Source organism: Bos indicus, chromosome 9 (genome assembly GCF_029378745.1).
Source record: "Bos indicus isolate NIAB-ARS_2022 breed Sahiwal x Tharparkar chromosome 9, NIAB-ARS_B.indTharparkar_mat_pri_1.0, whole genome shotgun sequence".
Lineage (NCBI taxonomy): Eukaryota > Metazoa > Chordata > Mammalia > Artiodactyla > Bovidae > Bos > Bos indicus.
Genome location: NC_091768.1, coordinates 50656508 through 50800686, shown reverse-complemented (window position 1 = coordinate 50800686; position 144179 = coordinate 50656508). Strand labels below are relative to the sequence as shown.

The following is a 144179-nucleotide window of genomic DNA, read 5'->3' as shown; positions in this document are numbered from 1 at the left end:
ATGGGAATCACATCACCTCCACTTGTGATGGCCAATGTGACAGCCATTCTGGCACAGATACCCTATGTAATCAAAGACCTGAAGGAGAAACTTCCCCCACACCATGAGCTGAAAAGAGGAAGTATGACTAACACTCTTCTCTTAGGTTACTGGGAGGCAAAAGGCTTTTACGGCATGTGAGGGATTCATCCGGAGACAGGAGTTGACCCTTGGTAGAGTCAAATCAATTTCATAGCAACCCATTACAACAAGCGTCTACTATATTCATTACTGCAGAATACTTCAAAGCTTTTTTGCAACATAAAGCAAGCATAAAGAGATCAAAGCTCCTGGACTACACATAATGCAGTTGAAAGTTGTCCCAACATGTTCTCTGCCTGCAAGACAAATAAGTTAAATATATTTGCAAATGTCAACTTTGTCCCTTTTAATGCCTCTTAAATCAGGTCAGTGAGTCTGTTTTGGAAACAGAAGTAGGATGACTCACAGATACTTGCTTGGCTCATTACTCGAGCTTAGACAACAAAGCAACTCAATTGTGAGCGCTCTGGAGTTGCCCTCCTATGGTCTGCATCCTTAGGACACTGTTACACTCTGACCATCTAGATTTAAAGTCCTGATCTTTTGTTCAAGAACAGTACCCTGCTATAATACACATGCATCATTATCGTGAAACCTGAAAAAAAGTAAACCCATTTTAAAAATGCGTTTAACTCTTCTGGCGCTCAGGATAAATGCTGGTTTGCTCCTGTGGCTACACTGAGACTTTTGTCTTTCAAACCGAACTGGCCTTGAATACTAAATTCCTTTCAGAGTCAGATGAACCTTTGCAATAAATGATCTGTCCCACTTTAAAGACTGGTTCCAGTGTCCCCACATACCTATTTTGTCTTTGACCATCTGAACATATATCGCCCCTTGCTGATACTTTTCTTGGGGAGTCGTCACAATCTCCTATATATTGGGAGTCAAGGTGTGTGGTTTTTTTTTTTCAATCTGTCTCAGTTCCTTGACTAGGGGATAAGTATATCAAGGGTAGATCCCATGTCCTTGAGGTGGACATTCCCACACATTTTCCTTTCCTGAGCAGGAGATATGTATCCTCATGCCAGCTTCTATACCAAAATCTTTAAGTTAATGTACATTGAATAATGAATACACGTTTCTAGTCAGCCCACTGCTTTGAGGACAAAAACCTTCTTTTCGTGATTCTTCGTGTTCTGAATAGCATGGACCTTCTGGAGTAACTGCCTACGCTGAAGGGAACACAAGGAGGATTTCAAGTGTACAGTAGATTCAAATAACTTAAAACAGGAACCACAGAAGTACTACTGACGAGTTGAAAAATGCTTCAGGTCTCAAAGCATCACCTTGTATCTTTCCCATCTCCTCACTAACCCAGTTTGCACAGTTTAGAAATACTCTGCAGTATCTTCCCAGGTATCCCATTCTTTGACATTATAAGCTTCTACCAAACAATCAACATGTACCAGCCAAGAGATTCAGGACAACCTTAGAAGGGCTATGGCATTGGGGACTCAGTCAATATCCCTACTAGGGTCCCAGGCTATGAATGGACATCTTGGACACTGTATTCATTTCCTGTTGCTCCTGTAACAGTTACCACAAATTTATTATCTTAAGGTTCTGGATCTCAGAGGTTTAAAATGGGTCTAACAAGGCTAACACCAAGGTATCTTTGGGGGTACATTCTTTATTGAGAATCTAAGGGATAATCCATTTTTTTGCTTTTCCCAGCTCCCAGAAGCCACCTGCATCCTTGGCTCATGGTCCTACTTCTGCATCTTCAAAGCCAACAACATTGGTCTAACCCCCTCTCACTCTTCCTTCACCCTGGTCCTCACTCTTCTGTCTTCCTCTTCCACTAGTAAGATCTCTTCTGATTATATTGAGTCTAGCTCATTCAGTGTACTCTTCCCAATTCAAGGTCGGCTAATTAGCAAACTTAATTCCACCTGCAACCTTAATTCTCTTTGCCATGTAACCTAGGGCTCGGGACATGGACAGCTTTATAGCCATCATTCTGTCCACCACAGGCAGGCAGAACAGGGGAGCAAAGTTCCCAATTCTTGGGAACCAGTGGTTTGGGATGGAAAATGGAAGGCCCACACTAGAGAACACTGTCTACAGAGAGCCCTCAACCAAAGGGCCAGTGCTGCCATCCATCCCAGGGAGGTCACGAGAGCACCCTCCCTCTAAGGCAGCTTCTCCTTTGAGGAAAGAGTGAGAAGGGTGAATGTATCCACACCAATGGACTCCTCAAGTCTTCCCATGACACAGGTACTCCTGGGGGAAGGGGCACCACTTGACACAGGGAGATGATGCAGACTTCACTTAGGAAATTATTTGGATGACTCTCAAAATACACCATGTACTCACTCCTCTCTCCACCTTTGCTGTTAGTGAAAGTGAAGTCATTCAGTCATGTCCTCCTCTTTGGAGGAGCCTACCAGGCTCCTCTCTCCATGGGATTTTCCAGGCAAGAGTACTGGAGTGGGTGCCATTGCCTTCTCCCGCCATGCTGTTAGGCAGCCCTTATACCAAATCAATAATACAAAGACCCAACACACACACACACACACACACACACACACACACACACCTTTCTTATGTGCTTTTAGACTCAAATATAAAGTTAAATAGGAAGATAGTAACTCTTCCATTACAGTTTGCTGTTGCCTCTGCCTAGGGGTGCCAGTTTGGGTTGGTTAATGTCCTGTGACAAGCAGGGATGAGATTCTTTATGGGCAGTGTTTATCTTCACCATATGTTTTCTAGTATTGACTGAGAGTGTTAATTGGTGTTTCAGGGGTCAGGAGGGGAAAGATCAAGGGCATTTAGGGAGAACACACCCTCTAGTGTCCCTCTACCCTCAATTAGTGGGTTAACACGTGTCTAAATGTTCATAATTTGTGCTGATCTACTGCTTAGCCAGCAAATGAGTCCCACTTGGAATGTGCTGTATGTCAGCCTCAGAGTTTTCTTGTCTTCTCATTTACTTAGGAAAAAAAAGAAAGAGGTTTTTTTGTTTTTTGTTTTCATATTGTGGCTGCAAAATAAAAGTGAGTGTGACCACAATGACATTCACAGGTAATTGAAGGTCCAGGTGGCACCTGGATGTCCTGACTCCACCCCCTCCTCCCTGTTTCTCACCCCACATTCTCACCTGCCTTCCTGGGCACCCATGGAAATCCCTTTCCAAGTCTATCAAGTGCTTCCCCTCTTCTCTTACAAACCCAAACCCACACCTCTCCAGAGAGCTTCCCAATACTTTTTGAATATCAACCTCACTGCAGATAAAGACATTCCACTTAAAACTACACAGAAAGACCAAATCTCCAAATGGAGATGATTCTAAGAACTGATAACACTCAATATAATAAGGCTGCTGACAGTGTGAATGAATAGGTGCTGTGGTTTGGAGGGTTTGAAGCCACGTAACTGGAGGGCAATTTGGACACAGTCATCAGGAGTCCTTCAAATGTTTATGTGCTTTGACTCTGTAATTCCTCTTTAGGAATCCATGTTAAGGAAATAAAGAGAAACGTAGCCAAAGTCTTATATGCAATGTTTCCCATCACTAAGTTACTTGAAATTGAAAAAAAAAAAAATTGGAAAAAAAGTACTATCATCTGAATGTTGTTTCTCCCTAAATTTCATAAGCTGAAATCCTAACCCTATAATATTAGTAGGTGGGCCTTTGGGAAGTGAATAGGTCATAAAGGTGGAACCCTCATGAATAAGATTAGTGCTCTTATACAAGAGGGTTCAGAAAGATCCCTGGCCTCCTTCCACCAGGTCAGGATACAAAGTGAAGTTTGAAACCCAGAAGAAGGTTCTTCCCCAACCATACTGGCACCCTTACTTCAGACTTCCAGCCTCCAGAACTGTGAGCAATACACTTCTGCTATTTATAGGGCACCTTTCTATGGTATTTTGTTAAAGGAGCCTTAACAGACTACAACACAATGAATCCTAACAACGGAAAGGTAGTTAAATAAATAAAGCAGCCATTAAAAAATCATGTTTTAGAAAAATATTTAATGAGACAGGAAAATGACAAAAACATAATTTTAAGTAAAATAGCAGGATATACTCCCATCACCAAATTTGCTTCATATACTGAATTACTAGTCAGGCTTTTTCCTAATATTTCTTATTATTCCTACTCTTCTTCTTGTGGTATTAATTACCTCAGGGAAGAGATGAGGTAGCAAAAAGTGGAAAACACAGGAGTCAGGTCTTGATTCAAATGCCTCTGCCCTATCTTAGGCGAAACAATTGGAAAGAGGTGACGTGAAGAAGCGCCAAGCCCCCCACTTACCCCACCCTGTGCTCTGTCGCTTCAGCTGTGTCTGACTCTTTGTGATCCTATGGACTGTAGCCTGCCAGGCCCCTCTGTCCATGAGACTTCCCAGGCAACAATACTGGAGTGGGTTGCCATGCCCTCTTCCAGGGGACCTTCTGGACCTAGGGATCGAACTCGCATCACCTGCATTGGCAGGTGGATTCTTTACCACTGAGCCACTGGGGAAGCACTATCCTACCCCAGGGTTAGATATAAAGAACCTCTTCCCCAGATGAAGGAAGAGCTGAAGGAGATGAAGAGAAGTAAAGAGGTCCTACTGTATTCATATGGTGTGTGTGTGTGTGTGTGTGTGTGTTATGGGAGAGCATGAAGTATGATGACAGGCAGGGAAAAGTGGAGAGCAAAGGGAACCTGGGTCCTTCCTGAACAGAGCTCCAGAAACAGCAGAGTGAGAGTGCAGCAGAGTGCGGGAGAGTTCCCTGCACCCACAGAGGAAAGAGCCACACACCACGTCTAGGCTGAGTACTTTATCACACACACCCCAGTTCCCAGGAAAGCATGGAAGCAGCAGGACGAATCAGCGTCAGGAGTGGCAGGCAAGTCACAAGCCCTCTGATGGCCTCGTGAAGTCTCCTACCGCCCAGGGCAGCACCAAGAGCCATACGAAGCCGGGTGACCATGACAGCAGGAGAGCGGCTGAGAGACAGAGGCACCCACATTCAGAGAACCAGAGCACATCCTTCAAGCGTTACAACTGAACCAGCCCTTTGGTTCTTTCACCAAAGACTAGACCCAGAGTTCCCTCCCACCCTACATACCACTGTCAGGGATCCTGCAAAAGAGTCAAGTCTTAAACTTATAACTGATGCACAGTCACCTCTCAGATCCCATATCTTGCCAAGACTGTCTGCTCTAACTCTCCCCGGATGAAGCCCTCCTCCAGGCAGACTACTGGGACAGGAGAAGGTTTTCCCACTGTCCAGCTTCTTTCCTCCTCTCTCATTAACACCCTGTTGCCCGCAGTTATCCTCCTACCAGCTCAGAAGTCCCCAGCAGGTCTTCAGCCCAGAGCCCAGACTTTACCTGGTTCCCAGACCACATGATAACCAGACCTGCCCAATGAATCCATCCACTTCCCTATCTCTACGACAGAAACCCCATTTCAGACTGTCTCTCCTCACCTGGAGGATCTCTGCAATTCAAACTAGCCACTCTTCAAATTCCAAGTCAAGTCCCATTTTCCCTAGCAATATTTCCCTATCCTTTTAGTTCCCAAGGATCTCACCTTTCTTTGATTTCTATGGCACTTATTACCTAAAGCATTCCCTCAAATTCTTAACCACTTATGGACTCATGTTTTTTGTCATAACTGAAGCCTATGTTGTCTCTATGGCTCAACCACCCAAGTTGGCCAAGTTCAGCAGTGGAGGAAGGGGTATGAGAAGGGATATGTCTTTCACACAAGTTGCCCAGTGACAAGAGCACAGGAAGTGCTCCTTAATGCCTTCACTGCACATCCGTTCCTTTCCTACTCCTTCATTCCCAGCTGTAGGCAGAGCTAAAGAGAAATGGAGCAGGCTGCAGAAGGGGGCAATGGGCAGTGCAAGGATCCTGGAAAGGATTCCCAACATATGGAAGAGTGCTTATTTCAGAACACACCTTGGGCCTCCCCCACGAAGAAATTTACTTAAACACTGCCCTTAAGACTACATTGGCAATAGAAAATAGACTTGTGGTTGACAGAGAGGGATGGGGAATGGTTGGATGGGGAGTTTGGGATTAGCAGATGCAAACTATTGTATATAGGATGGATAAACAACAAGGTCCTACTGTATAGCATAGGAAATCTATATTCAATATCCTGTGATAAGCCATAATGGAAAAGAATATGAAAGCACATGTGTGTATATATATGTGTGTGTGTATATATATATGTGTGTGTGTGCATAACTGAATCACTCTGCGGTACAGCAGAAATTAACACATATAAATCAACTATATTTCAATAAAATAAATTTTAAAAATAAAATAAAAAATGAAAAGACTTCATTGGTGAGACTTAAATACCTAGACAATGTTAGTACCACCTATGCGCACTTCAGGTCTGGGATGGGGAGAAAAGCAAGGTTCTAAAGAAAAGAATATGAATTTAGGACTTCTTTGGTGAAGCAGCTTAAGCACAATTTACCAAATGATGGCCCACAGCAGAGGTCACAGAAGAGTGGTGTGTGTGTGTGTGTGTGTGTGTGTGTGTGTGTGTGTGTACACATGCATATTCACAGTCAAGAAAGCAAAGAACTGGCCCATCACATTTTACAAGAAAGCAAAGAACTGGCCCATCACATTTTACCAGAAACATTAAACAATTATGTGTTGAAACCAAAAAAGAAAAGCATACCCACCATATCAGAAAAGTAGATGAGGGATACAGAAAATTTACACACAGAGAAGTTCAACAAGCATAGGGAAAGCATCCCAACTTTAATAGTAATCAGTCAAAAATCTCTTTCTCTCCTCCTTCCCTAAGGCCTAACAGTATCATAAATGGGAATCTCAACAAGCAAATTCAACTTATGTTTTCTTTCTATCTGTTGTGTGTCAGACACTGGGTAGCAAGCAATTCAAAACCATCAACAAGTTCAAGCAAGAGAGGACATGCTCACCTCTACAAGCCCATCACTGTGGAGGATGCGCTGGGGATAGGGAGACAGCATAAGCTAATCCAAGTGCCAGCATTAGGATCATGCAGTGCAGGTGATAACATTTGCTTCCAGCTCAAGTCATTCTTTCCTTCAGGTAAGCTATTTTCTCTTTTTTCTAATTTAACTTCATTTTGACTACCAATATTACAAAAGTCCTCCCAAAGGGATTAAAAAAAAAAAAAAAGGCTAAAAAGTTTTCACAAAAACTGTATATGGCTTTTACTTTTCACCAAAGTATTAAATTCTAAAACACAGAGGTTGTGTACAAAAGTGCTCAAGTTCAGGAGTGAAAATGAGCCATGTGCTTTGGCTGCTTGAGTTAAGTGAACCAGAGCTCAGTAGGCACTTCCCAGATGAAAAGTCAATTCACTTCAAAGAATTATCTCCCCTTTAATAAATCATAAACATGAGAGTAAGCCCCTTTGCACGAATCTGATGCATAATAATAATAATAATAATGATGATGGTGGTGGTCATCTGGTCAACAGTGAGTTGCTATTCCTCACACAAAGGAGGAGAAAGACATCCAGGGCAGGATTCTGATCTCAGGTTTTCAACTACAGAGCTATTCTATTTTAAATATATTCTGTTTTACCTGGTTTTGCTTTCTCTGTCTCTCCTCATCAAGTAAAAAAAAAAAAATGCTAGGTGTTATTTTATCAGAAGCCCTAGGTCCTCTCATAAAGAAATAAGGGGCAGAAGTTCAGCTCCTCGGAGCTCCTCCTCACCTTGAGCACTCCCTTCGGCTGGTGAAGAATGTGACTGGAATCCAAAAGCCAGACGGCTGTCGGTGGAGATGGGCTCCAGCTCCCCGTGACTTCGGAGCATCATCAACCTCCAAGGTGAGACTCGGCCCTGAGAGAGCGCAGTGCTCTGTGAAAGACGTATGTGCTTGTGCTTGGCTATGACTCTGGGTCTGCTGCTTCTGTGTGGAAAGGGTACTTGGTTACATGGACTAATGCCACAGCCAATCAGCTCAGCTGGGAAATCTTCTGGAAAGGGGCTCAGGCCTCTGTTTCTCTTGTTCCCAAAGGCCAAGTCCTTGTGCCTGATGGCACAGTGAGGCCAAACAGTACTGAAATGTTGGTGTTTGGAACAGAGAAAGGCTTACTGCAGGCCATGCAAGGAAAATGGGTCGCTCCCTGGTGGCTCAGTGGTTAAAGTGTCTGCCTCCAATGCAGGAGACCTGGGTTCAATCCTTGGGTCAGGAAGATCCTCTGGAGAAGGAAACAGTAACCCACTCCAGTATTCTTGCCTGGAGAATCCCATGGATGGAGAAGCCTGGTAGGCTACAGTCCACGGGGTCGCAAAGAGTCGGACACCACTGAGCGACTTCACTTTCTTTCTTGCCCCCCAAACCCCCAACTCCCCAGAAGGTTTCAGCAAAGTATTTTGAAAGGCCTGGTGAGGGAGGGGGGCTACATGATAAGCAATCCACTCATGCACAGTTCTCTGATTGGCTGAAGTAACGTGAGCAATCCTTAGGCATCAGAAGGCCTGGGGGCTAAATGCTCCTGATCATCAAGTAGTTAATTTCTTCCATTTGGTGGTGGCTGTTAGCATCTGAAAAAACTCTGGAAATATACATAAGATACTCTCATCTAGTTACTTCAGAGAGGAGCTAAGGCAGAGGATATCGGGGTGGGGTCTACCCTTGGACCGCCCTAAAGGGCAGTGGCCCCCAATTATTTTGGCACCAGGGACTGGTATCTTGGAAGACAATTTTTCCATAGACTTACTCGCCTGCCACTAATCTCCTGCTGTGCAGCCCTGTTCCTAACAGACCCCAGACTAGTACCAGCCTAGAACCTTGGGGTTAGGGACCCCTACCACAGGGTCCTGCTCAGTTTCAGGTTTCTGTGACTCTCTCCAAGTGAACAACACGCAACCCACCAATTCAGGGAAAGCCCAAATTAATTGATCCAATCGCTCAGCATCAAGGAGGCATAACCATGGTGTTCAAAAGCAGATACAGTCCAGAATCCTGAGTGGACCAAGACCTTGCCACAGTTGGCTCACTTTCAGCAGCCTAAGCTGTGAAACCTCCGATATACTTTTCAAAATTGCTTTTGGAAACTCGCGTTCCAGAGAGCATTCACTCTGACTCCATTTTTACACCAGCTCTTGATTGAGCCCTGACCAGGTGTCTGGCATTGTTCTGGGTACACTGGAGACAGTGATGGGGCAGGAGCCCTGCCTCTACAGAGCACAGTACCAAGAGAGAGCAGTTTTTCTATTGGGGGCTACCTTTCAGTCTAGACATTTATTAATCATTCTTCTATCAGAGAGGAAGGAAAAAACCCTCAATCTCCCCTAGATCCTTTTTTTGGATGATCAATGAAAATATTTTATAATTGAGAGCATCAGATGAAGACTCCTTTTTAAAAATCCTTCTACCTCTAATAAAGTGAGGAGGTAAAAGATATGGATAAGATAAGATTACCCAGGGAAAAGTTATTAGAAAATAAGTTGAAGGACCATATGTTGGCTGTTAATGGCTTTGTCTGGCTGCAGGTACACAGTCTGGGGGTGGGGTGGGGGGGCAGCTTCTAGAACCTGCTGTGAAGTCTCAGGGGTAGATGGCCTCTGCTCAAATAAGTTCAAGTTTTGTGCCTTTCTGAGTCTTCAGAACCGCACTACCAAATCTTCCTTTCTCTGGACCCTCATTCATGAAAATAAAATCATGAAAAAGAAAAGGACTCTGCCAAGAGAACCAGGAGAAGGAAACCACACACAAAGGTCATAAATGTTCCATGCACACCACGATCCCTGCACATCCTTCTCTGGCCTCCCAGAGCAACTACTGCCCTGCTTCTAGCACTGGCCACGTCAGTCGCTTGTGAATATATAGTCTTCACCCTCTAAAATGTGAGCTTCCCCTGAAGAGTTGTTGTTATTTCCTAAGTCATGTCTAACTCTTGGCAACCTCTTGGACTGTAGCCCACCAGGCTCCTTCTGTCCATGGATTTCCCAGGCAAGAATACTGGAGTGGGCTGCCATTTCCTTCTCCAGGAGATCTTCCCAACTCAGGGATCAAACCCATGTCTCCTGCATTGGCGAGTGTGTTCTTCACCACTGAGCCACCAGGGAAGCCCTCCCTTGCAGAGAGGCAATGCCAAATTCACCTTTGTGAATACCCCAGAACAAGGCCAAACAAGCTGGTGGATGAGCGGGTTTTGCCTGGCACTGTACCAGGAATGTCCGGGACCCATAGGAAGAGCTGCCTCAGTCCCTCCCCCAGCAAGGATCTCCAGAAGGTGTGTGATCCCACAGTCCTTGAGCAAGAGGGGAGTTTGGCACAGAAGGAACAGGCTGCCCTTGAGACAACCCTGTCAGGAAGACCAGCTACATGATTTGCAGCATCTAAAGCAAAATGAAAAATGCAGTTTCCTCTATTAAAAAATTGTTAAGAATTTCAAGACTGGACAGCAGAAACCAAGTATGGGCCCCTATGAGGCTACATAGGTCCCACATTCATGAAGCCATCTCAGCTTGGCACCTTCTCTGCTTCCTCTACCCTTTATATTTACTCCTGCTGTAACACTGGGCTTCCATGGTGACTCAGAGGTAAAGAATCCACCTGTCAATGCCGGAGACACGAGTTCCATCCCTGGATCAGGAAGATCCCCTGGAGAAGATCCCAGGAACGGGGGAGCTTGGTAGGCTGCCGTCTATGGGGTCGCACAGAGTCGGACACGACTGAAGCGACTTAGCAGCAGCAGCAGCCGGTATTTTTGCCTGGGGAATCCCATGGACAGAGGAGCCTGGTGGGCTATAGTCCATGGGATTGCAAAGAGTCAGACATGACTGAGAAACTAAACAACAATAGTTAAAACACTAACCTCTCAACTGAACATTTTTCTGCTGTTTTCCCACTTAACAGTGAGTCCTTTGAGAATAAACATTGTATTTTATTGATTTGTTTTCTCAACTTTTAATACAACACCTGACTGATAATTGGTGCTCAATAAACATGAATTTAATTCAGTGAAATGGAATAAATCAGTGGAACGGTATGCCTTTGATATATCTTCTGGTCTAGAGGTTTCAGAAGGTTTTGTGGTAAAAAGAGGTCTGGGGAACCGTGATTTGAAAAAAAATTGTGATTCAGTGACTGTGACTCTCTTACTGTTGAAAAGTAGGAATTTAATTTGTTTTTCTCTTTGGAAAGTAGATGCTTCTGCATCTCTGCACCTTCTCTTCCTTTCTGAGCTACAAGACAGGGCAGAAAGAACACTCTGGGAAGGAAGAAGATAGATCCATTACCTTTTCAAAATCTTTTAGTCTTTTGACTGTAAATGTTCATTTTAATCCTGAAAACCAATAATTTTATAAACAACAAGAATCTATGTATAGCACAGGAAACTATAGTCAATATCTTATAATTACCTACAATAGAAAAGAATATATATACATATATATCAGTTCAGTTCAGTTCAGTTGCTCAGTCGTGTCTGACTCTTTGCGACCCCATGAATCACAGCATGCCAGGCCTCTCTGTCCATCACCAACTCCCGGAGTTCACCCAGACTCACGTCCATCGAGTCAGTGATGCCATCCAGCCATCTCATCCTCTGTCGTCCCCTTCTCCTCCTGCCCCCAATCCCTCCCATCATCAGAGTCTTTTCCAATGAGTCAACTCTTCGAATGAGGTGGCCAAAGGACTGGAGTTTCAGCTTTAGCATCATTCCTTCCAAAGAAATCCCAGGGCTGATCTCCTTCAGAATGGACTGGTTGGATCTCCTTGCAGTCCAAGGGACTCTCAAGAGTCTTCTCCAACACCACAGTTCAAAAGCATCAATTCTTCAGCACTCAGCCTTCTTCACAGTCCAACTCTCACATCCATACATGACCACTGGAAAAACCATAGCCTTGACTAGATGGACCTTTGTTGGTAAAGTAATATAGGCAGGCATATGCCTATATATAGGCAAATAGACTTCACTGGTAGCTCAGTTGGTAAAGAATCCACCTGCAATGCAGGAGACCCTGGTTCAATCCCTGGGCTGGGAAGATCCCCTGGAGAAAGGATAGGCTACCCACTCCAGTATTCTTGGACTTCCATAGTTGCTCAGATGGTAAAGAATCTGCCTGTAATGCAGAAAACCTGGGTTCAATCCCTGGGTTGGGAAGATCCCCTGAAGGAGGGTACAGCAACTCACTGCAGTATTCTTGCCTGCTAAATTCCATGGAGAGAGGAGCCTGGTGGGCTATAGTCCATGGGGTCACAAAGAGTCGGACACAACTGGGCAACTAAGCACAGCATATACATACATATATATATATATATATATATATATATATATATTTCTGAACCACTTTGCCATACATCTGAAACTAATACATCATTGTAAATCAGCCACACTTCAATTAAAAAATATTTTAGGATGTTTTGCCTAATGGCCGCTTTTTAAGGGAGATTCCTTTCTAGAGCAATCCTGTGGTGTCTGCAGCATAGTGAGACTGGGATCAATATGATGCCCTGCTCTGGAATCCCTGATCTTTTCGTCTCCCTAATTGACTCTCAGAATCAGAGCTGTCCTAAGCACTCTTCAGCCAGGACTGGTTTGCTCTCAGTAGCACACTGGTATATTTTCATTTAAGCTTTAGTTAAATCGTGTCTGTTAAGGTGTCAGTGACCCATCTTGGCATCTAAAAGGTTAAGTTAATGTAAAAGTTAATTTCCTAAGGTCCTAAAGGACAAAACCCAGGCAATATGCAGGGGTATGCATATGAACTCATTTCAGAAGAAGTGTGTTTGGATGGGACTATTCTGAGTGTGCTTGGATGGGACTAGGGTTTCTTTGATGGCTCAGCAGGTAAAGAATCCACCTCCAATGCAGGAGACGCAAGAGACACAGGTTTGACCCCTGGGTCAGGAATAGCCCCTGAAATAGAAAATGGCAACCCACTCCAGTATTCTTGCTTGGAAAATCCCATGGACAGAGGAGCCTGGTGGGCTATACTCCACAAGGTTGCAAGGAGTCAGACAAGACTGAATACTTGGCACATTCTGAGTGAACAGAATTGGGAAAAAAAGACTACCTTTGATCAATGAGAAAATGTTTATAAAATCAAGATAAGCCAACTCATTAAGTCTATTTATTTTGACTTTATTTTATGCTATCACATTGTCTAGAAATATAGGAGGTTAATGAGGAAATTATTCATATAGAAGAGCTGTCTAATAATGGAGGAGTTTTGATAAGGAATTCCAGAACTGGTCCCGCTCTGAGAAGTCTGTACTTATTAGTTCTCTACTACTGTATTAGTTTCCTATTGCTGCTGTAACAAACCACTGCAAACTGGGCGGCTTAAAACAGCACAAATGTATTCTCTTGAGGTGCTGTAGGTCAGAGGTCTGACGCAAGTCTCACTGGGTTCAAACCTAGATGTCTGCAAGGCTGTATTCCTTTTAGAGACTCTAGAAGATGAATCCATTTCCTCGCCTTTTCCAGCTTCTAAAGGCCACCTGCATTCCTTAGCTTGTGGCCCCTTCCTTCATCTTTCAAAATGAACAATGTTGCCTCTCTCTGAACATTCTTCTGTAGTCACATTATTCTCTGCCCATAGCCTATAAAGATTCTCCACTCTTAAGAACCCATATGATTAGACTGGACTAACCTGTCGCCCCTACACCTCCTCCTACATGAGGTTGCACTGATCTTTGGTTCTCTACAACAATGGAGATGTAAGCTTCCCTCATCTTGGCCTGACCTTCTAATGACCTTCATGGAAACATTCCCCCTGCCCCTGGCCATCTGCACACCCACCCCAACCCCTCATGCCCTCCCCCCAAGGACAACTGGAGCCCCTGCAGCAACCACAGGTACAGACATCCATCTTCAGGCAAGGTGGTGGATAGCTATAAGCAGCCACTAAGTTCACATGTGTTAGACTGGAGGAAACGGGACAATTTTTTCCTGGACATCTCACTTTCCTTTACATAAGCATCTTGAGGGCATTGTTGTTTAGTCGCTAAGTCATGCCCAACTCTTTGCAACCCTATGGACTACAACATGCAAGGCTTCTCTGTCCTTCACTTGAGCTCAGTCCACTGTCCAAAAGCCAGAGAGTATTTGGAATGTCAACATAACTATTCTCATTGGAACTTGATGACTATGAAATACACAAACCTGGACTTCCCTAATGGCCTAGTGGTAAAGGATCCACCTGCCAGTGCAAGGGACACAGGTTCGATCCCTGGTCCGGGAAGATCCCACATGCCAGCGGGCAAATAAGCCCACATGCCACAACTACTAAAGCCTTTGCCCTAGAGCCAGCGGTCTGCAACAAGAGAAGTCACCACAATGAGAAGCTGATGCACTGCAACTAGAGAGTAGCCCCAGCTCATAGCAGCCAGAGAAAAGTTTACTTGCAGCAACAAAGATCCAGCACAGCCAAAAGTGATACATAAGTAAATTTTTTTAAAATACACAAATCTAGCCCATATTGGATTAATAGAAGTGTTCCAAGATAGAGAGCTATAACACTATCTTTTGGAGAAGGCAATGGCACCCCACTCCAATACTCTTGCCTGGAAAATCCCATGGACGAAGGAGCCTGGTGGGCTGCAATCCATGGGGTCGCTAAGAGTCAGACACAACTGAGCGACTTCACTTTCACTTTTCACTTTCATGCATTGGAGAAGGAAATGGCAACCCACTCCAGTGTTCCTGCCTGGAGAATCCCAGGGACGGTGGAGCCTGGTGGGCTGCCATCTATGGGGTCTCGAGAGTTGGACATGACTGGAGTGACTTAGCAGCAGCAGCAGCAGCAACGCTATCTTTATTCCAAAATGTATTTTACCTCAGCATAACTGACAGAGGTCTGTAGAAACGTGAAAAGTCTTCTGTTGCTCTGTTGAAATATGAATCCTTTAAACAGGATCTAAAGAAATTAACTAATTAATTAATAGAAAGTATAGCTGCCAATGTTAAAAACAAAACTGTAAGAGAAGAGAGTTCTCACTGATTTCTAAGAAGAGATATTTAAAAACTTGTTTTCTGTCTGTAACAAAGCAGATTTGGCTGACAAGTGTTCTCTTTCCCCACATTGTTCATCATCTCCCAACAAAAACAGAAGTGTTAAAATTCATTATCTATGCAACATTTCTGTTTCTCAGTCATCAAATAGATATTTAAATTATAAGCTTTTTTAATACTGAAAATTATGAAGTCTTTAAGGTCTTTTCCAAGTTGTGTGGGATGCTCCCAGGGGATTTTGTCTCTCTCTCTCTCTCTCTCTCTCTCTCTCTCTCTCTCTCTCTCTCTCTTTTTAACTAAGTATGTCTCTCTGCTTCCTTTCAGGAGGCGGGAATGTACAAGACCATTTCCATCAACCAGATTGCTTCCAAATTCTTCCTCTCTCAGAAGCTTCCTCCTCAGGTGACCCAGATGTACCTGAGAGCATCAGCTTCCCAGGAGATCTCTCAGGCAGAAGCTTGGGGTCTCAGGTCAGAATCAGCCCAGCCAAGGCATAGGGGTGGGAGGAGAGGGCAGCACCCAAAGTGCTGGGCCTTGACTGGCCAAGAGAAGATTTAAAATAAGGGGCTCCCTGCCTGGGGCTTCTCTTGACAAGTGACCGGAACATATGTGTTCCTGCATTGTGTCTGAATGATTCAAAAACTACAGCGGTCAATTGACAATTTGTTAGTGATGAGGATAAAATACTAGATGTTTCAAGAACACTTTCCAGTTTATTACTCTTTCAAGGTGTAATGAAAATGAGGAAGAAATAGGGAAAGGGGAAGAGAAAAGAGGAGCGCTCAAAAAGAAAGGACATGCGCTTTGAGTATCTACTGTGGACCAGATACTTTACATCCCTGTCCTTCACCATCCTCTCAAAGGTCCTAGGTCATCGTTATTGTTCCCAGTAACAGGGAAGGCAACTTGGTCTGAGTGTGTTTATGTGACTTGCACACAGCCCCCTCCTTAAGAGCATGAGAGCTGGGTCTATCTTTTTTCTACCATCCCTCAATGATTTCAGCTCCCAACGTCCACTCCTGGCAAACGGTTACGTTAGGTGGTCAGTTAGTTCCTTGGTGAGACCTTGTCCTGACACACTAAGAAATTCCCTTGAACAGGAAGCAGGTGTCACTTCTACCACCCCGAGCCCTGGATATCAATGCAGTCCACTGGCATGAAAAACTTCAACAGCTGAGAGTCTGAATCAGAGCCTCTCTGTCTCCTCAACACTCCCACAACCCAAAGAATTATCTGGGCTCCCCCTCCCATGTACCCCAGTGGAGTCCTGCCAAGCTCCAGCCCCTCCAGGGGTTTCTTGAGACCGAGACCAGGCCCTGGGGCACTCTCTGAGGGTTTTAATGTTTCCCCCAGTGGTTCAGAGTCGTCTGAATTTTATAGGCTGCCACTTGAGTTGGTTTGCTACCGTCCATGGGCAGCTGACAGCTGTCAGGGAGGCAAGCCTCCCTCTCGCCGACGGCCAGTCCTGAGGCTCGTTCACAGAGATGGGGACAGAGCCCAGACTGACAGAACATTCTAGCTGTTTCTGTGAGGCCCCATAAAACTGGGTTTGGCTGCCTCTAAAGTCAGCACAACATGCAAGCTTCTTGAATACCATTGGATCCTGCTACCATGAACTGAACACAGGGCTGGTAAAAGACTCTGGCCCCTCCTGAGGATCACTTTGTTTCAGTCAAATACGCTTTCTTTCACATCACTAACATCTTTGAGTTCTTCCCATGTGCAAAGAATGAGGAGGCAGAGGCCCTGGGATGTGTTTTGCCTCTACCTACACTGAGAAAGCACATAGTGAGAAAGAGCTTTGTCATTCATTCATTCATCCATCCATTCATCACTCACTTACTCACTGATTCAATAGACAGCTATTGAATATCTATTCTGTGATACTGTGTACTGTGTTAGGCAATGTGAAAAATAAAAGAAGAGCTCTCCAGAGTATCCTGCCCTCAAAAAGGTTAGTAGAGGAGATAAGTCATGGATATAATTTCTTTAAGATAAGATAATATATGGTTTTTGCAATGAGACAAGAAGAGTGGCATGTGTCCAGGGAATGGAAAGACACTGCTGCCATTTGGAGTGTTTGTTTTTGTTTCTTGGCGGTACGGATAGCACTGTGTCATGTGGGATCTAAGTTGCCCAACCAGGGATTCAAACCCATGTCCCTGCATTGGAAGCGCAAAGTCTTAACCATTGGAGCACCAGGGAAGTCCCGTTATTGGCACTTGGAATATCAGGGAAGCTGTCTGGGAGTTTGTTTCCCCAAAAGCAGATCCTGAAACAAAGATGTGAGTCCAAGTAGTGTATTTGTGGGGGAAGGGATCTCAGGAAGCACAGGGAGTAGAAGGCAGAAAAGGGAGAAAAACAAAAAAGGTACTCTAGTGAGTACATTACCACCATCAGCATCTGGGGCTCACCTCCCTGAGGAGCCCCTGGAAGAGCCATAAACACATCTCAGAATCACCACAGGAAGGGAGGAGGAAGCTGCAGTGTTTATCTCACAATTCCCATCTCTCAAGCTTGAGGGTAGCTCCTGTTACGTTCACTCTCTTTTCCTGGCAGCTCAAACCCCAGCCTGTGACAAGAGGATACTCTCCAGAATAAATTCCATTGTATACAGGACCAGCCTGCAGGTCTTTCAGATGGGGCAAGAGAATGGGGGTGGGTCACCTAGCCTACACTCCTGAAGTCTTCACAGAGAATCAGTACTCGAGCAGAGTCTGTCTTGGTCCCTTTGGGCTGCTATAACAAAAATACCATAAACTGGGTGGCTTATAAACAACAAACATTTCTTCTCATAGATCTAGAGGCTGAGAAGTCCAAGACTAAGGCTGGTTCTTCACAGATTTGCTGTCTGGTGAGAGCTCACTTCCTGGTTCATAAATAGCCATCTTCTCACTGCAACCTCCATGCGAATGACTAGATCTCTTTTATAAAGGCACTAATTCCATCCACCCTTGTGATCTAATCCCTTCCCAAAGGCCCCACCTCCTAATACCATCATGCTAGGCATTAGGTTTCAACATACAAATTTTGGGGAGACACAAATATTCAGTCCATTTCAAGGTCTTAAAGGAAAGATAGCATTTGACTTGTGGGGGGGCAAGAGAATTTCAGGTGAAGAAACAGCCTCAACAAAGGCACAGTTGCAAATAACTACAGACCGTACATGGGAATAGTGAATAATTCAGCAAGTCTGGACCTCAGGATCCACAGAGTGGGACAGGGAGAAATGCAGTAGAGCAGGTATGAGACAGCTGGATTATACATCAACACGCTATAGGATCAATATGTAAAATGGATAATTTTAAATGACTTTAGAAGTACAGGTGACATTTAAATAATTCAATCCCTGCATAAAGAACCTGACTCTATCTCAACGGCAAGCTATTTGACTTGACCAAGAGGCAGGCTTGAATTGAATCTACTTTGCCTTTGTGGCTAAAGTTGTGTCTATAAGTGGCCTCCTATATTGACTGTGAAATGCTCCTGCTGGTGAACTACAGTCCATCTTTATAATCCACAGAAGAGGCTGCAAATATGTCAGTGGAGTGACTCAGTATTGGTAAACAAATACTTCAGGGCAATGCAAATGAGATGAATCTCATCTCTAAGATATGTTAGGAATCGTCACCTTTACCCTGAGATCATGCCTCTGCCCCTGGGCTGCTCTGGAATCAGAATTTCTCCCAACAGTCCAGCACTCACAGGAACAATCAGCTGTCTCAGAGAAATCCCATGCCAAGAGTGACCAGTGCTGGGAAGCCAAGGGACTCTGACACACCAGCACCTACTGTCCAGGGACTTTCTGTCCCCAGAACTGTTGCTTTACCACACGTTCGAGAACAAGGACACGGATTTGGGGTAGAGGCTTCAACAGGTGAGTTAGAGAAGGGCTTAGAATCTTAGCCTCAGGAATTCAGGTTTTAGGTCCATAGGAGAATTGGGGAGGTTCCTTTTCTTATCGGGGTCAGAGAGCATATATGCTCTGACACCTCAAGGAAAATCTAACTTTTTTAAAAAGATAATTTTAATGAGAAAAAATAAGTATCTATGTTCCTTAGTTCACAAAACCAAACATGTCCCCAAAAGGGATGTAAAGATGAATTTCTCCAGCTTGAATCTTATTTTTAACTCAACACAGGAACTTTCTTTTTAAAGTTGTTTTTGCTATGTATAATAAGAAACCATTTGTTGTATGAATTTTAACTTCCCTCACATTCAAACCAGCATCATCTTCTGCATTTGTTTGGTAAATCTTGATGTGTTTTGGGTTTTCTGTGAGAGGAGCTGCTATGCTGTGCTTACTCACTTAGTCATGTCTGACTCTTTGCAACTCCCTGGACCGTAGCCCACCAGGCTCCTCACATTCAATTAAAAATGTTGTTTATTAGGAAGCTTTTGAAGGTGAGGAGTGTGAGTATTATCTTGATTGTGGTGATGGTATCACAGGTGTATACATATGTTCAAACAATCAAATTGAATACTTGACATATATGCAGCTTCTTGTATATCAACTATACTTCATCAGTTCAGTTCAGTTCAGTTCAGTCACTCAGTTGTGTCTGACTCTTTGCAACCCCATGAACTGCAGCATGCCAGGCCTCCCTGTCCATCACCAGCTCCCAGAGTCTACCCAAACTCATATCCATTGAGTCGGTGATGCCATCCAACAATCTCATCCTCTGTCATCCCCTTCTCCTCCTGCCCTCAATCCTTCCCAGAATTGAGGTCTTTTCAAATGAGTTGGCTCTTCTCATCAGGTGGCCAAAGTATTGGAGTTTCAGCTTCAGCATCAGTCCTTCCAATGAATATTCAGGACTGATCTCCTTTAGGATGGACTGGTTGGATCTCCTTGCAGTCCAAGGGACTCTCAAGAGTCTTCTCCAACACCACAGTTCAAAAGCATCAATTCTTTGGGGCTCAGCTTTCTTTATAGTCCAACTCTCACATCCATACTTGACTACTGGAAAAACCATAGCTTTGACTAGATGGACCTTTGTTGACAAAGTAATTATACTTCATAAAGCTGTAAAATAAAATAAAGTGCTGTTTTCTCATTCAGCTCAGCTCAACAGCTCTTTACTGAGAGCCCTCAAAGAAGAAGGCAGGAACCATTGTGTTAAAAGTCAGTGAGGCAGAGGTGAATGTGGCACATTTCTGCAGGTTTCAAGGAGTTCGCATCTTTATTTTATTTTCTCTGAATGTCATAGTGGGCATTATGTCATGACTATAGAAAAGCTGGAATTTTTTAATGCAGTGCTTAAAGGGTGACAGTGATATTAATTTTACAAACTAATAAAAAAAAACTGACCTCAATAACTCCTCTTAGATTATTTGCAAAGAGTTTAAAACCATAAGAACAGGTCCATACTCATTTCCTATCACTAAAACTGGAAATAAATGTGTCAGATGAACAATGATCTTTACATTGTTATTGTCTCTCTCCACAGACATTCATAATTTTATTTCTTTGCAAGAATTTCTCACTGCATCTTGGAATTCTCTCCATGGGTCCAATTTCAGTGGCTTTTCAGACCATCCCCATTTTTCTAATCATCTCAGATGCTGATCATATCAGATCAAAGTCCTTAAATTTCCCAAGAGAAGCCATTAGGAAAGAAAGTAGAAAAGTCCAATGGGAATAACTGCCCAAAATTCACATCAACAGAGATGCAGGCTGGCTTCCAGCCTAGCACAACAGGTCTGCTGGCTGGGACCACTGGTTCTCCATTTGCAAGCCCGGGTGCACTCCCAAGTCTAATCCTGAGCTGGGTCAAGAAGGTTAAGAAGGTCCCTTTGTGCGTTCCCTCTGTTTTGAATGCATTATACAATTTATCCCCACCTATTTAATTCTCCCAACAGTCTCTGCCTGCACTAGGTGGCATGAGCCCTGCTCAAAGGTAAGACACCTGAGTTTTTACCAACAGTGAGTCAGTAGTGAATCCAGAATTAAATCCAGGTCTGTCTGGCCCTAAAGTCTATGCCCTTTCAGCCATACCACATGGCCAGTGCTGGACTATACCCCTCTCTTATGCTGAGCATCCAGCATCTCTGAACCCTCAGCTGGTGCCTGGAGCCCTACTTAGCCACTGACTGGCTGCTCACTGGTTTTCAAATCACTAATGAACTCCTTCTGCTGGGATCTGTCTCTCTTCTGGGGCACCCAATTTCCTTGTCTTGATCCCTATTGTTGACTGCATGGCTGGCTCTTCGAGGCTATGTCCCTACTCCTTGGAATCTCTCCTGCTCTGGCCAGACCAATCTTCCCTCGGCCCCTGCAGGCTGACCAAGTGTCATTCCTGGCCTCTTCTCCCGGTGCCCCTCAGTCTGCCCCACCTGCCTATGAAGCACTGATCCAGGGCAGTGTGAAGCACCCCCCAAAAAAGGACAGAAAATATCAGGACACCAGAGATGGCAGGTAATAGATTCTGTGATGGCACTATGCCCAAGAGACAGAGCAAAAGCTGACTTCCAAAAAAAGAACAGGCTTTGCCCAGAACTTTCTAGATCTCTGGCCTCAGACCCAAAGTGAAAGTCACTCAGTCATGTCCGACTCTTTGCAACCCCATGAACTATGAAGTCCATGGAATTCTCCAGGCCAGAATACTGGAGTGGGTAGCCTTTCCCTTCTCCAGGGGATCTTCCCAACTCAGGGATCAAACCCAGGTCTCCCGCATTGCAGGGGGATTCTTTACAAGCTGAGCCACAAGGGAAGCCCAGCCTCAGATCCAAGAAAGGTATTAAACTTTCTCCAAACTTTTTCTTAGAATTTCATTTACCACACACAACCAGGGCCAGACTAGCAGAAAGGAGACCTTTAGAACAAAAGCAATTTTCTTTAGGAGCAGATGGCAACCTTTCCAAAGAGAGGCCCCATCAGGCGGCATCCCCTGAGCTCAGGCGTGCTCTGCCCAGGCTGAGTGAGCAAGTGCCCACTCATCTCAGGGGGTGGAGAAGTGTACTGACTCTCAGTGAAAACTGCAGGCAGCAAAGTCCTGCCCTAATTTAGAAGAGTGTTTGTGTTCCAAGCTGGATCATTGCATCTCCAAAAGCACTCTGGCTTCTGATTATCTTAGCCATCCCACTCTTGGATTCAACCAGTGTCTCCTGCATTGGTAGGTGAATTCTTTACCACTGAGCCACCTGGGAAGTCCTGTCTCAGCCATAGCTGTTGTAATAAAGTGATCTGTTGAGCTGAAGCAATTCTCTAAATACATCAGAACCCTGACCTGCCTCTTGAGAAATCTGTATCCAGGTCAGGAAGCAACAGTTAGAACTGGATATGGAACAACAGAGTGGTTCCAAATAGGGAAAGAAATACATCAAAGCTGTATATTGTCACCCTGTTTATTTAGCTTATATGCAGAGTACATCATGAGAAACGCTGGGCTGGATAAAGCACAAGCTGGAATCAAGATTGCCGGGAGAAATATCAATAACCTCAGATATGCAGATGACACCACCCTTATGGCAGAAAGTGAAGAAGAACTAAAGAGCCTCTTGATGAAAGTGAAAGAGGAGAGTGAAAAAGTTGGCTTAAAGTTCAACATTCAGAAAACAAAGATCATGGCATCTGGTCCCATCACTTCATGGTAAATAGATGGGGAAACAGTGGAAACAGTGTCAGACTTTATTTTTATGGGCTCCAAAATAACTGTAGATGGTGACTGGAGCCATGAAATTAAAAGCCGCTTGCTTCTTGGAAGGAAAGTTATGACCAACCTAGATAGCATATTAAAAAGCAGAGACACTACTTTGCCAACAAAGGTCCGTCTAGTCATGGCTATGTTTTTTCCAGTAGTCATGTATGGATGGGAGAGTTGGACTATAAAGAAAGCTGAGCCCTGAAGAATTGATGCTTTTGAACTGTGGTGTTGGAGAAGACTCTTGAGAGTCCCTTGGACTGCAAGGAGACCCAACCAGTCCATCCTAAAGGAAACCAGTCCTGAATATTCATTGGGAGGACTGATGCTGAAGCTGAAACTCCAGTACTGTGGCCACCTGATGCAAAGAACTGACTTTGCATTGGGAAAGACCCTGATGCTGGGAAAGATTGAAGGCAGGAGGAGAAGCGGATGACAGAGGATGAGATGGTTGGATGGCATCACTGACTCAAGGGACATGAGTCTGAGTAAACTCTGGGACTTGGTGATGGACAGGGAGGCCTGGCATGCTGCAGTCCATGGGGTTGCAAAGAGTCGGACATGACTGAGTGACTGAACCAAACTGAAATGATACAAGCGAAACATTTCCTCATTAATACCCAGGTAAAAGAAACTGAGTCAGGCTGTTCCTTTTCCAGCATGATCAACACTCATATGTCTAGTTTATCAAGGAAGACAAAGCTCATGATTCACCCAAAAAGTGGTTCCAAAATTATTTATTCCAAGTTGATGAAATAAATTAGGAGGATTATATGGTCCTTGATATAGTCATGAGAATCCTGGAAGTACTACGCTTCCTCAGTCTAAATAGGTTTAATAGGAAGTGTTAGTCGCTCAGTCGTGTCCAACTCTTTGTGACCCCATGGACGTAGCCCACCAGGCTTCTCTGTCCATGGGATCCTCCAGGCAAGAACACTGGAGTGGTTTGCCATGCCCTCCTTCAGGGGATCTTCCCAACCCAGGTATCAAACCCTAGTCTTCCTGCATTCCAGGCAGATTCTTTACAGTCTGAGCCAGCAGGGAAGCCATTTTTCTCATTACCAAGTTTATATCTATGGTAAAAAATTAGAAAAGTACATAAAAGCACAAAGGTAAAACTTTAAATCAGTCATTATCTACTAACTCAGAGATAACCACTATTAACACTTTAATGATTATATGCCAGTGTTTTTTCTGTGCATATACATTTGTCTCACCTATTTTTTTTTGTTTTTTACAAAAACGGAAACATTTTGTATAGACTATGTGTATCCTGCTTATTTCATTTAATGATATACTTAAATAATTTCCTATGACACTAAAGAAGAACTAAAGTACCTCTTGATGAAAGTGTAAGAGAGTGAAAAAGCTGGATTAAAACTCAACATTCAAAAAACAAAGATCATGGCACCTGGTCCCATCACTTCATGGCAAATAGATGGGGAAACAATGGAAACAGTGACAGACTCTATTTCGGGGGGGCTCCAAAATCACTGCAGATGGTAACCACAGGCATGAAATTAAAAGACACTTGCGCCTTGGAAGAAAAGCTATGACAAATCTAGATAGCATATTAAAAAGAAGAGACATCACTTTGCCAACAAAAGTTCATCTAGTCAAAGATATGGTTCTTCCAGTACTCATGTATGGATGTGAGAGTTGGACTATAAAGAAAGCTGAGCACTGAAGAATTGATGCTTTTGAACTGTGGTGTTGGAGAAGACTCTTGAGAGTCCCTTGGACTGCAAGGAGATCCAACCAGTCTATCCTAAAGGAAATCAGTCCTGAATATTCATTGGAAGGACTGATGCTGAAGCTGAAACTCCAATACTGTGGCCTCCTGATGCAAAGAACTGACTCATTGGAAAAGACCCTGACTCTGGGAAAGATTGAAGGCAGGAGGAGAAGTGGATGATAGAGGATAAAATGATTGGATGACGTCATCAGCTCGATGGACATGAGTTTGAGTAAACTCTGGGAATTGGTAATGGATAGGGAAGCCTGGAATGCTACAGTCCATGAGGTTGCAAAGAGTCGGACACGACTGAGCAACTGAACTGAGATGATGACACTAATTTTTCTTTTATAACACAATATTACTGCTTGAATAGTATTTGCTGTGAGCTATTTAAATTGTTTCTAATTTTCTATATTATAAATAACATCAATAGTAAAAGTTTTGTGCATAAAACTCTTTGTGCATCTCTATTACTTGTTCCTTATAAATTCCTTGAAGGAGACAAAGTTAGAAAGTGTGAGTGTTTTTAAGATTTACTTTTATATTAACAAGTTGCCCATCAAAAATTGTAGATATTTGTAGAATATGCTCTATTTCTTGTACCTTAACCAATAGAGTGCATTTCCAGTTTTGGGGAATTTAATAGGTGAAATTGAGAGCATGCTATTTTAATTGGCATTTCTTTGTTTACTCACGAGCTTAAACATTTTATCATATGCTTTTTGGACATTTGCTTAAATATTTATAATTTTTATCCATTGTTTGTATTATGGTATTTATCTTTTTCTTATTTATTTTTAAGAGCTCTTTATGCATCAAAAATATCCATCTTTTGTCTACTGTATTTGTTTCCAGGATTTTCCATGGCCTAACATTTGCTTTATAATATCACTTATTTACACTTGTTACAATTTATATGCCATTTTGAAAGTGTTCCAAGTAAGAGATAAGAAACTTTCTGCATATAGACCCTAACTAACATCGACTAGAGTGAGCAAGGCGGCACATCACACAAGTTCAGGGGCTCCAGTCATACTGGTAGTGATTTGAACAGCACACACCCACCACCCCTTACAGTGGTCCTAGATTCCAAACACTTTGTCCACAAAGACTGCCCAAAAAAAAAAGCAGCTGAGACCGTCTGAACTCCTACCTGACCAAGTTGATTTCTGACCAATGATACAAGACAGGGTACAACAACGTTGTCCTGTAAAGAGCCAGACAGCAAATACTTCAGGCTTTGTAGGCCATACAGTCTGCCACCACTGCTCATCTCTGTCACTGCATCATGACAGCAGCCACAGACAATACACAAATGAGTGGCTTCATCTAAGTAAAACTTTATTTACAAAAATGCTACAATCTTAATTTCATGTAAGTTTCACATCTCACAAAATATTATTTTTATTTTGACTTTTTTTCAATCTTTTAAAAACCTAAACATCATTCTTAGTTCACAAGCCACACAAAAACAAGCAGTGGGCCAGATCCAGCTCATGGACATGAATCAGTTTGCCAACCCCAACTGCAGCCATGAAATCAAAAGATGCTTATTCCTTGGAAGGAAAGTTATGACCAACCTAGATAGCATATTCAAAAGCAGAGACATTACTTTGCCAACAAAGGTCCATCTAGTCAAGGCTATGGTTTTTCCTGTGGTCATGTATGGATGTGAGAGTTGGACTGTGAAGAAGGCTGAGCGCCAAAGAATTGATGCTTTTGAACTGTGGTGTTGGAGAAGACTCTTGAGAGTCCCTTGGACTACAAGGAGATCCAACCAGTCCATTCTGAAGGAGATCAGCCCTGGGATTTCTTTGGAAGGAATGATGCTAAAGCTGAAACTCCAGCACTTTGGCCACCTCATGTGAAGAGTTGACTCATTGGAAAAGACTGATGCTGGGAGGGAATGGGGGCAGGAGAAGAAGGGGATGACAGAGGATGAGATAGCTGGATGGCATCACTGACTCGATGGACGTCAGTCTGAGTGAACTCCGGGAGTTGGTGATGGACAGGGAGGCCTGGCATGCTGCGATTCATGGGGTTGCAGAGAGTCGGACACAACTGAGTGACTCATCTGATCTGATCTTATCTGAATGCAGGATGGATGTCTTGTTCATGTGCGTGTGTTTGTGCATGCTAAGTCACTTTAGTCATGTCTGACTCATTGTGACTCTATGGACTGTAGCCCACCAGGCTCCTCTGTCCATTCCATTCTCCAGGCAAGAATACAAAGTGGGCTACCATGCCCTCCTCCAGGGGATCTTCCCAACCTAGGGATTCAACCTGCATCTCTTATGTCTCCTGCACTGGCAGGCAGGTTCTTTACCACTAGCACCACCTGGGAAGTCCTGTCCTTTTCAAACAGATCTATTAATACTAGAGAAACTTGAGGAAAAGGACACGTTTTAATTAGTGAGCGAATGAGATGCGCACCACTTCCAGGTAAGATCTTTAGAAGCCATCACATGGCTGTACCATATTTTCTCTTGCCTCATTCCCAGCAATGTCCCTGCTTGTCAGCCTGAATTCCAGAGTGAGGACAGATGGAACAGAATCACAGTGCATCTGCAATGAACATGAAACCTGATTGAGAAATATTAATAACCCTTTGTTGATACAAGCTACCAAGATTTGGGGATCATTTTGTTACTGTCCATACTTTATGCTGACCAATACACACCTGAACAGACTGCTCTGTATTTATATTTGCTTAGCTCCTATGGGCATTTGAATTTAAAAGTCTTGATTTGAGTCATGTCAGCTTTTGTTTCGTAAGCTATAAATCTGCAATACTGTGTGCATTTACAAGGTTATTATGAGGATAAAAATGAGATATGTGAAAATGCTTCATAAATTAAAAAGCACTATCAGTTCACTTCAGTCACTCAGTCGTGTCCAACTCTTTGTGACCCCATGAATCGCAGCATGCCAGGCCTCCCTGTCCATCACCAACTCCCAGAGTTCACTCAAACTCACGTCTATCACGTTGGTGATGCCATCCAGCCATCTCATTCTCTGTCATCCCCTTTTTCTCCTGCCCCCAATCCCTCCCAGCATCAGAGTCTTTTCCAATGAGTAAACTCTTTGAATGAGGTGGCCAAATTACTGGAGTTTCAGCTTCAGCATCATTCCTTCAAAGAACACCCAGGACTGATCTCCTCTAGAATGGACTGGTTGGATCTCTTTGGAGTCCAAGGGACTCTCAAGAGTCTTCTCCAACACCACAGTTCAAAAGCATCAATTCTTCGGCCCCAGCTTTCTTGACAGTCCAACTCTCACATCCATACATGACCACAGGAAAAACCATAGCCTTGACTAGACGGACCTTTGTTGGCAAAGTAATGTCTCTGCTTTTCAATATGCGATCTAGGTTGGTCATAACTTTCCTTCCAAGGAGTAAGCCTCTTTTAATTTCACAGCTGCAAGCACCATCTGCAGTGATTTTGGAGCCCCCCAAAATAAAGTCTGACACTGTTTCCACTGTTTCCCCATCTATTTCCCATGACGTGATGGGACCAGATGCCATGATCTTCGTTTTCTGAATGTTGAGCTTTAAGCCAACTTTTTCACTCTCCTCTTTCACTTTCATCGAGAGGCTTTTGAGTTCCTCTTCACTTTCTGCCATAAGGGTGGTGTCATCTGCATATCTGAGGTTATTGATATTTCTCCCGGCAATCTTGACTCCAGCTTGTGCTTCATCCAGCCCAGCGTTTCTCATGATGTACTCTGTGTAGAAGTTAAATAAACAGGGTGACAATATACAGCCTTGATGTACTCCTTTTCCTATTTGGAACCAGTCTGTTGTTCCATGTCCAGGTCTAACTGTTGCTTCCTGACCTGCATACAGGTTTCTCAAGAGGCAGGTCAGGTGGTCTGGTATTCCCATCTCTTTCAGAATTTTCCACAGTTTATTGTGATCCACACAGTCAAAGGCTTTGGCGTAGTCAATAAAACAGAAATAGATGTTTCTCTGGAACTCTCTTGCTTTTTTGATGATCCAGCAGATGTTGGCAATTTGATCTCTGGTTCCTCTGCCTTTTCTAAAACCAGCTTGAACATCTGGAAGTTCATGGTTCACATATTGCTGAAGCCTGGCTTGGAGAATTTTGAGCGTTACTTTACCAGTGTGTGAGATGAGTGCAATTGTGTGGTAGTCTGAGCATTCTTTGGCATTGCCTTTCTTTGGGATTAGAATGAAAACTGACCTTTTCCAGTCCCGTGGCCACTGCTGAATTTTCCAAATTTGCTGGCATAATGAGTGCAGCACTTTCACAGCATCATCTTTCAGGATTTGAAATAGCTCCACTGGAATTCCATCACCTCCACTAGCTTTGTTTGTAGTGGTGCTTTCTAAGGCCCACTTGACTTCACATTCCAGGATGTCTGGCTCTAGGTGAGTGATCACACCATCGTGATTATCTTGGTCGTGAAGATCTTTTTTGTACAGTTCTTCTGTGTATTCTTGCTACCTCTTCTTAATATCTTCTGCTTCTATTAGGTCCATACCATTTCTGTCCTTTATCGAGCCCATCTTTGCATGAAATGTTCCCTTGGTATCTCTAATTTTCTTGAAGAGATCTCTAGTCTTTCCCATTCTGTTGTTTTCCTCTATTTCTTTGCATTGATCGCTGAGGAAGGCTTTCTTATCTCTCCTTGCTATTCTTTGGAACTCTGCATTCAGATACTTATATCTTTCTTTTTCACTTCTCTTCTTTTCACAGCTATTTGTAAGGCCTCCCCAGACAGCCATTTTGCTTTTTTGCATTTCTTTTCCATGGGGATGGTCTTAATCCCTGTCTCCTGTACAATGTCACAAACCTCCATCCATAGTTCATCAGGCACTCTGTGTATCAGATCTAGGCCCTTAAATCTATTTCTCACTTCCACTGTATAATCATAAGGGATTTGATTTAGGTCATACCTGAATGGTCTAGTGGTTTTCCCTACTTTCTTTAATTTAAGTCTGAATTTGGCAATAAGGAGTTCATGATCTGAGCCACAGTCAGCTCCCAGTCTTGTTTTTGCTGACTGTATAGAGCTTCTCCATCTTGGCTGCAAAGAAAATAATCAATCTTATTTCAGTGTTGACCATCTGGTGATGTCCATGTGTAGAGTCTTCTTTTGTGTTGTTGGAAGAGGGTGTTTGCTATGACCAGTGCATTCTCTTGGCAAAACTCTATTAGCCTTTGCCCTGCTTCATTCCATATTCCAAGGCCAAATTTGCCTGTTACTCCAGGTGTTTCTTGACTTCCTACTTTTGCATTCCAGTCCCCTATAATGAAAAGGACATCTTTTTTGGGTATTAGTTCTAAAAGGTCTTATAGGTCTTCATAGAACCATTCAACTTCAGCTTCTTCAGTGTTACTGGTTGGGGCATAGACTTGGATTACTGTGATATTGAATGGTTTGCCTTGGAAATGAACGGAGATCATCCTGTCATTTTTGAGATTGCCTCCAAGTACTGCATTTCGGACTCTTTTGTTGACCATGATGGCTACTCTGTTTCTTCTAAGGGATTCCTGCCGCAGTAGTAGATATAATGGTCATCTGAGTTAAATTCACCCATTCCAGTCCATTTCAGTTTGCTGATTCCTAGAATGTCGAACTTAGAACTCTGTAAAATCTGTCTTAGTTTATGGCTTTTTGATGATAAACATAATAAAAGGCTTTCTAGAATGTGAAGTCAAGTGGGCCTTAGAAAGCACCACTACAAACAAAGCTAGTGGAGGTGATGGAATTCCAGTGGAGCTATTTCAAATCCTGAAAGATGATGCTGTGAAAGTGCTGCACTCATTATGCCAGCAAATTTGGAAAATTCAGCAGTGGCCACGGGACTGGAAAAAGTCAGTTTTCATTCTAATCCCAAAGAAAGGCAATGCCAAAGAATGCTCAGACTACCACACAATTGCACTCATCTCACACACTGGTAAAGTAACGCTCAAAATTCTCCAAGCCAGGCTTCAGCAATATGTGAACCATGAACTTCCAGATGTTCAAGCTGGTTTTAGAAAAGGCAGAGGAACCAGAGATCAAATTGCCAACATCTGCTGGATCATCAAAAAAGCAAGAGAGTTCCAGAGAAACATCTATTTCTGTTTTATTGACTACGCCAAAGCCTTTGACTGTGTGGATCACAATAAACTGTGGAAAATTCTGAAAGAGATGGGAATACCAGACCACCTGACCTGCCTCTTGAGAAACCTGTATGCAGGTCAGGAAGCAACAGTTAGACCTGGACATGGAACAACAGACTGGTTCCAAATAGGAAAAGGAGTACATCAAGGCTGTATATTGTCACCCTGTTTATTTAACTTCTACACAGAGTACATCATGAGAAACGCTGGGCTGGATGAAGCACAAGCTGGAGTCAAGATTGCCGGGAGAAATATCAATAACCTCAGATATGCAGATGACACCACCCTTATGGCAGAAAGTGAAGAGGAACTCAAAAGCCTCTCGATGAAAGTGAAAGAGGAGAGTGAAAAAGTTGGCTTAAAGCTCAACATTCAGAAAACGAAGATCATGGCATCTGGTCCCATCACGTCATGGGAAATAGATGGGGAAACAGTGGAAACAGTGTCAGACTTTATTTTGGGGGGCTCCAAAATCACTGCAGATGGTGCTTGCAGCTGTGAAATTAAAAGAGGCTTACTCCTTGGAAGGAAAGTTATGACCAACCTAGATAGCATATTGAAAAGCAGAGACATTACTTTGCCAACAAAGGTCCGTCTAGTCAAGGCTATGGTTTTTCCTGTGGTCATGTATGGATGTGAGAGTTGGACTGTCAAGAAAGGTGTTCAGTTCAGTTCAGTTCAGTCGCTCAGTCATGTCTGACTCTTTGCAACCCCATGAATTGCAGCATTCCAGGCCTCCCTGTCCATCACCAACTTCCAGAGTTCACCCCGATTCACGTTCATTGAGTCAGTGATGCCATCCAGCCATCTCATCCTCTGTTGTCCCTTTCTCCTCCTGCCCCCAATCCCTCCCAGCGAGGGCCAAAGAATTGATGCTTTTGAAATGTGGTGTTGGAGAAGACTCTTGAGAGTCCCTTAGACTCCAAGGAGTTCCAACCAGTCCATTCTAAACGAGATCAGTCCTGGGTGTTCTTTGGAAGGAATGATACTAAAGCTGAAGCTCCAGTACTTTGGCCACCTCATGCAAAGAGTTAACTCATTGGAAAAGACTCTGATGCTGGGAGGGATTGGGGGCAGGAAGAGAAGAGGACGACAGAGGATGAGATGGCTGGATGGCATCAGCGACTCGATGGACGTGAGTTTGAGTGAACTCTGGGAGTTGGTGATAGACAGGGAGGCCTGGCATGCTGCAGTTCATGGGGTTGCAAAGAGTCGGACATGACTGAGCGACTGAACTGAACTGAAGTTCTACTATAGAAGTAGGGGGTACTATGATCAGGGAGGAACTCAAGATAATTCAGATAACAGAATTTCTTCAAGAGAAGGTGGTATTTGAACTAGATGCTGAAAGACTGGCAGGCTTCTAACAGAAGCAGGAACAAATGCAATGGGGACGGTCCAACCATGGCACAGCCTTGACTTCTCTTTGCCTCCGCACTGGTTGGAAGTCCTAAGACGAAATCTGTTCATTAAGCTTTGAGAAAGAAAAAAGAAATTCTATCACAGGTAAACTGTGTAACAAAAGAGGGCTCTGATATGTTCATTCTGAAAGCTGACGTTCTATTTCAAATTATTTCATTTTAACTCAAAGTGAAGGCAACACAGAGGAATTAGCTACATAATTGTTCTTTTAACAGACCTGACCACTCTTAGCACATTTAATTATTTTATAATTACTCCTACTTACAGCCCAATATGGAAATTATATGCAGATTATCAATCTTTATGATGAACACAAAAGAAAAGCAGTCATCACTCTCTGTCCCCAGAAGTTCTCCTCCCCTTACCATGAGAACAAACAGCCCTCTCTGGGCAGTGAAGAAAGCTGAGGAAACGTGGAGACCAGAGGACCATGGGTGTAAGCTTGGATACTTCACCAAGGGCATAGGCACAAAATGCTTACACATTTCCAGAAAGAGTTCACCTTTGGTTTATCTCATCCACAAAAAAAAATGCTCCCTAAGACACCCAAGTGTTCAATTAGAAAAAGTCCTGCAAAACTCACCAAATTTTGTGAAAGCCAAAAACACTTCAGCATAATTTTTCTTCCTTTCAATCCCCCATCTTAGCTCACTTTTACATCAAAAAATAAGCACGAGCTCAATTTAGTGAACCATCCATGACTGGACACCAAGTTGGTGCTGGCTTCGCTAGACTCAAGCCCTACATCTTCAGTCGGATATCCAGCCTTTCCTAAGTCATTGCTTTGCACTTAAGGGGAGGCAATTAGTGGGAACTCATGACAGTTGATGGGACAATGACTCAAGTAACATTGACGTACCCCACGCTAATGCCACCTGAGTCTGTGGTCACCCAAGTCATGCCAGAAAGAAAGGGAAAGCCCAGCTCAGAGTGGCCTGCTGCTTGTAACCACTGACTCTGTGTTCCTGTAAGAACACAAACTCTCTGCAGTGCTACAATCTTATCATGGCTTTTATGGAATAATCTCAGGAAAATAGAATTTGGGTAAGGCCAGTATTGCATGAGTGTCTGCTTATGTTCAGTCTTAAATCTCAGACCTCACCTATTCCAAGAGATACCAGGAGCATCCCAATTGCCAAAGAAGAGAACCACTTACCTCTTTTGTGGTTCTTTTAAGAGCCAGTAAGTATAAAACAAAGCACTTACCCCTTATCCTCCAGTATCTCTGACTGAGGGGCCATTATGTTCATTCAAAGCCTCTTCCCTCCTGAAGTTTATAATCTAGTTTGGGAACAAGACAAAGAAGTGAGTCATCAAGAAACAGCATCAGACTTGAGCAGCCACACAAAGCAACTTCAAGGCTGTCCAGGTTTACCCGACTGAGGAGCAGTTCTCCAATAAGTCAGAGGAAGAGAGAAATCTCGACGGTTTGGATTGGCCACGAGGGTGTCTGGGTAGAAGGTAGGACCTGATGGAATTGTGTGGATGGAATTTTTTTTTTCTTTATGAAGAGATGGGCAGACAACATTCACAACATGCCCAGCAGATGGAGTCTCAGAGGAGGAATGTGCCTGGTGACTTCAGGGACAGTAGGGCCACATCTGAGTTGTATCCAAGGGTAAGTTGTGCAAAATAAGTCTGAAAAGGCAAATTGGGACAAACTGTGAACGGCCTAGAAGGCCAGACTTTGGGGGTTCAGAAGCTAACCTAACTGTGAGCAGCTAGAACGACCCTTTACTTGGATCTGCAAGAGAGATTAGCGGTTAAGAGCCAGCCTCAGTTTCTCAGCCTTTAAATGGGGATAGAACAATACCCACCTCCTCATAGTTATATGATCTGATCTGATATATATATATATGGAACTGTTATATATATGTGTGTGTATGAAAATAAATATATACATTTATATAGCTTATATATCTAAGCTGATAAATTACATATGTAGTATATACGTACGTATACTGCTTATTGGGCTCCCCAAGTGGCTCAGTGGGTAAAGAATCCACCTGCAATGCAAGAGACCCAGGTTCAGTCCCTGGGTGGGGAAGATCACATGGAGGAGGGCATGGCAATCCACTCCAGTATTCTTGCCTGGAGAATTCCATGGCCAGAAAAGCCTGGCAGGCCATAGTCCATGAGGTAGCAAAGAGTCAGACAAGACTGAAGTGACTAAGCACACACAGCACAGACTGCTTATACCTAATACATAGCATGATAAACATAAATAATATAATAACATACAGCCTCGGAGAAGGCAATGGCACTCCACTCCAGTACTCTTGCCCAGAAAATCCCATGGGTGGAGGAGCCTGGTAGGCTACAGTCCATGGGGTCTCAAAGAGTTGGACATGACTGAGTGACTTCACTTTCACTTTTCGCTTTCATGCATTGGAGAAGGAAATGGCAACCCACTCCAGTGTTCTTGCCTGGAGAATCCCAGGGACAGGGGGAGCCTGGTGGGCTGCCGTCTATGTGGTCGCACAGAGTCAGACACGACTGAAGTGACTTAGCAGTAGCAGTAGAACAGGGGGCCTGGCAAGTAATAAGTTTTCAGTATAACTTATTATTTCCTTATTACTGGTGACATTCATCTACCCCACCACCGCCCCCCTCCCCAAGAGTTTCACACCCTTTGGACATGACTAAACAGGAATATATAATTCATTCTTTGGATTTTATAGACTAAAAATAAGTATGAGTCTCTTGGCCCAGGACAGATGGAGACCTGTTTCCTAACTGCACCCCAAAGAGAAAGAAGGCATGGGGTGGAATAAAAGTCCGGAATCTGAGCCTGGGCGAGCATGCCCCGCAGTACGGAGTCTCGCATCTTTCCCGGCCCTTCCCCTGGCAGCGGGGAACTGAGAAGCCTGCCCATTAGAGCGCCCGAAACAGTGATTAAGATGGACATCCTCTGAAACAAATCGGAAACTTTTTCCAAAGGAGGGGAAAGGCTGAACTTCCACAGTATAAATATTACTAGATGGCCTCGGGCTCAGATGCCATTCACAAACTCCTCAAGCTGCGCTTTTGCAATTTATGACATTTAACAGAGCCCCTGGAGAGAGCGTCAGTTCTGCCTTCGCTCCCGAGTCAAATATTAGCCTCCTCGTGTTAATGAGGCCGAGTCAGGGAAAAGGAAGACAGGAGATCATTTGAGTGATTTTGCTAGTTAACTTTCAGCCTCTTCTCTGCCCCCCACCCCGACTCTTTCTCCTCTTCCCCTGCTCCAGAGAGAAGCTGGGCGCTCTCTGCACGAAGACTCCAGCGCGCCCCCTTCAGCCGGCTCCAGGGCTGGACCCTAGGTGGCTCACCACCACCCCAGGTGTCACAGGCTGCTCTGTCCCCAAACGCCAGAGCACACAGTGGAGGGAGGACGGGAAGACACACAGGGAGGAGCCTGGCACGATGGATCCCAGCAGGGCCATCGGCCTCACCCAGGGCTCTGCCTTCACGAGCCTGCCTCTCTCCAGCCTCGAGAGCTGTGTGGCTCTGAAAACAAACTTTTAGGCTTCCAGCAAAGGAAGACCTGAATTTTTACACTATATAGCCTGACCACGGTCCACATCTGGACAAGAGGCTTTTTGTCTGCATCAGGCACATAGCCTGATCCTACACTTCAGCCCTGACCCTCTCTAGGGCATGCAAATTATGCTCTATACGCTTAGGATTGTCAGAGTCAGCAAAAATGAATACTTTTAATGTTAAGTCTTCCCATGCAATATTTTTTATATACTTATACTAAAAATTTTGTCTTTGTTCATTTGAAATTCAAATTTGATTGGGCCTCCTGCTATTCATCTGGCAACATGATGAGGAAACCTCAGTTTCCTTATCTCTAGATGGAATATTAAAACTAGATCAGTGATTTTCAGATTTTTTGAAGGATGAAGTTCTCTTGTCAAAAAAAAATTCTTGGGGACTTCCCTGGCGGTCCGGTGGTTAAGACTCCATACTTCCCCTGCAGGGGGCACGAGTTTGAGTCATCGTCAGGGAACTAAGTTCCCATTTGCTGACCAACCTAGATAGCATATTGAAAAGCAGAGACATTACTTTGCCAACAAAGGTCCGTCTAGTCAAGGCTATGGTTTTTCCTGTGGTCATGTATGGATGTGAGAGTTGGACTGTGAAGAAGGCTGAGCGCCAAAGAATTGATGCTTTTGAACTGTGGTGTTGGAGAAGACTCTTGAGAGTCCCTTGGACTGCAAGGAGATCCAACCAGTCCATTTCTGAAGGAGATCAGCCCTGGAATTTCTTTGGAAGGAATGATGCTAAAGCTGAAATTCCAGTACTTTGGCCACCTCATGCGAAGAGTTGACTCATTGGAAAAGACTCTGATGCTGGGAGGGATTGGGGGCAGGAGGAGAAGGGGACGACAGAGGATGAGATGGCTGGATGGCATCACTGACTCGATGGACGTGAGTCTGAGTGAACTCCAGGAGTTGGTGATGGACAGGAAGGCCTGGCATGCTGCGATTCATGAGGTCGCAGAGTCAGACACGACTGAGCAACTGAACTGAACTGATAGGCAAAAAAAAAAGTCTTGACCAGAAGCACAATGTATGGAATAGGTAGAACAAAGCAGCTATGGCAGAGGCAAAGGAGGGCCACCAGAGCCTTCCCCCCATCTTCTGCTGAACCCAATCTGCACTGAGTTCTGTTTAAAAACCAAGGGAGCACACCATCTATCCCGCCCTTTTCATCTCTGCGATCTCCACTAGCCTTCCTGTGGCCTTCACAAATGAAGATCCTACAAAAATTCAGGTCATTTGTGTCTGTTTCTCTGACACAGGAATTTTTCACATGTGCACCGTCCTGGAGGTAAGGGGCTCATCTTCAGATTCTGCAGGTCCTGATTCCAACCTCCAAACCCATGAGATGTGGGCTAAGCAACCCCTTAGACTCACACCATGAAGACGAAGCATCTCAGAGACTATGCATACTGCAGGAGTTGCCCTAGCCAGGCTGTGGTTGGCCATGGAGAATGCATGGCCTCCAAGACCAAGGACTACCACTGTTCAACTGGGTAAACTTGGGACTTAGCCTCTCTGAATATCATTTCCTTAGATAAAGGGTTATTTTTTTAATTATTAGATAAGGTATATAAAAGAGTTTCATAAGTAAAAGATGCCCCAGCTTTCCCCTCAAAAGAGCACATTATATGATTTCATTTATATGAAACTCTAAAAAATACAAACTAATCTACAGTAAGCAAAGATCAGTGTTTGCCTAGGGATGGATGGCACTGGGAGATATTTTGTGGTGATGGTTATGTTTACTATCTTGATTGCAATGATGGTGTCTTATGTCAAAACTTATCAAATTGTAGTCTTTAAATATGTGCAGTTTACCAAATGTCATTTATCTCTTAATAAAGCTATTTAGAAGAAAATAAATAAGCCTAAAATATTAAAAAATATTATCATTCTTATGCTTATTTTTATCCTGGCTTTGAGAATTCCTCCTGGGATTTAAAGATTGTCCTTTTCTCCCAAGAGCCAAGTGTGTTTCTTTTAAAAAAAAAAAAATTCAAATTGTTGTGACCTTGGCCCCAGCTCATCACCTCAGAGGTGCAAAAGATTCTAAATGACCCTTTAGCAGAGGCATTCTTTTCTCCTCCCTCTCCCCTGCATCCAAATCCTATTAATTCTGTCTCCTGCTGTCTCCAATACCTCTTCTCCTTCCTCTACCTTCACTATACTGGTCTAGACACTACTCTGCCTTGCCTGGACCTCTGTAGTAGCTCCTGGTGGCCCCATGCTCCCCAGTCTTGCTCATCTCCATTAGCCACACTTAAGCTAGAGTGATATTTTTAAATGCAAATATAATCATGTCCTTCTGCTGCTTAAACCTTAAGGTTAGCATTTAGAAAAAGACCCAAATGCTCCACCACGGCCTCTAAGACTTCCATGATCTGGCCTTTACTCACCTGTCCAGTCACGGCCTGCACCACTCTTGTTTTCTGTGTCCCAGCCAATTTGGGCTTCTTAAAATGGACCACACTCTTTCTCAACCCCAGCCCTTCCTATGTTCCCCATAAGCTAGTCCCTCTGCCTTAAAGATTCTCTGCCATCATTCATATAGCCAACGCATCCTTTGGGTTTCAGTAGAAATATCACTTTCCTGGAGAAGCTTAATTAATTCTCTAGACAAAGTCTGCCCCCACCTAATTTAAGTCTCCAATATATCTCCAGTGGGTTAGCTCCCCATTGTACCAGTTCCCATCCTAATAGCTGTTCCACCATGCTGATCACCGTCACAAGTCCTGCAAGGGCAGTTGGTATTCAAATGCCAACTCTTTGGTGCAGACACACACTCGTATAGAAAGCAACTTTATAATACAGATCATGAGCTTACTCTTGTACTTTCCTATGACGAAGAAAGAATATGTTGATGAGTGTTCTTTTTGATAATTACCTTTTTCATTGTAAATGAATACCTTCCCTCTCTAATTTTACTGTTCATGCTCTCTAACTCACTATCTTCACTGAGGAAACACATCCTAAGGAAATGAACTAAGTTGTGAAACAAAAATTTATGGAGAAAAGTGTTTATTTAAAACAACAACAAAAAATTAAGATGGCCAAAGTATGATGATGGTGAAATAAATTATGGTGTATCCATAGACTAGAATGTGCTTTCCAGGTAGCTCAGGGGTAAAGAATCTGCCTGCAATGCAGGAGACTTCAATCCCTGGGTCAGGAAGATCCACTGGAGAAGGAAATGGCAACCCACTCCATTATTCTTGCCTGGGAAATCCCATGGACAGGGGAAGCTGGCAGGCTACAGTCCATGGGGTCACAAAAGAGTCAGACATGCTTTAGCGACTAAACAACAACAACAAATAAATTAGAATATTAAACAATAATTTTGAAAAGCAGGTGCATATTTATGGTTTTTAACAATAGGAAAAAATACTTATGATGAAGTGAAAAGGTAGGTTTATTTTACCTATTCTATTTTATTACATCTAATATATCTTAGAAATGTCCCATTAAAACCATCTCTAATTTGGGAGAGAAACTGACACAAGATAGCCAAAAATTAGATCTGTGGAAGAGAACTACAGTGGCACATCATTATTATTATTTAGTTGAAATAATATTCGTACATACAATATACATCCCTGAGCACATTTTCAGTCATATCAAATATCCCTCACATGCTAGCTTCTAGAATTCCTGTGAATTGCTTACACAAAATCTTCGAACAAGTAGCCCCAGAATGATGCCCTTGAGGCAAACAAAGGAGCGAGATGACAAGAATGTATGTCGAATTCCGTGAAGCTGCCCCACGGGCAATTTTGGTTCTTCCAGACCTGTTACCCGAAGTCTGGCACACTAGAGCCCCAACATAACTAAATGAGGATATTTCATCCGTAAAATGAATATTCAGTGTGTCCCCTGGGACTCCCTCATAACCAGAGGGGAATATTTCTGTCCCTGCCTTCCGCCTTCTGCATTGGTTACTAACAAACAACTCACCTTACTGTTTCCCTGCTAGGAACTACATGTTTCACCAGGTGATCTTACCTTTATTTCAGTTCTTGATAAACAGATTAAAGATGCTATTAATAAAGATTTAGGAAGTTTCTATTATTTGATTTACTGTAAAAAATATCCAAGAACTATACTTAGAAGCTGCTTGGTACTGAGGAGAACACTATGTTTTAGAGTAACAGAGGCCAGGATTCAAATTCTGGCTGAGTGTCTTCTGAGATACTTAATCTGGCCAAGCCTCAATTTCCTTTTAAAATAGTGCTCAAGAACCACTTTTCTAGTGATGAATTTAAGCCTTGTCATGTGCCTAGTATATTATGGCAACATAATAAATTATTTGCAAATGAATGGCCTTAAAATCCTTAGCAGAGTGCCCTTCTGTTTCCATCAGTGCTACCCAAATATTAAAGTGCATAAGGAAGCACCTTCAGATCCTGAAAAAATATAGATTGAGATTCACTAAGTCTGAGGAGAGATTTCTAACAAGCTCTCCAGTGACACCAGTGGTGTGGGTATACAGACCAAGCTTTGAGTAGCAAGGTTTTACATCACTCGTTCTCAAACATGGCTACACCTTGTCAAGAAAGTTTTAAAAATACTGATGACTGGGTCCCACTTTTAGTTGATCTGGAGGTGTGACCTGAGCTTTGAGATTTTTAAGGGCTCCCTAGGTGATACTAGGTACACCCTAGAATAGGAATACTCATGTTTGAAAACCACTACTCCCTATGCTGCTGCTGCTGCTGCTAAGTCACTTCAGTCGTGTCCGACTCTTAGCAACCCCATGGACTGCAGCCCACCAGGCTCCTCCGCCCATGGGATTTTCCATGCAAGAGTACTGGAGTGGGGTGCCATTGCCTTCTCCAACTACTCCCTATAGGAAGTGCTTAATAAGTAAGGCCTATCATAACTATAAATTTGATGAGGGTCCAGATGATTGTAATCACATTTAAGTAACATATAACATACCATAATACTATTCTATAATAAATAATATGAACCATGCTGTAATAAAGAGCAGAGAGAACCAAATAACTCAGCAGGTAGGTCTCAATTTGCTAAAGATGCAAGAGAAAATGAACCAACCAGAGTTTGTTTGGTCTGGTTGGAATTTAGAGTTTGCTAAACTTTTAACTACTTTAAGTGAATTCTATGCAATGCTTTAAAAAAAAAAACACAAAAGAGTGCTTTTTTTAAAGGGTGTTCTCATCAGATGTACTCAAGCGCATGGTACACATCGGGAGGTTTTCATCCTATCTTGTTAACTGAAATGTTTGGGTTTCTTTTAACTGTGCATTCTCATTTCCAACAGAGAGTGGGAGCACGAGACACATGATACAATAGGGAAAATGTCGAGGCAGCATTTTCAAACATAATCATCCAAATGTGAAGGGACAATGCAGCTCAGAAGGAACAGAGTAAGACGATATAGCAATGAGAGAAGGGAGCAGGTGACGCAATCTGATGTGACGCTGACACGACAGATCAAAGACAGACGGGCGAGCAACATTTCATTTGGGAATCAAGTGAATTGTTATAAAGTTAAGAGTGAGGAGGACTGTGGAAATAATAGGACTGGCTTTCAGCCACCACATCTAAGGACTTTGCCCAGAGGTAGTATTCAAGTGCTCATTCAGAACACACTGGCTGGAAGTGTAAATGAAAGTGTCCAGGACTCCAGTGGGCTCTGCTTGTCTTTAAATATCTCCACCCAACCCTGAAGCCTCTGACCTTCCTGAGAATGTCACTCAGATTCCAACAGTCTTCCTCCAAAAGGACCAATCTCCTCTCCCTGGGATATTTCTGTATTCTACCCACTCACTGAGTTTAGCGCTTAATTTGCATTTAGCACCTGCTTTTGGACTCACTTATGATCTATGCCACTAACTTTTAAGCTAAAAAGTATTTTCCTGCACCATATTTTCAAACTATTAAATGTTTTTCATATTCCCTTAAACCTAATAATTTTATAATGTCCTCTTAATTTTTTGACTCATTTCTACCACTTTACTGTTTTGCAGAACAAATCTGTCACTTCAAAGGAAACAGCTTTGAACAATTCATTTGCAAAGCTGACTCCATTGAGGAATCTGAAAAAAGCATGGGATGGCTTTCTCCCTAGCCTTTTCCCTCTCTGAGGTTGCCTGGGTTGTACAAGATATCTATTCTTTTTCACCTTGTTTTTTTCTGTGTTTTCCATTAGTGTATTAAAAATGAGAGATTTTAACAAAATGATACAAAATTTCTCAAAAGGACACATCAAAATTTATCCTGATAAAAGTAGGAGTGGAATTAATATGAACAAATTGTACAACTTACAAAGAAGGTGAGCATATCTAAACCACTAGAATTATATTTACTCTGACCAGACCCTGAGTCCTAATAAAGTTCAAGGAATACTATGGAGTTAATAGTAACTGGATTAAAAATGTGAAACTATGTATTTTTTTCATAACAGTGATCAGAATCATAAAAGACAGAATAAAAACTGATTTGAAATCTCTGTCATATGAGGGCAAATGAGAATTTCAGTAAAGTACAACTGGATAGAGTAGCTGGAAGGGACTGATAACAAGGAAGATGACCACACCTGGACCCACTCAGTGGAGTCAAATGAGAGATCTAGTTATAAGCACTGGCAGGAAACACAGCCTGACAGATGCAGCATCATCTCTAAAAGGTACAGTCAGAGAACACATGGCTGACACACAGCAGGTACACCTGGATGGACAGATGGATAGATGGATGGATGGGTGGGTGGCTGAATGGGTAGATGGGTTGGTGAGTGAATAGATGAGTTCATGAAAGGGTGGACAGGAGGGTGGATGGGTGGATGAATGGGCATTCAGACTCAGAGTCCAAAAAGAGATAGCATGCTACCTAAAAAGACAGTTCATCAGGGAATATAAGGGACCCAGGAGAACCCCAGCAGCCTGGACAGGCAGGCAGCATCAGAGAGATCCTTCTACAGATAGAAGGTATTCAGGGAGAGAGAATGGAGAGGAATCTAATAAGCGCAGAATCTCCATCCTGGAGAAAGCAAAATATATGGAAGACCATTGAAACAATCATTTATAATAGGCAAATAATACAAAAACTGAACTCTCTAGTGGAAGCAAGAACAATTAGGTCCTGAGAGCTAGACAGAGCTCAGTTCTCAGATGTAAGGCACAGGGTGAGATGATGTCTCAGAACTGGCCCATAACTTCAGTTATTAGAATCAGGGAATGAGATGAAGGCTGTACCAGCACCAAAAGCCACTTGATGTTCAAATCTGAAACTCCTTAAATCCCTCTTGCCTGCAAATGAATTCCCAGGGCTGAGCCTAAAAATGTGTTTAGGAAGATCCAGCCTTGGGGAGAGGAGACAGTGGCTGGAAATCAGACAGCCTAGGAAGCAAACAGAACCCTACCAAACAAAAAAAGGAAAGAACTGAGATGGAGATCCAGAAAAAAATACAAACATCAAATCCCAGGGCCTTTCCAACAGTCATCTGAAAGCACATCCACCCTACAGACAAACAGCACTGTGGCTAAGAGCTTGAAAGCTCATGCAGTCTCACTTCTACATGCCCCTGTTACACTCTGCCAAGTCGCTTCAGTCGTGTCCAACTCTGTGTGACCCCATAGACGGCAGCCCACCAGGCTCCCCATCCCTGGGATTCTCCAGGCAAGAACACTGGAGCCGGTTGCCGTTTCCTTCTCCAATGCATGAAAGTGAAAAGTGAAAGTGAAGTCGCTCAGTCATGTCCGACTCTTCGCGACCTCGTGGACTGCAGCCCACCAAGCTCCTCCATCCATGGGATTTTCCAGGCAAGAGTACTGGAGTGGGTTGCCATTGCCTGTTACACTAGTAACCTGGTAATACCAGCAGCACCAGCCACCAACATTCCCTGACTTCCTTTCTGTGCAAATAGCCCTGTCCCAGGTTCCCATCAGAAAATGGAATTCCTTCTATTTAGAATAAACTGATGACAGGAATGGTAAGACTGAGCAGTGATGATGTGAAAAATAGCCAAGGATTTTCTCTTCCAAAATCAAAAAGAAGACCATTCATTCAAGTAGCAGGGACTTCTGCCACTTAATAAAATGGATGGGAAATGGTCCATTTGGACTCATAGGAATGCCACTTGCTGCAATCAAAGAGCCAAAGTGTGCAGAAGGCACTTCACGTTCCAGCCCAGGTTCAGTCCTGTGATGCCCTCATCCAGGTCGGCCTCAGTGGCTGAGCCTCTATCCAGCCAGAAGGACAAAGCAGAGGAGCTGAGGTCATGGACCCAGTGCCCTAGGATACAGCCGTTTGTTCATGTGGAGAGAAGCCCCTTCTCCCACTCCCTCCGCCTACGGTTCCGAGGTGCCTTCTCCATCTGTATTCTGAAGGCGTCCTCTGATGAGTGGCATTGAGATTGAACAGTTGTTTGGGTCTGAGTCCATTCCATATACTTAGCCCCCAGCATTGCCTCCAGCCATGCGCACTTGCTTAAGAGGATCATTTGCTACTGATGTTTGCTGGGAGCATCAGCAAGATGTGATTGTGCTGCCTTTGCTTAGCAAATAACCCCAGTTTCAAAGAAGAGAGACAAGCTGCCCTGTAAACCAGAGCCGCAATGGAGGATTCCACTTCGGAGACTCGACTTTCGAGAACCAGGGTCTGGGGGACCTCATCCCACAGCTCTGTGAAGCGCCATGTGGCAGCATCCTCACCCCTGGGGGCCGTGTGGCTCTAACAGAGGAAAGGAAGTACTTTTACAAAAGTCTGGCTCCCTGTGCTAAGAAAAGTGGAAAAAAAAATCTGAAATCTGAATGTTAATAAGACAGCCACCAGGCTGATTTTAAAGAACAGGAGAGCACCCCTCACACTAATGAAAGACTCCTGGATCTTCACACCACAGCTTCCTTAGTGCCAGCAATGATGCGAGGAGGTCCCACCCCAAAGACCCCCTCCTCCATGCAGACCCTCCATGATATTTCCAAGAATTTGACTGGACTGCTCTTGTCTTCTTCCCATGGCGGGAAAAATGCTCATGTGTGTTAGAGCCTAGAGACTCAAAACAGAGCAGCTTTATTCCATTCCCCTCCACTTCCCTTTGAGAGCTTGTCCTAGCTTGAACCACTAATACGGTCCTCCTTTTCTTGCCCTTCCTGAATTCCCTAAAGGGTAAAGCAGGGTTGGGGAGGCAGGACTCTTCCGTGTCATCCTGGCAGAAAGTTGAAAATCTCTCTTCCCCAAACTGTGGTTACCTCTACAGGGAAAACGGGATGACAATACCTACCTCACATAGCTGCTGAGAGAGTTAGACGATACAACGAATGCGCAGAGCCCAGCATGCAGCAGGCATACAATACATGTCGGCAGGTGTCACACTGTTTTCTCCCCTGACAAGCCAGGCACACCAGCAACCTGCACACCATTGCTTTGTTCTCTCCCCTGACAAGCCAGGCACACCAGCAACCTGCACACCATTGCTTTGTTCTCTCCCCTGACAAGCCATGCACACTAGCGACTTGCACACCATTGCTTTGTTCTCTCCCCTGACAAGCCAGGCACACCAGCAACCTGCACACCATTGCTACCTCCTCTGTCACCGTTTACCACAAGCGCCACACACAGCTCAACCTCACCAGACAAGGCATTTGCAGCATCGCTCCGATCTGGCTGCCATCAGCTCGCACCCCTGGAGAGCAGGCAAACTGTTCTCATCAAGGTGAGGTGAGCCCCAGAGGACAAACTTTGCCATTGGAGAGGACTGAACTTGAAGCTAAACTGCAAATAAAACAGAAGTTCTCTTCAGAGTGCAAAACATCTGGTTACCTCTCTTTTCCCATTCATAACACTGCCCATTACTGCAGTTACAGGCTGGCTTCGGACAGCCACGCTGTAGTCCTCAGGGCAGACTGCATCCATTTTTGATCCACCTGAAACCACATAAGTGTCCGAGAAAATCCCAAGCCCTGTTAAGATTTACAGACCAATTTTCTAAACTGAAATGGTTTGCATAGGCTTTGGATAAGAATCTGAAACACATTTCCTTCTCTAAACTGGACCACTTGAAAAGAAGAAAATACAATAGTAGCTTTCTAGGGAGTGGTTTGCAGCAACACAAGACCAAAGAAAACAATTATCTGGAAAATGAGTGTTACAAATCAACCGTTCTTCTACAGGAAAGACATGAGCCTGCATGTCACAGAGCTTGGGAGTATACACCTGAAATCACTACTCTGATGCAAAACATCACCAACTGAACTCCAGTGTTACCATTTACCTGGGCCCTGACCGCTATCTCCCAAGTTATGATAGAAGGGATGTCATACGACAGAAGGGATAAGAGGAGATATTGTCTGTCCGAATAGTCACTGGGAGGTGGTTGGGAATCATAAATCTGCAGCGGAGTCCACTTCTCATCACAGTTTATAACAGCTCTCACCATGGCAGGAATGGGGGTTCTGGACTTGTCTGTCTCTGAGGGAATAGGGACACTGAACTCCATGAAGCTACGGGGGAAGCCAGTGCTTTCCTGGGTACAATCTCCCCTTTAATCAGTCAGTATGGAGTTCTCTTAGGATGAACAGGACTTTATTGGGAGCCTAGAAGCATATTCTTAAAAGTAAAAGTAACCCCACATGACTTAAAATGTTTACCATATTGAACTGGCAAAATGAAAGTCTTAGTGGGTAAGAAAAATGAAAATAAATAATATCCTTAAATGGCAAATGGTCTTTAGATATGTTTTTCAACTATTTCTCATCTTTGTTGACCATCTGAGGTCTTCAAACATCATTTTCATCTTCAAATGAATTTGGGGCTCTCATGGCATCTGTCCACAATATCAAAGCGGTTTCAAAATTAGCAAATTCCCTATTTCCCCAAGAAGGAATCTCTGAAACCATCTTACAGGAAATGCTAGAAAAATGGAATCCCAGTACACCTGAGGGGGTGGTGGGCAGTGTGAAGCGAGAAATGTTTAAGAAAATATCTGAACTCAACTTGCTGAAATTGCACAAAATAAATAGACAAAAACCCGAGACAGTTGCCTCCATTCCTTCCCACACACCTGCCTTCTGGAAGGTCACTGTCTTTATTAGTCCTGCCAGAGAAATATTCCTGGGGTAAGAGCTGTCCAGAGAAGAGGACTCCTTTAGCAATGCCCTTCGGCATCACCTCCAAGCTTTACCTACTTTTCTTCATCCTGAAAACTTTTCTCATTTTTCTCCTTTCCATTTGATCTTCCTTAGACAGACAACATCAGCAATACCTGGGCTGTTGTCAAGAACACAGACTCTCAGAGTCCATCCAGACTACTAATTAAGAATTTGCCTCTTATCAAGACTTCCCTCCACGTGATTTCCTCACACATAAACGTCTGAAAATCCTGTTCTGCACTACATTCTTTCTATTCCTCCACCCACTTGGACCTTCTGAATCTTCCCTGTTTTGACTGACATTCCTAATGCTTTTCTCCTGATTTCAGCCTCAAGTCTCTCTCTTATTGTTCTCTGCCCCACCCACCCCCCCCACCAAATACGAGGCTGCGTGTAGGAAGACAGTACTTTTATTTTGTCTCCTGTGCTTCCATTATCTGACCTGGCCTAGGTGAGCCCAGTCTCCTTTATTATATCTGTAGCTCAACTGAAACAAGTCTACTGTTTGTGTACCCCGTGCCAGGCACTAAAGCTACAAACAGAGCCAAGACACTGGCCTGTCCTCCAGGAGATACAGTCCACACGGGAAGAGCTCAACTCTGTCTTGTCATTCAGCCCCACAGCAGCTCCACCGTGAGCTCTTCAAAGGCACGAAGGACTGACCGAGAGAGAGCAAACATGAAAACAAACTTTCCTCCAGAGTCCAGAGAGGAGGACCAATCAGAAGCCAGCAGATGAAACCAGCCAATCCGCGACCCAATGGGCTGAAAACCAGAAAGTTTACAGGAGGCCTGCAATGTAGTACCCAAAGCGGGGTTGACCAAGCCCTGGGAAAAGACATATAAAAACTTACATTGAGATACGATCAACTAAAATTAGAGGTATAATTAAAGTAATTAGGGTTTATGTATATGAAACTCACTGTCACCATTAAAAATTATGTCTAGGAAGAGACAGCCCTTGCAGTCCAGTGGTCAGGACTCTGAGCTTCCACTACTGGGGGCTCCAGTTCGATCCCTAGTCAGGGAGCTAGGATCCCACTTGCTATGCAGTGTGGCCAAAATGAGAGAAATTATGTCTAGGAAGAATACTGATGACATGGTAAATGCTTACAGCGCTTCCTACCCGAGAAACCTTGGACACCTTACTGAAGATTTCTGTGCCTCTGTTTCTTCAACTATAAGTGAAAATACACTTAAAAAAAACACAATCCATTAATTTTAAGATGCATGTTTTCTCACATTTTAACATCTCTGAAAGAAACAATCATCATTTATGGTGACTTAAAATGAATTGGTGGTGTTTTTCTTTATTTCTTAGTGCACATACGATGATGATGCAGTCTTGGAACCCTCTTAGACCTGATGAAAAGGTAGGACTTCCTGAATAGGCTTTCGTGAGAATGTAAAGAGTTAATAAAGGTAAAAATTTAAAAACTGCCTCAAAAGGAACAAGTACTCAAAGCAATGTTAGTTATTATAACTGTAACTAGCCAGGAGCTCCTTTTAGACACAGGCACCCATCTTTGCAGGAACACAGACAGGAAATCTCAACAAAAACAAATATACTCTGTTCTTCATTTTGGTCCCTGGCCTTTATATCACCCATCATTTCCCCTCCACAAAAAGAGGGCTTCTCAAATCAGGTTTCACAGGGAAATCACCTGGGGGAGATTTTTTAAGTGCTGGCACTACACCCTCTCCCAGACACACACACATACACACACACACACACAGAGCTTTAACTGGCCTGGGATAAGACCCTGGCACTGGGATTTTTAAAAGTTCCCTGGGTGATTTCTGATGTAGACCCAAGTCTATAAACCCACTGCAGTAAATTATAAGGTCTTTGAGTGTGCAGGTCTTTCTAAGAAGAAAACCAAGATAGCAGTGTACTTAGGGTCCTGGAGTCAGCCAAGCCTGGGTTCAACTTTCTGTTCCTCCCCTTGACCAGCTAAGTGACAAACTGCTTGACTTCTCCAAGCCTCAATTTCTTTATCTGCAAACTGGGAATAATATTTGCCTCCTAGTGTTGTTTAGGACATTCATGAAGTGAGCTGAGCATACATACTTAATAAATACGTTGTTATTATTAGTGCCATTTGATAGCCATTTCAGCATCTACTCAGTGACTCAGCACCAGAGGTGCTTAATAAATATTTGTTGATTTGAATTTGGAGAGTATAAAAAGCTCCTCCCATGAGAGAAGGACATAGAGAAGGAGGTAATCAAATGATGCCAGGTTAGGGCCACTCTCACGAGTCAGCCTAGGCCTGGTCTGCACCTCACAGACACAGAGGTGGGAACACAAGAATGATCACACCTCATGACCAACAAAGCAGCAATCCTTTCCATGACCAGTGAGGCAAAGATTTCTGCCCTCCAGACATCGCCTCTGCCTTCAGTCTCCTGTGTAGGTAAATTGGTAACTGAGCAGCATCTAATAACTTGGTCCAAAAATTATCCAAATCTGAGGGATCTTTCAGAAGAAGGGAAGTTGAAACAAGACAATGTATAAACACTCTACTAAAGGCAGGGCTGTGATGTTCCTTTTCTCGGGGATAAACCCTGACCTCGAGAGCTGAGCGGAGAGAAGGCCCCACCCCACAGGCCTCCCATCCTGCGTGCCTGGGCCGGGGGACCGCCAGCCAGAACTTGCCACACTCCAGCGATAAGCTGCACTAACAAGGATACCCGGGAAAATGTGCAAAAGCTGCGAAGGGAAATGAGCCCCAGGTCCCATTCCTCTCATCAACATCAAATTTTTATTTCTTGACTAAATAGCAGCTCTGTGGAAAAGAAACAAAGCTAGAACAGAAATCATTTGCTGCCCTCTTGTGGCCGACTTGGTATCCTGTCCTGCTGGTTTTCAAGATAAGACCCAAGCAAAAGGAGGAACATAGAGTTGGTGTCTAAAAGCTCTGCTCCCTTCTGCAAAGGACCTGGAAACACTGCACGTCTGCTTGTTCCTGACCATCCCATGTATGTCTGGAAATCGGTCTAGTTCTGGCCAAGGTTCAGTGTACTTAAGGGAAGTCTGAGTGTGCCTTTAGCCTTAGAGGAAAAGGGCAAGGAGGACAAAGAATAAAAGGTCTGGCTTATAGTTTTTATCTTTTTCCTGTGCTACAGTCTGGATCAGGGCTCTTGGCCTAACCCTGGCCAGCGGGGTGATGGGAGATGGGGAAGAACCAAGAAGGCGAGTGAACCGGTCCTGATGGTTGCATCTTCTCAACAACTGAGGTCAGCAGTTGAGGCCCATTACAAAATCCTGGACTAAATCAACAGTGAAACCAAACCCGGCTCCAGGGAGCTGGAAGCGAGGTCAATCCCACCAAAGGCAGCCTGGTTGGGGAGCAAGTGCTGTACCCACCACAGCCCCCTAGTCCCAGCCCCACTGGGCCAAAGGAGGCCTTAGCCCATCACAAGCTTAAAAAATTGTTTGTGTTTTTAGAATTGTTGTAAGATATCCTCCCTAATTTGGAATACATCTAAAATGTGTGTTGAAGTTGTTGTCTCTCTGGAGAGTACCCTGTGCTAACAAAAGACTGATGTCCCTGTTAGCCAACTCATCATCTGTAACTTAACTAGCGACAGATAAATGAACCAGAATGGATTTTTTTTTAATTATTGCATTCTTAATATATACATGAAATTTTAGAAACCTTATAGAAATGCAGCAGCACTGTCTAATAATCTAAGGAAAGAGGAGAGACTTAATAAAACAGTATTTTATTTGCTATTATCTCTTTATTGGTGTCTCACGATACAAAGGCTACTGATAGCACTCCTGGAGTTGTGGTTTTAAAGCAGCGTGCATTCGGATCCCAGGAGAATTCATGTTAGAAAAGCCTGTTTCATGAGCATTCTCCATCCCAGGATAGCTGTTGTTTTCATTCTGAGGCTGGTCTGTGCAAAAATTGATCCATGAATTTATTTTTTCCTATTTGATTGACTGTCGTAGCATTACATAGATTTAGCTTCATAGTCATGAGTCTTCAAATGGAGGAATCACTAGACATACGTTTGACTGCACTACTCACTTACCTGGCATCTCTGAAGCCCCCACATATTATAAAGTTGAACTGCCCAATATGGTAGCCACTGACCACCTGTGTCTATTTAAATTTACATTTTAATGCATTAAAATTAAAGTACCTGCATTGTATCAACCACATTTCAAGTGTTCAATAGAAATTGGACAATAGAAATGTCAAACATTTCCAAGACCACAAAAGGGGCCCTTGAACAGTACTTTTCTATAGGATATTGTTGAAAATCTTTGGCAAAGCAAATAAGGCCCTTTACAACCTGGTCCCGTCCACCTTCTTACCATTTTCTCTGGCCTCTCCTCCAAACATCCCATTATTTGGCCCTCTAACCCACCACTTCTGCTGATCTCCCTGGAATGTCTTCCCTGTACTTTCCACCCCCACTACCTGTGAATTGCTCCTAATTCTTCAAATCCAGGTTAAATATCACCTCCTCCCTGCAGTTCTCCAAGATATACTTTCCCCCATCCCACAACTAGGAGGTTCATTGGCCTCTTATAAGTAATTCCATAGCTGTTTATTTCTTTATTAAATATGTGTGATATTAATTATGCTTAATAATATATTTTACTAAGATGTAATATTTTGTTATTTAGTAATAGTCATTATTATTATAGAATAGTCATTGTATCTTTGGAAATATTATGAAATAATTATTTTAAAAAATAAATGTGAGCTCTGATCCCACCCTAGTTTGAAATACAGTTCTTCAAAAAAAAAAAAAAAACAGCTCCTCTATCTTCAGGGTTAGGATGTTCTGAAGAAAAAGAATTGAAGTGGAAAACAGGAAACTCAGAGTCAAATCCTTGGTTCCATCCTCACTAGCTGTGTGATCTTAGGCAAGGGTCTAAAACTCTCTGCTTTCTCATTTATCAAATGGAGCTTTGGGTCTGGTTATTCCTAAGAACTGTCTAAGTTCGTCCAGGGCCTACATCTAAGCAGGTAGCCAATGGGAAAATGGTAGAAATACAGGCTGGTGAAACTGGGGGATCAGAATGCCCCCTTCTTCATTACGAAGCTTCTGGAAACTAAATCTAAACCTCTCCTTATTCTCCCCTCATTCACACCAAGCTGGATAACTCCAAGGACTATTACCTCAGGAGTCAAGTCACCAGATTCTTATAGACAAGTCAGGGGTCAGTCTACGTAGGGCTGGGCTCTTGGTCTTGTGTTTGTAATTAACTTTCAAATACTAGAATTATTCAGGATAGCTAAAAGTGCTTAAAAAAAAAAAAAAAAAAACAACTCAAAATAACACAAAGCAAGTCAGATATCTCTAGCTCTCCCAAATTAACATACACAGTCTCCTGAGATGTTCAGGGCTCAGCCCAAGCATCAGCTGAGAGAGCCTTTCCCTGACTGTGCACCTGGCCCACTCATGACATTCTCCTTCACGCTACTCCCTTCTGTGTTCTTTATAACACTTATCATCGTCTGAAGTTATCTTTCTTGTTTATTTGTTTCCTTATTGATTGTGTGCCCAAATACTCACTAAAATATAAGCCCCATCAGGGGAAGACTATCCAGCTTATTTATTGTGGTTTTAAGCCCCTATGATGATGGCTTGCATGTGGTAAGCACCTAATAAGTATTTGAGGACTATCTGATGAGCAAATGAGGTCAGCAAAACTATGGCAGAATCACTCCTACAGGATAGCTACATTTTGCAGTGTCTTTAAACCTCTCACTGTCTCTGTGGTTGCTCTTCAGGATTGTGCAGCTATTTAAGAAGATCTCTTTACTGCCTTGACCTTGCTCTCTTATACAGTAAAAAGGCTACATTCTCCTGCCCCAGTAAGCACACTCTCTTCCTTTGGCACTGTCTTTATACTTTGCTATGCCTCTAGCAGGCATCATTGGGAGAATAACTTATAATATTTCCACTTCACTAGGAAGTCAGGACATAGGAGTTGGCTCGTGTTGGCTCTGTATATACGTAACAAAATTTTGTACCTCTGGCTACGTGACACAGAGCAGAATGAGACAATGGGGCCGGGGGAGGGGATTAGAAACCAAGACTGCTCCAGGGAACTCAGTGGCACCCCAGTTGGAGTAATCAGATTTTTTTCACCATGAATTTTGAAAGGTAGTATGGAAACACCCAGAAACTGAGAGTCACCACTTCTGGAAAACATCCTGAACACTTACAGTAGAATTGCCTATTCTGAGGTTTAGCTGTCCCATTCTTCCTTTAGCTTTGTGAGATACAAGGGTTCTTCCAATCGATTTCTATTGCTTGTAATCAAATGAACTTTAACCGATACAAGCCAAGGTGTCCTCCATTCCATTCTGTAACAGAACTCTGTCACTTAATGCTCTATCTGGCAGGTATCCCTATAACCTACGGACACTTTATTCAGTTATAGTTAAAGTGAATTTACACATTGATCAAAGTTGTTCACCAGTTGGAAGCTGTCAGCGCACTGTAGGTGCAAGAATACGACTGAAAGCTACCAACCTAGAAAGAGTCTGTACTAGGAAAGGGTACAAAACCAACATGATCGAATTTTATAGGAGTAGAAATTAAGGCCTAAAGTAACATTATACTCATCTACATAATCAGAAAAGAGGAGCTGGAAAGCTCTGATTTCTCAGCAGTGTAAATGGAAGAGACCTGAGGGTTTCAGCTGAATCTAATCTCAGACTTACCTAAGACTATATGAGCCCAACATGATGAGCACTAATAAAGTTCCCAGATAATGATAATAATGATTATTATTACTACATGTAATAATGACTCTGTAGTCTGAGACATGGATTAAATACTAGCTGAAGTATTGTGTCAATCTGTCGTCATCCTATCAGGATGGTCAAGGAGAGGGCTCTAAAATGACGAGAAATGTGTACGCCATGTGACACCAGGAACCATTAACAGAATTGGGGATGTTTGGTTTGGGGAAGGACAGGATTAAGAAAGTCCAGTTGCTTCATCATATATTTGAAGAGCAAACACATGAAAGAAAGCCTCTGTTGTAATTCTAGTAGACAGAAGTAGGAATAGGGAAAGAAAATTAAAGAGAGGCAGAATTTAATCTAAAACAATGGCTTTCTATCAGAATTTCTCAACAATATAATAAGGTACCTAACAAGAAGTAAGCTACTCTTCCTGGAAATGTTCACAAACAGGCTAAATATGTCCACACATTCAGCAGATGCTTCTCCTCTGGCTAGAAGGGCGACACGGATGACACTCCAGTCCCTTTCAACACTCAGATGTGGGGTCTCTTGTGCAGACCCTATCACTCGCTATCCGGGTGACAAGTAACTTAACTTCCCTTGAGCTCTTCAGCCTCACCTGTAAGAAGAGAAAACTAAATTAGACAGTCTCAGGGCCCCTCTCATTGCAAACCTCTATCATTTACAACAGAGGGGCAACAGGTCATCTGAGGTGGAGGGAGGGTGGACTCCCAGACAGAAGGAAAGAAGTGGGAGCGGAGAAAGGACGCTGCAGTTAGGGAAAAGAGGAGAAGCTGATGAAAGAGGAAGAGAAATAAACGCTTTCAGGAGGGGAGGGAAAGCAGGGAGAGTCATGTAACAGGAGAGAAAAGAAGAAATCAAAAAACAGAAAAGAGAAAGACGAAATGACAATGGAGAGGTTCTGCCTTACCCAGCCCCTCCCAGCTCTATTTAATAGTCCCATCTCCACCTTCTTTATTGTTCAGCTATCTTGATAAATTTCAGCTTGCATTAACATAAACCATGTGGTTAATACCATAGTTTTAACACCCAATTCAATTTTATTACTAAAGGCGTCTTTTTTTTCCCAAACAAGTATCTCTCTGAGACCCAATGCATTTTCCTTTTATATTCATCACATATTAAAGGTTTCCAGGAGCCCCTAAATTTCCAATTTATGCTGAGACTCCCATTTGGTATGCTGAAGGTACTTCATCACCATTCGTTATGAATGAGCTACAACAGTATTGCAACAGTGCTCAGCAAACAGCTCCTGACTTTCAGGTGTCGTTACATGCAAGTTAAACTAAATGGATGAATTTTTAGCAGGAATAATGTAGTTCATGTTGACATTATTCAGAGCTTTCCCAAGAAGACAGGTATTAATCAGACAACACTCCTGTAGGTCTCCGTATATAAATATTTGGGCGTCTGGCTAAACAGTGCCCTAACCTTTAAAAGGCATATAGACCCTTATGCTTTAAATAGGATCATCAGTATAAAGGGCAATTTAGGACAAATAAAAGGAAGAATTTCTTTGCACAGGAGTATGGATTTATATGGAACCTATGATAATAGGTTCCAAGAGTTTGAACAGCACACAAATAAAAATAAGTCCCCATGAAAGATTTAGATAAGTCAGTAATCACAAAATTCTGTGAATTCTTCTTTCAAAATCATTCATGTTTCTGTCTCTTCCTCTCTATTTCCACTATCCCCATATTGGACAACATACATTTACTGAAGCCTCAGAGGAATTTTTACAAAACACAAGAACTCAGGTGTCATTTCTGAAAGTTTATAATCTAGAAAGGGGGATATGGTATACAGCAAGAGATGTCTAGGAGAGCATGTAAGCACATGCTAGGTGATCAGTGAACAGATGAACAAGGATTGCTTTAGAAATTAAGAAGAAAGGGCCATTTCTGAAGGCAGGAAGACTTGCAGAGAAGGATGAACGTGATGTGGGCATCATGCATGGAATCATGGCATGGATAAGCAAACGATGAAAATCCCAAGAGTCAAAGCTTGGAAGTGGCCAAGGGTTTGACACAATTTTGAATGAATCATCTGTCTGGGTAAAGGATGGAGTTCATGGGAGGAACTTCACATAGAAGAGGAAAATGAAGCTGTTAGGAACAAAATACAGGTATCCCCCACTTTTTGAAAGTTTGCTTTGTGTGATTTCACTTTTAAGAAAGACCTACATTAGTACCTGTTTCCACTAACCAAAAGAAATCCAAAAAGGGTTTTCACTTTTACCAAAAAAAAAAAGGGAGAAAAGAAAAGTGGTTGTTTTTCAGTAAGCTGTTACAGAGGCAGGGAGAGCGGTTTCCCCAGGTTCCTCTCTGGGAACTACCCTCAGCATCACAGCCTCAAGCCACCACCACTTTGAACTGTCTGTGAGTATCTGGGTTTATCTCAGTTTACTTTGTGCATTCATTATCAAGATGTGTCCTAGGGTAATGGCTTCTTCACTTTACATCATTTCAGCTCATGAGAGTTTTCATACTTTCTGATAGCCGGGGACATCTGTGTTGGAAGTGCTTGGCAAGCAGGCTGAAAGTTGAGACTCTTCTGTAAAGGGGGAGAGTCACCAGAGATGTTTGAGCAAGAGCAAAAAAGACTTCAGTTGAGAACAACAATGTGAACAGAAAGGAAAGAAAACACGTACAGGATGTCCTGCTCCTCCCTTCTAATGCCCGCTGCTGCTGGATCCATCTTCCTGTATCATCTTATGAGCCTTCCATTCAGAAGTCCTCGCTGCATCCCACTCAAAGTCCAAGGTCCACTTCTTGGCACCTGCCGTATGTTATGGAGTTTCACAGATCTATCATTTGCCGTTTACTGCAAACAGGCCCTTTCCACTTTTAACCGGTCTGCTTACTATTTCCAACATACACACTGTTCATTATTAGCAAACATTAGCAAACATTTATGGTTGCACACGGAGAAGGCGATGGCACCCCACTCCAGTACTCTTGCCTGGAAAATCCCATGGACAGAGGAGCCTGGTAGGCTGCAGTCCATGGGGTCACTAAAAGTCAGACACAACTGAGCGACTTCACTTTCACTTTTCACTTTCATGCATTGGAGAAGGAAATGGCAACCCACTCCAGTGTTCTTGCCTGGAGAATCCCAGGGATGGGGGAGCCTGGTGGGCTGCCGTCTGTGGGGTCACACAGAGTCGGACACGACTGAAGTGACTTAGCAGCATGGTTACACATGATGTGCCCGGTTCTGTGCTAGATGTGAGAGTGAAAGGATCATAAAATAGAGCACTGCTTGGGAAGACCCACAGTCTAATGGAACACCCCTCCTACTGTTTTGTGCCTCACTCCTACCTATTCATCCAGAAGAAGCTCAAGTCCACATTTTCCTCACAGCCATCAATGATCACTCTTGCCCAGGCTGGCTTCACTTACTAGGAATTCATATATGCTTATAATATTTTCCATTCATTCTATTATTGTAATTCATCATTTATAATTTTAACATGTCAAAAAGTTTTCACTTAAAAAAAAAATCAGCTCTTAAGATGGGTTTTTATTCTTGGTTACTTACTGCCCCTGCAACTTGCACATGCTGACAGCAGGGGGCAATAGTGTGCTGAGGAGACAACAGCACCTAACACCCAGACTTGAAAAGCATGGATTTCTACTTTTCATACGTCTTAGATTAACCCTAAATCGTATACATAGGCATAATAAAAACAAAAATCATTATAACTTCCCTGAATCATTATTTGGGAATAATCCCCTATAGAACCAATTTACCCTTCAGTTTTGGCTTTAGACGAGAAACTTTATTAACTAATCTTTCCCACCAAAGTCCACTTGCTTTCCATAAGGCCAAGGCTCTCATGAGTCCGTCTCCAGGCCCCTTGATAGTCCTCTTACCCACTTGCCAGATGACTTTTCACAGTCATATAGTTTTATATTCCCATATTTAAAATCAGTCTTATTTAGTCCCTCCAAATCACCAGCAGAAAACAGCACAGACGAGCAATGAATGTAGATTAATTATATGATTGATTTTTCATATGTGTGTGTCAGCTTCATTCTAGGTTACTAAAAACGGTGTGTGTGGGAAGTGGGGAGTACATTTGGAAATAACCCTACATACTAAGGGGACAACTTCAGAGTTTCTCAGAATCTCACTTCAGAGACAAAATAGAGGGGGAGATAGCCAGTTTAGTAGAACTAAGGGAGCATTTTTCATTCTCTTATTTTGCAATGATAAAGGAAGAAGCAGTAGCCCAGGAGAAGGAACAGAAAAGCTGAGGATGCTTGGAGCAAAGTCCTTGTGATAAGAGCCTCCCATAACCAGCCTGAGAAGAGACGCCAGAATACTGCCCACTTAAGAACAGTGAAGGACATTCACAGACTCAGGACCATCAAACTCACCTTAAAATATCCTTTGGTTCCCAAGCACAGGTATATGCTACATTTTATAGGATTGCTTCCTCACCTTCCGCTGAGGCCCCGAGACAGTCGGCATCAACTAATCCCACTCTGTAGCGGGGTCTTAGACACAAAAGGAGAAGTGAGAGGTAAGGGAAATTTCCAGTTGCCTCAGGCTTAGTGAGCCAGCGGGGCTTGGTGGAGAGCTGGACATTTTGCTGGAGAGGCCGACATTTTAGCACAAAGAGAGACACAGATAACGTACCATCTAAAAGAGACTTTGCTGGGTCTTCCCTGGGAGACCCAAGTTTGATCCCTGAACAGGGAACTAGATCCCCCATGCTGTAACTAGAGTTCACTTGCTGCAACTAAAGATCCCCAAGTGCTACAACCAAGACTCAGCACAGCCAAATAAATATTTTTTAAAATAAATAAATAAGAGACTTTGCTTACGAGGACTTCTGGAAAAGTGCTAGAAGTCCAACCAGAGGACAACAACAGAATCATAAGTGATCAGCCAGGGAAGCATTCACCTGTATCCTGGGAACTTCCAGGTAGAAGATTTCCTGGTACTAGGGAGGTCTCCAAATGGCCCGGGAAAGTGCGCATGAGAATCATCTTCAAACATCTGCAAATACCGGCAACCATTTTGGCAGCAGCTAAGTTAGACACGTCCCCCTAAACTCCTCCGCCTTTCTCTGATTCATCCCTAGTGGCCTCAGAAGCTGAGGCTAGCCAATCAATACCTGTGGAGTGGGAAAGAAGGAGGCAGGGAGAGGAAGCTGACAGAATAAAGATAATGAAACTCGCCCTTCTTCTGATGGCAACAAATGCAAAGCAGAGGAGCAGCTTCAGTGTTGAGTGCAATTCAGAATTTGTATTATTGCCCTTAACTCTACATATTAATATCAGAACCATAATTGGACAGAAAACTGGACAAACAAGACAGAAGAGCCTGGCATGCTGCAGTCCACGGGGTTTCAGAGTCGGACACAACTGAGCAACTGACAAACAACTGGTTTTTGTTTGTTTGTGGTTTTTCATTTTTATTTTTTACTTCCTGTTTTATATTGGAGTAAAGATGACCATGTATGGATGTGAGAGTTGGACTGTGAAGAAAGCTGAGTGCCGAAGAATTGATGCTTTTGAACTGTGGTGCTAGAGAAGACTCTTGAGAGTCCCTTGGACTGCAAGGAGATCCAACCAGTCTATTCTAAAGGAGATCCAGCCCTGGGATTTCTTTGGAAGGAATCATGCTAAAGCTGAAACTCCAGTACTTTGGCCACCTCATGAGAAGAGTTGACTCATTGGAAAAGACTCTGATGCTGGGAGGGATTGGGGGCAGGAGGAGAAGAGGACAACAGAGGATGAGATGGCTGGATGGCATCACCGACTCGATGGACGTGAGTCTGAGTGAACTCCGGGAGTTGGTGATGGACAGGGAGGCCTGGCGTGCTTCGATTCATGGGGTCGCAAAGAGTCGGACACGACTGAGCAACTGAACTAAACTGAACTGAAAGATGACCAACAAAGTTGTGTTAGTTTCAGATGTACAGCAAAGTGATTCTGTTATACATATACATGTATCTATTCTTTTTAAAATTCTTTACCCAATTAGGTTGTTACAAAATGTTGAGCGGAGTTCCCTGTGCTATATAGTAGGTCCTTTGTCGGTCATCCATTTTAAATATAGCAGTGTGTACCTGTCAATCCCAAACTCCCTAACTATCCCTCCCCCAACCCTTCCCCCTGGTAACCATAAGTTCAGCACTGCAACTGTTTTGAGGGACTTAAGGGATCCCTATCTTTCAGTCATCTAAGAGTGAGCAGATAAATGATGAGACTTGCCTAAAATTTCATCCAACTTTAGGGAGAAAACTAGCCCTACAGAGCAGCTTTGCAGGGAAAGTTATAATAAAAAAAAAAAAAAGGTAATTTATGACTGTACCTGACATGTCTACTTTTAAGCTACTAGTTGCATACTCACAAGATGATACAGGAAATAGGGCTAAGAGCAATACCGTATTACTATGAATTCAAATTCCTAATACAGAGAAAGACTTAGAGCATGAGGAGAAAAAAAAGAGGAAGACATCTCCTCCCTACTAGGAATTTCTCCCTCTATCTTTAGGCACAGGTTCAGGCTGAATCCAAAGAAAGCATCTCTAACTGTGCTCTAGTTCCTATAGGATGCAAAACCAGAGCTAAAAGGAATAAACTTCCAAAACCCCTAAATAAAGCCATACACAGAGTTTTAATGTATGCAGTCTCCTTAATAAGTTAAATATCCTATAATACATAGCAACACTACAGGACAAAGAGTAGGCGAATGTGCCTAACACCGGAGGCTCTAACAAGAGTGCAAGGGTGGAGATGAAGACAGTGCCAACCACGGGCAGGATTTGGGATTCAGATGTGTGGTGTGTGTGTGTCAAGGAAATGCGAGCTGTTTGAATTATGGGGCTATAATTCCATCAAGGGATCCTGAGGACTGCATAAGCCACTTGAGCCTCCAGAAATTACTACCCCGTATTTCAGTCACCTGCGGTTTGTTCTATGAGTAATTTATGGGCTGCCTTGGCACAGTCTGTCTTGTCAAATCTTAAACTTTGGATATTTCTTTGCACTTTGATTTGTCTTTTACCTAAGAATCTGTCCATTCCTGTAACTAACCTTTATTGATCATTTACTATGTGCACCGTACCATGCGGAGAGCTGCCCTGTGCCTCTTCCGTGGGGACCTCCAGTTGCTGCAGGCTTTAAACCCTTAAAGTTATCCAACACCAGAAATCAGACATCCCATGGCTGAGACCCCTGCCTGGGGAGTCAACAGCAATGAAAAAGTAACACAAGTGTTTAAGGAAAATACAACCACAAGCTTTTGGGGGCGGGGTTCCCTGAGAACTCCATCCTTGGGGCTCTAAGCAGTTTCTCAGGCCCTGCTTACAGGGAAAAGCTCCTTTTAGAGAAAAGGGAGTTTATTTCCCTGATGCTAAGACATAGGTACAAACACCCAATCAGCCCCCACCATCTGGCTCCAAGCAGCTGGCACGATGCCTCTGAGCAACACAGATACATTTGTTCCATTTTAGCCTGTCTATAATACCTCTGCCTCCTTTATCTCTTCAGCGGTATTAAGGTAGCGGTAGACAGTAGTGTAAAAGCTGAACTCTCAGACTCACTGCGTTTAAACTGCAGCTCTGCTGATCATCTGACAGAGATTGGAGTAAGTTACTTGACTTCTCTCTCATTTTCCTCATCTGTAAACCAATGATGCTGATGGCAAGGTGTGGTGATGAGGGCGATTATGAGGAATGATAAAACCTCACAGGGCTATGGTGAGGATTAAATGATAAACAGAAGGAGGTTGCTAAGAACACAGTGCTTGGCACAGAGTAATATGGTGTGTATGTTCTCAGTCATGTCTGACTCTTTGCAGGCCCATGGACTGTAGCCTGCCAGGCTCCTCCGTCCATGGAATTTTCCAGGCAAGAATACTGGAGTGGGTTGCCATTTCCTTCTCCAGGGGATCTTCCCGACCCAGGGATTGAACCCATGTCTCTTGTGTCTCCTGCATTGCAGGTGGACTGTTTACCACTAGTGTGCCACCTGGGAAGTCCAATTAATAAGGTACCAATAATTAATTAGCTATCAGTAATATTAAAATATATATAACACAATAATTGTGTATAATGCTTCATTATTATATCACTATAGTTAATATTAATTAATTAGCTATTACTAGTTGATTTGGTCAATTAACTCCTCCTTTCAGCACTGTAAGAACCAGCAGAGCAGGAGGTGGAGTCGGTGTTGCCAGAGGAGTGGCTTTCAGCCTCAGGGAAGGATAAAAGGAAGTTTGAGCCAGAAGCTATCTTAAAGATCAACCTGTAAGAAGCCTCATTTTGTAAATGAAGACACTAAGTGATGTGGTCTCAGTGTTACTGACTCTAACAGTACCTTAAAGATGTACATTATGCAAATACAAGATGCCAATAATTTTTTATTATCTCTCCAGCCCATTTGCTTCAGCAATCCCTTCAGGGAGGTGGCTTCACTTCTACCCCTTCACAAGCTCCAGTCCAGTAGAGACTGGTTCCTCAAATTCAGGGCGGCTAAAACCAAGTACTGTTCTTGCCCCTTATCAGCCCCCGCCTCTTCCCCTTTCTCTGCACTGGCAGCAGCAGGCCACAGTCTCCAGCATTACCTTGCCGCCTTCACCATCTCCCCCCACCCCACTGCCACCCCCTCCCAGGCTCACCACTGCCAGGAGTCTCGGGTTCTCCTTGTGCACGGTGGCTGCTCTCCCTTCTCCCCATGTCCCATCCCTGTCCTCATGTCCCACCTCTGACTTCACTCCAAGCCACTGAGATCAGGTCTGGCTGCTCTCTGACCAGTGCTGCATGCAGGCTGTCATCAGTGAATCTCGTCTAAATACTCATTCCTTACATTAGTCCACAGCTCAGAAACTTTCCTCACCTGCAAAGGGATGACTTTCCAAACAGTTAGCCCCCGGGTCCTTTCTCCCCACTTACCCTCCTTCCCATTTTTGTGCCACTATCGAATCAAGACTATTGACATGCCGGAGTAGTCTTTAGAATTTCTGCTATTTTCCTTGAAATGCACCAGCTAAGGCTGGAGGAGGCTTGTGAGAATGGAAGAGCAGCACCAGGCTGCCCCACAATAAACCCTTGGCACAGTAGGGTTGGGAAGAGGCCTGGGGCTGCTCCCTCCCACACTCAGCCCTTTTCTCAAGTCCCCTCCCTTCCAAGGCTGCCTGGGATGCTGTTTTAATCAGGGTTTTCCATTCTGTGTGGAGCACAAGTGACCCAGTGAGCTCTCCCCAGACCAAACAGCCCAGGGAGGGGAACTCCAATGCTGCCCATCCCTCACCTGGAGATGACCCCCAAGTCTTCACCATAAGAACACCGTCAGGCAAATAGACCAGTTACCACTAGGCACACGGGGCAGCAACGCAGACGTTACCATGATGAAGGAGGTGGGTTCTCTTTCCTCTTTGTTTTCCGAAGTTCCCTTTCATCCAAAGGACAAGCTGTGCCTGTGCCTATGCGTGCTCAGTCACTCAGTCGTGTCCAACACATTGCGACCCCGTGGACTGTAGCCCGCCAGGCTCCTCTGTCCATGGAATTTCCCAGGCAAGAACACTGGAGCCGGTTGCCATGCTCTCCTCCCGGGTATCTTCCTGACTCAGGGATTGATCAAACACGCATGGATCGATCGAACACGCGTCTCCTGCATTTCCTGCAGCGGCGGCGAATTCTTTACCACTAAAAGGAAATTCTGTGGCCAGTGAGCACCAACCCAGCTGGGCAGTGTTTAAAAGGCGCCGACAGTGGCACCATCTGCAAACCACACAGGCAGCCCCTGAGAGAACACGGAGACCGACTGTGCCATCTCCCCCGTGAAGGAAAAAGACGAAAATGTGAAAAACGGCATCATGGAATACTCGGTACAACTGGTTGCAAAATATTTCTCTTAACACTTCTGGGAGCAAAGTGTTTTGGAAAGGCAAATCACCCCCTTCATTCTAAAAGCAAGGAGCACAAAGCTTCCCTGAAGGGACAGACACCAAGCCTGAGTCCAGGACCCCCACACAGGTTCTAGAAGGGTTTGAACCCACTTAAGTTGAAAGAGTTGTAGATTTGCCCCAGAGCATTTCCAGTTGAGGTCTATGTTACTAATAACACAGACAATAAATAATAAAGGCTGAATAGTCAGGCTTTACAGGTTACCAGAGAAAGGTGATCTAAATGATAAAAAGCAAATTATTATCTCTGAATGTGGAAAGGGGGGGTTCTTTCATTATTTACCTAATAGATAGTCCCATGGTTTGAAGAGTTTGGGATTTTGTGGGGTTTGGGTTTTTTCCTGTTTTGTTTTGTTTAGGGGTGGGGGGTGATTTTAGCCATGCTGCGTGACTTTGGGGATCTCAGTTCCCTGACCAGTGTTGAACTGGGGCCACAGCAATGAAAGCCCCAAATCCTAAACACTTGACCACCAGGGAACTCCCAAGTTTGAGATATTGAATGCTACCTTGTTGTAATTTGCTCTAACAGGTAAAAAGCTAACATTTGAATAATAGTTGCTCAAATTCGTAGAACAGATTTTAAACATTCTGAATGCCTCCACCCATTCTGAAATGCCCACAGGCCCACCTCTCCTTCGCAGTTCCTTGCCAGGCATGTGTGTGAAACACTTAGTAAGATTTGTGTTTCCAAAACCTTACTGTGAATCTCTGACCCCAATATTTGACTTGAGCATCTCTTAGCCACATTACCCTAATCTACCACTTCAAGCCTCTTTTCTTATCTATAAAATAGGAATCAGAATTACTTCCCTGAACAGCTGGGAAAACTAACTGAGGCATGTTTACTTATCCAGAGGGGACTTGGTCTACCCACCAGGCTCAGCAGCCACAGTGACGGTCTTCACACGTGTTCCCCTCTGCATCTCCTTCTCTCCTCTCTGCCAGTGGGCATCAGTCCTGACAGAGCTCTGACGGGCACACTGGGCATGAAACAGGGGCAGGGGAGGAAGGACCGCATAATCCAGAGACCTGTTTTTCTACTTAAAAAACATTCATTTAAAATTCTATCAGAAAGTCATACGCCTAAAAAATTCATTACCTCCCTTCTCATTATACATGAGCCTTAAAATTAAATATTCCCCCAATCATCTAAGAGACCACCACTTAACAGTATATTAGATGCAAAAAATATCTCAGATTTTCCCCATGGGTGTAAAGTTTAAACATTCAAATTTGCAAAAGAGAAGCAAACTGGAATAAAGACATTCACAGCCAGCTATTTCATATCCATTAGTTATCATATACACATCAAATACATACAGCAATGAGACCAAATATACAGAATCTCCACATTTATATACAGTAATCAACATAGTGCACAATTCAAATCTATCTTACAATCAAGTGTACAAGTTTAAATATGGCTTTATAAACTACTAACAATAACTGTGCTAAAGGAACTCATAGGTCCAGAAGTAAACACTGGAATGCCGCCTCCATATCGAGGCCCTCGTTCAGCAAGATGCTATCCACTGTGTTTGCAAAACAGAGGGTGCGAGTCATTGTTTCCGGGCAGTGTCCACCCATCAGCCCCCAAGCAGCTGAAATGTAGGTTCAATTATACCAACATTGGCCCCTCCTATCTCAGGTATCTGAAAATAAATCTGTACATCTTCCACACATTTGGAGACACGGGGTAATAAACAAATAGAAGAAAAACAAATAATCAGTGAGGTGATGATTACCAGGAATTATCAAAACGTGCTTTTCAGATTCAGAAATTCTCAGGCATGAGAGTCAGCATTTGCATTATTGAGGTTTTTCCCTCCCTCCTTTCTTTGCTTGTTTTGCTTAAATCAGCGTACCGAGAAAATTTTCAGGAATTTAAGAGATGTACTATATCAAGTGGGCCCCAAAACAGAATTTAAAAGAGTTCTTATAAAGGTAACATCTAATTATTCACTCTTTTCTTCTAGCCAAAAATGGCTCTTAAGAATGAATGAATGAATAACCTTGATCTAAAATCATGCTTCCATGCCTATTTTACATCTACTTGCCCACCAACAATATAGACACACTCTCTAACCAACTGCTGCCTTCTACGTGCTATCTTTAAGTCCTTCTTGCCCCATACTCTAAACTCTTATCGAGTAGACTATTCCCTGTAAATTTCTATGTTTGCTATGTTTTTAATGTACATAACAAATCATTGGAGCAGTGTGTGTGAGTTTAAATAAATACCTTGCGGGGCATGCTTAGAAAGTCTTACTGATGAGGTCAATGAGCGCAGAGGTTTGGAGACCACTGCCTACATAGAGATGAGGTGGGTGTCTCCAAACATTTAAGGGTCTTCTATCAAACAAATATACAAATATACTCTGTACATTTTTTATATTAGAAAATGGAAATTCTATGTCACAAACACTTTTGAGAGACAAGAAGGAAGTTCCAGAATCAAAGGAGTGAACACACCAGGGCCACTCCTCCAGTTCCCAGGCTCAGACTCAGGTAGGACGAGAACAAGCCAGAAACTAGGACAAAGATCAAGGTTACTCCAGGGCTTGCTGCACGGGCCACTGGAATAACCACAACAGTCCTTCCCTACAGATTGCATTTATCTTTCATTTAAACCCGTAGTCCTTTGGATTGCTTTAGTAAGATGCCACCACTCAGAACACTCTCAACGTGCCTGACACTTCTCTAACACAGCCACACCGCACAATTGCTTGAAGTCCAGTATCTGTTCATCTTTCCTTTTCTCCTCCCACTCAGTGAAATTCAAACACCACCAGAGGAAGGACTTGGATCCTCATCTTTTCAACCACCACCATGGGGGGAACGTCACCCTCATCAAGGGTGGAGTTGTCAGACACTCAGCAGGATACAGATAACTAGGAAAAACACGTTTCTGATAAACATGATCCCACGAGACTGCTTACTTTAGGTGAAGTCATTTTGACAGGAGTCACACAAACATGTTGCTCCTACTGAAGCAGAGATTCCCTCCAAAATTTGAACATTATCTCTAGTCTTATTGCTAAAAAAAAAATTCAGATATAATTTGTTAAAGATAAAAATACAATCATTTGGACATGGTTGATGTTTTAATAAGCCAAACATGATCTCTTATTGGGGGATAGAAACAAGTATGAGAGAAGACTTCCAATTCTGAACAACTATTAAAGGGAACAGTCTATAGATTGTAGTATTTTTTAAGGGAGGGAGGTAGTAAGTACCCAAAGCATTACTCCTTTCTAGCCTCGAATTATATCACATTCCCTCTGCTATCTGTTTAGCCACTGCTGATTAACTTGACAATTTAGGAGCTAACTCCTACTGTTTTCAAACCCATGGGGTAACTTTTTTTTAATACTAAAGAAGGTCTAAATTATACTAATAAATCAAAGTTACTCTATTCTAGAGCTAAAAGTAAAAAATAAAAAAGGGAGGGGAAAGATGCTTGCCAATGGGGGATGGGAGGTGAATTAGTCACTTTTAGTAATACTACTTTTCATAAAATGAAATAGCATCATAAATATATATCACTCTATAGCTAGTGAATTGTTTCAAAATATTTAAAGCTGTAATTAGGGACAAGAGCAGCTGAAAAATATTTAAGAAGAACATTATAACAGTAATCAAGTTAATTGCTGAAATTATTTGTGTATGGAACACCTAAGTACTGTACCAATGTTTGGTTCTAGATAACTTGTCTCCCCATGGAAATGGTCAAGAGTATTGGTGCTGGCTGGACCATATTCATAAGCTGTTTTATTATTGCAATGGTCCCCTTTATTTGTCTACAAATTTGATAATTAGGGGCAATAATCCACCTGACATTTGAGCATCCAAATGGTCTAGCCAGCAGCAGAAGTTTCAGAGAGCTTTGGTCTGGGGACAAAGTCCCTGTTTGGCCAGAGCCAGAATGGTTAAGGAGGTCATACTGTCAGCCCCAAAACAGTGAGTTGCTTCCTTTTACAGAGAATGTTTTCAGTATTCTCTGTAACCTTTAAGGGGCAAGGCCAATGTGTTGCTGGTTCCAGTTACCTTAAAGATTAAGTGCCTTAATTACCTTTAAGATATTCTTTAAAGTCAGGGACTAAAAACCTAAAAAAATGAAAAAAATCCCACATCCATTTGCATTTACTCCTGGCACTAGCAAGCGTTCTGCCATCCAGAGGAGCCTCCTGCTCACACACCAAGGGGTCCTTTTGAACTTTGCAAATTGCATCCAGACCATCAAAAGTAAATGAATAAAAGTCAAGCATGCCACAGTCACAGGCAATCGATCCTGGACCTGTTAGAAATGGGTTGCCAGAGTTCCGCATTTAGACTCAAGAAATATTTGTCATTGAATGTACTTATATCAGTCCTTGTTCTTCTTAAATAGCACTGCATAGACAGGAGAACAAAGGATCCTGGGTAATAGCCAAGAGCAATGAAAATAGTCTCACCCGTTAACAAAAAAAAAAAAAAGAGGAAGAGGAGGAGAGGAAAGAGGGAGAGGATGGGGGAGATGAAGAAGGAGAAGGGAAAGAAAACGAAGAGGAGGAAAAGCCTGAGTTGTTTCCTATCAACAAAAGGCACCATCCTTTTATTGAAAATACACTCAACAACTGTTCAATTAATTAATTAATGCAGAAAAACCTGATTGTGCAGAACTTATTCCTATAAGGAAAAATCCAGCTTCTTCTCTAGTACCTTAAGCCACAGACCAGTCAGCTTATCCATGCAGAAGTGGTGCGTTTCAGGGCTGAAGTGAAGCCCCTGTCCCTGAACTGATTTTGCAAAATCAACATTTTGGGTGGTCAGAAGGTAGATGACAATGATGATGACAACAAAATCCTTTCACTTTCAAAATGCCAAACTTGTCAGAAGAAGGATATTTTCTCAATCAGTGTGAAGCACCTCTTCTTCCTTCCCTGTCACAGAGCACTCTCCATGTGGATAACGATACAGATTACTTGTGCTTGCACCTCCCATTCTAATTTATCTCCTGTCTGGCTGGGATAAAATCAAGCAAGAATGAACACTGAATTTTAAAGGCTGTGAATTTTAAAGGCTGTTTTTCAAACAAGGTTTCTTCAGCTGTGGTCCATGAACCCCCTAAGGAATCCACAGGTAGTTTCAAGACATTTCTACATCTCCTGAACTTACATGCAAAATTTCATATATCTCCATATTTTTCTGGGACTAGGGCATAGGACTTGCATTAGATTATCAATGGAGACACAAAAATTAAAAAACCACTGTGTGTGTGCTCAGTCGTATCCAACTCTGTGCAAACTCATGGACTCTAGCCCACCAGGTTCCTCTGTCCATGTGACTTTCCCAGCAACAATACTGGAGTAGGCTGCCATTTCCTCCTCCAGGGGATTTTCCCAAGCCAGGGATTGAATCCACATCTCCTGGGTCTCCTGCATTGTAGGAAGACTCTTTACTGCTGAGCCACCAAGGAAGCCCAATATCTTTCTAGAGTATGACCCTCTTCCTGGGAATCCCTTCTCCTATGCAACCTTCAGGGAAGGAAGTGATGGGAGCTGTGTTTCTAGAGGAAGTGGGAGTTACAATAAGCTGAGACCTCGTCCTGCAGAATTGACAAGGTTGGGCCATGTGAGGTGTGTGAGCCAAAGGAGAGGAAGTGCAGGCATTTCAGGAGAGGAGCTGCCATGAATGGAGGCACAGAGCAGAGCACGTGAGGCATGTCTAGGCAACAGCAAATGGACCAGCCTGGATCCACTGGATGGCTTACATGGAGGAGCCCTGGCAAACAAGATGAATAAAAATTGTGGACACCAGGCCCAAAGGAATACCTCATCCTAGAGCAATACAGTGCCTTATGGGGGTTTTGAGAAATATTAATCTAAGATGATGGGTAGAATGGATCAGGGAAGTGGCGATGCATGTAAAAGAGATTATCACAGAAGCTTAGGCAAAAGAGAATACCTAAAACCAGGACGCCACATCTGTTCACCACTCTATATCCAGTGTGGATTCCAGGGCCAGGCTTAGGGTAAGGGGCTATCAACTCATCAGTGAGTAACTAAATACCTAGTGAGAGATCACATGGGCACGGATTCCTTAAAAGATCTAATCCAAGAACAAGGGTCTTGGTAACTTAAATGTCCATCTTGGTGACATTCACAGAGCACAAGCAGCACTTTGTACAGAGTAGATACCGAACAAAGATCCCTTGAACTGACCAGGGTAAAGAGATACAGGGGACAAAACTGAAAGATTTCGAGCACTCTCTGAGAGGCTGGGATGAGCTGGTTCTACAAACATGGAGTGAGTGCTCAGGGAGGTGGTTTTAAAAATAATCCAAGTCAAGGTGATGTAATGGCAACAACTCTGTAAGGCAAGGTGAAAGACCTCAGTTCTGGGCCTGCCCTTCAAATAAATATGGCTTTCCAGAGCAAATCCACCACCCAGCTATCCATGTCTATGAGTCTATACTTTCTCTCGAGTAATCTGGGCAAGACTCCCACAGCTACAATCCTTAACACCTCCTTTCCTTGAACCCTAGTTGTTTCACAAACACATATCCTCATACCTCAGTACACACAAGTAGGGCTCATGTTCTAGTTCAAAGTCTGGTTCTAATTCTAGTTCAAGTCCATTTGTTCTAAGTCTGTGATCAGTCAGTTGGGCAGCCCATCACCTTGGTAGCATTAATATTCACAAATCATGATGTTATAAAAAAATGGGAACCTCTGGCAAGACAGTTTACCTCTGCATAAATTTAAATCATCCTTGTTATCTACTCTGACATATGCAAGGCAAAGTATAATTCGGCTGCTCCTTCATCCAGACAAGTGGAGATGAGGGTGGGGTGGGGCAAAGGGAAGTAGAGAAAAAGACAGAATTTAATTTTTACAATGAAAGGTTAAAAAGAACAGGTAGCCCCCAGGTCTTCTGGCCATCCAAAAGCATCTCTTAGCATTAAAGATCACACTTCCTTAAGTTATCTTCCAATAAAAAAGAAATACAGAACTTGAACAAGAGAGTCAGATGACCAAAACATCCCCTAATTTCTTGTTATTTTTCTTATAAGTAGCACCTGTTCATCAAATAGGAGAACAGTTCAATCTGGGCAGCCTAAGAATGAAACATATAAAATTAAAGCCCACCTAATCAAGACTGCGTAAGTCACCCACATCACTGTGGGTTTTGTCTTGGTCATTATTTTTCCATAACCCACTTTGGGAAAGTAAAGCCTGGGTATATTCTGGGGTTCCTAATCAAGTTATACCTACAAAATGCTGAGTACCCAAACATGAGGGGTCGGGCAGTACTCAGGACTCAGCCCCCGTGGGAGGCACCTGGAGAGAATGAATGAAGGTTTCACATATTTAATATTGGTTCTCCATGGATGTGCCCTCCAAGTAATACACAATAAAAAATATGTGACCCCACATACTCATAACTTAAACCTTCTTGTCATGAAGATACAGTATACTTTGTGCTATACAGGAAGAATAAATTATAGACAAAATTTCAAACACAACTCTTTTCCGCTGAAGATGGGGAAAGGGCAACTCAGTCTTAGCAGAGCTAGGTCCAGAGTCTGTCGACTCCATTCACATTTTCAGGCCAGGACTTTCCCTGTCACACAGAACTACCACCAGTTGGTCTTGGAATGCATTTGCGAAAGAGATAAGAGGTGGGTAATCCTGGAAATGATACTGGAAACAAGATAGGCTTATCCATTCATATATCTTCCAACACATTCTCGTTAGGCAGCAAACAGTCCCCTCAAAGATGAAGGGTTTGATAAGATACTAACAACTGAGTTTTATGTGGAATAAAAATCTTTAGCTTAGAGTGTTTCAGCACTTCTTCCCAGTTATACATTGCTTAAACGGTAAATCACCTCAAAAACTCTCTCCCATTACATCTTTGTGAATCCACAGCATTCTAGGACTGTTTTGCCAAAACTATATTCAGTCTTTTTCAAATAAAGTATATGAACTTCTCAGAAGTTGCTGTCTTTTAAGAAGTTCCTTTTTAACCCCATTAGGAATAGCCCTTCCCCAGGCAGTTGTGGTCAGAAGCCCAGATCCACAGCCATCGCCCTAGGATCTTCACCCCATATTTCACTGGAAAATGTTCTAAGTCAACCAAAACCATGTCTTCAGAGATAGAGTGCCTTAGTCAACACTGGAGAGGGAAAGAGAGGACAGGAAGGGGAGGGGACATCCTTAAGAAACATTAAGATTCTCCTCAGCATTGCCTTCCCCTCACTGGACAAGGGCCGAGAAGACCAGAAAAGTTGCATTAATAAAAACTGCATAGAGTCTACACGGCACAAAGTGCTTTGCTACCATTTACAACGATCTTCTTCCTGCTTCATCTTTTCAGTACATCTTGCAAAGTTTGTTTTCAAAAAAGACATTACAAGTTGGCGAGCTTCTGCTTAAAAAAAAATCAATCAAATCCTTTCCCCTTCACTTCTATTAAATAGATCTTATTCCTGAGCTTTATACCCTCCAGGTAATCCAAACATAGGCAACTTAACACTCCGGAATCAACAAAGGACAGCTTTCCAGTGTGAGTTCAGACAACAAAAGAGACTTCTCTGCAAATATACAGTAGAGTTGAAGACTGTTTGTAGCTGTTGATGATCTGTAAAAATATTTCCAAGGTTCTTTCAACGAAAGGTTTCAACTCAAGCAAGATCACAAAGAGGATGATGAGCGCGTCCTAACTGTGCCTTGGTGTGTATTCCATCGGCTCGGCTTGGGCGAGTGACCGTGGCTGCTGTTGCCTGAATGTGGAATTCCTCCGCCCGCCGATCTTCACACGCACGAAGCACATTAAAGAATAAAATGTGTTTATGTCACACCTCTTCCTAGAGGTTGAAAGCGCCAAATGTTACCACATGAATCCTCACAACACCCCTGTGAGGTAGGTAGGTGGAGACTATTGTCACCCCCACTTTACAGGTGGGGGAAATGAGGCACACAAGAATTAAGGGACTTGCCCAGAATCACACAGCTAGTCACTGGCAGGGCTTAGGATAAAACCAGTACTGGCTAGCACCTAGCACAGTGCTCTGCACATAGTAGGTGTTCACTGAATATCTATGGGTTTTATTTGACTTATATTTCAACATACAATATACACACAGAAAATACAAGTGGCCACCAAAGAACATTTATCTCCTGCATTCCTTCTGATGACATCACTCATGACTTTGAATCCTACTGGATGAAGGATGTTCAAGGATCCATCTCACACCTAAACCCTCAGGTTGCAGGGGATCAACGTATAAGCAGTCTGTGGACAACCCGCACTTGCACTGCTCTACCACACAATGTTAGTTTTCTAATGAAAACAAAAATGGATTTCAGGAACCATGCTGACTTTTTTATTTTTTTGCCTCTTTGTTTTAAATGGAGCCATTGGAATGGTTCTGTGTCTTGTTTGTACAAAAAAGAAATAAGGCTGCTCTACTCCAGTTAGCTTGTGAGAACTGTGCCAAGCACGAAGATCTCCTCCCAGCTCAATGGGATTTCTGCCTGGGAAACTGGACTGACCCCAGGGAGTGGCAGCTCCAACAGAGGAGGGTCAGCGAGGCTGCCCATCACTTGCACTGTTCATGGTCTGTGTAGTCATCCATGTCCACATCAGAGTCAAAGAGCGAGTGTCCAGTGAAATCTGTGTCTGGGGTTCTGGAAAAACTGTTCTCTGCTCCCTCGTCTTCAAAGGTCTCTGTCCTTGAGTAAAAGCTGAAATCCAGCAGGGGTGTGTGTGTTTTGCTCCCGTCACTGCTCTCCTCTGACTCATAGATGGTGTTGTCATCATCATGGTGCCACTCAGGCCAGAATTTTCTCCTTATCCTCTCACAGTACATAGCGAGATTGATCAGCTCACCTGCAGGGTGGTAAGGAAAGCAAGGGTTAGTTCTCAGAAGCAACCATCTACCAGCCACTTGGCTTTCTGGGCAACTCAGAAGAACTGTGTAGGGTAGGCATGAACAATGCTTTTCCACAGAGGCACTGTTCAAATGTTTAGATTTTATACACAGAAGAAAGGTGAGTGGGAAAAAATAAATTCAGTGAGTGGGCTGGATGAAATTCAGGGGTGAGTCCTAGGATGGTGAGGAGTGAGCAGGGTAGCTGATTCAAAATGGCAGCTAAACTACCCATCGTTTGGCTTTGTGAAACATTTTATTATTTTATGTTTGCATGTCAAGAAAACTAGTGCCTCAGCCGGTTCATCTCTAAATTAATTTATAGTCCATGAAAACACACCAACTGTTAGTTGGACTAAGTCAGCCAGAAGTGATCATTCATTCCACAAATATTTGTAGTGTTGTTACAGGCTGCTGTGCCAAGTAGTTGGAAAAAAAAATTGGTTAGGAAGCAAATTTTGCCCTGAATCATCCATAAAATAGATAACTCAGAACTGTCTTTATGGATGAACATGCCTGCAAGCACATTTAGTAAAACAGAGATTGTTTAATTTTTTAAGTAAAATTCAACACTACACCCATGATTGGGTTCTTGCTTGGTCACCAGGTTACTTCTTTCTACTGTCAATCAAAGGAACACTTTCATTAACTTGCTAAATTTATCCAGGCATTCGTCTGAAACATGACACAGTATTTGGCTTTCATTTCCTAATTTCAAATGCAAACTGCAAAAAGAGAGTGAGTTTTTGCCTTTGAGCCACCAGATGGCAACACTGCTCAATAAGCATATAATTTGTCACTAACTCTTACAGGATTTTATTGCCCTAATAGTCTTTGGATGTTTATTTTTTTTTAATTATATAAACACTCACTTACTGTGTAGGTAATCCATGTTTTATTTCAGAAAATTAGAAAATACAGGTAAGCAAAAAATAAAAGAATTACCAATAATCCCATTTGTCATGACATTTTCATTTATGCTGTTCTTGAAATTTAAGTTTATTTATATATACATGTGGGCTTCCCTTGTGGCTTAGCTTGTAAAGAATTTGCCTTCAGTGCAGGAGACCTGGGTTGGGAAGATACCCTGGAGAAGGGAAAAGCTACCCAACTCCAGTATTCTGGCCTGGAGAATTCCATGGACTCTATAGTCCATGGGGTCACAAAGAGTCAGACATGAGTGAGTGACTTTCACTTTTCACATATATATATATTTACATATATTTACATTTACAATGTAGCATTTACTACATATTGTTTCCTATGCTACTTTTTAAAAAATTTTTATTTATTTATTTTTGGCTGTGCTGGGTCTTCCCTACTGCCCGTGAGCTTTTCCTAGTTTCCCATGCTACTTTTTTCACTTAACAACATATGATGAAAACCTTTTAATTTTACTCTATGACCACCTTGATAATTGTATTCTACTTCATTATATAGATGTACCACAGTTTCATTTTACTTCAGCTCCCTATTATAGCCATTTAGGCTGTATCTATATTAATAGCTTTATCGGTTACAGTAACTACTCTATCTCATTTTCTATCAAAGAAGATAATATATATTCATTTTGGAAAATCCTAAGTCTGTATATAGAAATGGTATAAATATATATAATACACACACACACACACACATATAAAGAAGAAAACAAAAGCATCAATAATCACACCAATGCAAGGTAATGATAATTAACATTTTGGTGTTTCTTTCAGTATTTTTTCAATTTATGTATTGTCATTATTATCATTAGTTGTCACTTCCTGTAACATTGTAAACATTTTCCCACTAAAGTTTTTCAAAACTTTGACTGCTGTTCTGCTTAAATAAACCCATCCCCTACAAAACATAAGGCAAATCCCCCTGCCTCATGGATCCTGTAAACTATTGGATTTGTACATGGTTCACCATGTTCAGTCTTCTCAGATCAAAATAGTTCGACTCACGCTTCTGAGTCCATTCTGATTGCCCCCAACTTGAAGACCTATGAGCTCAGGAGCCAGAAGCCGAGAAGCCCACATCACTGCTCCTTTTGGAAAGACACATGCACATTTTTCACCTATTTTCTCCCTCAGGGAAGCAGTTGTGAAGATGCTTTATCTGGTATTGCTGGCGACCAAAAATTAGATAAAGATGAGGAAGCGGCAGCAAGGGGCCACTGGGGTGGAGGATATCAGAGATGAACTGGGGTCACTTCACAGCTGGGGACCACCTCTTTGCCTCAGTCAAGTCCATTCCCAGAAAGCCAGAACCTAGGTACAAAGTGCACAGAATCCAGATGATAAATGACTGTCTGCACGCCTTCTGTGGCTATCCTCTCTACAGCCCTTTTCTTTACCTTTCATCCAAGAGAGTTGCCCCCCTTCATGACTATGTTTCATTAGAACCTTTTCAATCAGGAACAATAAAAATTAATAATAATAAAAATAGCAAACATGTATATAGGCCTTACTGTGTACCGGGCAATACTTGAAGTGCTTTATTTACTACTGAATTCATATTAACTCCCATCCCTAGTCCTGGCACCAATCCTATGAGAGAGGAGCTATTACTATGTGCATTTATGATAGGAAAACTGAATCAACAAAGAAATTAATTAACTTGCCTGAAGTCACACAGCTAGACAGTGGCAGAGCCAGGATTCAAACAAAAGCAGTCCCCAGACTCCAAGCCCTCCACCAAGACTTGACCTTGCCTCTCTCCTGATGAGCTGACAGCCTGGCCTGGGAATTCATAGCTTCCAACTACCTATCACAGATTATTTTTCAGTAATTCTTTCTAGAGTCTCAAGAATTATGAGAGGGCAGGTGTTGTCACTCAAAGACAATGGGTTGTCATGAAGAAGCAATCATTCTATCATGCCGTTAAGAAATGGTCTGCTTCGATAAGCAAAGACTGGGAGCTCACATGCCCATCCTCATATCCTGGCCCTGATAAAAAGAGTGAAGCAAAGAGTGAAAATTTACACTTCAATTCTCCCTTTATCTGGATTTGCCAATCCCTTCTTATGCATAGACCCTCTACCAGCAGATCCACTCAACATGCTACCAGCCAAAAAGAATGAAAAAAGTCAGCAGAGAAACAGGTTATGTGTGTAGTGTGTGTGTGATATGCTCATGTTAACATAAATGCCTATATTGAAGATGTAAACTTTGTGAAATAATTTTTTAAAACAGGAGGTTTTTTTCTCAAAGAGTACTCAACAAACAGATAATGTCACCTATCAGGCTGGTAAGAATTAAAGCTTGATACCATCCAATGTGGAGAGTCAGACATTGTACAACATGGTTGGTGGAAGTATAAATTGTTAAAAGCTTTTCAGGAAAGTAATGTGATGTTACCTATTGAAATTTTAAATGCACTTGTGTGTTGGCTCAGGACTCTGCTTTTAGTACTCTCTTCTACTCTTGCCTGGAAAATCCCATGGACAGAGGAGCCTGGAAAGTTGCAGGCCACGGGGTCGCAAAGAGTCAGACACAACTGAGCGACTTCACATTTCACTTTCACTTTCTACTAAAATAAAAGCATCAGTATGTAAAGACAGATGCACATGGATGTTGAATGTAGTATTATGTCAATGAAGAGAAAGAAAACAAAGATGGAAACAGCCTGAATATCCAATAAGGATTGACTGATATTTGTTATATCAATCCTATAGAATATTGTACAGCTATTAAAACAATAAATATTCTATTTAGCAAAAAAAATTATAAAGTAATATGTATAACATAATTCCATTTGGTTTTAAAATAATATAAAAACAGCTATATATATGTATGTAAATTTGTATATGAAAAATAAAAAGTACAGAAGGGTTCACTTCAAATCCCTAATCTTGGTTTTCTATGGGAGTGATTTTGGACATCTGTGCCTTTATTTTTCATACACAAATTTACATACCTGTATATAACTGTCTTTTTTATTTTATTATTTTAAAATTAAACAGTGGAATTGCACTATACACATTATAATCTTTTCACTAAATAGAATACTATATCTTTTTAATAGCTGCACAATATTCTATAGGAAGGTGGTGCTAATGGTTGAGAATCTGCCTGCCAATGCAGGAGACATGAGACATGAGTTCAGTCCCTAGGTGGAGAAAATCCCCTGAAGGAGGGCATGGGCTATAGTCCATGGGGTTGCACAGAGTCAGACATGACTGAAGCAATCTTAGCACACACACACAATATAGGTGAGGAGATGATAAACCTTTTAAAACACACCTGCCTAATTCAACTTATTGTGACAATTGTGTATTTTTAACTTAAAAATCCAATAAAATAAATTAGTAAAATGACTAATGAGTGGTTATTAATATTTTCAGAAAACTGGAGAGGTTATTTATCAGAAAACCAAATGGCCCTTCACCCCGAGGACACTCCCAGACAGGATAAAGAACTTTTCTCTTGAAGTTTCGCTAATGGAAATATTCCCCACTCTTTGGAAAAAGTGACTCATTTCATTTTCCTGTATCACTCCAGCTCCTCCCAGCACCGCTGCAGCCCTGGACCCTTAACCAGCTGATACCTAGAAAACGGGGCTGGCGCCCACACACACTCTGTTTTCAAGGCGTTCCCTCAGCACCTCCCTCTCCATCTTGTGCAGGGTGCCAGCTGTGCCCGTGGTTGCTTCCTTTAACCCCGTGTCACACAAGCAGCAAGGGTGCTGAACACTTCCTCTTTAGAAAAGTTCTTATCAAACTTGAATGTGGCAATGAGGACACCCCGCCCCTTTCCCAGTCTCCCTGAAGCTAATTCACAGATCTAAAAATACAAACACCAGCAAAGGTCACTCAAGCCAACCTTTTCCCAAGACCCAAATTCCCCCACAACCTCTTCCTAAACACCTCCAAATAGGGAACAGTAAGAGTATGGGGTGAGTATGTTTTTCAAGGGTTCCAGCATTCTTTCTATCTTATAATCTATCAAAAAATAAGCAAAGAATACATCCAAGTACAATAAATAATTATTGATAGAAAATCTGCTGAACAGGGTTTTTCTTAAAACACAAAGGTCTGTCTAGTCAAAGCTATGATTTTTCCAGTAGTCATGTATGGATGTGAGAGCTGGACAATAAAATAGGCTGAGCACCAAAGAATTGATGTCTTCGAACTGTGGTGTTGGAGAAGATTCTTGAGAGCCCCACCTTGGACAGCAAGGAGATCAAAACAGTCAATTCCTAAAGGAAATCAATCCTGAATATTCACTGGAAGGACAGATGGTGAAGCTGAAGCTCCAACACTTTGACCACCTGATTCAAAGAACTGACTCATTGGAAAAGACCCTGATGCTGGGCAAGATTGAAGGGAGGAGGAGAAGGGAACGACAGAAGATGAGATGGTTGGATGGCATCACCAACTCAATGAACATGAATTTGAGCAAACTCCAGAAGATGGTGAGGGACAGGGAGGCCTGGCGTGCTGCAGCCCATGGGGTCGCAACTGAAAAACAAAAACAATGGAGGGTTGTGTTTCTTACAAATTCAGAAAAATAGCATTAGGTTCTTTGATTTTGATCTGGCTCCCCAGGGCGAGCAGTGGAGTGGCAAAACCCTTTCCCTTTTGCTGTTTTATTTTCCAGGCTCTCCATGCTCCACACCTGTGTTAAAGAGGGCCATCCACATGCAATTCTCTAGTAAGGATACTCTGGTCAAAATATCAAATGTGACTCCACATTAAAAGGGTTGCTGAAAAAGACAAGAAATAACAAGTATAGGTGAGCATGTGGAGAAAAAGGAACCCTCATTCACTGCTGTTGGGAATGTAAATCGGTGCTGCCACTATGAAAAACAACGTGGAGGTTACTCAAAAATTAAAAATAAAACTACCATATGATACAGCAATTCCATTCCATTTGAGGTACTTCCAGACACTGCTGATGAGAATATAAATTGAAACAGTCCTTCTAGAAAGCAATTTAGCTGTGTAGACCAAGAGTTTGCACCCTTTGAGACAGTGATTCCCCAACTAGAAATTTAGCTTAAGTAAACAACCAGAGGTAAGCGTATATATATATGTATACAATAAATACACAATATTCACTATAGAATGTTAGTAAAAATTATTTAAAATCACCAGCAAGAGACTTTCCCAGTAGTCCAGTGGTAAAGAATCCACTTGCCAGTACAGGGGACATGGGTTCAGTCCTGGCCCAGGAAAATTCCACATGCCTTGAGGCACCTAAGTCTGTGTGCCACAGCTACTGAGACTGTGCTCTGGAGCCCTTGAGCCACAACTAATAAAGCCTGCACACTCTCAAGTCCGTGCTCTGCAACAGGAGAAACCACCGCAATGAGAAGCCTGACCACTGAAAGCAGAGAAGCTGGCATGTAGCAACGAAGACTTAGTGCAGCCAAAACTAAAGAAAAAGTAAAACAAACCACCCACAAGTCCAGAAAAAGATCAATCACATAAATTACGGTGTAGCTATAGGATATTTTGCAATGACTAACTACATTGTTTTGAAGAATATTTAATAACAAAGGAAATGGCCATAATACAGTTAATCAAAAACTGCCAACTTCAGGATATAACTATTTCAACATGATCTCAATTTTGAAACATATATGCATACATGTAGTTGATAAAAGATGAAGAAACATACTACAATATTAACAGAAGCTCTCTGTGGGTGTTAGGGTCACAAGTTATTAATAATCTTTTTATTTTTTTATTTTTTTTTTCACGATTGGTGAGTTTTATTTATTTATTTATTTTATTTTACTTTTAAACTTTACATAATTGTATTAGTTTTGCCAAATATCAAAATGAATCCACCACAGGTATACATGTGCTCCCCATCCTGAACCCTCCTCCCTCCTCCCTCCCCATACCATCCCTCTGGGTCGTCCCAGTGCACTAGCCCCAAGCATCCAGTATTGTGCATCGAACCTGGACTGGCATCTCGTTTCATACATGATATTTTACATGTTTCAATGCCATTCTCCCAAATCTTCCCACCCTCTCACTCCCCCACAGATTCCATAAGACTGTTCCATACAATCTTTTTAAAAAAATCTTTATCTTTTCTAAATTTTTCCAGTTAGGAAATATTTCACATCATACACAAACATATTATATATATTTTAAGAATTGTCGAATGTTCAAAGTCTGTCCTCCTACTCACTGAAATTAAGGAAAATTGCCCACTATTCTGGATGTTTCCTGGAGTAGTCTGTGTAACTAGATATTGTAAATAATATCTAGGATCAAAAAGCTAATTTTTTAAAACTTTTTGACTGCACCATGAGGTATGCAAAATCTTAATTCCCTGACTAGGGATCCAACCCTTGCCCCCTGAAATGGAGGCATGGACCACTGGACCACCAGGGAACTCCCAAGAAGCTAATATTTATACACACACCCTCACACAGGTGGCAAGGACGATGTCACCCTGGCTGTCCCAAAGCTACAGCAGAAAATTGCCAGATCCAAGCCACTTGCACGCCTGGGTGTGAGCCAGGTCTCCACTATTCAGGCTCCTGGTGGTTTGTTTCTACTTCTCCTTCCTCTTGTTACTTCTTGGCAAAGTCTCCACCACAGAAAAAGCAAAGGCAGAGAAAGAAGCTGAGACCAGATTAGTAGCTTGCCTGCACTAGCAGCTCTGATCAAAGGCTTAGAAGGGGCCTGGAATAATGACTGAAATGACTTTTAAAGAGTCACTGTGGACTTGAATGACTTGTGCTCCTCCAGTCCCCAAGGAGAGCTGGAAGCTACTAACTTGTTCTAAGAATCAAAGTGCCTGCAACTATGTGCCAACAATGCCCTGCAGATGATAGCATCAGATTCTCCCAGTGTGTGCATCTCCAAGTGAGACTCAAAAATCAATTCTCCAAAAACACCAATCATTTCTTTAAAAAGAATACTAAATGCCTCAAGTCCCTCCAGGAAGTAACAGAGGAAAGTGCCAAGTCATAAATAAATCAGTTAAAGATGCCTCATTTCCTTAAGAAGGGACTCTGTACAATCTAAGAGTTCTACTGATATTGGATACCTAAATCCTTCTAAAATAACAGATGACCTCATACACTTCACCCTTGAACAAAGTGGGGGTTAATTCACATAGAACTTATAGTCAGTCCTCTGTATCCAAGGTTCCTCCACATTCATGGATTCAACCAACCATGGATTGTGTAGCACTACAGTCATTACTATTGAAAAATATTCACGTATAAGTGACCTGTGCAATTCAAACTTGTGTTGTTCAAGCGCCAAATGTAGTGCCTGTGTGCATAGGGCATGTGATTGTATGTGTACAGGGTATGTGTTTGCACTTGGGTAAAAGTATAAGTGTGTGAATAAGTGAGTATGTACAGAACTATGTGAGTAAATGTGTTTGTATTCACAGGTGTGCAGGGAAATGGAAGGAGAGAGTAGGAAGTAACAGGAAGAGAGAATATATACAAAACACACCCCTAAATGAACTAAAAGTAATCAGTATCTTTTAGACCACCATGGAAAATCTGATTACATTAAAGGGAAACTATTTTAAGTGCTACAAGCATCACCAATCTGATAGTCAATTGATGAACTGAATATTCAACTTAGATAATTCCCAACACATCACAAGACAAGGAATATCTTCATGCTGATTATCTAGAAAATTAAATATAAGCCCATACTATCCGTACCCCCACTCAGTGGTAGTTTCAGAAGACCTTCAACAAATGCCTGATTCCTTCCAACTAAGCCTGGTAAAATGTTATCTGAAGTCCTATCCCCACCAATCTGGAGCGTACTCCTGCTGCCATTAGCCTGGTCTGAACCTCTGGACATACACATGAGTAGACACACACAGACACAGTTACAGCCTTCACCATCCTCCCTACCCACCCACCCGTGACGACCACACATGACTGCTCACCTGCCTCAGTTTCTTATATGATTTTCCTTGCTTGGTCCCATCCATCCATCCAACATTAATTAAGAGTATTATATATGTTATTCACTGGTGATCTCATGTACACCCCCAGTCTCTCAGCCAGGATATGTAAAGTGAAAAGCCTTAGTTTTTCAGTCATGTCCAACTCTTTGCAGCCCCATGGACTGTTGCCCACCAGGCTCCTTGGCCCATGGATCTGAAAGAGCTAAGCTTAGGCAGGCAGTCCAAGGCCCTATAAGGAGAAGGTGAACATTCTCTGCTCATGCCTTCCTTGAGCCTTATGCAACAATGTATCTTACCCTAGAACTGGCCTTTCTTTAGGTCCCAACTAATAATCACAGCACAATGTCTTACTCATGGAAATGCTTTTCTTAGACTCTATGTTAATGATTATAACAAATCTTGCCTGGAAACCTGTTTCTCAAGACTTGTACCTCTGAGTACACAGCAACAGTGTATCTTGCCCAGAGACACTGCCGGAGCAGTTCTCTCTGGCTAATCTTGTGCCTAAGTTATCGCAGGATGTATGCCTTGGGAAAGGGTCTGGTGGAACTCTTACAACCTTGAGGTATTCTTTTTATTGATTCTCAGCAGCTAGTTGAGAAGTATATAAGACTCTGCTTCAACTAGTGAGGCGGGTACTCTCCTACCCACTCCCAGTGCCTCTTGCTGGAAGCTTTCTCTATCCCCGTTACTTTAACAAAATCTACACAAAGCTCTGAGTGACTGAGACTGCCTTTGGTCCCAGACTTAAATCTTCTCCTTCAGAGACCATGAATCTGGCAACACTGTTCACTGTAAGCTATCATCTTGGGGTCTCGTCCGGGATCTTCAAGACAAAGTAAGAACGTTCAGAGCTGGGACTCTTTTGCTCTTTTAATGTAAAGTCTCTACTTTCCTAACTCAGTGTGTCTGTCTGTGTGAATGTGCAAGAAGCAAGAGCTGTGTCCTGCTCCACGGTTCCATGGTGATCCTCATATGGCAGTATGCCTGCCAGGGTTTATACTGACCTGCCAGTGTCAAGAACCAATGTCCTCACGAGGGGAGTGGTCAAAAATGGATGAAGAGTATGGACCAAACTTCTTTTCCCCGGTCAGCCTTTCCTGGTCTCTCTGACTGCTTTCATAACTGCTTGAGGAAGTCAAGGTACTAACCTAGTATGCCGGATTGTAGACTGTCAGGAGACTTACAATCCATGCTGTTATTGAGTTTTTCTAGCCAGACCATCATTCCAACAGGGCACTGCAGGCAGGAACACATTAGGGAGCTAAGTGGAGCTCTAGCTCCAGGGACATCTCTCAGACTGAAAATCACCCTCCTGACCCCAGAGACCCAGAGATGAGTTCTTGTTATGGCCATGCCTCCAGACTATATGGATGGATGTATTACTGGTGAACATGAGATTCCTGAGGACTCAGATCAGGGAACCCCAGATTTGGGCAGATTGGAAATGCAGCGGGCTTCTTCCCTTGGTAATGCAAGCTCTTTGTGGACCAAATAAAGCCCTCCAGTGACCCTTATTTCAACTCTTTAGATATTCTTTTTGTACAATCTGCTGGACAGGAATAGAAAGGTTGACCTTGACACTCCATGAACATGAAAGATTATTCTTTTCCTAGCAGGCCAGCCCTCCATCGCCTCCTTTTTTATCACATAGGCGGATATGGAAGCTCTCAGAAGGGACATCTTGGCTTTTCTGTTTGGCCCTTTTTAACTTACTGCTTCTACTGCGGTCAGGAATGTGCTCAGGAATGTGCACAGACACACAGAAGATGGGTGTTTCCCCTAGTGGTCTGAGCTTGGGAGACATTCTGGAAGGCTACTCTGCTCTACCCCAGGTGACCTCAGAGGAGGAGCAGAAACCAGGCAAAGGTTTTAATGGCGAGGAACTGGACATCAATCTGGGATGCCATCAGGTCTACCCCTGGTGCATCTCCACCCCTCCTCGGTGGTAGAACCGGGATGGACGACAGTGGGACACCCGCGCTGGTAAGGACAGATTAACTTGGCCAGGGAAGGAAGCTTAGGTGGAAGACCTGTCTCCACTCCCATCTAGAGCAGCGAGGGATGCCTCTGGTAGAAAAAAGCCACGGCACTGGGTGCCGCTTTTTTCTCTCTTACAGATGGGAGCTAACAGTTCCAGAACCACCCCTTTGAATTGTATCTTGAAAAACTGGGATAAGTTTGATCCTTATCCCAGAGCCTAAAAAGCCCCTTCTAAACAGGATCTCTTTACTTTAAGAAAAGCCCTCACCTTCCCGGAGAGACAATCCCTGCTGGGACAACACCTTATCAATCAGGCTACCCCTGTCATCAAAGCCAATTTGAACACTCTCTGGTTTAAATTTTAGCTATGAAACTATGACTACAAAAAAGAGAGATGACATTTTTGATACTGAATGGCCATGATATTCTTTAGACTCCGGAGAACACTGGTTAAAATGAAATCTTTTTGAAATTGCAAAACTGGTTATTTTTGCTTGTGCAATTAGGAAAAAGCTGGTTTATTAAAATACTTTTTTTTTGGAGCTCCAACCCTGCCTGAGAAACAAAAAACATGCCTGGGAAAAAACTCTGAAGTTACCTCTTATCATGTCCTTGAGATACACAGCCCATTCTGTCTGGGACTCCAGCCATGAGCAAATTGGTAGAACTTCAGGCCAAAGGAAAAAAAGGCAAATAGACATTTTAAGTTTCAGGCAGAAAACTGTGAGGTTTCTGTCTGTCCAGATATGTGTGTCCCAGTGTGTGTCTCCGTCCTTGGACAACATTGCTAAAGGCTAATTGGTCAGTGAGCTCTATTTAATTGGCCCAAAGAAAAGTAAGTGCTTACGAATCAAACAATTCTAATTTAAGAAAATTAAACTAAAATGAATTTCAGGCTTGTGTGAACTGGTAAATATTCACTATTGAATTGATACCTGGTATTGATGTTTGTTTATTGATCTAATTAACATAGACATTGTGAAGATACTTTTGCCAATGATATAGCTTTGGGTGATTTATATTTACCATTCTACAAAATGATGATATAAAGTACAGGTCATGGTTGCTGAAAGAAAGTAGGATGTGTGTTTTCAATAAAAAGGCATAAGGAATGGAATAACATTCTATTAAGGGAAAGGAAGTAAATCTGAACTTAAAGGTGGCTGTTCTCTGAATGGGCAAATAAAATAACCACACAGAAGTATAAAAAAGGCTTGTGGCAAGGGGAAGAGAGTTTTGTGTATGATGCAAGCTTCTTAAGACATTAAACTGTCTTTGAAACATTTTATTGTTACTTTGACTAAGTGAATAACTATTGTTTCACAGTGAATAAAAGCTGGTACCAATCTGGAATTTGGTTTTCTCTTCCTATTAAAAGAACAAAGTTTTCTTTGAATGTGGCCTTTGATGACAGACTATGGCACACATAGACAAAGCTCATTCTGCTTCTACAAAAATTAACCCCTCATCAGGGAACTTATGGAGAAGGAAATGGCAACCCACTCCAGTGTTCTTGCCTGGAGAATCCCAGGGACGGGGGAGCCTGGTGGGCTGCCGTCTATGGGGTCGCACAGAATCAGACATGACTGAAGCGACTTAGCAGCAGAAGCAGCAGCGGGAAACTTAAAACAGATAAACAATGGCTAGAAACTAAATAGTTGGGGTTATGGGAAATCCAAGACAGCCACTTGGCTTTTCCTAGCTCCCCGACAAACCTCACTTTTATTTGATAAGATAAAGCCTTTCCTGGCTTTAGGGTTAGTATCTCACAATGGAGAACAAATGTCTAAAATATGTTTTCTACAATCTCCAGTGACTGGGGCACCCACTTTGCTGGACAGGTAGTACAGACATTGGCAAGAAACTTCACAAGCTTCTTGGAGACTATCGTTTTCACTGACATCCTCGGTCGTCGGGCAAGGATGACAGAACAAAGGCTAGGTTACATGAGATTGAATAGACTGCTAAATATGACTCAATTTTTATGACTTTTTCTCTGACATATTACTGGCTTCTAATCTTTGTTTTCAGATATAAAGAAGCTCTCTCCTTAAGTTACTGATGGTTTAAAACAATTTAGTGATTTACACCTGTGGGTAAAATTAAAACATCTTTCTTTTCTCTCTGCCTCGTCCCTCGAGAAACTGGAGACACTTGGGTTCTGAACAGCCTCATCAAGGTAAAAAAGACTGTTTCTGGATATATACAGAAATCTCAAAGTATACTGGGGAGCTCTAAAAGAAAAAATCCACCAAACTGATGTCAGGCCTACAGCATCTATTATGTTTCCCTAAATATTAAGTTCTAGTTTTGTTAATTAAGGTCTGTATTTACTAAAACTCACTTCTGAGATAGTTCCCTGCGGTTATGTTACATTGCTAAGAGGTTTAATTAAGTTATTAAAAAGGACACTCTGGGCTTATCTCTAAAGCTTATCTCAGTAGCCAGTCTTTGAATAAAGGTAAAATGCTCCAGGATATGCAACCAGGAGATTAACAACAGGCTGTAGTCATTTAACAAACTAAGTCATCTCCTCCTGGAGATGTCACTGGGCTATACCTAGTGGAAGTTCTTGACTTAAGTTCTTACTTATGATTTTACTATTACTGCTAACTATATTGCTTTCTATATTGCCTGTTTCAAGAAGTATTGTCCGTTACATTATCAAGTGTGTGACTGAGTCACAGTTCCATATGAAACCCATAGTTATAATGGTGTGACTCTGTATATGAGAAGAAGCAACAAGAAGGAATGTTTTCCTGGACCAAGAGACTAGTGAGACAGGTGAGGTCTAGAGACTTTTGCTACTCACAGGCCCTAGTCCAATAACAGCACATTGAGTGGCCCATCGGTGAAATCTTCGACAGATCTGGGAATGAGCCTTCCCAGTACTGTGGGACAAGGTGGTCATGAAATGCCCCCCAAACTATGGTCAAACTCAGGGCCATACAGGGGCCCTGCAACTGGAAACTGGCACTTGCCATGGGCATCTACAAAGATTAAATCATGGACACTACAGCTGTTGACCTTCAACATCTCCTGAATGGAATTCAGGGTGGAAATCAGAAATTAGGCACTCACTCTGTGCTCTGGAAAAATGGACAAAACAGGCCTTCGGAAAGTTAGATATTTTCAGGTAAAGATTTTCTTGAACCCAAATTCTAGTATCTTCTCATACCTAAAAAAATGCTAAAATTGTCAGTGGTGACAACTACTTTGGCTAATATGTTAATACCACAATAAGAGGCTAAAGCCTACTTGGACAAACTTAGACAACTGGCTACCTGGCTATCAGTCAGTTCAGTCACTCAGTCGTGGCTGACTCTCTGCAGCCCCATGAATCACAGCATGCCAGGCCTCCCTGTCCATCACCAACTCCCGGAGTTCACCCAAACTCATGTCCATCGAGTTGGTGATGCCATCCAGCCATCTCATCCTCTGCCGTCCCCTTGTCCTCCCACCCCTAATCCCTCCCAGCATCAGGGTCCTTTTCAATGAGTCAACTCTTCGCATCAGGTGGCCAAAGTATTGCATCAGTCCTTCCAATGAACACCCAGGTCTGATCTCCTTTAGAATGGACTGGTTGGATCTCCTTGACATCCAAGGGACTCTCAAGAGTCTTCTCCAACACCACAGTTCAAAAGCAACAATTCTTCGGTGCTCAGCTTTCTTCACAGTCCAACTCTCACATCCATACATGACCACTGGAAAAACCATAGCCTTGACTAGATGGACCTTTGTTGGCAAAGTAATGTCTCTGCTTTTTAATATGCTATCTAGGTTGGTCATAACTTTCCTTCCAAGGAGTAAGTGTCTTAATTTTATGGCTCCAGTCACCACCTGCAGCGATTCTGGAGCCCAAAAAAATAAAGTCTGACACTGTTTCCCCTGTTTCTCCATCTATTTGCCATGAAGTGATGGGACCAGATGCCATGTTCTTAGTTTTCTGAATGTTGAGCTTTAAGCCAACTTTTTCACCCTCTTCTTTCACTTTCATCATTTCTTTCTTCTTCACTTTCTGTCATAAGGGTGGTGTCATCTGCATATTGGAAGTTATTGATATTTCTTCTGGCAATCTTGATTCCAGCTTGTGCTTCTTCCAGCCCTGCATTTCTCATGATGTATTCTGCATATAAGTTAAGTAAGCAGGGTGACAATATACAGCCTTGACGTACTCCTTTTCCTATTTGGAACCAGTCTGTTGTTCCATGTTCAGTTCTAACTGTTGCTTCCTGAACTGCATATAGGTTTCTCAAGAGGCAGGTCAGGTGGTCTGGTATTCCCATCTCTTTCAGAATTTTCCACAGTTTATTGTGATCCACACAGTCAAAGGCTTTGGCATAGTCAATAAAGCAGAAATAGATGTTTTTCTAGAACTCTCTTGCTTTTTCAATGATCCAGCGGCTACAAGTCTCCCTAAAATATCTGTCTATGTTGGGGTTCAGACTCATTTTTCTAAAAAGAAATGGTAATATTTATTTTGTCTGTTAAGATTCAGGTTGTCATTCTTTCAACTACTTCTAACTGGGTCTGGGATACCTACATTGAAAATGTATATGAACATGCCAAATGGCTCCATTCTTATAAATAGGACAGCCCAAGTGTTGACTCTGTCTAGACCAGGATCAAAGTTACTTCCAAATGTAACCTGATTCTTTGACTCTTGCTTGGGCTGCTGATTACAGTAATTCTTTTACTGATACTTAATCTCTGCCTTTTAATCTACTTGTCTAGTTTGTTCTTTCTAAAGGATACAACGGCTTCCCAAAGTAACAGTGATGCAGAGATTCTGGTCACTCTTCAAAATGGACTCCCCTGATGTTCCACTCTTCTCACAGATACAATCTTGATTTAGAAGCTCTCCTTAGTGGTAAACTATCTTGAAAGTAATAATCGTAATCATTTTATTCTTGCTCTTTGCTCCTTATATATGTAACTGTATAATGAATTTTGTATCTAAGCAGCTTGAGACATTTAAGTTACTAATGATTGTTCATGCTTCTAGTTTTTACTGCCTCCTCTAGCTATTACTCAGGGCTCCTGGATCAGAGACCCTCAATATGAGGGTAAGGAGAATATGATGCCTCAACAATTTAGGGTCTGTGCCCCTTACCAGCAGGAAGAAGTTACCAAAAGATTGCTCCACCCCTTTCCCTGGCAACCATATTCTCCTAAAAGAAAAAGGGAGGAATGAAAGAATTAAAGCTTGGGCAGGCAGTCCAAAGCCCTTTAAGGAGAATGTGAACAGTCGCTGCTCATGCTTTCCTTGAGCCTTATGCAACAATGTATCTTACTTGAGAACTGGCCTTTCTTTAGGTCCAGGAACTAATGATCACACAGAACATCTTACTCATGGAAATGCTTTTCTTAAACTCTATGTTAATGATTGTAATTGTAACAGATCTTGGCTGGGAATCTGTTTCTCAAGACTTGTATGCCTAATTAACAGCAACAGTATATCTCATCCAGAGACATTGCTGGAACTGTTCTCCCTGGCTAATCTTGTGCCAAAGTTATCTCAGGATGTATGCCTTGGGAAAGTGTCTGGGGGAACTTACAATCTTGAGGTATCCTTTTTATCTATTCTTAGCAGCTAGTTGAGAAGTATATGCTGCTAAGTCACTTCAGTCATGTTCGACTCTGGCGACCCCAGAGATAGCAGCTCACCAGGCTCCCCCGTCCCTGGGATTCTCCAGGCAAGAACACTGGAGTGGGTTTGCCATTTCCTTCTCCAATGCATGAAAGTGAAAAGTGAAAGTGAAGTCACTCAGTTGTGTCTGACTCTTAGCGACCCCATGGACTGCAGCCTACCAGGCTCCTCCGCCCATGGCATTTTCCAGGCAAGAGTACTGGAGTGGGCTGCCATTGCCTTCTCCGGAGAAGTATATAAGGCCTCACTTAAATCTGTGAGGCAGGTACTCTCCTGACCCCTTCCAGTGCCTCTTGTTGGAAGCTTTCTCTATCCCTGTTACTTTAATAAAGGGAAACAGTGGAAACAGTGTCAGACTTTATTTTTTGGGGCTCCAAAATCACTGCAGATGGTGACTGCAGCCATGAAATTAAAAGATGCTTACTCCTTGGAAGGAAAGTTATGATCAACCTAGAGAGCATATTCAAAAGCAAAGACATTACTTTGCCAACAAGGTTCGTCTAGTCAAGGCTATGGTTTTTCCTGTGGTCATGTATGGATGTGAGAGTTGGACTGTGAAGAAGGCTGAGCGCCGAAGAATTGATGCCTTTGAACTGTGGTGCTGGAGAAGACTCTTGAGAGTCCCTTGGACTGCAAGGAGATCCAATCAGTCCATTCTAAAGGAGATCAGCCCTGGGATTTCTTTGGAAGGAATGATGCTAAAGCTGAAACTCCAGTACTCTGGCCACCTCATGCCATGAGTTGACTCATTGGAAAAGACTCTGATGCTGGGAGGGATTGGGGGTAGGAGGAGAAGGGGACGACAGAGGATGAGATGGCTGGATGGCATCACTGACTCGATGGACGTGAGTCTGGGTGAACTCCGGGAGTTGGTGATGGACAGGGAGGCCTGGTGTGCTGCGATTCATGGGGTCGCAAGGAGTCGGATACGACTGGGCGACTGAACTGAACTGAACTGACACAAAACTTTGAGTAACTGAGGTTGTCTTTGGTCCCAGAGTTAAATCTTCTCCTTCGGAGACCACGAATCTGGCAGTACCATTCACCATAAGCTATCAGAATCTCCAGGCAAGAATACTGAAGTGGGTTACCATTCTCTTCTGCAGGGGATCTTCCCAACCCAGGGACTGAACCCAGGTCTCCTGCATTGCAGGCAGATTCTTTACTGTCTGAACCACCAGGGAAGCCCAAATATTGAAGAGTAACCACCCAACATGGGGCTTGACCGCATGACCCTGGAATTAAAAGTCCCATGCTCTACTGATTAAGCTACCAAAGCCCTGATTAACTCCTCTCATTCCCCTTCCCCAAACCAAAATATAGAACCTTGATCCCCACATTCCTAACACCAGGTACTTGCTTAGGTACTGTTTCAAACCAGAGATGACTCAAAGTGGTTTCCATTCATCCATGCAGAAGAAGCCTCTCTCAGAGGCCCCAGCAGCCATGCATATTCCAATACTCCACTCCAACACACACACACACACACACACACACACACACACACATACACACAAACTAACACACATGACGATCTGGTCCCTTAACATCAACCCAGGTTGAGTTGACTTTCCCTGCCCCACTGCCAACAAGAACTTGACCCCTGGCAACCATCCCCATCCCTACCCTCACACATATGTTCATCCTCTAGCTCTGGCCCCATTCAGCCCACTTTTATTCCACCAGTTTACAATTATAATTCTCACAGGCCTACATCAAGATCACACAACAAAGATACAAGATTGTATTTCTTTGGTCAAAACGTACATATAATATCAATAATAATACCTCACATAGCACCAGACTTACAAAGAATCTGTTGACATTTTTTCCTCATTTTCCCACAAAGTTCTTGAATTTTCCAGCTCTACTACTCTCCAGGTATGATCTACAGACACCCAACTGGAATAGAAGGGAGTGTTTTGAACTTATGACACAGAATCCTATGTACCTATATCCACATGTGAACTATCTAAGACCAGTCTGTACTCAAAAGGAGCATGCGAGATAGGCAGTGAGTCCATCGCGACCACCCAACCTCAGGTGCCGCAGTGCTGGATAAAGCAGAAACTGGAAAGCCACCACCATCCAAAGGAAATTAAGGCAGACTGACAAAACTAGGACACTAGGGGACTTTAAGTCCTGTTTCAGTGACAAGTATGAAATCCACTAGGTAGGCTGCTGGAAGAAAAGCCCTTGTGTAGAACGTGGCAGGACTTGTGTCAGCTTTGCTAGGAACATGGTTTGTGCAGGATGACAGGCGAGAAGCTCCATCTCTCCTCCTCTGCCTCTACCGATCCTGACACAGAAAACCAACCTTGGCCCCGGACACCACAGCCTGGTGTCTCCACAAAGCACAGCCAAGCTCACAGGCTTGGGCCCAGAATTCTCCACTGTGCTGCCCCCACCCCTGGCCCCCAGCAACTCCCCAAACCTGAGAGCTTCATAGGGCTTGCCTTTAATCAGCCGTTCAGGTCTCGTCCCAGGTAAGGTCCACATTGCCTGGGCCAAGTGTCCAAAGACAGTAGCATCGAGGGTGGAGAGCTTGGGCCCCATGATGTACTTCTTGTCACCTGCAGCAGAGAAAGAGAGAGGTCACTGGCTGGCCCTTGCTGTCCTGCTAAGTCACAATGGCATTCAGCATCTTCCATCATACATCTGCTTAACAGAGCATCAGAAGCTTTGCAAAACCAAATGCATGCACCTTCTTTTACCAAAAACTAGAAACAAAGGTAAAACAAACAAGTCTGCGATATATCAACTGATATGATAGCACAGCAGGGAAGTAACTGGGAATATACCAAGGTAAGCGGATGAGGGAGGGGGTTCATGGAGAAAAGGGAGAACTGATCACCCCTAGAACCCCAGAGGCACCTCCTTGTCTCCAACTCCAGTTGTTAAAGCTTGAAATGCTTAAGAACATCTGGACATTTGCTTAAACCATCTCAAGTCAAGCACAGCCAGCCTCGGCACTTACTTTATTAAATTACTACATTTCCTTGGGGAGAACCAGAACCCTAAGCTACTTAGGAAGTCTGGAGGAAGCAAGGCTCTGTATGATGTCTCCATGGTCTTGGCAAGGTTCTCACCACTGAGCACCAACAGGAAACAAACATAAAGAGAAGCTTTAAAACTTTAGGATAAAAAGGTGGCCCAGGAGGAAATGGATCCATCCTCCTTCACATCCTGGTCCCACTGTTATTCACTATGAAAGCCTGCTCATTAATCAACCTCTCCAAGCCTCGGTTCTCCCATCTGGAAAAGGAGATGATATTAAAGGTATTTCCTAGGACCACTGTGGGGATTAAATTTCATAACACATTTAAAGCACTTAGCACCAAATCTGGGTAACTCATCAAATACCAGCACTCATGATAAGAGCCCTTCTGTTTTTCCAGTCTATTCCATATCTCACCCAAAGCTAAATCTCTAGGACATTCTTTTCATAGTGACACTGCCTTTCACAACTTTTAATGATTTATGAAATGGGCTATGAAATACATTCCAAACTCAACCTGTAGTCCAAGGCTCATCACATTCTGCTCCCACCCACATTCCGGCTTTGCCCCTCACCCTTCTTTAACCCAGCAGGCCTGGGACAGCCCCATTCACCAGCCCACTTCATGCTTCCCACTGCTACACCTCTGCTCATGCTGCACCCACACATCTCCTTGCCCTCCCAAAACCCATATGTGCCCCCTACTTCTCTCCATCTCATAAACTATATTCATCTTTCCAGCACGAGCCTTCTTTCAAAGCCCTCTCATGGCAATGGAAGCTTTCAGTCAGACAGCTCTCTTTCAAATTTCACTTTTACACATACGACCCAGATTCAAAGGGAAGAAAACAGGTTAAAGGAGAGCTATAATGGCTTCCTGGCTCCCCTGAAATTTCCTTAAACTGCTAAAAGGAAAGAGTCTAAGGGAAATGCTAGAGTACAATGTGAAGTCTGTTGTAGACTCCAAAAATTTGGGGGAGCAAGAGGAAAAAATGTACATGAGTTTTATAAAAACTTAGGAAACCTAAAAATAGAGCACATAAGACCTTGATAAAAAAAAAAAAGAAAAATAATAACCATAAATATAATCATTTGAATCCATACATCAACTAATACATATAGCGTTCAGCCCAAATTTGCTTTTTGGCTCAGAACATTAAAGCTAGAAGGACCCTGAGTTATTAATAACAACAGAAACAGACTAAAAATGCCAGCACCCAGTCTCCTGACTCCCAGCCTGATACTCTCTGCTCTGCACAAGCTGCCACAGAAAGCTTCATCTATGAGATAAAGACCCCAAGGAACAGCAGGAGGGCTAAGCTGTGAATGTTTACAAAAGGATGCTTTTCATCAGGAGGAAATACAGAATATAGAAGGAGAAAGGAAGAAAAGTCTAAGGGTTTTTAAAGGTACTTGCCCCCTCCCTCAAAAAATGGATAGAATTTAGCATTCATGGTAGACACACAATTATACATGTATACACACACACACTACAGTTATAAATTTAAAGAGTATAAAAATACTCTGTTATTAAGAAGTCCTCAGAGTACCCAATGGCAGGAAACTTTAAAAAAAAAACTTTCCTAATTAATTTTTTAGTTAATTTTAGACTTATAGAAAAGTTACAAAAATAGCAGTTTCTGTATACCCTTCAACTAGCTTCTGCTAAAATGAACAGCTAAGGTAACCATCGAAAAAGCAAGAGAGTTCCAGAAAAACATCTGCTTTATTGACTGTGCCAAAGCCTTTGACTGTGTGGATCACAATAAACTGTGGAAAATTCTGAAAGAGATGAGAATACCAGACCACCTGACCTGCCTCTTGAGAAATCTGTACGCAGGTCAGGAAGCAACAGTTAGAAGTGGACATGGAACAACAGACTGGTGCCAAATACGAAAAGGAGTACGTCAAGGCTGTATGTTGTCACCCTGCTTATTTAACTTATATGTAGAGTACATCATGAGAAACACTGGGCTGGAGGAAGCACAAGCTAGAATCAAGATTGCCGGGAGAAATAGCAATAACCTCAGATATGCAGATGACACCATCCTTATGGCAGAAAGTGAAGAGGAACTAAAAAGCCTCTTGATGAAAGTGAAAGAGGAGAGTGAAAAAGTTGGCTTAAAGCTCAACATTCAAGAAATTAACATCATGGCATCTGGCCCCATCACTTGATGGCAAATAGATGAGGAAACAGGGGAAACAGTGTCAGACTTTATTTTGGGGGGGCTCCAAAATCACTGCAGATGGTGGCTAAACCATGAAATTTTAAAAGACGCTTACTCCTTGGAAGGAAAGTTATGACCAACCTAGACAGCATATTAAAAAGCAGAGACATTACTTTGCCAACAAAGGTCCATCTTGTCAAGGCTATGGTTTTTCCAGTGGTCATGTATAGATATGAGAGTTGGACTATAAAGAAAGCTGAGCGCCGAAGAATTGATGCTTTTGAACTGTGGTGTTGGAGAAGACTCTTGAGAGTCCCTGGGACTGCAAGGAGATCCAGCCAGCCCATCCTAAAGGAGATCAGTCCTGAGTGTTCATTGGAAGGACTGATGTTGAAGCTGAAACTCCAATACTTTGGCCACCTGATACAAAGAAGTAACTAATTGGAAAAGACCCTGATGCTGGGGAAGATTGAGGGCAGGAGGAGAAGGGGATGACAGAGGATGAGATGGTTGGATGGCATCACCGACTCAATGGAGATGAGCTTGAGTAAACTCCAGGAGTTGGTGATGGACAGGGAGGCCTGGTGTGCTGTGGTCCATGGGGCCGCAAAGAGTCAACATGACTGAGCGACTGATCTGAACGGAACCAGGCAACCACCGTACATTTATTGTTGCTGTCGTTGTTTAGTCGCCCAGTCGTGTTGGACCCTTTTGCAATCCCATGGATTGGGATTCTCCAGGCAAGAATACTGGAGTCAGTTGCCATTTCCTTTCTCCAGGGGATCTTCCCAACCCAAGGATCAAATCCATGTCTCCTGCCTGCATCTCCAGCCTTGCTGGCAGATTTTTTACCACTGAGCCACCAGGAAAGTCCCTCAGTACATTTACCAAAACTAAGAAATTAACATCAATATAATTCAGTTAACAGTGCTGTACCCTTCGTTAAAATGTTAGTGGTTTTTCAACTAATGTTCTTCTCTGCCTCAGGATCCCACATTGCATGTAGTTGTCAGGTCGCCCTAGTTCCTCAGTCTCTCCTTGTCACCCCCGCCCCCACCTACCCCACCACACAGCCATGTCCTGCAAGATCTTAGTTCCCTGACCAGGGATTGAACCCCATATAGTGAGCACAGAGGTTTAACCACTGGACCGTCAGGGAAGTCCCTCCTTGTCTTTCATAACCTTGACATTTTTAAAGAATACTGATCAGCTATTTTGCAAAATGGTCATCAACTTGGGTTTGTCCAAGGTGATTAATCATTAGAGTAGTCATCCACATTTACAAATGCTCCTGTGATGGTTATTTCATATGTCAACCTGACTACAGCATGGGGGGCTAAGTGATGTGGTCAAACATTATTCTGGGATTTAGGCAATGGCACCCCACTCCAGTACTCTTGCCTGGAAAATCCCATGGATGGAGGAGCCTGGTAGGCTGCAGACCATCGGGTCGCGAAGAGTCAGACACGACAGAGCGACTTCACTTTCACTTTTCCCTTTCATGCATTGGAAAAGGAAATGGCAACCCACTCCAGTGTTCTTGCCTGGAGAATCCCAGGGACGGGGGAGCCTGGTGGGCTGCCGTTTATGGGGTCACACAGAGTCAGACACGACTGGAGCGACTTAGCAGCAGCAGCAGCAGGGCAAGATTAACATTTAAGTGATAGGCTGAGCAAAGTAGCGCACTCTCCGTCGTGCAGGTGGGCCTCCTCCAGATAGTTGAAGGCCTTCATATGACAAGAGGGCGGACTCTCCCCGGAGGAAGAGAAAATTCCTACTACCTAATTGCCTCTCAACTAGGACAGAGGCCTTTGCTGACTTCAGACTTAAATGGAAACACTGGCTTTTCCAGGGTCTTGAGCCAGTTCTGCCTGGAACTACACCATCAGCCCTCCTTGGTCTCCAGCTTGCCAACCCCCTCTGCAGATCTTGGTATCTGTCAGCCTCCATAATTGTATGAACCCATATAAATTTATTATATGAGAGAAACAGACATGGATAGATCCAGATATCTAGATCTGTATCTCCTATTGGTTTATTTCTCTGGAGACCCCCAATACCCCTTCTCAGAGCATCATATCAGGAGGTCCATAATGTCCATACGTCTTATCACTGGGGATATTAACCATGACCACGTGGTAAAGGTAGTATCCATAAGGTTTCTTCCCTGTAATGTCACTAGTTTTCCTTTTGCAGTTAATAACCTTGGGGGAGAAACTTTGAGACTCTATCACTATCCTGTTTCTCCTCAAACTTTGGCCCACTAATTTTAGCATCCATCAGTAGACATCAAATGAAACAACTAAATACTGTGGAGTTTGCCTAATCAGGATTTTCTATTGCTCTATTACTTCTACATCTATTGATTCAAATACTGCTATTCCCTTCATCCCCCTTTTACTGACATATTCAATTATTTATATAAGCATGCACTTGTCAATATTTCTTTTACTCCAGTAAAGAGTAATCCAGTACTCTCCTTATTCCTTATGTTGCTCAAATTGTTCCAAATTTGGTCTTTTGAGCTTAGCAGGAAGTATTTTTAAGAAAAAGACTGAATTTAGATTAGATTCTGGTTCGAGATGAAAAGGCCAAGTCAAAGTCTCAAGTCTGTAGCATCCCCAGGCTTCCCCAAGTGGGCCCCAGTTCTAACTACTGGAGGGTTTCAGCAAAAATAGAACATGAAGGGCCCTTCTGAAGGGCACTGAGGAAGAAGGCTTGGGTGATGAGGCAACTCCAGCTTCATTTTCATGTGTAGAGATGCACAGAAGCAGTTGACAGTACTCCCAGCACCACCTCCCATCTCATCCTTCCTCAGATAACCTCCACTGGCCTAACTCAACACTTCCCTAAGGCTCAGATCACAGGCTCCCTCCTCCACTCCAGAAAGGTTACCTGCACCGTCCAGTGCCGAGCACCTCTCCTCTGCCAACCCCCAGAGGCACATCTGCTTAGAGCAGGGCTGCTCAAAGAGCAGTTTGGGACCAGCTGCATCAGCATCACAAATGCCACCTATTGAATCAAAATGACTGAGAGTGAGACTGGGAGAGAATCTGTGTTTTAACAAGCTTTTGGGTCAGTGATTCTTAGACAGCCAGTAATTCTTGGACCACGCTTTGAATAGTGCTGTTCCAGATGATTCTCATGTACACTGAAGTTTGAGAAGTGCTGGTCTAGACTAGAGTATATCAGTGTTCTTAAACTCAAGCATGCATCATAATCCTCTGGAGGGCTTTTTAAAAATACTGATTTGTCTCCCACAAATCCCCAGGTTTTGGATTCAGTAGGTATGGGTGGGACTCAAGACTCTGCCTTTCTAACAAGAGCTCAGGTAGTGCTAAGGCTGCTGGTCCAGGAACCACACTTTGGGAAACACTCACCTAAATCAATCATTAGGTAATTCACACATGTCATCTCATAGTCTTATTTATGTGTGTGTCCTATCTCCTCAAGTAGTGTTTAATCTCCTTGAGGGCAGGTAACCCTCTTTTACTTTTCTGTCCATCTGAAATCTATCATAGTAGAAATCATCAAATAAGGTGTTGATAGCCTTAAGTATTAACCACCTTTATCCCTAGTGGCTTAGTGCTAAAGAATCCACCTGCCAACACCTGCCAATAGGTTAGATCCCTGGGTCTGGAAGATCTCCATTGGAGGTAGAAATGACAACTCATTTCAGCATTCTTGCCTGGGTAATCCCATGAGGACAGAGGAGCCTGGCGGGCTACAGTCTGTGGGATCACAAAAGAGTTGGACACGACTGAATAACTAAACAAGAACAACAGCAACTAGATTTAAGTATGCTTGATCTCTGTCCTTTCTTAGCATAGAGAACTCCTGTAAGGATTTTAAAACGTAAAAATGTGAAAGCATTTTGCAAACTACAAGGTGCTATTCTAACATATGCAATTATTTTACACTCATCACCAATAACAGAACAAGTACTATTTGTGGGCAGAACGCTCCAACTTTCCTCCCAGTATAGAAATCCCTTCACCCACTTTCTGACCAGACAGTTCCCACACCCAAGCCCTCCAGGAATTTATCCATCATTTCCTGGGCAAGGCAGGCAATTTTATGGTTAGTCAGTTCCTTATACTGAGACAAAATATGTCTCCTGGGGACATCTACCATTGATTCCAGATCTTTCCTCTGGAAGCACACAAAGTATTTATGGCCATATTTACTCTACATGGCAGGGCTTCTCTGGTAGCTCAGTGGTAAAGAATCCATCTGCCAATGCTGGAGATGCATATTTGATTCCTGAGTTGGGAAGATCCCCTGGAGAAGGAAATGGCAACCCACTCCAGTATTCTTATCTAGGAAATACCAAGAACAGAAGATTCTGGCAGGCTACAGTCCATGGAGTTGCAAAGAGTCAAACATGACTTAGACGTTAAACAACAACTCTGCATAGCACTCCTAGGAAAATTAAATCTCCATTAACATGCTTCTAGGTAAAAACTGATGACTTGTTTTCACATGTATCACTGTAGGATAGTGAGTAGAGTGTTTGGGAAGCAGCTACAGAAATGAACACAGAATTACATCTACTTACTCCCTTACTAATTCTGTTCCCAGCTTTTACTGGCCACTATCAGCTCCATTTCTGCCATTTAGCTAAATTTCCAAGTGCTGTAAGTGGCAAAAAAGACTGGCTATGCAGGAAAATATTGTTCTAGAGAGAAATTAAAAATTAATAGTCAAAAGACTTTCAAGCACTCATTTTTCTATTAGTCTAAGAATAAATGATAATTAATATGTTTCACCTACTTAGTGTTCCCTATACTTGAGCACCAACACCATTTATAAGCAGATAATTCCAGTGAAGTCAATGTCGATATCATTCCTTTTCTAACTGTCCCTCTCTCAATTAACTGAGACTAAGGACTATTGAGAAAGAAAATTCTGAGTACCTTCCCCAAGGATGGCACAGATCCCAGTAATGTTCCAACCTTCAAAGAACACACACTTGAAGTTCTTTTTCTGCATGAGACTCTCCCAGAGGGCAAAGCAGCAGGAAATCTGCGTTCTAGTCTCTCTTACACTCTTATCAGACTTCTCTTTGTCAGAAACAATAGGACAGGCCACTTCTTAAAAAGCTCTTGTTCATATTCCCAGCATACTCTAAAATCACTGAATGTGTGATTCTTTCAACTGCAGGGGGTGCTATCTTATATAAGAGATGATTAACAGTCCTTATGGGTAAATATCAGAATTAAAATCATTAACTTTTACAACATTCTGACATTTACTGCTGCTGCTGCTGCTAAGTCACTTCAGTCGTGTCCGACTCTGTGTGACCCCATAGATGGCAATGCACCAATTGGCTTACACTCTGGGAAAAAATTAAGGTGGTTGGGGGTGGGGGTGGGGGGCAGGCACCAGAAGAAGCCCCTAAATTTAATCGCTCCTCAGATTGCATTCTGGAAGGCAACTAGATACTCCTATAATCTTCTACAAAATTCCCTAGAGGAACATACAAGAGAATTTTTTTCAGTGTACATGCATTATCTTGACCCCTTCCCTAATTGCCATCTCACCTCTTCCTCCCGATTTTCTCTTTGTTGATGTCCCTGCTCTTAAAATTTTCTGTGGATCAAACAAGGATGCACATACATTCTCCACTATAAGGACAGGATTGCACTTGCTCTTCTGAACTTCAGTCCTCCTATTAATGTGTCTGAACACCTTCTGAACTCCACACTCAAAGCATTCATGCACATACCTTGTAATTTTAAGGAAGTGGGACAAAGGAATTGCAGCAGTCATAGAAAAAATTCATATATGGGAGATCTAGAGCAGGAAAACATTTCCCAGGAGGAGGCAAATACCTGATTAGCTTCACTTATTATTATAATTTAATATCACTAAACAGCAGCTTCTGGAAGTTTTCAAGAACCATAGCTGACATCTCTAACAATGACGCAGCGTTACTGACTCACTGATGATCGGCCTTCTTATTTATCTCTCTTCTTGAAGTTGCTGCAATATGGCTGGTTTTGGGTCTGATTAGACATTTAACTGAAATAGTGAGATTTGAGGAGTACAAAAGCTCTATGTATCTCCCCAGTTTCACTTTCCCAGCTACACCTTCTAAGGGTAAAGAATATAGAGCACCCCAAGTCAAATCACTTCCCAAGAGGCTTTCTCCTTAATTTCATTTCTGTCCTGGCAGTTCTGTATTTGGGCAACAGAGGAGGCAGCTGTACTCTTTATTCAATAAAGACTATCTGGTTGCCCTCAAATATGATTTAGTTAATAAAATAACACATCAGACTGAATTCAATGTCATGTTGAAGTTTAAAATCAAATCCTGTTGTAAGGAACTTATCCTTCTTCTAAGAAAGTTGAACAGAAGCAGATTCTAATGGCAGGTTTTGTGTTTGGCCATCAGGGTCCTGCAAGCAGACTCCACATTCCTGGAGGATTTTTCTTCATGTTATGGACCCCAGGTTTCACCTTAGCTAGAATCCAGGATCTTCAACCATTCTCAAACATTTGTTTAGTTGCTAACCCGTGTCCAACTCTTGCAACTCCATGGACTATAGCCAGCCAGGCTCCTCTATCCAAGGGATTTCCCAGGTAAGAATACTGGAATGCATTGCCATTTCCTTCTCCACTCAAACATCTGAGCAATCACCAAAAATTGGTGAAAATCTTTAACCACCAGAACTGTTTAGCATCCGGCCAGAGTGGTAGACCTGATTCACACAATAGGCACAGGTCCCTTGGGATGAAATCAAACTGCTATCGACCTCATCTTTCTGAGGAATTCCCTGGCAGTCCAATATTAGGACTCAGTGTTTTCACTGCTGGGGTCTGGGTTCGATTCCTGATCTGGGAATGGCAAAAAAAAAAAAAAAAAGGAATCTGATTCCTTCTCAGATGATATACCCATGAGTATGCTGGGTATCACATCAGAATTCTGTGTGCTGTGTCTTTTCAAGCATAGGACTCAGTCTTTAGCTCCTACCCTGTGGGAGACCTATTACTCCCCTACTAAACCCCTTGTCCATGTATCCTGACCATTAGATGGTTAAGAATGTCCCACAGAACTGTCTCCCCAAAGCACACCACTTTCTCAAAGATCACTGAATCCAGAGACAGAAACCTCCTGTGAGTCAAGCTCTATAATCTCGGAAGAAATCCGGGTTTATTTACAGCCAAGACGAGAACACTGCTAAAACCAGAATGAGTGGTAATAAGTGTCTCGGAAGACACTGAAAGATAAGATTCCACTTCCAAAAGATGTAAAATCTTTTATCCACATAACTTAAGGCAACAGAGATTTGATGCCTATTGCCCATCACAGCAGGATAAGCACCCTTTCCTCTTGCCAACCCAGCTGTACCCTTCACGGTTCAGCAATGCTCAAAGAGGCTCATCCTAATAGGATTAGGCTCATCCTAGGATTAATGAGATTGGGGCTATGTAGGTGCGTTTTTTATTGATGGCTACATAACAAATTTCCTCAAAAATTTAGCAGCTTAAAAGGCCAAATATTTATTACCTCACAGTTTCTGTGAGTCAAGAATCCAGGCAGCTTTCACTGGGTGCCTCTGGCTCAGGGTCTTTCACAGGCTGCAATGAAGATGTCAGCCAGGGATGCAACTAGAATTATCACACTAGGTGAAGCAAGTCAGAAAGAGAAAGACAAAGACCATACAATATCACTTACATGTGGAATCTAAAATATGTCACAAATGAATTCATCTATAGGGGCTTCCCTGGTGGCTCAGACAGTAAAAAAAAAAAAAAAAAAATCTGCCTCTAATGTGGGATACCTAGGTTTGATCCTGGGTCAGGAAGATCCCCTGGAGAAAGGAATGGCAACCCACTCCAGTATTCTTGCCTAGAGAATTCCATAGACAGAGAAGACTGGCAAGCTACAGTCAACAGGGTCACAAAGAGTCGGACACGACTGAGCAACTAACACACACACACACGAAACAGAAACAGACTCACAGATACAGCAAAGAGACTTGTGGTTGTCAAGGGGGAGGAGAGGTGGGGAAGGGGTGGACTGCGATTTTAGGTTAGTAGATGGAAACTATTACAAATAGAATGCATAAGCAACAAGATCCTACTGTATAGCACAGGCAACTATATTCAATATCCTGGGATACATTATAATGGAAAAGAATATAAAAAGGAATGTGTATATATATATAACTGAGTCACAATGTTATACAGAAGAAATTAACACAATACTGTAAATCAAATGTACTTCAATAAAAAAAATAAATTAAAACAAAAAATCCCAAATATTGGGGAAAAAAAAAAAGATGTCAGCCAGCCTGCAGTTATCTCAAGGCTTGACTGGGGGAAGACGCTTCCCAACTCACTCATAAGGTTGTTAACAGGACTATATAGCACTGCTGGATCCTGGCTATAAGTTCCCGCCACGTGGGCCTCTCCACCATGCTGCTCACGATGGTGTAGACTTCCATCAGAGCAAGTGAAAGATCAAGGGCAGGAGAGACAAGATGTGCAAGACAGAAGCTTCCATTTTTTTTAAAACCTAATCTTAGAAGGGACATCCCATTGCTTCTGCCATATTCTGTTTGTCAGAAGCAAAGCAGTAAGTTCAGCCTGTGCTCAAGGGAAGGGGATTACCCGAGAGGATGAATCCTGGGAGGCAAGGATCACTGGGGCATCTTGGAGGCTGACAACCACAGAAGAAAAATATCAGCACAGCATTTAAAAGTGTTTACAGGTTAAATGTCATGATATCTGTAACTTTAAAACATTTCCACATTAAGAAAAAATAGTTGAGGTAAGTATGACAAAACATTATTAAATAGAGGTGATGGTTATAAAGCTATTATTTGGACTATTAAATACTATTCTACTTCTCTGTGTGTTTTACATATCATGCATACATCATATGTATAATATATTATGTTTTATTATGTTGTATATTATATAATTAATGTATATACACATGTGGGGTTTCCCTTGTGGCTCAGTTGGTAAAGAATCCGCCTTCAATGAGAGAGATTCTAGTTCATTCCCTGGGTTGGGAAGATCCCCTGAAGAAGGGAAAGGCTACCCACTCCAGTATTCTGGACTGGAGAATTCCATGGACTGTATAGTCAGTCCATGGAGTCACAAAGAGTTGTACACAACTGAGAGACTTTTACTTTCTTTCAAATACACATGTATATTATTATAAAAGTACATACATATTACCATATGAGGGTAAGTACTATGTATTGTATTACTATTTGCCTAAGCACACTGGAAATGTGCCATAAATGTCAGCTTTTAATATTATTTTGATTATATGCAAGACACAGCTCTGGGTACTTGGGATTGTGTGACTAACAGAACAGACAAGGTCACTGCTCTCATGGAGTCTACATCCCATGGAGAGATGATAAACAAATCAATCAATAAATAAGAAAGCATCAGCCAGTGATATGTGCAATGCAGAGAATTAAAGTAAGGTGATGTGATAGAGGGTGACTGACAGTTATGTTAGACTGGTGGTCAAGGAAGGCCTCTCTGTGGAGGTGATAGTTACCCAGAGACATGAATGTCAAGAAGGATCTAGTGGTGCACAAATCCGGAGAAGGGAATTCTAGTCAGGGAAAACAGCTAAGAGAAGTATCACAAGGTCAGGGTAAGCATGGTGTGTTTGCGAAGTAGAGAGAAGACAACTGTTGTTTTCACAGAGTGGGCAAAGTTTAAGAAATGAAATTGGAGAATAGACTTATGGACATGGGGAGAGGGGAGGAGAGGGTGAGATGTATGGAAAGAGTAACATGGAAACTTATATTACTGTATGCAAAATAGATAGCCAAGGGGAATTTGCTGTGTGGCTCAGGAAACAGGGGCTCTGTATCAATCTAGAGTGGTGGGATGGGGAAGGATATGGGAGGGAGGTTCAAAAGGGAGGGAATATATGTATACCTATGGCTGTTTCATGTTGAGGTTTGACAGAAAACAACAAAATTCTGTAAAGTGATTATCCTTCAATAAAAATATAAATTAAAAAAAAAAGAAGTGAAATCGGAAAGAAGGCAGGACCCCAGCAGGTGTACAGCAAAGTGTTAAATATATATATATATATTTTTTCCCCTTATAGGCTTATAGGTTATTATACAATATTCAGTATGGAGTGGGATTTAAAGATCTACTGTCTGCATGGCATTATCTTGTGAATATTTTTCTTTTCTTTTAATCATTCAGGAATTGGAATCTGAAACATTTAAATACATGGGCCTGCCATGCGGCACTAGTGGTAAAGATTCTGCCTGCCAATGCAGGAGATGCAAGAAACACAGGTTCAATCCCTGGGTCAGGAAGATACCCTGGAATAGGAAATGGCAACCCGCTTCAGTATTCTCGCCCAGAAAATTCCATGGACAGAGGAGCCTGGCAGGCTACAGTCCACGGGGCCGCAGAAAGTTGGATACACACACATACTACATTTAAACATAAAGTGACTTTTCTCAGGGAAGAAACAATTAGAAGATCCCCAGGATGAAGCAAAAACCAGACTGCTTCTGTCAGAATGACATCAACCAATTTGTGCCGCTAAATAAGCCATAAAGATTCTAAGAATTCAACACTGATTAGCATTTCATTTTAATCTGCTAAGTAACTTTTTTATTTCATTAATAATCAACACATTTTTACCAACTGAGATAGCAACGATGAAACTAGAAAAGAAATCAGCCACAACTCAAGGCCACAGCTGTGTAGTCCCCATAAGGGTATAAAGATTTTAACAAGAGCAGGGCCTGGCCCCACCAATCAATCCCGGGCTATTGAAGGTGGCCAGGCCCCCCAGGCCTCCATTGCTCCCTCCTTCTGGAAGCCTGGAATGGATGTGATGCCTGAAGAGAAGAGCTGCTGCTCTCTGAGGATTGGAGCTAATGGCCCTCTCCATTAGAAGCTGCAGCAATTCAGTTACTCAACAATATGTAAAGATCTTTCAGAGTACATGGATCACTTCACTTCAGTCACATCAGATTCCGGTATGAATCTGTACAAAGCTTAAGTTCTCACAGGAACCCCATCAATCCAGGTAAAAATAAAATTTATGGTTTCCAAGTCAAATTATTACTATTCTTGCAGGTGACTTTAAAAACAAGCCACCAATGTACAGACACAGAAGTTGTCCTGAAGCAAAAGAAATGCATTTTCATTAGCTAGCTGCACAGCCTGAGACTGGCTCCCTAGCCTCTCTGACTCCCGTTGGGCTTTCTCATCTGAAATAACTAACTCCCACGGGTGCTGTAAGACTACAACATCTTCAGGATGCTGTTAAAAATACTGTCTAAAATTTATTCACACACACACAAAAAACCCTTGAAGTCTGCATAGTAGGTCTGTGACATGGAGAGAAGGAAGGAGTAGGCCAAGGCCCATGCAGACAGACCCAACCAGGGTCACCCTAACCAAGACACAGTTCCCTCATGTGGCCCCTTCCCAGAACACACAGCCGCCCTTCTCTCTGCCCTATAGTAAATGACAAACATATTTGAATCACCTCCTGGATTTTAAAAATACCTTTCCCAGCCCTGATCCTAATAAGCAATGAAGGCTGAGAATCACTGTCCTAGACAGGCCCCTGTAATTTGCAAAGGGCTTAGAATCTACATTAGGAAACACTGCTTTGAGGTTCCAGAACATACCTTAAAGTGTCTGTTATATTCTTCTTTATCTGTGGGTTTTCTCTTTCAAGCTAGATTGACAGGCATAATTACTCCTGTCTTTGTTCTCCTCCTCTGCCCTCTGTTCAGTTACTCAACATATGCTAAATATGCTAATATGTACATAGATATAACCTAATGTTTCTCATCTTTTTCTGCTGCCAGTTGTGAAGAGTCTGCCCTGCCACTTTCACTGGGAGGCATGGCGTGTGGCTGCTGCGTGCCAGCTAGGCTCCCAGCCTCAGCCTGAACGCCTCATGAGAAGGCAGTGCAGCTTACATGATGCAATTAAACAGGGTAGGATGAGCAGCTATTAAAACAGCCTATTCCCAAGCTCTCTTAAAAAACAAAAAACAATTGTGCTACTGTCCAAAAGCCTTGGAGTAAAAATCACTTCAAAAGAAGTAGAAGGTTAGAAGAGAGGTTTATCGGAAATCAACCTTGTTCAAAAAGTAGATTTAAAAACAAGGGGCACAGAGTAAATGCAGATCATTTAAAGCACTCTGCTTTTGGAAGTCATGAGTGGCAGCCCAAACATAAATCTCAATCCAAGAGATGAACGAGAACATGAGTGAATAACTCTGCCTCGTCTTATAACGTGGAAACCCGCCTCTGCTCTTTTCTCTAGAGAATGAATACAAAATTATCAAACCATCAGAACTGAAAGGATCCCCACTACAGTTTCTAGTTAAGCTTCATATTGCCTGTGAAAAGACTCCCCGGCTATCTGGATGGTGGTCCTCACTCTCTTGGAGCACATAAAAAACAGTGGCTCCGACCACATGACAAATGTGTGCATGCACGCGTGCTAGGTCGCTTCAGTCGTGTCCGACTCTTTGCAACACTATGGACTGTAGCCCACCAGGCCTCTCTGTCACAAGCCCTTCTAACTGTAGATGGGTCTGTTCTACAGTGCTGTCACACCCTGAGCTGCCATCTGTTGTCATTTCACCTCATACACACCCCTCTGCCCTCCTTTCCTCTGCCCAAACATGCCCATCACCTGCAGTAACACCTAAGTCACCCTCTTAAATAACGGGAAAAAAACTAGTTTATGACCCTTATATCTGCAATTCTCCAGACTATCTATGCCCACTTTCTTCCTCACAGGAAATTATCTTGAGACTAACCACCTTCCTAATCACCCTTCTCTGGATGCACCCAGGTTCAGCCACGTTCTTTTTAAAAGATGGACCTCAGAACTGAGTATTGCATCCTTTGTTCAACAAACACTTGCTAAAAGCCTCATATGCACCAGGGGCTTGTTCGGGCTCTAGAGACAGAAACTTATCCACCAGGCCTGGCACCCAGTCCAGCTGAGGAGACAGTCAAGCCTACCATTCAGAGATAGTACCGGAAGTGCTCTGGGGGAGAAAGCACCAGGGGCCTGGGAGCAGGGAACAGGCTCTCCTGACACAGTCTGGGAGAAAGTTCCAGAAAGGCTTCCTTGAGGAAACAACTTAATCCAAGACATTATGCTTTGTTTAAACAGGCTACATTTTTATTAGCTTCTTTGGAAGTCCATCATGCTGGTGACATATTGAGATTGAAGTCAACTAAAATCCTCATATCTTTTTTCATATATCTCTCCCCACCCTGTATTAGTGCAATTCAATTTGAGGTCCTAAGTATAGAATTTGACATTTATCCCTACTGGGTTTCTTCTTGTTATGGTTGACAGTTTTGATTCCTGATTTTTCCATCCAATTTTTAGCTATCGTTCCACTTGGAGTCATTTAAAAACCATTAAAAAAAGTTGTCTTTGAAGTTGTCAATAGATCTTTGAGAAAAGACAAGAGTAGCGTCCCTGGAGATTCAGGGGATATCAGTCCCTTAATGGGTACTGTGAGGACACAGATACTCAACCAAGCGCACATCCACCACCAATTAATCCAGGGGGTTTCCAACTTTTTTCTTTGGTAGGGGAAGTTCTCTATCAAACAAAATGAAACAGATTCCCAATACACAGAGAGGTAACAGAGGAGCTGATCTAAGTGAAGAAAGGGTAGAAAGAGTCTAGCCATCAAGGGATCCCTCTCCCCCACAACAAACCACTCAAGAAACCTTGGTGGTACCATAGGCATCCATGAAGCGGCCTTTGAAAATGAGCCATCTTCCACAAGCATATCATGAGAGATGGTCTCCAATTTCTTGAAGAAATCAAGAGATTGTCTATCCAATCAGTAGGCCCAGCAAGTCAAGAAAAATAAACAGCTGATCCTGAACAACATGAATTTTAACTGTTGCAGGTCCACTTGTATGCAGATTTTTTTTCAGTAAATACACTGTTCACATATATGATCCGAGGCTGGTTGAATTTGCTGATGTGAAACCCACAGATACAAAGACCCAACAACGGGGCTTGAGCATCCGCGGATTTTGGTATTAACAGCAGGTCCCGGAACCAATTCCCATGGACACAGAGGGACGACTGCAATCACTTTTTGATATGACATTCGCAATGAACCAATAATAGTCCTTCAAGAAAACCAGCCATCTATTCAATAATTCATTCTAGTGTTTTATTTCATTATGAGAATCTACTTTCTCTCTCCCTCTTTTGGAAACAAGGATGATTTCCTATCTCCATCTTCTGACATTTTTCCTAGCCTCCTCATTTCTGAAAGAGTACAGTCAGAATTCTAAGATCACATGGGGAAATTCTTCACATCCTAGGATATTGTCAGCCTAGAAACATGAGCTCCAATATACTATAAGCTTCCTGAAAGTGGACACTCTTATACCATTATTATTCATCTTTGTTTCCCAAGAGCCTAGCATAGCAGCCAGTGCATAATTGATACAAAAGTAATGTTCAGGTCGTTTTCCTGTTAGTCTTTAGTTGTTTAAAAATCTTGAAATGCTCTCTTTTGACCTTCTCACTTAATTTAGATTTCAATTCAACTTTTTATGTAGAAGCAAATTATGAGTTGAGTGTTGATTTTATCCTCGCTGTCACTTAAGTTTGCATCCTTGAAAAAAAAACCTTTAAATGTTCTGAGCTCTCTTGCAAACCACAATCCTCAGTCTCCTGACATTACAGCTCTCTGCTCAGCTCTTTAGAGCACCCTTTGCAGTAGTAACAATTTCATTGGGTATGCCTGTGATCAAAGAGAAAGGATGAAATGCATCATTCTTTCTGGAGAAAAATGCAAATTACTTACAAACGATCCATAAGTAGCCACCTAAGGATAAGCCAATTTATAGGTGTTCTGTCACGGTTAAACCTTCAGCTGCCCTAAGAGAAGGGAAAGCTGACAATATAAGGGGGCAGATAAGGATGAAGAAAAAGAGAGTGGTGAGTGCCTAGTAACTTAAGCTTCCTGTTACCGTATCAAACAAAAACCAAGCACTCTGGACAAAAAAAATCCATACTATTAATAATCATAATCAATGTTTCAGCATTATAATCCTCTTTATAGATAAAAATTCTCGTAATTTTTTTTTTTTAGGAAAAACCCTGAAAGGCTTAATTATCTAGTAATTACAGTCGTCCCTTAGGATATCAGTTAAAGGATTCCCACATATACCAAAATCCGCAGATGCTCAAGTAAGTCCCTCAGTCATCCCTCCATATCCACAGGTTCCACATCACAGATTCAGGTAATCTCATGTCCTAAACATAGTACTACAGGATCCAGGCTTGGCTGAACTGCAGATGCAGAAATCAGGAGGATCTGGTTTCCCTGGGGGCTCAGCAGTAAAGAATCCGCCTGCCAGTGAAGGAAGATTCCACACACTGAGGAGCAACTGAGCTTCTGCACCACAATTATGGAAAAGCTGTACTCTAGAGCCTGTGCCCCACAAGAGAAGCCACTGCTGTGAGATGCCCGTGCATTGCGATGAAGAGTAGCTCCCACTTGCCACAATTAGAGAAAGTCCATGCACAGCAAGGAAGACCCAGCGCAGTCGAAAATAAATCAATAAATATCCCCAACTCATTCACAGTCCCTTACAAAGAGCTGAAGGCAGCTACGCTCCTACAGTCAGACTCATACAGTCCTGAGTCAAAGGCATTACCCTTCTGTCTGCATTCCAATCATTCCAAGTACAGTCTCCCATGTAAGGTCTCCAGCCGTGGCTCCAATTAAAATAAACTAAATGTATATATATATTTTTAAAAAGAACATTCTTTCATAGGATTTTTCAGTTTCCACCTAGAGAGCCCAGGCTTATTTCTGATCCTGCCTCTTAAAAGCATTCACAGATTTCAAATTTTGCTCAGAAAGTACCCTCAGATGCACAGATCCTGGAGCGCCTCATTGGCTGGCTGCTAAACATCTCCAGACATTCATTCATTCTTCTCCTTCATTCATCCAGCAGGTATCTATTGCCCACCAACAGTGCCCAACTGAGCCTCATAACTGAAACTGTATTCTTATTATTCTATCCCCTATATGATTATGTCTCCCAAACCAACTCTATTTGCCAATTATTCATTTGCTTTTCCCGTAAGTGCTGTGTCACTATGCAGGGTCTATAAAGGTGCAATCAAAAGCAAAGAAACACTAGAGTTCAGTCATCTGTGCTGCTTCATTATGATCAGATAAATGCACGGCTCCCTGAAGACCCCTTCATAACTGTATGAATTACCACCTACACCCCCATCCTGCAGACTGTTTGCCCAGCCTGAACTTGAGGGGCAGTCAGAGATATGAGAAGAAACTCGGTCCAGCTTCATCCACCCCCAACGCCCACACACGAGGAGCTACCGCTTCACCTTTCCTTAGTTCCGGTCCACCTGACAAAAGCTGCTTTCCAAAAGCTTCATATTGCAATCAGGCGCTTGAGAACCACAAAACAAGGACTATAAAACTGCAGTCTGGCAACAACCTAAGTCACATTCCCCAAAGAGGGAAGTTCTTGTACTGCAGCTACAAGATCCTCACCCCAATCTATTTCTTACCCAGCCCAGCTTCCTGCTCTGCAGTCCCAACACTCTAAGACCAGTTCTCTTATAACAAAGTCCATATGTGACAAACGCATTGCTAACATCATACACAACAGTGAAAAGCTGAAAGCATTTCCCCTAAGATCAGGAAAAAGGCAAGGATGAGCACTCTTACCATTTTTACTCAACAGAGTATTGGAAGTCCTAGCCACAGCAATCAAAGAAGAAAAAGAAATTAAAGGAATCCAAACTGGAAGGGAAGAAGTAAAACTGTCACTGTTTGCAGATGACATGATACTGTATGTGGAAAATCCTAGAGATGCCACCAGAAAACTACTAGAGTTCATCAATAAATTCGGTGAAGTTGCAAGATACAAAATTAATATACTGCATCACCACTTCTGCTCCATAGCAAGCCTTTTCAGTCTGGACAGATGGAACCCCAAAAGTATTTCAGGTTCAAAAAGAGTTAGAGATTTTTCTATTACTAGTCACAAAGCCTATATATTATTAATCTTCTATATATTATTTATGGGCTTCCCTGATAGCTCAGTTGGTAAAGAATTCACTTGCAATGCAGGAGACCCCAGTTCGATTCCTGGGTTGGGAAGATCTGCCAGAGAAGGGATAGGCTACCTACTCCAGTATTCTTGGGCTTCCCTTGTGGCTCAGCTGGTAAAGAATCCACCTGCAATGCAGGAGACCTGGGTTTGATCCCTGGCTTGGGAAGATCCCCTGGAGAAGGGAAAGGCTACCCATTCCAGTATTCTGGCCTGAAGAATTCCACAGACTACATTCCATGGGGTTGCAAAGAGTTGGACGTGACTGAGCAACTTTCACTTTCACATATTATTTATCTAAGAGCTAAGTGATCAGTTGAATATCTATATATTTGAAAAACAAAGTTATTTACAAATTGAAAAATAAACAAATTTTAAATGATTTTATTTTTTAGTTCAACAGCAAAATACAATCGTTCTGAAAAACTATACCACATTGTAACTCTACATGCTGATAAGAGTGACATGAAGCATACACATGGCAAGTGACTCATTTTGCTTCCTTTGAAAGAAGAACTACTTTACATCCCATTCAGTTCAGTTCAGTCGCTCAGTCCTGTCCGACTTTTTGCGACCTCATGAATCGCAGCACGCCAGGCCTCCCTGTCCATCACCAACTCCCGGAGTTCACTCAGACTCATGTCCATTGAGTCAGTGATGCCATCCAGCCATCTCATCCTCTGTCGTCCCCTTCTCCTCCTGCCCCTAATCCCTCCCAGCATCAGAGTCTTTTCCAATGAGTCAACTCTTCGCATGAGGTGGCCAAAGTACTGGAGTTTCAGCTTTAGCATCATTCCTTCCAAAGAATTACATCCCATTACTCTTTATTAAATAGCCAAGATTACACACTGATGTTTATTCAAATAACCAATAGATCTGACTTTTTGACATGTGCCAACCCAATGGCAACAAGGACTCTGAAAAATAAAGATGCCCCGAGCCATTTTCATGAATCAATAAAGCCTCGGACCAGGAGGGAAACATGCATTTCACTTTCACTTTAGCCTAATACAGTTGGCTGGAAACCAGCTTGTTTTTCTCACTTTCATTTACAAATTCTACTTTATTATTTGGCTCTTTCCATTGTTGTTGTTATTGTTTAGTTGCTAAGTCCTGTCTGACTCTTTCACAATACCATGGACTGTAGTCAGCCAGGCTCCTCTGTCCATGGGATTTCCCAGGCAAAAATGACTGGAGTGGCTAGCCATTTCCTTCTCCAGGGGATTTTTCTGAATCAGGGATCAAACTCGCATCTTCTGCATTGGCAGGAACATTCTTTACTACTGAGCCAGCAGGGCTCTTTCAATAGCAGCTCCTAAAAAAGAAAAAGACCTTTTCTCCTCAAGTACTTGTACGCTTAAGCTTGGAGTTTTAATACATCTCCTTGTTGGAAGTCAGCCTCCTAAGGACGAGTATGACTTCAACTCACAAAGCCCAGGAAACTGATTTCAATGATGAGACTCCATAGTCCATGCTGCCCTCAGCCTCCAAGAGCAAAATCATAAAACAGCTGGATATTATAAGTAAGCTATATCCTGGGTGAAGGGAAAAGTAGATGCTTTCTGCCTCATTTAGTAAGAAAATTATGATGCTCAGCCAGAGAGCCTTTCTTCCCTAGACACAGAAAATGTGCTTCTCTTATGATAGAATTCAAAACCAGACTGCTCCCTGGACCCCCATTCAGAATAGAACTCTAGCAAACTTTAGCTTTTCAAATAACCCACTCAGTTTCTCATCCTAGAAACTCATCTGGACTCAGAATGCCATTGTGATACTTGCCAGGGACCCAGGCTAGCAATCAGTGATGCAACTGCCTCCCATCTCACCAGCAGTGGGGAGAAATCAAACATGGAAGAGACACTGGTGTTATCCTATGACTACCACCCTGATTCCAAGTTCCCCAACCAAAAATGCTCTAGAAGGGAGATGATCACCCCACTCTGGTTAAGGAACCAGCGCTGTTAAACCATTAGAGATGAACTATCTTCACTTTGGAAGCTCAACTCCTGGCTTTCTGGGGCTCCCTACAGTGAAAACTGGGGAAGAAGCCAGGAGCAGATGAAGCCACTGCTGAGAAGAAATGGTCCTCTCTCCACTGGCTTCTGTGTGGCCCAGAGTCCAGTACTAAGTTTCCAAAGGAACGAGACAAACTGGAGGCAAATTCCACTCATACCTACATCAGGCAGGCCCCCCTGGGCCCACAGAAACAAAGCACCAGCAGGTCCAGACAGCATCAACCTCCAAGCCAGGCGGGGCTTCGGAGTGTCTGTTTAGAGCAGGAACCCAGCACATCAAGGCCCACCCCCCCTTGCTGTTGCCCCACAACAAAGCTGAACAAGAGCTGGGTGTGCTGCTCGGATCTCCTTCTGCAGGTTCCAGGGAGGACTCCAGGTCCAGTAAGCATCTGCAGCAAGGAGCAGGAAGGAGCTAGTCAGAGTGTGTCACTCTGCATAGGTGACAGAACGCCCCCCAGTTCCTGGGTACGAGGTAGGTTTGAACAAAACAAATCCGAAACTCCACTTCCTGGAGGAGGTACTTAATGTGCTCCAGAACAGAGATGAGGGTACCAAGGGAGGCCCAAGGAAAACCACAGTCGCTGGACAAAATCGGCAGCTCTGGAGGACTAGGACCTATGACCTTGGTTCCGTATACACGAACTGTTTCCAGGAGAGGCCATTATTTCACACATCGAAGCCGAATTCAAATGATCCGTTTGTGAACTGTCAGAGCTAAGGCTCAAGCCTCACTCAGGACAATGTCACATCAGCCCAGCCACCAGCCGACCAGGTGAGCAAAGGTGGGTCACTCGACTGAGCATCATCACGCACCCATGGAGAGAGGCCCCTCGGTGCTTCTCTTTGAGAGGCTTCCCAAGCGCAGTTAAACCCACTGGGTGCAATAAATACAAAATCAGAAGAGCTCAAACATGCTAATAAGAAGAGGACTCAGATTACAAAGAGAAATGAAAGACGTGAGAAAATGTCAAATTTTCTCATTCACTTGGGCTGGGTTGGCATTTAGCTGGAGGTCAACAGTACCCAGTCGAATCTTCTGAGCAGACATGTCTATAAATAGCCTTTCACCCTGACCCATTTATAAATAGAGGCGCTTCCTTGCTCAAATTCCTCCTTGGCTCACAACACATTCAGAAATACCATCACTTACAGCCAGTTAGTAATGCTAGGCCACGTTCTATGTTCTCTTCACCGGGAGCTTCACCACACTAGAAACACTCACCCTCTAGTGATTCAGAAGAGAGACACATGTTCCTGAAAATTTGGGGACTTGGTTAAAAGGTGGGACTGCAACCTACATGTAGAAGCAAAGAAATCAACCAAAATAAAGCTTTAAAGCAGGAAACCAGCAGTGCTTTACTAATCATGCAAAAAGGATAAAAAATGCAGAATAGAAGGTGTGGTACGTTACCCAGAAGCCCTGCTAAAGACCGCATGTCCTTCTCCATCAGCATGTAAATCTCCTCCTCGGAGAAGCGGCCAATGCCGTGGCCATGCATCTCGCGTTTCACGATTCCTTTCGTTATGTGGCACACGACCCACCTCAGCAGGTTACTGAAGGGACCGCCACCACTAAGAGAGAGCATCTTCCGGGTCTCATTGAGATTGTCCACCCACTGGCAATAAGCTAAGGTCCTGGAATTGCGTGGAAAGAAGTTACTACTGTGTGTTAGATACATAGCAGGTCCACAGAGTCAATTTCCAGTGAGGGGTTGGGAATTCAGCACATGCTAGAGGACTGAATCACGGCAGCTTTTACAAAGAGCAGTCTGCATGGCAGATACTACAATAGACTCAAGTCCATGCCTGGACTTAGGGTCAGATAGCTCGCCATGCTACTATCCAACAAGCCTCCTCTGAACCTGCCCGGAGACCCCCAACCCCCCAAGGCCGTGCTTCTGCTCTCTCTCAGGCAGCCCCACAGAAAACAAGTAGAAACCCACTTTAAAAGGGTTTTAAAAGGACAGTGAGTACCTATGTGGGTGGGTTGCAGGGGGTGGCAATGGGAAGGAGATGGCAGTGACTGGGGTGCTGGTTTCATTCTTTTTTGATCAAAGCGATGGTTATACAAGCCTGTTCTGTGTTTTTAATTTTTATTGAAATATAATTGATTTACAATATTGTGCTAGTTTCAGGTATACAGCAAAGTGATTCAGACACACACGTATATATACACACATATTTATATTCTCTTTTACATTCTCTTCCATTATAGGTAATTATAAGATATTGAATATAATTCCCTGTGCTATACAGTAGGTCCTTGTTGATTATCTATTTTACATATAGTAGTATATATATTTTTATCCCAAACTTCTAATTTGTCCCCCTCCCCGCCTATGGTAATCATAAGTTTGTTTTCTATGTTTGTGAGTCCATTTCTGCTTTGTAAATAAATTCATTTGTGTCATTATTTTAGATTTCATATATAAACAATATCATATGATACTTGTCTTTGTCTGGCTTACTTTACTTAGTATGATAATCTCTAGGTCCATCCATGTTCCTGCAAATGGCATTATTTCATTTTTTTTTATGCTCCATGTTGATTAAGCTGCACATTTTTTGTTTTGTACACTTTATGTATACATTTTATATTTCCTGATATAAAAGGATTTTTTTCCAAAAAGAAATCTTTTTGCCTTTTTGACAGAATCTCTGGTGGCTCAGATGGTAAAGAATCTGCCTGCAATGCAGGAGACCCGGGTTTGATTCTGGGTTGGGAAGATCCCCTGGAGAAGGGAATGGCTACCCATTTCAGTATTCTTGCCTGGAGAATTCCATGGACAGAGGAGGAGCCTCCTCTGTGGGCTACAGTCCATGGGGTTACAAAAAATCAGACACAACTGAGCGACTAACACATTCACTTTCACAGAATAGTTATAGCTGTCCACGTTTACTATGAACTATATAAATTATAAATAGTATACAAATGATTCATTCTCCAGAAAGGCAGCTCTCTGCTTCAGTTTGTTCTCCAGGACCCTAGAGAGTATAGAAATACCAAAGGAACTTGGTTGGATCACTCTTCCCAACTAGGTGATGGTTGTGGCAGAAAGTCCAGAGGCTCCTATGTGATCTGTGTACACAGCTAAGTGGTTAACAGCTGCCTGTGTGGTGTGCTGGCTGCAATACTCAGGCCTTTGCTGATTTTGTTCTCTGAACCTGGGGTGATCGCCAGACTGTTTTTATGGTTCCTAGTGTTGGTAGATAGAAATTAAAAGGTTTTCCTACTGGAGGCTAAGAAAAACATAGCTGTGGGCGTTAAAAAGTAAAAGAGATATTTTAGCTCTTCCTCACAGTGAGCAATAAAAGCTGTACTGGAGTCATCTCCCACTGCTGGTTGATACAGCAGCAATGGTCACTTGGAAAACATCAGAGGAGTGAAAATACTTTTTACCGAGAGAACACAAGGGGTGATAGCTAATTGTAGCTGCTTTCTATCTCAAGAAAAAGAAACAAAAGCAGAAAATAAGATCCTGATATTTTGATCATTTTATACAGCTCTACTCTTTAAAGTATGAAAATAAGGGGGAAAAAACAGATTTTTCTAATTTTTAAAGTCTTCCTGATTTTCACTAAAAAGTCTCACAACCAATGTCAACATACTCTACAACTATAACTCTTTTTTATCAGCTTTTTAAAAGATGCTTACAAATCTCATTAGAAAGATTTGTGCACCTCTTTTAGTAAGGATCTCAAAATAAAGTATTGAGGAGGCAAGAAATTTTGACTGAAAAGAGGAAAAAGTACACTAAAATGGTAACTACTTAGTATGTAGAGAGTCAATAAAACTTCTGATATAAAAGATTTCATTTATTCTCGCATTTTTTTATAAATGTGCAAATAAAATGCTTTTCTAGTTGTTCTTTTTATACCTGCAATAATTAGGGTGTCACTTTTCATATTCCACTAATCAGCACTTTGATTCTAGTAATAGACTTAAATTCACAGTACAAAGGCCAATTCCATCCTTGATTATTCTGGAAGTAGTCAGTGATCTGAAAATAAAACTAAAATTACCCTAAGTTAAGCATGACCAGGTAATAATAGCATCCAGGAAGCATCTAAAGTGTAAAAATGAGGACTGGGGTGGCTCTAAACAGATAGATTGGTATAAAAAAGAATTCATTCTTTGTAGGCAAATCACATGGGTTTGATCACAAGCACAACTGATCTAGAAGAATGAGCAGCAGTTCACTAGGTAGACCAGAGGCAGAGGCGTGTGCATGAAGCATCCCAGCTGCTCCATGAACGGCAAGAACTTCAGGATGGGCAGGTGGGGCCTGGGATGCCTGAGGGAGCCTGGAAGGGCTGGAGCCAGAAGGATGGGCAAGAATTGGGTCAAGATGTGCCTGCTAAAAAGGGACTAAGACTTATTTTGAAAGCCAAGTTTAACCACCAAAAGGTTTTAAGCAGATGAGACACATAATCAGATGTGTGGCAAGGTGAGGAAAGGACCGGAAGTAGAGAAATGATAGAGGACACGATCTCCCAGGCTGATGGTTGGCGTGGATGGTAACCAGTCCCAGCACACACGAAGTGGACAGATTTAGGTGATGAAAGATGAGTTAACCTGTTGCATTTGAAAGTTCCATAAAACCTGCAAGGGAGGATCCCGAAGGTTTAGGTTCTACAGGCAGGGGCATGGCGGTGGCAGTTTCAAAGATGCAAGAGGAGCTGAGGTTGCCTAAGAAAGTTTCTAGGATAAGGAGTGGTTTGGGGGGAAGCCTAGTTCAAAGGCAAGTGAGAAGACTAGAGGGCCAGGCTGGAAGGGCCAGCATGGAGAGAAGTAGGGACACCACTCTCTGTGAGATGGAGAAGGGGCTGCAAGGAGGTCCCAAGCTTCCGCCCCATGAACTCGGTCTCCTCTGAGAGCAGGAAATGAGGGCATGCGCAGAAGATGAGGGTGCAGCAGTGGGAAGAGAGTCTGGGAAGACTAATGAGTTAGAAGAGCCATAGGGACAGAGGAGGCGGCTGTTGTCTGGGCCACACAGCTGAGCAGGGAAGAGAAACACACACCATCCCCAGCCCCAGGCTATGGTGTAAGGCTCTCCACCTGCATTAGTAGGTTAGATGCAGGGCACAGGAGAAATACTGGGTTGATTCAGAATGTGGCAGCTGAAAATAACCTCAGACATTGGCTTTCTTTCCTTCTCTTCCCCACCCTGCTCTCGTTTTCCTTCCTCTCTTTCACTCCCTGTGCCCAAAACTGTAGACCAGTATCAGGGAATAGAAGCAAATGAGGGCCAGGCAGGCTCTTCTATGGCCAAGTCCTGTGAAGTGGGTATAAAATGCAATGTCAATGAAAATGCGTGCTTCAAGGGTCCCTAAGTCAATTTCTACAGATCAAAGACATCCCTCACACATGCTGCCATTTCCTGACAACCACAAGTCCACACCTTCCCACATGAAAGCTTCCTGAACATCTCCACGTGAAAGGGACTTCCGTACCGACCACTCCACCGAAACCACTCTCGTCCAAGTCAACAATCCCGTCTTATTGCAAAGTTCAAATACATTTTCTTTTCATCTTTATCTTCCTTGAACTCTTTGCAGCATCCAACACTATCAGCCTCTTTCTTAGAATTCTCTCTTGGCTTACGTCTCTTACTTTCCTCTCACCTCTTACATGTTGCCAAGATTTTTATCTTTATCCCTTCTACCTTCTTACACCTCATTCGTGGGGTGTTTCTATGTTTCACATTCATGATTTCAAAGTGAGGACTCCCAACTCCATATCACAGCCCACGAGACCTGTCCTGAGATCCACAGATACAATGAGGGAGCCTCAGGCACTCAAACCAACATTTCCAAAGTTGGATTCACCCTCTTTCTTCCTCGCAAATCTGCCACTCTGCACGGAAACCAGAAGGAATCCCGGGAGATCCTCTTCACCGCTCCCCACCCCTCCCTCCTGATAGCCAGTCACCCTGCGGCTTTGTCACCAATTCGACTGACACTATCATTCAGGCTGCATCACTGCCCAACCCTGAGGACGGTGGCCTCCTCACAGGTCTCCCAACAGCCTCTTAAGGACTTCTAGAAATCCATTTTCCCCTAGTCAGCCACAAAAAGCTTCCTAAAACACAAATCCCATGGTATCACACTGCTTCTCGGAGTCATGCATTTGCTCCCCATAGCTGCTTCACCTGGCACCTCAGCCTCCCCCATCCCAACCCCACCCCCACCCCCCGCCACAGCCTGACCCCAAAATGGCACTGCTTCCCCACAGAATTATACATGCCTCCCCGACTGCCTCCTTCTTGCCTCTAAACTTTTGCAGACTGCTGCCCCCTCCCCCTGACATCCTCATCTTACCCTCTCAACCGATCCCTTCCCCCACTACTCTGGCCCTAGATCCTGTTTGACATCATCTCCTCCGGAAGCCTGCGTGCCTGCGTCACATCGCTCCAGCAGGTGCTCTTCAGACTCTCCCCCAGCGCTGCCTGGCTATGCAGGCTGGATGGCGCCCTCCCCTGTGAGCCAGCTGAGGACAGGCACCTTGTCTTCCCTGACATCCAGCCCCTAGTGGTCATTCATCCTGGAACTCTGCTGAAAGGATGAACTGTTGACTGAATGGAAAGTTCTGAGCCAGCTGCTGCAAAGTAGTGTTTCTAAAGGCTGACAATATTTACGCAGGAAAATGCAATGAGAGAGGCCTGCAGAGACTGAGGAAGAAAGGGCTGCCCCCTTTCTCCTTCTGGGATCTGTCTCTTCACTCTCTGCTGGGAAGAGGCCACTACTCAGGGAATTGTGAATTATAAACTAGAGAGGATAGGGAGGGCCAATTTGGAAACTGGGCCAGGCTGAGCAATTAAAATAATTTCTCATTCTGAGAGCCTCTGTCAGGAAGTTGATACTCATTTTGTTTTATATATCACAACTGATATATCTGGTCTTTCCTACAAAATGACGTCAAATAGGCTTGTTTTTTTCCCCCACTATCGATGATCTTAGAACTGAAGAGTAAACCCAGCTGAGACATTTTTAAAGAAGCTAGGAAGGAAAGAAGATCTCTGATGCTTTACTAAGGATATCTCTCATTATAACCTCCCATGAAGCCTGGGCTGTGGCCGAAATGACTATTAGCACATATGGAAGAAAGTGCAAACCTACTGTTTGCTGAATGAATCTTAGCATGTGGCCTTTCCAACCATGAGAACGCCCTTTTCCTGGTCATGCTACCACCTCCTTGCCACCTTTCACTTGTAGTCTAGATGCTCTAGGGTGCAGGAGCATATGATATGCTTCTGCAATCTCACCACCTTTCACAGTATTAGAAATGCCTCTCTGAATGGGGCCCTCACTACATCTAAAACTGGGGGGAGGGATACAAAAAAGAAAGGAGAGGGGACCATTTCAATCGAGTTGTAATCAAGGAGAGAGAGTCTCCTGGCTTTTAGAGAAAAATCTCAGGTAAGTCCTTTTATTAAAGCATCCCATCTCTCCCACTCACCAAAAGCCAAGCTCAAAATTTTAAAAAATGGGACTTCCGTGGCAGTCTAGTGGTTCAGACTTGACCTTCCAATTCAGGGGGTGCAGGTTTGATCACTGGTCAGGGAACAAAGATGCCATATGCCTCAAGGGGGGGAAAAAACAAAACATAAAACAGAAACAATATTGCAAAAAATTCAATAAAGACTTTAAAAAATAGTCCACATCAAAAATATTTTAATTATAGCCAACCTAGAAGTGATTTGAATCCTCTTTTCTAACATCTATATTTTTATGGGTGAAATTGTTATGATTATAGGGAGTTTGACAATTGAGATTAGAAGAGCTTAAGACACTCCTGGTGACTCAGAAAGTAAAGAATCTGCCCGCAATATGGGAGACCCAGGTTCATTGCCTGGGTTGGGAAGATTCCCTGGAGAAGGAAATGGCAACCCACTCCAGTACTCTTGCCTGGAGAATTCCATGAACAGTGGAGCCTGGCGGGCTACAGTCAATGGGGTCACAAAGAGTCGGACACAACTGAGCTGCTGACACACACACACACACACACACACACACACACACACACAATACTCAGTAGTGTCCACAAGGGGACAGTATGTCACCTAGAAGCCACTATAGCATCTGTTATCAAAACAATTTCATTCCAGTAATCTGACCCCAAGTCTCTCAGACTTTGCTTTATTCTGGCTTCCCTGTATTTAACTTTAGCATCCAGTGAAATAAAGGGGATAAAAAACCTGAGTCCTTCATCTTCACTAATAGTATTTATAACGCAAGTGGGATATAATTGTATGGATTTCAAGTGCAAGAAAAAACCACTTTATAGCTGAGTGTGCTTTTTGTACAGACCTGATTCAGAGCTTCAGAATTATATGATGTTAGATAATGTTTTCATTATATAATATCAGGAGCCTTTGTTTTTCAGAAAACCATATCTGAAGTAGAGTATTTTTAAAGTTTCAGACCAAGACAGACATATCTGAAAACTCCAGATAACTGAATCAATTGAGTCCAATAATTAATTCTCCCTCTTACACTTCTGTAAGTATAAACACAACGTTAGAGCTCATCGATGATCAAAATTCAACAAGCTCTCATGGAAAGCTCATACTTGTAATATTTTCCTACATACTGTGGTCAGTTCCCTATGCTGGCCCCCGGTTTCCACAGGCATGCACTTTCTTACCATGGATTGCGCCGGGTAAAGGGGGTAAGTGTTGGGATTTAGAGCTCTCAAGAAAGACTGTTCAGGATCTCCCCAAAGCAAGAAGTTAGCTAAAGGTTTGGAAAGTTAAAGAAACAGAGAAAGTTTGTTTTTCCTTCTGCTATTGAAGACTAAAAGAAACTGGAGGAACTAGGATTTTTTTTTTTTTTAAAGGTCACTGGATATTTGTATCTCAATCAAGACTTGACCTCCCACCTTCACTATTCATTTCTCAAATAAACGCTTGAGGAGACACAAATGCGAAATAGTAGCTAACCCCCAAAAGTAAGCTATTTGTATTTTAATTTAAAAATACTAATTAAGAGCCTTCCTGGTGGCTCAGTGGTAAAGAGTCCACCTGCCAGTGCAGGAGACACAGGTTTGATTCTTGATCCAGGAAGATCCCACATGCCACAGAGCAATTAAGCCCATGTGCCACAACTATTGAGCCTGTGCTCTGGAGCCTGGGAACTGCAGCTACTGAGCCCTCATGCTGCAACTACGGAAGCCCTGGCAACCTAGAGCCCATGTGCCGCAACAAGAGACCACCACAACGAGAAGCCCACACACTGCAACTAGAGAGTAGCCCCGCCAGCAACTAGAAAAAAACCCACAGCAACGAAGACCCAGCACAGCTAAAAGAATAAAAAAAATTTTAAAGTACTAATTTAAAATTACTATTTTTTAATTAAAAAGAGAAGAATCTACATATGACCTTTGCAACTTCCCAAGCACTTGGGGGTTTGTGATCTGTAAAATTAAGATTCTCACCCACTGGAGTACCACCTCCCAAGGCTCCCTCCCAGCCCTCCCCACCACACCCTGCCCCCTCATCACATCACTAGGAAAATAAGAGAAGGGAAGAACAGAAGATGAACTTCTCTCAGGAAGTTAATATACATAACACGTCACTAACACCCAGAGCAAGAAGCAGTGACAGGTGATCCTTGAAATCTTGCTGGATTTCTAAGCCGAATATAAATTTTATGCACGCACACACAGCACACACAGAAATCAAAGAGTGTCGCAAAAGTACCAACTTAACTGTAAGGCTTTCAGCTTTTCAGGCAGCTGAAAAGTGCTAGCTCTCCATATTAATGGCCCATCCATCAAATGAAGTAGCACTTGGGGGTGGGGGGTGGCGGCTTAGCAAGAGAAGGCACAGAGAGCCTGGGTGGCCCTATGCTGGTTCTTCATTTTCCTGATCACTGCGGAGCAGGACCTGCAACCCCAGGCGAGCAAGTGAGACGACTCTGTCCCCCAAGGGCTTTTGTGTGAGGCTAAGCGTATGACCTGCACTCATGCATTTTGGTCCACCCTGTAACCCCTGCACTCTTTGAGAGGGAAGGGCAAGCAGTTCTCCATAAGTATTATAAGGAACAGACCACACTGAGCCTGTGATCATTCCCACGCTGATCTGCAGCCCTGCCTCCACTCTGCCTGACTCTCTCCTTCCTCCCACCACCTTCATCTCTGCAGTGAGAAAGAGAAGAAAGTGATGCTTCAGGTCAGTCCTGGAATAAAGTGGGCAAGAACTGAAAGCGGAAAAAGAAAAAAAGCAGAAGGTCACAAAATTCAAGAGGCAAGTTTTCCATTTAGCAAGAGCTGAATGTATGAAATAGGAATGTGAAGCCAAGGAAGTTTCTAGTCAACCCCACATTGACTGTAAGTCTCCGTGGAAGAGGTGAAAGCTACTCAGTGAGCAATGACCTAGTAGTAACAATTAATGCCCCAAAAAAGTGGACTCAGCAATTCTTTATTAAATCTTTAGAACAAGATGAAGTGCAGAAATCAGGGAGAAAATATTTTTTACCTATTGGAATGTATAGAAAGGCTAAAACTCTAGAAGATAAACGGAAAAAAAAAACAACAAAACCCACATTTCAATGAGATTGTAAAGCAAGAAGAACCAAGTCTGCCTAACTCATGCAATGTCACAGCAGCATACCACCTGCAAAACAGGGGCACCTAACCCACACAGTGTCTGCAATGCTTCAAACTCAGGGAATATGGAAGCTAGGAGTCAGCCAATCAGGACAAAGTACAAGCTAGGAGTCAGCCAATCAAGGCAAAGGTACTCAGAAAACAGTAGTAAGCTTTACTTCTGGATCAGGGAGAAGCTCTTGTCATACAGGGAAAACTGACAATACTCTGCCAAAGCTTGCATAATTTATTTCACCTGAGACTTCTATCTGCCTTAGTCTTCTGTTCCCTCCTTTGAGTATCTGATGCAACATTAATTCAGGAGTTCGTATTTGTAAAAAGCCCAGTCTATCTCCCTCATGGGCTAAGAAGTTTTCATATTTGTAAATGGTTGAGGGGGAAAAAAATCAAAAGAACAGTATTTTATATTAAATGAAATTCAAATGTCAGTGCTTTTGTTGTTTTATTTAAACACAGTGATGCTTATTCATGTGTGTATCATCTATGGCTGCTTTTGCGCTAAAACCGCAGAATTAAGTAGTTGCCACAGACAAATGCAGTTCAAATAGCCTAACATATGTACTAGCTGGGCCTCAACAGAAAACGTCAATTCTGCTCTAGATACCTAGAGACTTAACAGTCATAGTTTTGACCCCTAAGTCGGTCAGAATGTAGAACACTTTGGAAAAGGTTCAGCAGGTGGGGGGTGGGGGGGGGGGTGGGCCTGAAACGTGAAACCACTGGCTTGCTTCACATGATGGGGACGTGCCCTAGACACCCACCCAGGCCCCTGGGGGGACTCACCAGTAGAAATGCTCCTCCACCATCTTAGTCACTGCCCTGGAGATGGCTCTTTCATGAGGACCAAGGTTTTTGTTTAAATTCACTCCAAGTTTCTCTTCCAGAAAGTCAATTATGAATTCTGTCCCGGAAACTTTTTCATGATTATATTCAATCCAAGGCATTTTCCCTTGAGCAGAGAGTTTTCCACCAAAATAATTCTAAGCAGAGTAAATTGTAAAGAGAAAAGCAAAGTTTTATTTAAACTTCACTGTATGGTTAACAGAAACAAACATTCCAACAGTATATTTGATAGTGACTGCACTATTCAAGTGAATGAAATCAGCATAAAAACTCTTAAGGGGATAAACAGTTAATTTGGGGGAAAAAAGGCTTATCTCACATGAAAATATTACTTTACTCCCATACATTTTATCATGGTTCTGGCTTGTGTGCGCTTAGTCGTTCAGTTGTATCTGACTCTTTGCGACCCTGTGGACTGGTCCTCTGTCCATGGTGATTCTCCAGGCCAGAATACTGAAGTGGGTTGCCATGCCCTTCTCCAGGGGATCTTCCCAACCCAGGGATCGAGCCCAGGTCTCCCACATTGCAGGCAGATTCTTTACCATCTGAGCCACCAGGGAAGCCCTTACTGTTCTGGCTTACTGGTTTGTTTGTTTGTTTTAAGAGCAGAAAGGAAGATGAGAGCTGAAATCATCTTCATCCTGGTCAGAGTCAGTCTAATTATAATTTATGAACAATCTAAAAACACAGAAATTGAAAATAAAGGAGGCATATACTGATAGGGCTACTGATCAGAAACCTCACTTGTAACAGTACCTTACACTTGAAAATGCTTATCATGATACCACTATATTGCAAACAAGTGGTACCAGAAATTACAACAGCGGGGTATAACAAAGTGCGCCCAACACATTCAAGTCCAGTGCCTATGAAAATGCAGATTCCTAGGCCCACACCCAGATCACTGAGTCAGAATCCAGGGAAAGGTGGTCACGAATCTGTACATTTGACAACCTCCCTTTGATTTATACCCACACTAGAAGTTTATGGTGTCTCAGGGGAGATTCTAATCCCAAAACGGGGTTGGTGGGAGGTGGGGGTGAAGTCAGAGTTTATAAGCATTGAGAATGACAGGATAACATCTTCTGATCCCTGTATAAAAAGATCTTAACCACACTGCTGGAGCGGATTCTGTGATAATGATCGTATTTATCCAACTGCTTTTCTCAGTAAATTTGGACTGTGTGAACCTCAAAGTTGATTTTTAAATCTGAATCCAGTTTTGGGTGGTCTACACAGCTTAAATTAATCATATTATTACAAAATTCTCCTGGTACTTCATACAAGTCAACAGTTCAGAGACTATGACTGCTGCTGCTGCGTCGCTTCAGTCGTGTCCGACTCTGTGCGACCCCATAGACGGCAGCCCACCAGGCTTCCCATCCCTGGGATTCTCCAGGCAAGAATACTGGAGTGGGTTGCCATTTCCTTCTCCAATGCATGAAAGTGAAAAGTGAAAGTGAAGTCGCTCAGTCGTGTCCGACTCTAGCGACCCCATGAACTGCAGCCCACCAGGCTCCTCCGTCCATGGGATTCTCCGGGCAAGAGTACTGGAGTGGGGCGCCATTGCCTTCTCCACAGATACTACGGACTAGTAGCCAAATGTTGGTTCCTGTGGAGGAAACTAAACTCTCAGACATTGCTGATGGGAATGTAAAATGGTACAACCATTTTGAAACCATTTGTTAATTTCTTAAAAGGTTAAGTACACACCTGCCACTCAATCCAATCATTTCCCTCCTAGGTGTTTATCTAAGAGAAAAGAAAGCATATGTCCATGCAAAGACTTGTACATATGCTTTCTTGTGGCGGGTGTGTGTGTGTGTGTGTGTGTGTGCACGCGCACACGTTCACACGCTCAGTTTGTGTCTGACTCTTTGTGACCACATGGACTGCAGCCCACCAGTCTTCTCTGTCCATGGAATTTTCCAGCAAGAATACTGGATCGGGTTGCCACTTCCTACTCCAGGAAGCAGGAGACAACATTTTAGAGATACTATGAAAATATCTAAAGATTAGATGAATTCAAAAAATATTTTTAAAAAGAGACACAAAAGTAACCAGTAAAACTAAGTGTGAGATGACGGTAATCTTTTTTCCATGAATTTCAATTTTTCTGAATGTTATATTCCTTTTAAAATAAATCTATATAATTTTTAAATAATACTTAATATTTCTTAACTTCCTTAAACATATTAAAGAACTCCTGGTCTAATTTTATTTAGGCAATTGGAGTCTGACTGGCCCACCAACAACAGTTTCTGAAAGTAGTTTTGAGAAGAATGATGAAGAGGTAAATCCTCTTTATCTTTGCCAAGCTGATGTCTCCACCTGCAAGTCTGTCCTAGATGAGATTAATGCATCTACATTTACACTACATTATTAGCACAGCAGTGAAAGCCATAGGCTTTGGGTTTAAAACTCTGGTGCCCTCATTTAGTCACTGTGTGACCTTGAACCTCCCTGGTCTCCCTTAATCCCCCTGGATTCATCTATATATAATTGGGATAATATGCTATGCCACGCTAAGTCGCTTCAGTAGTGTCCGACTCTTTTCGACCCTGTGGACTGTAGCCCACCAGGCTCCTCCGTCCATGTGATTCTCCAGGCAAGAATACTGGAGTGGGTTGCCATGTCCTCCTCCAGGGGATGTTCCCAACCCAGGAATCGAACCCACGTCTCTTATGCCTTCTGCATTAGTAGGCAGGTTCTTTACCACTAGTGCCACCTGGGAAGCCCATTAGGATAATAGCAGTGGCTAAAATTAAATGAGAAAATGCACACAATGTGTTTGACAGAGTGCCTTTATCAGAAGTATTGACATCACCATCCCCATTTCAAAATGGAGAACTTGCAACCTTCAGAGAAATCCCAATCTTGGAACTTTGACGTGCTACACTGGCCACAGTGCCCCAAACTTTTCAGTTAAATTTATATCCATTACATTCACAGCACCTCTGGAACCACCTTGAAAGGTCCCCCACTGGGTAAATTTGAGCTAAATTTTAGCACCTTTTGTGGATTATGTAACACGTTGAAAAAAAATTCATGCATCCATTATTGTGAATAAGAAATAAATGCATTAGTCTCTGCCCTTGGCTCCCAGCACAGAGCTCCTAAAATCCTTATAAATCCCTAAGTGTTCAGAGCATGAGGAAAACCTTTTGTTCTGAGGTGGTGACTCTGAGTGGGCTCCTGGATAAACTGGTCACCAGAAAGACCAAGTCACAATTAGAAGCTTAGCGTTTTCAACCTCCTCCCCCATCCTCTAGAGAGCAGAGAGGGGTTGGACATGGAGTTATTAACTGGTCATAAATACTTGAGGAGGACTTCCCAGGTGGCACTAGTGATATAGAACCCACCTGCCAATGCAGGAGATGTTAAGAGATGCGGGTTCAATCCTGGGTCAGGAAGATCCCCTGGAGGAGGGCATGGCAACCCACTCCAGTATTCTTGCCTGGAGAATCCCATGGACAGAGGAGCCTGGTGGGCTACAGGCCACAGGGTCATAGGGTCATACGGGTCACAGGGTCACAAAGAGTCAGACATGACTGAAATGACTTAGCACACATGTGCACACTACTTGAGGAAGCCTCCACAAAATCCCCTAAGTATGGGGCTTGAAGAGCCTCCAGGCCGGTGAGCACATCCACACTGGGAGGGTGATACTCCCAAATACGAAAGAACAGACGTTCCTACTCAGGACCCTCCCACATGTCCCTCTTCATGTAGCTGTTCATCTGTATCCTTTATCAAATCCTTCAGTAAGTTGGTAAACATAAGTGTTTCCCTGAGTCCTGTGAGCTGCTCTAGCCTAGTAATCAAACCTAAGGGGGGTCATTAGAACCTCTGATCTACAGTCGGTTGGTCAGAAGCACAGGTGACAATCTGGGCTTGCAACTAGCATCTAAACCAGGGGGCAGTCTTGTGGGACTTAACCCAGGGAATCTGATGCTGCCTCTGGGTAGCGTCAGGATTGAACTAAAGTGTAGGCTGTCCAGCTGAAGGCAGGGTCGACAGAGGATGAGACAGTTGGATGGCTTCACCAACTCAATGGACATGAGTTTGAGCAAGCTCCAGGACACGGTGATGGACAGGGAAGCCTCGCGTGTTGCAGTCCATGGGGTCGCAAAGTCACAAAGAGTCGAACACGACTGAGCAACTGAATAACAACGTCCAGCTGGTGTCAGAGAGGACTGACTGCTGTGGGCCTCGTGTTTGGCCAGAAGTGTCAGAAATGAAGTGTTTCATGTGAGTCGAAAAGGAGACTCATGGGGAGAAACACACAGTAGGGAGGGACTGGTTTCCCCAACACAGAAAGGAAAAATCTGAGTACTTCCCTTTATAACTACACACTATAGTTTTGTAGAAGAATGTCCTTCTGTTTTGAAGATGCACCCTAACGTATGGAGGGGTGAAGTGTTGAGATTCTTACAGCTTATGTTCAAATGTTGCATTAAAATTTTTTTTTCATAAAGGTATACATAAAAAGAAGTAAAGGAAAGAAGGCAACATGTTAACAATTGGTGAGTCTAGGGGAAGGGCATATGGATGTTCACGTACTATTCTTTTAACTTGTCTGTAGCTCCGAAAATTTCCAAAACAAAAAGATGGTGGGGTGGTATAGGGCAGGAGTGTGGTGTACAGACAAAAAGAGCAAACAAATAGAACATTAGAAGTTAGGGCTAAGAACCAGAGCAGAGAGTTTCAAAAAGAGCCATTTCCTTCTCTTTTCTTTCTCAGATTTAAAAAGAAGGATTGCGTGAAATACATGCTTCTTTTACAATCAGTTATGGCAAATGATCTTTATGTGAAAGTCACTCAGTCGTGTCCAACTCTTTGCGACGCCATGGACTGTAGCCCACCAGGCTCTTCTGTCCATGGGATTCTCCAGCCAGAATACTGAAGTGGGTAGCAATTCCCTTCTCCAGGGGCTCTTCCCGACCCAGAGATCAAACTCAGGTCTCCCTCATTGCAGGCAGATTCTTACCATCTGAGCCACTAGGGAAGCCCTTTATGTATGTATGTATGTCTAAAAACAAGTATGGAAAGATGCTCAGAAGTATTTGTGATGATAATCTCCAGCTAGTAAGATATCATCGATTTTCATTTTCCACTGACGCTTTGTTGAAATTGTTAAAATTCTTATAAGGGCCATGTCATCCAAATGTAATAAAAAAAAAAAAACAAATGGTAAAGCTGTTTTCATTTTGAAAAAAAAAAAAAAATCACCATATCTGCAGGACCTCCTTACATCTTTTTGGTAACTTCCTATGAATCTATAATTATAACAAAATGAAGTTTTAAAAATTCATCTACCAATATTTATATTCTTATTTTAAAAAGCTAACAACTGCAACTAATACATCAGGCTTTTTAAGAAAACCCTTGTGAGTTCCTACTAATGGTCATCAAATATTTATCCCTGTCTCATTTCGATTAAAAAATAAAAAAGCTTCAAATATAAAGTCATGCTCTTAGGAACATGACATTTTAATCTTTTTTTAAAAGGCACAGGGCAAAGAAGGGGCAGAGGGTAGTGCTCCCTGGGTTGATGACAAAATACCTCTCTACTGATCCTCCAAGCAGAGAGCCCAAATAGTACTTCCCAGGCGCCACCAGAAACAACACAAACCCTCACTGAGGATGCACAAGGTCTCAAAGGATCCCCACCCCCACCCCAAGACGGAATCAGAGCATCCCTTTCTAAATCATAAAACCATCTTCCTGTTACCTACCCCGATGAACACTCACTTCATTTATTTTCCATAGAGACCTCACAGAAGAAACACTCCAATATCACTCCTTTCATAAAAAATATAACTTAACAGGAAATAATAATTTTAGAAGGGGTAAGCAGTCCCCTTCATGAAGGTTTCTCCAGGCTTCAGAGCTAGGCGTGTGTCCAGCTGCTCCAGCTATACTAATGAAAAGCAGAAGCCTGAAACACGACCAGAGGTGGTTAGGCTGCTGGTAGAGCACTTAGAGCTTGAGGGCTTGAAGGCAAGCAAGGAAAGGGCAGGACTTCCCTGGTGGTCCACTGGTGAAGAATCTTCCTGCCAGTGCAAGAGACACAGATTCGATCCAGGAAGATCCCATATGCCATGGAGCAATGAAGCCCATGCACCAGAGCTACTGAGCCTGCTCCCTAGAGCCCAGGAGCCACAACAAGAGAAAACCCATGTACAGCAGTGAAGATCCAGTGCAGGCAAAAATAAATAATTTAAAAAAAAAAGGTATCATCTACCTTCTTTCTTTTAAAAGAAAAGTGTTAGTGTCCAACTCTTTGTGATCCCATAGACTGTAGCCCACCAGGCTCCTCTGTCCATGGGATTCTCCAGGCAAGAATACTGGAGTGGGTTGCCATTCCCTTCCCCAAGAGATCTTCCCGACCCAGGGATCAAACCCAGGTCTCCCACATTGCAGGTGGATTCTTTACTGTCTGAGCCACCAGGGAAGGAAAAGGTAACACAGCGTGGCAGCTGCCACACCATTGCCCACAGGATGACTTCATCAAGGATGGGGGGCACAGGAAATATAGAAAGCCAGGAGAGGCCACAGAGCAGAAAATTCAGGTTTGGGCCCTCATGTCCAGAAGCGGTCATAGTGATGAGGGACCAGTGGCAAGCAGCCGCTGGGGAGCAGTCTCTCCCTCCAATGGGAGTCCCTCAGTGATACACACCTTCAAGCACTGGCTGTCCACACCGAGCTAAACAAGGGTCTTTCAAATCCAATTGAACAATGATTCAAGCCTTGTGGGGTCTTTTGCTATTTTCTCCTCCATTTCCAAAATCCTGAATAATCTCCCTGCCTCTCTGTCCAGACTCACCCCCTGCATTCCAGTTCCACTTACAAAGACCCTCTGTGAGTCTAAGACCTGGATCACCTTCAGTTCAGTTGCTCAGTCATGTCCGACTCTGCGACCCCATGGACTGCAGCATGCCAGGCTTCCCTGTCCATCACTGACTCCCAGAGCTTGTTCAAACTCATGACCATCGACTTGGTAATGCCATCCAACCATCTCATCCTCTGTTGTCCCCTTCTCCTCCTGCCTTCAATCTTTTCCAGCACCTTCTGCTCTCCCAGATCTCCAGACTGAAATCCAGGTTCAGTGTCATATTCCCAGAGGACCAGTGACCAAACTGAGCATTTCATTCAACTCTCCCAGCCCTGCCTTAGGAAGATCAGTGCCACACCCCTCCATCCCACATGCCTTCTCTGTAGAGAAACGAGCTCAGAAAGCATAGGCCACTGGGAGGTAGGACTTGGAGGAGTAATATCATTAGCAGGGCAACCAAAAGCTTGGCTAGATGAGGGACTTCTTCTCTAACCTCCCAGCTGCTCTGCTTCCTGCTAAGACCACCCCTCCCAATGCTACTACTTTGTAAGAGCTTAATGTTGAACCTTGATCATCTGAAGGAAATGCAGCAAACTGGAGGAATCTCAGCAGTGTGGGGATGCCTGGGGCTCACCTCCCTACTTTACTTATATTCCTTCAGAGGCACACAGCCTGCATCTTAAGCTTTAGACCTTTCCCAGTGCAAAGTCCTGGGCAGGGAAGCTAACATCCCTGGAAAGAGGAGATCTCAAACCAAATTAACTAGACATCTAAGGGGTACAGTAACTAAGAGAAGGGCAGCACACTGAATATATACAACATAAAGCAGAATGATTGGGAAATACCAATTTAATTTAATTTAATTAATGAGCATAAGAAATATCCTCCAAGGGATAAAGGAAGGGATTGTAATACAAACCAAGGGGAAATAGAAGAAAAACGCAAAGTTGAACACAATGGATGAGATAAATAGTAGGATGGTTACAAGAAGAGAATAGAGGGATGCAATGGAAGCTCGGAAAAATGAATTCTCCAAGGAGGAAGAGGAAAAGAATAAAGGATAAAGGATAGGTTCAGAGAAACAGAAAATAAAAGCAGAGATTCCAGGATCCAGATTCCAAGATAATCAGGAACAGGAAAGAAGAAGGGGAAACAAACAAATAAAAAACAAAAAGAAATACGTGAAGAACATAGATAGTTTCTCAGAATTAAAAAGAGATTAAAGACTTCAGATGAAAAGCGTATATAAAGGACCAAAGAAAATACATACAAATCCACACCAAGCCAGAGAATGATGATAGTTAAGAATGTTGAGATTAAGGATTTCCCTGGTGGTCCAGTGGCTAAGACTCCATGTTCCCAATGCAGGTGGCCGGGGTTCGATCACTGGTCAGGGAACTAGATCTGACATGCCTCAACTAAAAGGTCTCGTCTGCCACAATTAAGACATGGTGCAGCCAAATAAATAGATATTAAAAAAAAAAGAGTCGAGCGTAAATGCAAGTTCTAAAAACTTCCAAAAAGAAAGAAAGAGAACCGGATGAACATCAGACTTATCAGCAGCAACATCAATGCAAAAAGACAATGGAGTAATATTTTTAAAGCACCAAAGGAAAAGAACTTTGGACACAGATGTATCAAAAGTGCAGCATAATAAAGACATTCTGGGGCATGCAAATCCACTGAAGGTCTGCCCCATAAAGGCTCACTCAAAATATTCATCAAAGAAGTACTTATAGAAAAACATAAATAAATCTTGTAGGATAAGACATATGGGAAATAAGGCTAGTCAAATAACTTGGTAAGTTTTCTTAGCCAAAAAAAGGACTATAAAAAGAGAAAGGATTTCCAGAATTCCAGATTTAAAACATGAGGTAATAGCAACACACCTGGAATGAGCCCTGAAAAGAAAGAAGCCCAAGACTAACATGAACCTACTAGCAGACTTGTATCATTAGAGGGCAAACACAGATTCTGACATGTATAAGAAGTGAGTACGGATAAATAAACACGAATTTGAATCTTAAGAGCAAGTGCCGTAAGAACAAAAATAGATTTATTTTAAATGACAAGAAAAAAAATTTTACCTATTAGACAGCAGAAAATGAAAAAAAAAAAGTAGAGGGAGGAAAAAAATATTAAAGATGTTAGAAATATGTCCTAATAAAATAATCATTACAAGTAAAAATGGATTAAACTCACCAATTAAGGACTCTCCAATTGGTTATAACTAATACATTGCCTACAAGAGACAAATACAAAAAAAAAAAAAAAATAGAGAAAGAGGATGAAGAAAGATATTCCAGGCAAATAAGCTGGAGACTCAATCTGAATATCTGATAATACATAACTCAAGGTTAAAAAATTCATAAGGGACAGAGATGGATGCTATATACCACAAAAAGAAATAAAACAGTAAAAGATGTAATCTTTCATATCATATGGCCCTAAACAATATAACCTTGAATATATACATACTCTTACCTAAAGGCAGAATAGACAGAATGACAAGAAAGAGACAAATCAAAAAATATACTTGAATATTTTAACTCAGTCCTTCCAGAAACTGCTAGAGGAGGCAGACAAAAAATAAACAGATATAACGGTTCTAAATGATATACTAAACATACTCAAACAAGTATATAAAAAGAGCTCTGCTCTCAGAGAATGTCTCTATTCTCAACGTTTGTAACAAGTAGCCATACACTAAGCTAAAGTGTCAGTTAATTCCAAGGAATTCATATCACAAAGACTACCTGCTGTGACCATAAAATTAAAAAAAAAATAACAAAATTGAAGTTTGTTTTTTTCTGATGCCTATGGCTAGAAATTAAGTGAAAAAGAAAATCATAAGGGAATTTTAAAAAATATGACTGAACAACAATGAAAACACAGCCTGTCAAATCTGTGAGACAGTTCCAGCCTTACTCAGAAAAACATGTATATTTTCAATGCATTCATTCCTCCGTTCCCTCTCTAAGGCTGAAATAAGCAAGTGTTTCGCTGACAATCACCCAAAGAGAATGCGAAAAGTTCCAGGGGAAAAACTCACAAAATCTGCAAATATCTCCTTGGTGGCCTGCTGGATCCTCTGCCCCCAAGATTCATGAGAGATAAATACAATTTTTTCAATAAATAGAAACCTAAAGGAAAGAACCATGTCAGGCCCACCTTTATTTACAGCCGCCCAGCAGGCCTATCCACACTATTAACCAAAGAATACTCTTTGTCAGGAGAAAAATAACATGGTCCCTGCCTGAAACCTATGAAAAATCCAGACCCTTCTGGATTTAATGAGATCACTCATTAAACTGGATATAAAAATCAAAAGACTGGAACTAAGTTTCCTGAGCATCTACTAAGAACTGGGCACTGCTGCTTCATATCCACTTCCTCTGGCACCAAGAGCGAACCCTTGCCCCACTGTGAGAGTAAGTACTTCCCCTCCGCCCATCACCCACCACCCTGCCTTGCCAGCCAATACTGCTGCCACGAGGATAAAACATATTTGCACGCAAGTACCTGATAGGGTAAGTCAGCCATCCTTAAATAAGTTTCCATTTTCAAACAGAAAGGAGATAAACTGGGGACACCATTGTTAGGTCTTGCAAACTGATGCAAAATAATAGCATCTTTGGAGTCAATCTCTTGCTGTTTCCTGTCAAAACCAAAACAGAAAAAAAGAACAATCCATGTGTTATACATGTGATTCCCTTAGTTCCTCAGAGGTCCCTGCTAGGTGCAGCTCCTCAAGGAATAAATACATCTGTTTGTCACAGGGCCTTACCTCACCCAGAAGCACTTTGAGGGGGAAAGCTTGGTCAAAACACAAGAGAACCTCACAAAGTCTGCTGTTACCATGACGACACAGGCTCACAGCGTGGGCTCAGGGGAGTAACTATATGTCACCCTCTCTCTAGCACCTGTAACCTATGGAGGTATACTTTCTGGGATAGGTCCACCTCTTCTCCTGGCTACATCTACCTGCCAGGGACAAGCTGGATGGATTAAAAAAAAAAGGTATTCTGTGCTTACTGTGCATCAGGCATTGTTCTAAGGGCTTCACAGGTATTATCTCATTTAATCTTCACAATAACCTTATGAGATCAGTACCACTATTATCTATGTTTTGTAGATGAGGAAACTGAGGCACAGACGATAAACTTACCCAAAGTCCCATTGCTAGTAAATGGCAGACCCTGGATTAAACCGTGTAGTCAGAACCTACGTTCTCGACTATGAGTCTGTACCTTGAAGCAGTCTCTTCACCCACAGGACCTCAGAGGAACAGTGCAGATCTGCTCTGCCATGACTCAAGTCTGCAGGGAACCTGAGACTCGACTCTGCTGATCCCTCTTCCAAACCATTAGTGCCCTCCCCTGGCCTTTCACCCGTGGTGCCCAGGAACCTACCCTCTGGGTGCTCTCTCCTCCTCTCTCCCTTCAAGGCTCCACACTTTCACCACACAGCATATACCCCCGAACCTCCACCTTTTCCCTTTCTTCTTTCTCATCCACACACCTATCTTTTCCTTTGGCTACTTCTCTGGGTGATGAGGACTTTCTTGGTACAGCTTTTCAACAGCCGCCATGTAGTAGAAGGAATGCTGGACTCTACTTCTGGACACGTAGGGTCAAGTGCAATCCCTACTTCCTACTAGCTATGTCACCTGAGACCTCGTCTACACTCTCAGGTGGAAAGTGAGGACCATACCAATTCTGCCTCCTTCATCGTGAGGACTAAATAAGACAGCATCTGTAAACCTTTGGTGGCTGCCAAACACTATGTACCAGCCGTGGACTTCATTCTCATTCAAAGAGATATGGTCTTATCCCCTTAAGGAACAAAATCTCATTCCACACAGCGCCACTCATACACCATATTCGGAAACTTTTGCAACCTCCATCTTTCACTCTACCCAACCATTTCTGAGTCAGATAAACCTCACTCTTCCTCCTTGGCATTCCCTGAGCCTCGGGTTCTCTCACACTGTTCCCAGTTTAATCCCACACATCCTTCTCCCCAAGCAAGTAAGGGCAGGCTCTTCGTATCAGCTTCACAAGGATGCCCATTTCCTGCAGAATCTCCAGAAAAACAAACTGTCTTGGAGAAGTTTAGCATGTGAGTGTCATTCCTGCTTAAAGAGTTAAAAACAACTCATTTTGAAAATACTAGTCAAAAGAATAAAAATATTTGCTGCCTCTTGACAATACTTGCTATAAAACAAACTTTTTCATTTAGATGAGATGTTTGGGAGGTCAGATATTAAAGTTAAGAAGCCATTTAGACTATGTTTCTAGAAAATGCAAACTGTAGATTTGACAATTAACTGATCTTGTCCAGTCAAGTAATTCAAGTCAGAGTAAGTTCATATAAATTCAGCCAGGCAAAAATTAAAGAACTGAAAGAAGAAAAGATAAGCATAAAATTCCCTGCCCATTGGCCAGAACAACCTAATTCTGATGGTTAATTTGGGCCCTATCATAATAAAAATGGATGCGACTAGCATATGCCAATGACTTTGTGGACATTATATATATTATTTCATTCTGACAGTAACACCATAGAGTGAATATCATTATAGCTTAAATTTAGTACTTAGAAAAAATTTATTTTGGCCACACCACACAGCATGTGGGATTTTAGTTCCCTGACCAAGGTTTGAACCCAAGCCCCCTTCATTGGAAGCACAGAGCCCTAACCACTGGACCACCAGGGAAGTCCCTAAATTTAGTATATTATACCATACTTATATTTTATAGTAGACAAGGAAACTGAAGTTCAGAGAGGTTAAGTAATTTGCCCAAGGAGTATCAATTTAAGATCAAATTGTTAATAACTCTAGTTCCCAAACTCACAAGCAGTTCGACTACACCAAAATGGGCAATTTCCCAGTTAATTTTATTAAAGTAGCCAGTTTGACTCAGACCACTCAAGCCTGGAACTTTCTGATGAAAGCCTATAATAACTAATGATGGCCAACTTTTAGCCAATGCTCACTATAAGGCCAGACTCTGTAGATTTGACAGTTAACTGATTCTGCTAATCATGTCACATGTTAACTTATGTAATCACCTCTGTGAGGAAGGCTAGTATTATTATTCCTACTTCACAGATTATTTCCATTTCACACTGGGTAACCAAGTTTACTCTTGGGTCCAAGGTTACATGGTTGGTTTAAGGCAGAATGAATTTGAACCCAGTCTGGCTCCAGAGCCCTCCCTCAACATCAGGAAACTCTCTAACATGGGATCAAAGGAGCAGGTACTCTAGACATAAAGTGGCCTTATGATAAGGACTGTACAAGAGAACACTTGTCGAGCAGCAAGACTAGCCCTACTCCCATGGTGAAGGGTATCACAGATGACCATGCCTCTGTGTACTGTCGATGGGCTGTTAGTTTACAGACATCACATGACCCATGGGCTGCTCTGATTCTCTAAGTTTTCTAGGGCAGGCTGAGCCCCTGTGCCTAGTGCAGACAAGTTGTGTGGGTAACAAGTCATTTCAGTACCATACAATTTACAAACAACACATTTCCAAACGCTGGACTGAATTCAGGAGAGCTGCAAGTCTCTTTCCACTAGGAGAGAATCAAGTAAAGGACTGGGACTGTATTTCTTTAAAAATACCAGGATGGGAAAAATACGAGAAAAATCCAAAGTACCTGCTTTAGTTATTATACGGTACTCATTAAGTAAACATCCTAAATAATTCTCACCTGTCAACTTTACTATCCACTCTGGAGATGTACCCATAGATTATGGTTAAGTCAACACAGCAGGAAATCCAAGTGCAGCGGTGAAGACTATGATTGCCAATAAACTCAGACAGTGTAGCCATTGCAAGATGGGTTTTCCATCCCATGTATTTCAGACTGTTCTGAGTTTTTGCCTAAACTACACTGACAACTGAAACTCGGATTTCCCATCAAGGTACGGTCTCTATCCTGTAACCTCCGAATCTCAGTGCCCCACTTTCCTGGGTCTTCTTTCCCTATCCCTTCCGTGCCCTTAGCAGTTGTCAAAAACTCAGGTCGCTGCCACAGGCTTGTCTTCCCTGGGAACTGCCCCAATTCTGCTTTCTTTCTACCATCAAAACTTACTCCCAAATCAGTGCTTGTTAGGAGAAAGTGGTAACAGTGTGGGCGCTGGAGACACACATTCTCAGATTTGAACCTGGATCCCACTACTCTTACTGCGTGCTCTCGGACAAATCGCTTAACCTCCCTCAGCTGGAATGTCCTCATCTACGAAGTGGAGATCAAGCAGTCAATGGTAGTGGCAGAGGAGGAGGCGAAACACAATCAGGAAGGTAAAGCACTTCTAAGCAGAGCCCGCTACTAAGGGCTCAAAAATGGGCAATTATTTATTATTTGCATTACAACAGGGCTTCCCTACTCAATATAAACTTTTGTCAAGAAACAAAAGTGAATAAACCAAAGACCAAAAATACTTTCTCAAATAAGTATCCAAGTGGGCAGAGGGCTCTTGAGAGTTGCAACCACACCTACCACGGTATGGCCTGCTCCCAGGGTCAACTCTGAGTTCTCCTACCCGCCTCCCCATTTCTGCAAGGTCATTTAAGCAAGTTTTAGACTCAGTCCCCTGAAGCTGTGCCTCACTCCATCCTCAGAGTGGAAGACTGGTGAGAGGCCACATGGTTCAGGATCCTCAAAAGGCTTTGGACAGGTATCTAATTTCAGAACAAGTGGGTGACATTTTAGTTACTTGCACAGATGTTTTCGTTTTTCATATAGCTTGAAACCTAACTTGAAATTGAGTCCTAAAACTGGCAAATATATAAAATAATCTAGGGAAACGATTCATGTAATTTTTTTAAAATTTGGTTCAACGATATTCAAGACACTGCGCTAAGTCAGAGAATTCAATGATAAGCTTAAAGTAAAACTTCTCAATTATGGCTAAATATGCAAGCCAATACACTTCCCCAGACCTAAATAATTTCCTCTCTCCGAGACTAGAAATTTTCCAAATACCTGTTAGGCTGTCACAATGTCCTCCTGGAATCCCTGCAGGCCCCTTAAAGGTCACCTATCACTGTCTTTGTTTATAAACCTATTGTGTAGGATTCCCCATGGGAAAAAGGCATGCAGACACATTTTCTCACTCTTTAGAAAATACTGGCCAAGAGGGACATTTTGAGATACTGAAAACTGCTCTTCCTGGTCCTCTCCTAGAGACAGAGGTCTAAAACGCATGGAAATTTTAACCATAAATTGTACCAATTAGCCAAACCACTAGTCCCAGGAGCCTACGGTATTATTCTATTCAAAGATCTGGCGTCCGGCTGAATGTACCAACAGCCGGGGCCTCCATTTTCTGATATTTCCGTGTCAATCCTGTAAACATTCTGCGGCAGGCAGCAGATCCAAGTGTTTCCGGCACTGGGCAACTCCTGTGCACGCCCATGTGCTCGTTCAGTCCTCAGATCCCCTACTGTTCGCACAACAATGGCATTTAAACCTGAAGATGGTGCTTAGCTTTAAATACCAGGTTAGCAGATAACCGGGCTAAGGCTGCATCAAACTCGCACACTCCGCTGTGCATCCCTCACAGGGACCCAGAGCTCTCTGGAGCTTGTGCAATTTCAGCCTTTTGATGATGGTGACACTTGGGGAGGGACAATGAAAAACTAACCTTTAAGGAGTGGTTAATATTCCAGCATGATCATCTATAAACAAACAGGGCGTTTCATAAAAATGTAACTTAGTATTTCTACAGGGCCTACTTCTATTGTCGCAAACACACTGCACTTATGATCTTCATAACATACTAGTATGCTCCATAACAACCCAGAGAATTTTTGCTTTAGCACCAAACGATAGGGATTCAAGTGTTTTCCCCTCCCGGTACCAGTTTAATTCTCCTGTCAACTCGAAACTGCCCCTCATGGCCGGGTGACCACGGACTGTCTTCTGGCGAAACAGAAGGACAGGACTCGGGCATTTGGGCAGCGTGACCAAGGGGCCGGCATGGGTCCCCCCTCACTCCGGCCCGGCCCTAGCCAGGTGCCCCTCTCTGCGCCCCTGCGCGGGGCCCTCTCTCCGGCTCACCTAATGACCAGGAGTTCGTGGAGCAGATACGCAGCTGCGGCCAGCAAAGCTCCCCCGGTCAAGTAAAGGGTTTTCTTCCACCAGGGATCGGAGCCCAGCCCTGCCATGATCCCACCGTAATCCTGCAAAGGGAAAGCGATGATGTCCCCATAAAAGGAGAAGGGCTCCTCGGACCCGGCCCACCAGCCGAAGAAGGAGACGCTCTGGTTCCAGCTCAGATCCACCACGCACGGCCTGGACGAGGCAAAGCCAACCCCCCAGTGCATGCTGCGCGGCTGGCTGCGGGCGCCCCTCCCAGGGCCCGCGCCGCCCGCATGGGAAGGGGCCGGCGCGGCCGGGCGCGGGCTCAGCGGCGCGCTGGGGTGGCGGGCGGCGCGGGCAGCGGTGACCGAGGCGGCGGCGGCGGCAGAGGAGGGAGGGCGCGGGCCGCGGGCGGCGGGCCTGGCCGGCGGGGCCCGGGGGCCCTGGGCGGCAGCGGCGGCCGCCGGCTCCCCCCGCAGCGGCCTCTCCGCGCCGCTCTTTGTGTCGGCGCCGGGAGAAGGCCGCGTGATGTCATTGCTCCCCGGGGCAGGGAAACAGAGGCGGGATAAAGTCACCTACCCCGCGCCCTGCCCCCGCCCCGCATCTCCGCGGTCCGGCGGCCTCCGCCCCGGCCGGAGCTGCAGGGCTGGGCGCGCCGGGCGGGCTCCGCGCCTCCAGGCGGCACGGCCGCGAACGGCTCGGCGCGCGAGGGCAGGGCTGCGGAGGTGGCTGGAAATGCGGCTCCGCTCGGAGGAAGCTGCAGTCGGGCCCGGATCTCCGTCCCCCCGCCCGCACCCCGCGGCCTGTCCTCCGCCTCCGCTCCAGCCCCTCCCGCGAGCGCGAGAGCGGGGCGCGCGCAGAACTCACCTGGGACCGCGCGGAGCTCCCCCGAGACACCGCCCCGCGCGAGCCGGGGACCAGGGCCCGGGCCAGGTCGCGAATTACATTGTTCTGGCCATCGGGAAAGCGCCGTGTCTTTGCAGAACTTATAAAAACACTCTTATCACAGTACACGGTTACCTGGGTCTTGGCCATGTGCCCCCGGAGAGATGTTTGGTTTAACAACAGCAAAAGTGTACCCTTACAAAAGTGTATCCTAGAGAGACTTACCCTCTGAGAGACACAGCCCAAGTCCTAGTCTTTCCCCTTGGAAATCATTATCAGGGAACTTAGGGATGGAGCAGGGTGGGCCCGGGGAGGGGCAGTGGGCGGGGGGAGTGGTGTTTTTCCTTTTCGGTGCAGAAAATCTGTCAAACGTGTGTGTGTGCGCGTGTGTTGAATTGTTTTTGCCTTTAACTTGATTTTTAAAAGTTCATTCGTGCTAAGAACAGGGTCGCGCTTCATAGAAGTGTAGGATGTACACACAAATTTTAGCAAGAGCATGGACAGTTTAAAATTGTTAAAAGGAACTGAAAAAAATTCAAGTAGTAGGGGTTATCACTCTTAGGATGAATGGATGGATATAGGAATCTAAGCTTTTGTATGAGGGAGGGGAGATTGGAGTGAAGGGGGGACTCCCCCTTTCTGTTGATACTTCCCCTACCACGCCAGCCACTTAGAATAGGCAGTGAGTGCTGCTGCTAAGTCGCTTCAGTCATGTCCGCCGACTCTGTGCGACCCCAGAGACGGCAGCCCACCAGGCTCCCCCGTCCCTGGGATTGTCCAGGCAAGAACACTGGAGTGGGTTGCCATTTCCTTCTCCAATGCATGAAAGTGAAAAGTGAAAGTGAAGTGGCTCAGTCGTGTCCAACTCTTAGCAACCCCATGGACTGCAGCCTACCAGGCTCCTCCGTCCATGGGGTTTTCCACCCAAGAGTACTGGAATGGGTTGCCATTTCCTTCTCCAAGTGAGTGCTGCCATATAGCTAATAAAATCCGGGCGTGTTGTCAGTCCCAACCAGAAAAGGGGAGGGGCTGGCTAGGCTGGGGCCCAAGCACACTTGCACAGGAAGGACTGGAACAGATCACCGAGGTAGCCATTTAGGTGACCTCTCAGAAAGAAGCAGAACGTGTGGTTGGAGGTGGAACCTTTCATGAACAGGTTGCAAGGAGTGGGAGTCAAGGGCCTGCTGGAGAGACAGAAGTTGTCACCAGACCACATTCTAGGAGAGGACCAGGAGGCTGGCTGCCTAGGAAGCAGAATGGGGAGCAGTGGGATCAGGGCAGAAAAGCTCGGGTGCAGAGACGGGACAAGGAGCTCTGGCATCAGGGATTCTCCATTGTTTTTCTGTGTCCTTCTCACGTGGCACTCAGCCTTTGCTCTCTTTACATGTTGGGCCAACATTTAATATCCCCCTAATTATTCGCCTGAGTCTGAGTCCAGCCACAAGGATGGGGGTAAATTACCTTGAAGGGAGGAATATGGAAGGCAAAAGAGAGAATCAGCACTGGCAAACCCTGTACCCGGAAAGCAAGTTAGAAACTAGATGAAATTTAATATTGGGATCCACAGAATGCATTGCACTCTCACAGCTGCTCTTGTCAGCAGACCTACACACCCACTCATGGAGGCCGCTGGCCACTGCTGTGGTCCTGGGAGTACCAGATAATTATGAGCATTATCTGGCCTTTGGTTCAAGTATGGTTTAAATTTTCAGAGCTACTCTGAAGTAAATGTCTTTTTTTGCAGGGGGAGGGGGGGGCGGGGGCCTGCTGAGTCACATAGCTTGTGGGATCTTAGTTCTCCAACCAGAGGTTGAACCTGAGCCCTCAGCAGTAGAAGTGTGGATTCCTAAGCCCTGGACCACCAGGGAATTCCCTGACATGAATATCTTTAAAAAGCAGGTGTGAAAGTGA

At 43.1% G+C, this 144179-nt stretch overlaps 1 protein-coding gene across 3 annotated transcripts; it reads right to left on the bottom strand.

Moving 5' to 3' along the window:
• Window positions 1-64541: 64541 nt before the first annotated feature.
• Window positions 64542-142544, bottom strand: FAXC (failed axon connections homolog, metaxin like GST domain containing). 3 transcript variants are annotated; one of them, XM_070796041.1, is made up of 7 exons: window positions 141963-142156; window positions 141363-141484; window positions 135809-135944; window positions 125389-125585; window positions 115408-115631; window positions 92155-92271; window positions 64542-73140 (listed from the first exon to the last, which is right to left on the bottom strand). In XM_070796041.1, the coding sequence occupies exons 2-7, from the start codon at window positions 141467-141469 to the stop codon at window positions 72851-72853; spliced, it is 1071 nt and encodes a 356-aa protein (XP_070652142.1). In that variant the 5' UTR covers window positions 141470-141484; window positions 141963-142156; the 3' UTR covers window positions 64542-72850. The 3 variants fall into 3 exon arrangements, with proteins under 3 accessions (XP_070652142.1, XP_070652144.1, XP_070652143.1); XM_070796043.1 differs by lacking the exons at window positions 141363-141484; window positions 141963-142156 and adding an exon at window positions 142494-142544; XM_070796042.1 differs by lacking the exon at window positions 141963-142156 and having other exon boundaries at window positions 141363-141732.
• Window positions 142545-144179: the final 1635 nt, after the last annotated feature.

Coding starts and splice junctions, on each gene's coding strand:
- FAXC (XM_070796042.1), bottom strand. CDS start 141,628: ATGCACTGGGGGGTTGGCTTTGCCTCGTCCAGGCCGTGCGTGGTGGAT. Junction 135,945..141,362: donor CACGAACTCCTGGTCATTAG/GTGAGCCGGAGA, acceptor TGGTTTTGACAG/GAAACAGCAAGAGATTGACT. Junction 115,632..125,388: donor GTGGAGGAGCATTTCTACTG/GTGAGTCCCCCC, acceptor ACGCAATTCCAG/GACCTTAGCTTATTGCCAGT.